Source organism: Emydura macquarii, unplaced genomic scaffold, assembly GCF_026122565.2.
Source record: "Emydura macquarii macquarii isolate MOO-44397 ecotype Brisbane River unplaced genomic scaffold, CSIRO-AGI_Emac_v2 contig_2863, whole genome shotgun sequence".
Lineage (NCBI taxonomy): Eukaryota > Metazoa > Chordata > Testudines > Chelidae > Emydura > Emydura macquarii.
In genome coordinates, this window is record NW_027133000.1 from 28,175 (window position 1) to 147,310 (window position 119,136).

At 43.6% G+C, this 119,136-nt stretch overlaps 1 protein-coding gene and 1 long non-coding RNA gene across 2 annotated transcripts; one reads left to right on the forward strand and one right to left on the reverse strand.

The window, feature by feature from the left end:
- Positions 1 to 1,351: 1,351 nt before the first annotated feature.
- LOC137166498 (uncharacterized) lies at positions 1,352 to 4,422 on the forward strand. The gene is made up of 3 exons (XR_010923715.1): positions 1,352 to 1,845; positions 3,325 to 3,460; positions 4,338 to 4,422. It is a non-coding gene; the product is annotated as an uncharacterized lncRNA (long non-coding RNA).
- Positions 4,423 to 20,515: 16,093 nt separating this feature from the next.
- MANBA (mannosidase beta) lies at positions 20,516 to 97,997 on the reverse strand. Its single transcript, XM_067568262.1, has 17 exons — positions 97,529 to 97,997; positions 89,504 to 89,595; positions 88,907 to 89,012; positions 86,031 to 86,201; positions 83,239 to 83,362; positions 80,147 to 80,322; positions 76,115 to 76,225; positions 65,369 to 65,520; positions 59,289 to 59,406; positions 44,612 to 44,698; positions 43,662 to 43,829; positions 39,462 to 39,680; positions 37,857 to 38,021; positions 34,121 to 34,265; positions 27,227 to 27,369; positions 24,814 to 25,071; positions 20,516 to 22,670 (listed from the first exon to the last, which is right to left on the reverse strand). Exons 1-17 carry the CDS (start codon positions 97,742 to 97,744, stop codon positions 22,446 to 22,448), a joined length of 2,676 nt encoding a protein of 891 aa, XP_067424363.1. The 5' UTR covers positions 97,745 to 97,997; the 3' UTR covers positions 20,516 to 22,445.
- Between the last annotated feature and the right edge of the window lie 21,139 nt (positions 97,998 to 119,136).

A 119,136-nucleotide genomic window follows, 5' to 3' on the forward strand; every position in this document is an offset into this window, starting at 1 on the left:
GTATGATAGCGGTTCGTCAGAAACCACTACAATCATTGATTTATAATGGTGTCTTGCCTGGGGACCATTTCGGGGTGGACCAGAGCGGGGACTGGATGGAGGAAGGAAAGAGGGGAGGGAGTGTGACAATGCTGTGGCATCAGCACTGCAGTTCAAACTCACTGAGACGTAGAACTGCACTACACATTATCCGGGGAGGAAAAGCCACTGTACGGTACTTCACATGCCCTAGAATTTAAAATCTGGATTGGATCACCAGAGCAAGCGGGGATATTGGTGCGGCGGGCAGGGGGCTGACGTTCTGGGGTTCAACCCAGAGCAGTAAGGGGCTGTATAACCTCTGCCCTGCCTCTCTGGTACCTTAAGCGCTATGTTGCTGTGGATCCCAGCCCGGACACCAACGGATGGCAGACAAGCATGCAGATCACACCCTAGCTTCCACTGCCCAGTGTGACGCCAACACTCTCTCACTCCTGAATGTCCCCAAAACCATCTGCCAATGTGACAATCTGCTGAGGTTCCCAGAATTGTGGGTTACTAGGTTTCCCCCTCAGCCTCAGAAAGTGAGAGTTTTGCCACTGCTCGGTGTGCCAGTTTGTCTGTCTTGTCAGGAAACTCTTCAGGACTCTGCCAGGCCAAACCTTCCCTAGCAAACAGTGAGCCCCTTCCTGCCCACAGATATCTCCCTGCAGTGGCCTGCCCTCTCCTGGAACACTCACAGAAATGATTCAGGTTGCTGCTCCGTTAAAGGATGCTAACAGCAACTTATTGATTTAGCTGTGGTTAACAAGAACTCCAATTTTAATCACAGCATGGAGTTGGTTATAGTAAAAGTAAAATAAGTGTCTTTAAACAATAGGTCAAATTTTTTAAGTGCTTCCAGGTATAAGGAGTAAAGCTAGAAAGGATGACAAACAAACAAACAAAAGTAAAAATATGCTTCTAAGACTAAAACGTAACTTTAGCAAGTTACAATCTTCACCTAAGCTGGTTTCTCAATGGCATTCAGTTCCCAGAAACTTCAGCCCCCTGGGCTGAATGACCCATTGTTTCGTGATTTCAAGAGATCTGATCCCTTGAATCCTCCAAGTGATGGATGACTCACATGTCTTTTTGCCCCTGTGATGGGATATACTCCCCACAGCAGCCCTGACATGGTTGATTTCAGCCTGGCAGGCCCAATCAACCAATTAAGCAGCAAATAGGAGAGAGATTTAGGATATGAGGAGGCCCCTAATTGGAAACAGGCTCACCTGTGAGGGAACAGGCAGGGCTTACATAAAGCTAAGAGACTAGCAACACCAAAAAGGCTGTAGAGTGAAGACTAGCAGTCATTGTCTTTGAGGGAAGGTGGTGAGAAAGGCATTTCTGCGGCCTAATAGGCCCTAGAACAGTAGGGACTGACTAGGAAGGGTAAAAGCAGCAAGGTAGGAAGTAGTCTGAGGATATAAGCAGCAAGGTTAGGGATGTTGCAGGCTTTGTTTGGTAAAAGGCCCTGGGCTGCAACCCAGAGTTGAGGGTAGGCCTGTGTTCCCCTCCCAACCACTATTGAGTACTACTACTTGGAGCCATGAATTGGAAGAGTAGAAGCAATGAATTAGAAGAGCTCCCTGCAGCAGTGAGAAGGGCAGGGTGGTGGACATGAGGATTGCCAGATGCTGCTTGGACAGAAGGCCTTTAAAGCACTCTATCCTGGAAGGTAAAACCACTTAGTGACCTGATGAGGGGGCTGAGTCTGTAAGCAGAAGCTACGGCTCCTGGACAGAAAGCATGACAGACTGCAACTGAGTTGTTGAGCTGGTAGATCTAATTCCCAGAATGGCCAGGAGGAGGTACCACCCAGTGGTGAGTAAAACACCCTTATATCCCTCCCAAAGTTCACTGTCATTGGCTTCCTGCTGTTCTTCGTTTCCTAGAGCCTTCCCATCCCCTTGCTGATCGATATGTAAAAGGGGCTCCCATTGATTTGATTCCAAACTGCTTAACTTACACTGGCGTTAACTGGTGACTGTTTAGGTGGGTTCCCTCCTGGCTGGGAGAAAAGCTCTTTCTCCCTGTGTCTGGTCACTGACTATAAACTCTGTCAGTGAGCATCCATAATTCCTCATGTAGTGCTAACACAGACACCTCACAATGATATTAATCACCAGTATATCACAGGCTTTCATACAAGACCTCCCTTGATACACTGCTAGAAGACATAAGACCCTACTTTAATTGTGGGATGATTGGTGTGAATTGTGGTGTGAATTGGTGGACAAGCCATGGAAAATTGCAGGGAAGGTAATAATGGACCACATTATTTGGCAATGAACTCCATTGTTTTTTCTGTAACATTCTGCTCTAGAGTGCCTGAGGCTGACTGCATGGGGCCCCTGCTGTCAAAATTGCAGTGGAAGCCTAATATTGTGGAATCTGCAATATTGCAAGTTAAGTAGGACCTTAATAGTACAGTAATGTATACAATTAGCTGATTCAGTTGCTGATCATTTGTGGGTCAGACACCCTCTTAACTATAAAGACGGGGTCTCTCCCACTCTCTAAATTGATGGCTTTGTTTGCTTTTTTATGTAACTAACTTCCTTGGCTCTGCCTGATGACTGAGCTGGTCAGACAAGCAAATACACCCTTCTTTGTCTGAGGCAGGCTATATTTATGCATTGCTCGTCAAATACATTTTAAGAACAGAATTCTAGCCCATGTTTGTACAGACATCATACATTCATAATGCAAAAATATTAATCATGAGTGAATTAAGAGATTAAAAAACTAATATGTGCCACCTTTTGGGTATATATCAGGCCAACAATGTATTAGGTGTACTGAATGTGTCAGCCTGATGAGAATTGCTGACCCAGTAGTAAACCACCAATGGGCCTCTCAAAATTAACCAGCCTTGGTTTCTGGTTCTGGCGATGACATGGGGCCTTCCCTGGGTTCATCAGGGGCTTCCTCAAATGGCTCCTCTGGGGACAAATGAAGAATAACGTTCTACTTGTCTTATGCAGCATCCTTCACGGTCCCTAATGCCTCCTGGCCTTCCTCAGCATCCCATCAGCCTCGTGGTCCGACATGATCAAGGAGGGGGTCCTGACCCACTTCTGGGTCTGGCCTGGAAGCCCTTGAGGGTACTCAGTCATGCTTCTTAGAGATGGGGCATGTACAACAAGCCCACCTGGAGCAATTGTTGGAGTGTTTTACCTTCCTGTACGGGAGCCTCAAGTGCTTGAGTCATTCCCAAGCCTGGGCTGGAATCGTCTCTCTGCCCAGCTTCTCCCACTCAGTGACATTTCTTGGTACAGGTGAATGTTTCTGCCATTGCAGGAGAAGTCAGGGAGGATGATGTACCCCAGCCCCACACTGATGGGCACCTGGCTGTAATCGGCGGGCCAGGCGGCTGCTTTCAGAAGAGGCTCCATTGTCACCTGTGAAGAGTGCAGCGGAAAGCTGTTCTGATCTGGTCAGTACACCACACCACTGCTGGTGAAAATGGGGGCACTGGGAGTTTTATATACTGGGTAAGGGTCAGGCAAAAGAGGGCATCATGGGAATGGAGAACTATTGAAACTCTCTACCTGATATACATTCCTCACCCTGTCCACACTGCAAACTGGCTCTGGTATGGAGCTGTGCCACAGCCTAAGGAGTGTGTCCCCTCAGGCACACTCGTTTACTCACCCTCTACTAGCCTTCAGCCATATGCTTCTAGGGGTTAGGTGTGGACAATAGGGAGCCATGGATACATCTACACTCCCTAGTGTAGATGTAACCTTTAGAAATCCAGCTTCCTCCCTCTGTAACCTGGGCTCTGGTTATTAACTGTCCTTCTTGAAGAACAAGAGACCAACTACTGGGCTGATGTATGGCAGGCTCTCTGGAGTGGATCAAGACAGAGTGCCAACCTCAGCAGACTGTCAAAAAGCAGGGTAGACACCCCAAACTGGTGGTATGTTCTACAATTAGATTTCACCAGCCTAGTAACTAACAAACTCCTGACACATTATACCAATCAGTCCCCATGGGCACTCCAGTCTGTCTGGCCACCCAGGCAAGCTGGACTTAGTGATAGCTGGCTGCCATACATCCGAAAACAAAAAGATTTGGGTTGCTTCCAGTCCCAAAGGACCACTTACCTTAGGTCAAATCTCATACCAAGACAACGCTTGTAGCAATCCTATAGTCAACTAACTAAGAACTTATTGACTAGGAGAAAGAGATGAGTTATTTACAAGTTAAAGCAGGCAAACATAAATGCACAACTGAGTCTCTATGGTTTTTAAAAGATGACAATTGTACTCGTATGTCAGCACTGAATGTCTTTTTTATGGATAATCCAGGTTGATCCTGGGAATCTCTGCTTTTGCTTCCTAGTTCCAGTCCTGTGAGTCCAAACAGCAAAAAGATGAGAAATGTTCATGGTAACTATCTCTATTTCTTCCAGAAGTCAAGCTAATGGGACAAGCCCTTTTGCACATAGCCTGTGCAGGGGAAATTAACCAGTCTTTTTGTATTCTGTTCCACAGTGGCTCATTTAGTTTTGATAGGTTCCTTTTGCCCATCAGGAATGACCTTTCATAAGGATTTAGTATTTAACACTTTTTTCTCGTTTAGGAAGTTACATAGTTCAGAACAAACATTTTAAAGTGATGTAGCAAACGCTTAAGTATCATTTAAATAGATTATTAATTAAATACACTTTTTACATCCCTAGTTACAATGCAAATTTTGCATGTAGAAATTGGGTATGTGAGTGGGATAGTTGTAGATGTAAACTGACAAAGTCAAAATTTGCCACTTCTACCAGATTTGTGCATGCAGTTGTAATTTGGTGTGCAATTGTGAGCCGATTTTTAAAACTCAGGCACTTAATCCACTTGGCAGGTAGCCATGCAAATATACAGGTATTACATAAGCCTCTGGAAAGATCTCCTGTGGTTGCCTGTGCTAATAAGTACCCTGAATGTGCCTAGAAAGGAAATTCTCAATTAGGTTATCAAATTGTTTCATGCCAATCAACTGTAAAGCACTTCGGTGCCAAGTTACCAGGAATGGAACAATGTTACTGGATGTACTCATAGTTCGGACTCTTGATTTCTAGAAAACTTAAAAGCTAGAGGCATCCTAGAAGTGAATTTAGTTCTCAGGAGCACAGCTGAGTATAAGGCTGACAAAACCGATGGAAAATGTAGGCAGAGGAGGAAAGGCTGCAGCCTCCACAAAGACACAGCTAACGAACCAATAGGAACACTGAGACCTGCGGGAATGAAAACACAAGCCAATAAATTGGCTCCAATAATCAGTGTGAAACTGATTCTTTACAGAAAAGCCTGTGTACGTTCCAGGGTTGACATGTCCTTTCACTTCCATGCAGATAATGGCCACAGGGAACTGTTGGACAGATGACCATGATCTGAAAGGTTCTTTCCCAAATATAGATTACTCAGTTACTTGGTGCCATGAAGGTGCTGGGAGCAGGGAGAGTATTGGACAAGGAGTGACTTCTGTGAGCCCAGGTATGGGAAAGCAGGTTTCAATTTTCAGAACAAAAGCCCAGAAGGTTCTGACTGTAACCTGCACAAGAGGTTTAGGGCTTGCCTGTGCACCGCTGAAGTTAATGGGAGTTTTTACTATTGACTTCAATGGGAGCAGGCCAATACTGTGTGGATATGCAATAAAGTCAAAATAGTTTTCTAATATACAGATTAAAGTAATAAGTGCTAGATCAGCATGCAGAAGAAGAGAATCTCATTGAGGACTTTTCTGGTTCTCTGACTCAGATTTTAAAATATTACTCAATGGTTGCCTTCTCAGCTGCCCCCGTTCAGTTTGCAGGCAGTGTCAGGTTTTACCTTAGCATCTGGTAACAAAAAACAGACTATGGTCTCTTGATAGGAAACCAGACCACAAAAGAGAAGATTCCACTGCTCTACTCATATCTATGCAGCTGGGATCAGTTACCAAGTCAGGCTGTTCACAGTAGCCACATGGTTGAGATTATGGCTATTATAATGTTTATCTGCATACATGATTTAGATAGTGGGAGGTATGTGTTAGCAGTGGCGTGAGGGGGGATCAACCAAATTTAAGGTCACATGACAAGATACAGCTCCACCTCTCTCACCATTTTGGAGGCTGCAAGGCTACAAGACACACTTAAACATTCTTTACTCACAAAGATGCTTCCTTATTAACTACATATCTTTTCAGCTTTCATCAGGCTCATTTTTGCACAGCTCTAGATGTCAGAATCATCCAAAGCCTTTCACATCTCTTCATAATAAAAAAAAAGGACATCACTGAAGAGTAGATACGGGATATGAAGCACTGAGATGCTACGACCCACCTACCTTCCCTTGCTCTCAACCTTAAAAGAGAAGGACACGGCCACTACTGAAACATAAAACAAAAGCAGTTTGTAGATAAGACCAACTACCACCAGGATTATTGAAAAACAAATCAATCTTCTTGTCAAACATATTCCTAACCCAACTCTGTCAGCAATGCAATGAAGCCATGGTACAGAGATGCCTGCAGAAAGCAAGGTAGTTCTAGGCAGCCCATCTCAAAAAAGGTATATTAAACTTAGAAAAGGTGCAGAAAAGGGCACCAACAATAATTAGGGGTATGGAACAGCTTCCATACAAGGAAAGATTAAAAAGATTGGTATGGTTCAGTTTAGAAAAGAGACAACTGAGGAATAAGAGAGATTTATAAAATCATGAGTAGGGTGGAGAAAGTGAATAGGGAAGTGTTATTTACCCTGTCTCAACACACCAACTAGGGATCACTGTTTGAAATTAAGAGGCAGCAGGTAGAAACCAGATGAAAGGAAGTACTTCTTGACAACGCCTAGTCAATCTGTGGCACTACTTGCTAGGAGATGTGGTGAAGGCCAAATGTATAATGGGGTTTTGAAAAAAAAGAATGAGATTAGGTTTGAAAAGGGGGTAGGCTATTAGTCAAGATGGTCACAGGCCACAACCCCATGCTCCCTCTATCCATAAACCAGGCCTGGAGGACAGGGATCACTCAATTGCCCTGTGGTGCTAGCTCCCTCTGAAGAATTGCACAGAAGCATAAAGCAACATACCTTCTACTAGACCTCTTTGCATTCCATCTTCCCCCTTTCTTTTGGGTATCCTTCTTATGGGTATCCTTTGTGCATTTGTCTTCACCTGAACTTAGGTCCTAAGAAGGATCTTTGTTAGTGTCTAGAAGTGACATTGTTGTTGTACTAAGTAACACCAGCCACATTTCATGAAAACTTAGCTGCTTCATAGCATAAATCTGATGACTCCACTCACTGAGTAGACTGTGACTCATTCTGAACACTGGCAATAAGTGCCCTAAGAATGGTGCAAATCTGGGTTTTATTTTCTTTTAAGTCTGTGCACACTGACATAAGACAAAATTCCATTATGGCAGTTTATCACTGCTTTATTCTTTTAAAAATTGTTTGACAATATATTGAACTAGGCTGAATTTTACATGCAAGTGACATTTGTTATATGTAATACTAATACATCAAAATCTCACCTCTTTCCTGCACATAATTGAAATCTGTCAATGATTTTATCAAATTGTAAAGTGTGTAATGCAGCTGGATTAAATTTCTTCTCCCTGTAATTGGATGCTATTTGAGGGATAGAATCCTTCATCTACCAGCCTGTGGGGGAAAAGGTCCGAAACACACACAATGCACAGTTGAACACACACACTTTGAATAAGTAATGGTGAGACGCCTTGGCTCATCCTGAACCCCGGGGAGGATTTAAGGCAGGGGGACAGGTGTATGTGCTGACAGAAGCTCAGTGAGCAAAGGGGGTCAACTCCTCCGTCAGCATGTGGACATCCAGATAAACTAAGGAGTGTTCTGCCAGGGCATAGACAGGGCCAGAGGCACTAGAACACAGATTTGCCTGTGTTTGTCCACCTGTCATATCCTCTCTGACACCCAGCCCGTAAGCTCCCAGAGGCAGTGGCTGTCTTCTTTGTAATATGTCAGTACAGCTACCAGCACAATGAAGCCTGAAGCAAGTTTCTAGTCACTACCCTAATAGAAACAACAGTATTGCGTACACCAGCAGTCCTGTGAATACAAACCACATTTTTAAAAGTGACCAGTGATTTCAGTGCCAACATGAGCACCCTCCCTCTGAAAACCAGGCCTCCGTAAAGTGACTCAGGTCAGGCACCTAAAAATGGAGGTGTTAGTTGCACTTTTGAAAATCTCAGCAACTGGCAGTAAGTGCAATTGTCTGAATGTCTAGTTGTTAAAACAGCTGAATGTCTGTGTATTTCAATGTGTACATTTCCAGATACATGTATGTTTGCCTCCACATCTGTCTGGTACACTGCTTGCGTATTTGATTAAAGAAAACGCAGAATGTTATTTTTAGTTGCATTTAATTAGATTATTTCTTTTTTAAAGGCATCCATTGACAAGCTGGAAGTTCTAAAATAGACCTTTTATAATTAAACAAAGCATAAAAATCACTTTGTAAACAGGAGGTTAGTCAATGCATATCACACCATTCATATTCTTATTTGGTCATGAATACACTGGCTCCCATGAAATGATGGATATTTGTGTGGAGTGCAATCCATGACCTACTTAAATCAATGAGCCTCTTGAACAACTATTCCCCAAACATTTGGGTGAGGGGAGAAAAAAAAATGTATTTGCAAGAATGTTCCTAAAATAGAAAATAAAGGGGGCACAAGAGTGGTTGAACAGAACAGCCACTGGGAGTTTGAACTAATGTTCATGCACACTGTTTTTGTGCTATTCACTAGCACACGCATTTAGATACATATTTTAAAAAATCATATAAAGGAAAATGGAAATGTTTTATGATCTCTGTGCATAATATATTTTACAAAATATGTGGCTGTGAATATGAGCCAGATTTTCAAGCTGAGACACATGCAGTTACTCATTATATATCCAAATGTATTGGCATAATTGCTTTTTCTTCATGCACACTGGAGTTTTCATGTTGTCTGGCAGCAGCAAAATTATTCCATTATATACAGCAGTAAAATAGCCAAACTGACAACTTAATATTTCACAAGCAACTGCACAAGTTAACTAAGGCTGAATTTTTCATCTACTTTTGCTTATTTCCATGACTCCACTAAAGCTCTCTTCCCGGGGATGTCCAAGTAAACGACAGTATAGGATCAAAGAATATCTAAAGGATGTGTTCCTATCATCAAACAGCTTCCAGAGCCCATGTGGCAGGATGCCAAGACAGCTGCCTGGTTAAAAAAAAATTAACTAACACGTCATACAGCGGAAGGCTGCAGGTTATGAAACAAAAACTTCTTAGTAATACAATGTAAATTTTGTCTTGCAGAAATAAATCAAAATCTATTATTTGGAGTCCGAAAATCTTTTATATATAAAAATATTTATGTCAAAAATACGTTCTATGCCATTATCCAGCTCTTATTTATACAGCAAAAGGTGTACTCTTCTCTGTATAAAACATAGCCAAGACTTTGCCCTTGTTTCAGGAAGCTCTTGTGTGAACTTGCCTGAGTGTTGGCCTGAAGATAAGGAGGCTCCTTGTTAGGAGTCTTGAGAGGAATACATGAACTGCAAGTCCAGCCACCAGCTGGAGACTACATTAATTAGTTAAGTCTGCTCTAACACTGGGCCGCTAATGAGTGAAGAGAATGTGTGCCAATATCACATACCACAGTATATACATATATAGTGACTTTGAAGGAATAGTCTACACCATGGCCAGCCAGCTCAAACAGAACCTCTTGAATAAGGTTAGAAAGTCCTGAGGGATGATACAAGTGATTCGTACCGTTTTAGCCTTGGCAATTTGATCTTTGTTCAGGTCGATCCCAATGATCCGGGAAGCACCAGCTGATGTTCAGCCAACAAAGGAGAGGCCAACTCTTCCCAAACCAAAGATGGCACAAGTAGAACCAGGTTTAAGCCGCATAACCACAAAACATTAACTTTGTTAGAATCCATCCATAAACTGTAATCCTGTAACAGCAAGAAAAAGTTTTCTGCTACATACAGTGCGTTAACATGCTAAGAAAGCAATTGTGTCATTTGTCCTCAAAAAACACGGTGCAAGGGCAGGTGCGTGCACACATACCCAAGTACATACCTTGATAGTATTGAGGGCAGCCCCATAACCAATGGAAAATCCACAGCCCAACAAACAGAGTATCCAGAGGAAGAACAGCAACAATTCTTGGTAGGGCAGAACAGACATAACTGTATATTCTGAGAAGATCCACACGAAATGCTGAATCTGCTGGTCTTGTCTGGCATGAAGTGCTGTGACAGGCTGCCAAGAGAAATCCAGACTTGTCAGTAATATAAGGCATTACTAATAGTGACAGAATCACTGAGGGTGCAATTCAAAGAGAGAAGCTGAAACCAACTCACTGTGTCTTCGGGCAACAGTTGGTGTCAGGATTCAAGACCAAAACATAACAGAACTTGTCATAAACATCTCTCGAACCAAACAGACTCGATATTAACCCCCCCAGGGAACAAGCCTGCTGTGTATTGCAGCTTTCCAATCAAGTTTTCAATAGACAGCATCATACACAGAACAATCTGCTTTACCTATCTGCCGGCGATTAGAAGGGGAGATTACTTACCTTACAGTAGCTTGAGCTCGTCAAGATGCTTTGTCTCTATGGTGGAGCACTCTATAGGTGCTCCACCATAGGATGTGCACACACCCATGTGCTCTCAACCAGAGACTGCAATGTAGTATTCGCAGGCTTGCATCTGCGCAGAAGAGTGCCTTGTGCTCTGAACAAGGGCATAAAGGGAGGTGAGAGCCCGCCATCATTCAGTTCTCTCGCGACTATGAAGCCTAACTCCACAGCGGTGGGGAATGCAGCCTCCATTGGGACAAAACATTGCAAAGAACTCAAGTTAGTGTGAGGTAAGTAATCTCTCCTTTGAGTATATGTTCCTATGGGTGCTCCCTGGAGGAGCCCCCCAAGCAGTAACTCAGTGAGGAGGTACGCCCAGGACAGTTCGAAAGACTGCATCACCAAAGGCTGTATACCTGCTTTACAGAGTGTAAGCTTCATTCTACGGGCTGCACGCTGGCATGTTCATTGCAGGTCAGGATATAACCCAACATACACTTAGACAGCCTTTGTGTGGAAATTGGTTGCCCCTTCATTCCTTTTTGCAAATGACCCAAATAGCTTAGGGGAAGCCTGGAAGGTTGAGTCCTGTCCAGATAGAAGGCAAGGGCCCTTCTAACATCCAGCACGTAGAAGCTTGATTCCTCTCTGGAGGCATGAGGTTTTTGAGTAGAAAACTGGCAGGCAGATCTCCTGGTTAATGGGATGTTCTGAGAAAATCTTGGGAAGAAAGCAAGGACAGGGACGTAGTGTAACTTTATCCTTGTAGAAAGCAGCAGATCAGTAGAGATGCAGCAGATCAGTTGTGAGCAGCTCTCCCATTCATCCTGCTGAAGTAATAGAGATGAGGAACCAAGTTTTGAGGGAGAGGTGGAGGAGAAAGCAGGTAGCCATTGGTTCAAAAGGGGGTTTCATCAGGGCATTAAGAACCTGAGGTCCCACTGGGGGGTTGAAGAGGAAACAAGTTGTATAGGCCCTAAAGGAATCTCGCTGTGATAGAGTGGGCAAAAACAGAAAAGCCCTGGATGGGAGAATGGAAGGTTGTGACGATTTCCCAATGTACTCTGCTAGAACTCACTGCCACACCCTGTGTCTTTAATTCTAGTAGATAGGCCAGTATCTTGGGAAGCAGAACTTCCAAGGCTTGGGAAGACAGCACCAGGAGTGAAAATGATTACACTTTTGGAGGTAAGTCTTGCGGGCTAGCAGGCTTTCTACAGATAAAAGGACACGCTGAACTGCATCCAGGCAGGCTAGCTTCATGGCTGAGAGCCATTCAGGAGCCATGCTCTGAGCTTGGAGGAGGAGAGGTTGGGATTCATGAGTCCGAGTTCTGTGTCCAGAGGCCCTCCATGATAGGAAGTCAGAGGGGTGTTACCTCCGAGACGTGGATGAGGTGTGAGTACCCCACCTGTCTTGGCCAGCTGGCACTGTGAGAATAGCTCGCTCTCTCGGTGCAGCTTCAAAGGGGTCTTGAGTATTAGTGGTAGAGATAGGTAAGCGTAAATCAGGGTACAGGGCCATGGTGTTATCAGAGCATCCCCCCACAGAATTGTGGCTGTAACCTCTCCTGGAGCAGAACGGGTGGCATTTCGCATTTGGGGTGGCAAAGAGGTCAACCTATGGTCTGGTCCATACTGCAGAAGACAGTCTTTGTGCTCCCCTTGCTACAAGTATATCTGCTCAGGGAATCTGTGACTGTATTCTGAGGGCCTGGAAGACAGACTACTGACATGGCTACTCAGTGAGAAATATGGCAGTTCCGGGCTCTTGGCAATTCTGTGCATAAGGACCTTGCTCCACCACGGCAAATGATGTACTACCTCAGAGCCTTATTGTCCTGCTTTACTCTGACTGAATGATCCTTGGAGAAAGGCACGGCTCTTAGCCCCAGAATGTTGATAGGAACCACCACTTCCTGTGGAGACCTTGGGCTGTGTTTCCCTATAGGTGAGCTCCCCATGGTAGCAGACAAGCATCTGTTGTGAGTATCTTTGATGGTGTGGGATGCAACAATGGGATTCCCACACAGACCCTCAATGGGTCCTTCCACCATATGAAAGTCCTACACTTCCTGTATTGTATGTATTGTTACACATTTGGATAGACTGTGTCTGCTTGGGGTATACTCTGTTCTTAGCCACGTTTGGAGTTGTCTGAGGTGCAGCCTCAGGAGGGGAGTCACAAAGTTGGAGGTGGGCATGTGATCCAAAAGCTATAGGCAGGTCGTCATGGTTGTTTGTGGCTGACCTGTAGTGTTGAGATTAGGCTGGATAGAGTAGAAAATCTCTCCTTGGGTAGAGAGGCTTTTGCTGTGCACAGCAGATGACTCCATCTCAAGCTGCAGGTGGTTGAGAGAGAACTGAGTGGTGAAAGGCTCATGCCTGGGCCTGGGAGCACGACTTGGTAGTGTCCTTCCTATGGTAGAGCACCCATAGTGACCTATTCTTAAAGAAGAGTTGGTTTATTTAAGAAAGAGACAATTTTGTACCTCACAGGGCTGGTGAGACGGCTGTACTTGGATTGCCAGACAGATCTACAATTCTGGAATACCTAGGTTGCTTAGCAGAGTTTTTCCTCAGATTCTGTTAATTCTATTGGGATGATTGTCTGGCTGATGAATTTCAGATTTAAAGAGCAGCCAGGACTGCTACTGGATTCCATAAAGAAAATCAATGGACGAGCACGATAAACATTGCTTCATTGAGTAGGATGGGATCATGGCAGCTGCCTGCAATTAGCAGGATGCAGAGTCGATGGATTCAGTTCCTCAATGACATGGATGCAGTTCCCACTGAGGTCAGAACATTAGAGCAAAATTGGCATGCTCATTTTTATCATACGAGTCTCTTTACTCAAAATGTGAGCCTTATCCATTGAAGAGGTACTAGCTGTGATTTTATACCCAGCTGAACTCCTGACTCATTTCTCTCTCTCTCTCTTCGTGTGGCTGATGTAAATGTAGAGCAACAACTATAATTTTACATTCAGATGGTTAAGCCAGATAATTGCGTCTGGAGTAGCAGAGTGTGTTGCTGTGATGCCTCCTTTGTATTTCTATGTGAACAGTATGTATAGTGGAACAAATCCCATTCCCTCTATTATTTTATGTCTAAATCGAGTGGCCTTTTGTCTTAAGTGTTATGGCACTTGCGGAGCTCTCTGTATAGATAAGTTATTAGTTCAGTCAGCTTACCTGTTATCAGTGTTCTCTTTCTTCTCTAGCGGTTATAACCATCTTCTGAATAGAAACAGTAAGAAGGACTTTCCTGTTGCTGGGGTTAGTTCAATTCTGAACTCTGCTGATCCCCAGCAGAGCTGCTATCTCCATGAGATGCACCTTCAAGTCTCACCAGATTTTAAGCATAACTCAAAGGGTTGCTGGACTTCTTATCACGGTTTCTATATGTGGCAGGACACCAGGAGCAAATCTGCCATTTGTTAGCACACCCAGTGTGTTAAATCTGTTATGTGTCTGCTTTAAAACCAGTAGAAGTCATCTGGCTTTGTATTTCCCTAAGTACTTTGTGACCAAGAGCTGCATAATAGCTATTCATCAGGAGAATGAGAACGGAATGAACATCAGACGACCTGTCCTAGGCCCCTGTATTCAGGGACCTGAATGTCAACCATTGTTCTTACAGTTCATACAGTTACGCTGTAGCATGACACGTTTGAACCTGTTTCAGCCTATTTAACAAAATAGATTTCATTCCTCTTTTGCTTGGAAATGGAAACATTTTCAGGATTCATACTTCTATATCTCAATAGCCCAAACTGAACCATTAAAGGGAAGTTACATAAAAATATAAGGATGATCTTTTCCATCTCCTTTAACCTTTAGAATTCAGAGCAGTCATCAGGTGCACAACACCTGTGACCTCAGGGGAGGATTAAGGTGGGGTAGAGTACATTAGGGAAAAGGGTGTATTGTAAAAGGCGATAGGTAAAGTGTTGTAATATCCTAGCCTAAACAGGGCAATATGTTAGCTATCTCCTTATGCAACATCCTTTTTTCTAGTATAGACATATCTTAAGTGTAAGTCTACACTTGGAGCTGGGGGTGTGAGTCCCAGCTCAAAGAGGCATAACATCGGCTAGCTCTGATCAAGCTACTGTGCTAAAAAATAGAGTACAGCAGCCTGGGTGGGGGGACTGGCTAGCCGCCCAGGGTACGTACCCAGCCAAGACCACAGGCCCATACTATGGGTGACTAGCTCATCCCACTGGTTGTGCTCTGTGGGTCTGTCTCCTGAAGCCGGGCATCATACTCCCTACTCAAAGTGTAGGCGTACACTGAGAGGACGCCCAGTCTCTGAGGCAGAGTAGCAAGAGGCAAAGTCAATCGCTGCCTCTTGACAGGTGCTAGGTTGTCTCTGCTGGGAGGAAGGCAGCATATGGAAGGGACATGTGTCCAGCCAGAGACAGTCTAGCAGCATGGACAAGGTTTCATTCCCTATAACCATGTTGCAGAGTCACCCAATAAATGTAACCTCCCCTTAACAGGTGGTGTTATACAATACTACCCAGAGGGGTAATCTATAGCTTTATCCTAATTACATATGTGGCCCTTATCATAGTATCTGCCCACCACAACTGTCAGTGCATTTTATCTTCAGAACACTCCCTTGCCTTCCCGGGTAGTAGGGCCTGAGACATAGAATACACAAAGAAACTTGCCAATGGTCACACTAGACGTCTGCAGCAGAGGCAGGAACTGAACCCAGATCTGAGGAGAGCTGCTTGAAATTCTGAAAAATTCCATTTAAAAAATTTCATTTTTGAAATGAAAATTTCAGATGAATTGTGTTTTAATTTTTATTTTATTTTATGGGTTTGCCATGTGTATCTTTTATTTTTCCATTATTTCATGACACGTCAGTAGCAGTAGTACATAATATGATGTACATGTCATAATGACATAAATCAAAGTAATCTATTTTATTCTATTTTATAAAAAAAGTAAGGGCGGCTGCTACTTACTACAGAACCATCTTATTTCCTAGATCAAAGCGTCTCCTGTTTCTGCTGCAACTGAAGATTACGCCATGGTTTCAGGAAAATTTGTTTTCACGGGAATTTTCATTAAAATAGATACAATTTCATGAAAACTTTCAGTTTCGTTGGAACAGCATTTTGTGAGAGAAACCTGTTTCAATGAATATTGTCCAAACAGCTCTGCTCCTTAGTCCCACTGCAGTGACCTATAGCCACTAACCTATCCTTCCTATCTGTTACTTGTGCAATGCTGTTGGAGTGAAAAAATCCATGTCCATGCTCGTCGGGGAACCCATGCTGCAAACCTGTCATCAGCCAGAAGACAAACAGCAGGCAATGAATGTGGCCTAATTAAACCAAACATGATTCACTTGAAATATCTGGGAGGACCAGAGAATAAATTGTAGAGTGGAGGTCATCCTTGTCTATTATGATGTTTCCACATATGCCCCAAGCTGGTCCCAGCCATCCTGTTGCTGGGCCCCCACTACCCTTCCCCCATAAGAGCATTAAGAGGGCTAAAAAAAGTGATTAAGATCCAGGCCTGGGAGTCAGGCAAGCTGGGGCTAACCCTAGCTCTGCCGTACCCAGGACGACACAGGAAGGCTAAGTCAGTTTGTGGCTTGTCCTATGCTAACGTGCTGGTCACACGGGGACTGATGCAGAATGCTCTGAGGCCTGCAGAAGCAGCCCCTCCCTGGGCAATGGGCCTGAACATGATGGCAGCTAACGGAGCTCCGATCCCAGACTGCACAGAGCCATGAACCCACTAGGTGGGAGGGTCCCAGAGCGCAGGCTCCAGCCCGGGCCCAAACCTCTACAGCTGTTAAACAGCCCCTTTCTCCCAAGTTATCTGACCCAGGCCAGCCAGATGTGTTAAATTGCAGCTGAGGATGAGCTGGGGGGCTGATTTCGACTTCTAAACCCCTATTTCTATCCCTATTTCTGTAGGGTTGAAAGGGCCTAGGCGGAGGCCTTGGTTGCTGGGGCTGTCACCTGGAAGCCTGGGGCGTGTACAGGCCCAGGGAGCAAAGCGTGGCCCTGTAGTCCTTCAGACCATGCAGCTTTGCATTGGTCTGATCGGAGAACAGGGCCGACCCATCGAAGGGGAGGTCCTGGATTGATTGCTGCATCTCTTGGGACAGGCCTGAGGGTTGCAGCCACAAGCACCTTCTCATGGAAATGGCGAAGGCTATGGCCCTATCCGCCGAGTCAGCAGCATCACTGGACGTCTGGAGCGCTGCGCTAGCCACCATGATTCCTTCATCCAGGATGGTGGTAAAGTCTGCGGCCTGGTCCTGGGCAGGGCCTCAGCAAACTGCCTGAGGGAGTCCCACAAGTTAAAATTATATCTCCCCAGGAGAGCCTGGTGGTTGGCAATCCTGAACTGCAGGGCTGCCTTAGAATAAATTTTTCTCCCAAACAAATCCAGCTTTTTGTCGTCTTTGTTCTTGGGAATGGAACCTGGCTGACCTTGCCTGTCCTACTGGTTAGCCGCGCCTACCACCAGAGTTCCCGCAGGCAGGTGAGTGAACAAATATTGAACCCTTCAGCCGGGACATAATACTTCTTCTTGGCCACCTTTGACATTGGGGCAACTGAGGAAGGGGTTGCCACAGGGCCTTTACAATCTTAAGGACCCTTTCGTGGACTGGGAGGGCCACTCTCGCTGGGGCAGCCACTGCCAGCACATTAAAGAGGCTATCATCAGCCTCTACTAACGCCTTCACCTCCAGCCCCAAGTTGAAGGCCACCCTCTTGAGCAGCTCCTGGTGTGCCCTGAAATCCTCCAGTGGCGCCATGTGGTCCCGGGAGATTGCCTCATCCGGTGAGGAGGAAGAGGACTGCCGAGGCACATCCTGTGGGTGCTCCCCCACCTGACGTGCGCCTGTAGAGGGTCCCTCCATGGGGTCCAACTCCTCGTCCAAGGAGTGGTATCCATGGGCCTTCTCCTGTGCCGGAGGCACAGACTGAACCCCCGACGACAGGATGGATTGGGGCCCCGGACCCATCTGAATGCCCCATGGAGCCCAATAAGGCCATTGTTGCGGCCATTGTCCCTGGGGCCAACCTGCGGCTGACTGCACCACCTGCTGTGATGCCTTATGGGGGCGTCGGGTGTCCCAATGACTGTCCCCTTTGTGGGACCCCAAGCCACAAGACCGGCGGTGCCATGCATGGCCTCGGTCCTGGGTGCCCTTCCGTGCCAGGGACCATCCTCTCGATGCCTCTGACCTGGAGGATGACGAGGACCTCCTCCATCGCCATGAGCGGTGCCGACGGACAGAGGCGCATTCCAAAGAGGTCTCGGTACCGACGACTTGTGGCGCCATTTGCCCCTTGGTCACCGAGACTGATGCCGCTCCGATCTCCGCAGTGCCAAGCGAGACTCCGGCGACCGGATTCCGCGTCGCTGACTGCGCGGTGCTGGGTCTTCGGACAGTGACCGGGTTCTGCGCCGCCTCTGTGTGGGCAAACTCCTCAGTGCTGGGGATCTGGAGCTGTCCGAGCACCGCCTGGCAGACCTCGACCAGTACCACCCCCTGGCCTGCGCTGCCTCTGGTGCCGGGGATCGACATCAGCGCTGAGAGGGGGACTCCATGTCCTGAGTCGAAGCAGGCCAGCTCAATGACGCCGACCTGGAGCAACTGCTGGGGGAGCATCCTCTCTCTACCCCCGGTGGCCATCCAGCGGGAGATCTTCCTCCCCGTACCAGGGATCTCCACCGCCCTTCGGGGGGACCCAATGCAGGTTTGCCCTGGGACACCGGCCCCTTCTCCCTCGGTGGAGGGGGAGTGGAGGTGGCGTGGGCAAGGCCAACAAGGCTCTTGCTGCCTGAAAAGCCTCTGGTGTCGATGGCGTCGGCAGGGGCACTCTCCCACTCTAAGGAGTCGGGGGAGGCTTCCTACTCGGAGCTGCAGGCACCGTAGGACTCAATAGGCCGTGGCTAGTGCATCTCCACACTCGACCCTGCCCGTACCGACGGCGCAGGGGAGTGTCCACGCTCCGCGCACGGTTTCTTCCTCTTCCACACCGGGGCTGCTGCTCGGTGCCAAGTCGATCCCGGTGCTAGCGGTGCGCTCTACACCGAGGTTACGCTTGGTGCCGAGGTGGAGCGGGACGGCTCGGACACTGGGCGGAGTGCTGCCTCCATGAGCAGGGCTTTTAACCGGATCTCTCGGTCCTTCTGGGTCCGTGGTTTAAAAGTCTTGCATATCTTACACTTGTCTTTCCTGTGCTCTTCCCCCAGGCACTTAAGGCACCGAGCAGGGGGGTCACTGAGTGGGAAGGCCTTCCTGCAGGAGGCACACGGCTTAAATCCCGGCGACTGGGGCATAGCCAGGCCGCTCTAAATCCCCTCAGGGACTTGCTAATCTAATTACACTTAACAACACTTAACTACTTAAAACTAACTAAACTACTTTGAATAACAAACAGTTCAAACAAGGGGAATGGCACTTGCTGAGAGCAAGGCTAGTTCCAGCAACCGGCACGGGCAGAAAGAAGGAACTGAGGGGGCGTAGGGCCGGCAGTGCCTCATATACCGCGGCACGTGCGCGGGGCTCCAGGGGGGCACCAGAGCCGGCCCTACAGGGTCTGCTAAGGGGAAAAAAGTTCTGGGAACCGTGCGCGGTGGCGTGCACTCACCTATAGTGGGATGGACATGAGCAATCACTCAAAGAGGAACAAAGAGCCTCCCCCCCTGCAGAAAGCAGCCCCAATCACAGTCCTTATAAATCCCTGAGTGCTTGTGTTGTTGGTGCAAGTCGCTACCTTAAAGAAGGGGGAGCCATGCCTGAAACCCAATGTGAATATCCGTGTGAGAGAAAACCGGCACTATAACCACAGGGCACACTTTTTTATGCTACTCAGGTACTTACGAACACTGAATACAAAGGATTACATTAGAAACCACTCGGGTGAGGGAAGCACCTGTCATCTTTCCACAGTGGTGGAAACAGGCAATATGCCTGTCCAAGGCAGAAAGGGCCCTGATTACAGGAAGATGAAGGTCTGGCTGCACCCTGAAAAATTTTAAACCCTCATCTTCAATAGCGTTCACTAACTGTCCGTGCTCACATTGAAACACCAAGGGCCTGATTTCCAGAGGTGCCCAGCACCTGCAGCTCCCACTGACTTCAAGGGACGTTTGGGACACTCAGCACTTCCTGAAAAAAAAAAAAAAAAAAAAAAAAACCACCCACCCACCCACACCAGACATCTCAAGAAGGACACCTATAATACGGAGGCATCCAAAATTAGCACTCTGCTGCTGCACAATCCAGTCTACACCCAGATTTTCGGTACGGGAAGCATTTGTTCTTAAGTATCTATTACCTGTGGAATCTGCAAGTTTTTCTGCTCTTCCAGTCACTCAATTCATTATAGCAAAGCCAGAAGATTCAGCTAGTTGCTTTAAACAGTTTAAAGATGTATCACAATGCCACAGTAAGGAAAGATATAGGAAATATAGGACTAAATACTCTACTCAAGAGATAAATGCATTGAAAGACATAAGTTCTCAGATACTGTTGAATTGCAGGGGCGGGGGAGGTTGAGGGGCATATAAGTACCTAAGATAGATTTAGGCTCCGATTATGCAAGTAACTTAAGCATGTACACCTAACATTAGGTTACACCTAACATTAAGCATATGTTTAAGTGCCTTACTGAAGATGGGCCTTAGTTCATAGCAGCTGAAGATTTAATTTTGATTAGTGATTCTGTTACCATAGAACACTGTCTCCACTCTGCTCCATACTGGGTTTGAAAAACAAAAATCTAAAAATGCAGTCTCAATTAAAACCTAAAATGTTTGGGCATTCTTGTGTGCACACAGTATTTTACAGACACATAAACAACAATGGTGGAAGGCTCTGGTACCATGTGTATTATTTTATTAAAATATATTAGGAGCACCTTCTGGGCAAGGTGTTACATTTTTTATTTAGCTGGAGCGTAATCAAAACCCGGCTCCGTAACTATTGCAACATGATGAACAGAAAATACTAACTAGGCCAAAGTAAGTGTTCTGGCAACAGGCAACTGTGGCATGTTGTTTTAGCATTTCTAAACCTGAATGCTGCTGCAGACAACGTGGGAGTGTTTCCTCTTGTACATAAAACAATTTTAGGAGTCGAAATACAGTCGAAAAATCAGCAGACAATTTCAAACAGTTCTAAGAGTGCTGTTTTTGTGATTTTTTTTTTGATAGTGCTGATTAACCGTTTCCATCTATAGCTGCTGAAAATACCTGATTTTCATTGAACAATGACTCCACAGACTAGTTTGTTAAAGGCTGCTTTTTTCAGGATGATCATTTTCCATAACTTCAATTGTTGAATGTGTAACGTAAGGCCATAGGGGGGAAATATGACTTATTTAAATAAAGACAGTAGTGAGCTGTAAGCTTAATGTATTCTTAACCAAGTAACATTTACAGTAAACTCTGGCTACTGCGAAGGGTGTTCTAGCGAGGATCTGCTGTACTTTTAAAGGAATTACAGGTCAGGACTGAAAACTATATTAATTAGAAGGATCATTTTAAATTTTTAACAGTCTAAAATAGGCTCTTCAGATCATTTCAATTTGCAATATTACTTGTTTCCTCTGAGTACCGTGGGACTATGCAACAGACGCTTCTGTAAAACACACACACACACAAAACATAAGCCCTCCTGATTCACAGAGCACAGCACAAATTCTCTCTTCAGTCCAACTCTTCACACAAGGCTCCTTTGATTTAAAAGACTTCTCAGGAAGTTTAAGTGCCCTTGTTAACTCTGGGGTGACATTCTGGAGCCACGTTGGGATGCTCCCTCAAGTCTGTAACGAACACCAGAGGGTGCTGCAGGGCTGCATTCCGAACTTGTGCGGCGCGCTTGTGTGGGGCGGAGTGAAGGTGTATAAAGAACAGAATAGTGAAAACCTTAGGAAGCTCACACAAAATCATACTGAGATTCCCCTCTTTGGGAAGGTGGAGGGCAGCTTTGCCATGGCCAAGGGCAGCATATATACTGGTCGGCTCTAGCTGTGCTCCACCAGAGCACACTGAAATTTTTCAAATGACAAATAAAAACAAAAACAAAAAAGTTTTGTTGAGTTGCAGTCACAGCCTCACCTCCTCATTTTATATTTGTTGTGCCTCTGTCAACAATCCCCTCTTCTCCCTCGCTGTAGGCTGCAGCACAGAGAGCAAGGCAGCCCCCATGGGGATGCTACTGTCTGGCACAGACGTATGGATAAGGGGCAGGTAGGAGAACTGATCTGCACTAAGCAAAGGAATGGCACAGGTGACTTTTCCCTTAGATAAAGGGAGAATGATTGGGACTCCAGTCCCTGGTCTGCTCCCAGAGAAGCAGGGTCGTGCTGGTCCTTACTTGGGGCTTGTGACAAACCCACGAGACGTTAATTTGAAATGTAGCCCCCTATCCTAAGACCCAGAGGATACAAACACAGATATGAAAAATTATGGCTAGAGAGACATTCAAGGCTCTATAACTATCACAGATCCTACTTGCTTCACTTCATGGTTATCATGCTGCATCAGAACCCTTTGAGATACGTTACCTAAGAAAGTAGCCTCACTCTCAACACATTATGTATTTTATATGTAAATTTTGCTGTTGACATCTTTTCCTCAATCCAACAGCTAGGAATGTACAAATGACAGAGGTGAGCTATGCATTCTGTGGTCAATTTATCTGCTATTTCTCTTAATCTTTAGTTATACTCCTTTGAAGTTTTCCAGTTTCTATTCTACCACCAGTAAAGGAAACATTTCCTATAAAAGACATGAGATTTCCTCAGTAAATGTCCATCAGTGAAGTCAAAGTGAGTGATTTTTTGAGTTCCTCGATGCTGATGGGTTCCCAAGGATAAAACACCACAACTTTTCTCTTCTCAGTCATGAGAAAGCCATTGTCATTAAACCTCCCTGGTATATTCCCTACATCCAACCAAACAAAAGGAGTGACTGCTGTGGTCTGCAGAACAAAAACAGGCAGGTCACCTTGCTGGGAAATAGTGGCCTGAAAGAGAAAGAAAAATAAAATGAATATTATTACAGAAGTTTGTGTAAGAAAAAGAACTACATCAGTCCACGTAAAAGTTGTAGGCCAGTATAATGGAAGGTACTTTGAAAATACAACTGACTTTTCCCCTCTCCACTTTCCTTATGGAATGTTATATAACTGAATAGGGATGAAGCGGGTAAGATTCTATACAAAGCATTCTAAAATCCTACAGAACTTAACAGAGATTTATGGCCTTGCTACAGAATACTATAGGCTGATTTAAAAATTCTATGGACTGTTATCACTATTATTGTCCATAAGGGCAGTTCCTCCAAAAATAATGGGATAAATTCTATACTGACTTACACCCATTGTAATCCTATCATATTCACAAGGTGCTAGACAGATTTGTCCAAGTGACAACACATTTCTCTCATAACCTAGACATTCAGATACTAAGGTTGATGGCCCTTCTTGCTACATCAGTAATAAAGATCCATGGAAGTAAAAGATGATAAAATCAGGGCAATGTAAAAGGTCACCTACTCCTAGTGGAAGAAAGGAAGGAGGTCTTTAAACTATATTTAGAATGGATACATAAGGCATACTGAGAGATTTCAGAAATAAGTTTAACCTTTTGTAATAACACTCTGCACCGTCTAAGAACACAACTAGAATACATTTTCGCTCAACCTTTTTCTTTTACAAAGGCATCTCTCTTCTGAACATTAATGGTTATGAAAAATCAGCAAGTTACACATTAAATATGTACTAAATAAATTTTACAACAAAAACACTGCTTTTTTTAATTTTGTACGAGAAACCACATGCTCTGGATTTTTCTGCTTTCACAGTTGGATTTGCAGTGTATTTTAAATGAGCTTTTGCACGGAAACCTGTACCAGAGCAAAGATGCAAAAAGTAGCATTTGTGTTAAAGATATTTAAAAATGAGATTATGATCAGAAAAGTGACATTGTAAAAATAATGCCACCCTTTTATTCAATAGATCTTCTATATACATATACTCTAAATCCTATCTGCTTACTTTACTGACAAAATTAATGTTATTGTGCTTTTCTCTTGCTAGCACTGTGCACTGCCAACACACATAACTATGGGAGAATAAGCAGACTTTGTGCATAATCAAGAAAACCATAAACTAAATTCTAATTGCAGAGCTTTTATTATTGGTGATGTCAGCTAGAAAGAATCTAGCTTTTCAGATTCCAGACTGAGTCTGTGGCCCTGTGTGAAAAAACCAAAACAAAACAGGCCAGTTCCTTTCCTATGTATGTTGATGTAATGAAGTTATGCTGGTGTAAGTGTGATGTCAGAGGAGAATCAGACCCACTTTTTTATCTATTAACTAAACAAATCTGATCTGGAATCATAGAGGCAATACAATAGAAACCCATTCTGCCATATTTAGAGTGGCTTTTCAGTGGCTATGGAGGAAGAGTTTTTGAGTCAGAAGGCATGCAGAGCAGCAGCAACAGCAATCAGGGTAACAGGGTAGGAAAGGAGGCTGAGAATCTAAGGCAGCAAGCAGTTCTGGGGGCAATAGCCAATAAAGTAAATAATGGTGCTTAGCATTTATGTTGCTTTTCGTGCATGTACAAGGACTGAAATGTTGTACAGATACTGGGAAGTAACTGTAAAACCATTATGCAAATCAGAACTCCTCAGCTGGAGTGCAGAGTTTTGCATAATGCAGAAATAACCATACAAAACAAGCATCCCTGGGACTGCAGAGGCAATTCCATTGTAGTAGCATTACCAACAACTGGTATTTCCTGCATCATTTACCGTATTACTAGCAGTTAACACCAGAAACTCACACTAAACACAAGTCAGAATGTCTGTCACAGTGCCATTTGCTAACTGGGGACAAAAAAGAGATGAAGGAAGAGACGCTGCCTCGAACAAGTGGATTATACTCAGATAGACTGAAACGCAGGCTTCATATAAAAGAAAAAAAAAGCCAGTGATGTTTAGGGGTTTCTTCAGAAACAACCAGAGAAGAAAAAGAAAACTCACTTTGAACTCCTCTGTGCAGAGCTACTGCCAAACGAGTGAAACATTGAACAGCAAAAGATATCACAGTGAAGACATTACCCCCACCCCCTCTTCCCCACAGCAGACAAGCTGGTGCTTACGCTGAGCTGTGCTTTTTCCAATCCCACTGCATCCTTCAGCGAAGACAAGAAGTGATAGTTGCCAGGACTGGAGAGCTCGCCTTTTCTCATAAGGTAAAAGGTGACAACACAGCTTTGCCTGGTACAATTCCCACATCTTTTCAGCAGGTCATTTACGGGCTCCTTGTAAATGGGGGCAGCACTCCCTGCCTTAATGGTCACACCCTCTTTAGCAAGGGTACACACAGGCTCCATAGAACTCCACTGGTGCAAACTGACCTGTGAGGTACATTGAGGGATCAAATTGTTAACGGAGAAAACAATACGTCTGTAAAAACATCCCCTCGTCCCAGATTTTCCAACTACTCATAGGAGGAGACATTTTCCTGGAAGTCCATGGCACAGAGCCTCAAGGTCCTTTCTACACCAGACAAGGAGACACTACACAAAGATGAAAATAACAACAAATATAAATATTACCCATTTCATTATTTAAATTAAGCAACAATTCTGTGTCTCAAATAGCCTGAACATGTTGACCTTTATGGCATGCTGCAAAGCTCTTCTCTAGCTGATGTTGAGGGTGGCTGGATTGGGGTGTATTAGGGAGTGGAATTGTTGGGGTAAGGGTTTATCCCCCCCCACTCCCTTTTCTGGTTCAGGGAATTGCTGGTTGTGCTTATTTAAAATTGACCTTATTATCTGAGACATGCCTAGAGCTTCTGTATAGACAATTTTAATATATCTGATTAACAAATGACAAGCAATGATTTTAAGGGGAATCCCTGGAATTGTGTCAACACAATGAAATACATTTTCCCAGAGGACCAATTTATATCAACAGGAATGGCCTCATATACAAAAACCATGATCCATTTGGCTTATTTTTAGCATGAGGCAACTGCAAAAAGCAGAAGTGAAAGAATCCGAACATGATATCATGCATGAAGAGGCCCTCGACCATAAGAGGTGCGAGCAGCCAGAAACAAATCCTAAATCTCCTAATCACTCTTTTTCACAAGTTTCAAATTGTCTTGAACTGATAACCAAAAATCTACATTAGAAGTGAATATTAGACGTGTGCCTCTCTGACTTCACCAGAGCTGTGTGGAATTACAGACCCAGGCTTAAATTCAGCCCGGAGATAAGCAACTCCACTGACTGTAAGTTGCAGCTCTGCAAAAATGGCACCTTGATTATTTTTTTGCAGTTTACAAGAATCTTTTGTTGTCGTTTGGTTGGTTGTGTTAAACTGTCATCCTTATAAGCCGGAAGAGTCTGCATGGTCTTGTGGACAGGGCCAGTGGACAGGAAATCGGGAGACCCAAATTCTATTCTCAGCTCTGCCGCTAACCTGCTGTGTGACCTGAGATAAGTCACTTCTCCACGCTGTGCCTGCTTTCCTCCCCAGCCTTTGTCTTTCTATTTATACTGCAAATGTTTCAACTCAGGAACTGTCTCTTGCAATGCATTTTTGTACTGGACTTCATACAATGGGGTCCTGATCTCATCTGGGGCCTCTACGTGCTACAGTCATACAAATAATAAACGATAATAACAAACTAACCATGGAATCGGGAAGTCAAGCAGGGGTCTTTCTGGCCCATGCATCATTCCTAGGAAACAACTCTGCAGCCCAAATATTGCACTTACATGTGGGATCATGAAGAAGTAGCTTGGGACAAAGTTTTAAAACAAAAGGGTTGCAAAAGTGGCCCTGCAATTGGAATTTAGTTACCAATTCTGCTGATGCTTCACAAGCCACAAAATAATCCAGTTTATTTTCCCAGAGCTACATTGGCTTTGGAAGGCTAACAGTAAAAAATAAAATAACATAAAAATAAAAAAAAAACTTTTCACTAGCATCTGTAGATCTAACTCTGAATACACCCAGGGCCTGGATCTGTTGAGTAACAAGGTGCCATTTTTTAATTTGATTTTTATTTAACGTAATCACGTTTTACATTTGGATCGGACTTCAGTGGAGTTGTTTTTATTATTTAACGTGGTTATTATTTATTTAACATTTAAAATTTAAGACCCAAGGTTCCTTCCAGCCCTATGTTTCTATCATTCTATGTACACTGCGGTAGCACATACAGGTCTTGACCAGCTTGGAGCCCAATTGTGCTGAGCATTGTACAGATATATAGTTAGTGTCTGTCTCTGGCCCAAAGAACTCTCAATCTTAAAAAAAAAAAAAAAAAAAAAGACAAAATAGGGGATAAATTGCACCCATTTACTCAGTTTGGCCCACAATGACATTCTGAATAGGCTTTCGTGGAAGCTGAAGCACTGGTCAATTGCTTTATGCAGGGAAGGGCTGAGAGGGCTAGACGTGAACTTACTAGATTTATTATTTATTTACAGTTTTCTGTTCTATTACCCTAGCAGAAAGTGATCTTTTCAACAAACACAAGGTGGCACCACTTACTTTGAGTGTCAGCTCACAGTCTGAATGAAGATCCGACACACCGTAGATGTACAGCACGCCATTATCTTCATATGCCACAGGCAACAGTAGGGCAAAGAAATGCTGGGCAAAATAATGGAGCATTTTCCACTTGCCCCCATACTCTGAGGAGTATTAAAGAAAGCCCGATTCAGTCACAATCTGAGATTGACTGTAAACATGTAGGGGATGATCCCTTCCCACTGCATAGGTTATGATACTGCCACTTCCTCTCCCCCTTTCTGGTGGGCGTGGCCCACAGTCTGGGGAAGAGGAAGGTTGGAGCTATCGTCCTGTCTTTTCCACACCTTTCTTGCTCCCTATAGGGGGGGATATGCAATCTTAGGAGCACACAGTGGAAACAGTTCCTGCACCCCCTGAAGCACAGGGATTGCAACTATCCCTGAACCTTGTGTAGGCAAACAGACAGATGGGATGTACTTTATGCCCACTCTCTCCCCTTTCTACAAACCTACATAAGGGCCTAGGACAATCTGGCCTATGGTTTGGTAACAAAGCATCCAATTGTTTTACTTAAGTTAACAGCTGTAATAACTGGCGCTAACATGCTGCTCAAACCTGCCCCAACTAAATTTACCACAATAGCAAAGTAACCCCGAAAAAAAATCAATCAATAATGAACTGGTGCATGTGTAATATTAATTGGTATGAGGAAATCTTGGGAGTGTTGCTGGGTTTGCAAATCTCTCTCAGGTTCTTTCGAAGTTCACAACACCAGCCTGAGTTCTACAAATTTTAGTTCCTGTAATTAACATCCCTCTCAGCGTGATCAATTAAAAAAAAAAAAAAAAAAAGCATACACATTATATATAGGGATAGAAGTATCACCACAAGAAAGGACTGGCACAAGTGCGTACCATGTACATAGCACGTATACTTAGATGAAATCTGCTGCCAGTTATGCTGTTGCAAATCCAGAGTAATCCATTGGCTTTAGTGGAGTAACTATAGATTTACACCATTGTTAATGAGAGATGAATCTGGCCTATTGCGTTTCATTTTTCATCAGAATCTCTCTCTTCCCGTTCTCTTGGTCAGTTTTTGCAATTTCTCGTAAACAGAACATAAATCTGTAACTATTAAGCTTGAGTCAGACTTTCAAATTCATGAATCCAAGCAGACTCAAAACTATGCCCATCTGTAGCAGTTACTTCCCTTGTTTGGGTTTTTTTAAATAAAGTATTCAAACATACTGTAGGTGCATGTTCCAAACAGCTTACTTTGCCAGTTTACATCTTATGCTATCAAAAATGCAGCCATTTGCAGATTAGAAAAACCATCTCCTCACAAATACCACCAAAACCCTTAGTGACACTACAGGACATGGTATAAAGCTCAGCACAGTTGGTGAGCCAGCCACAGTGGAGCATTCCCTGGTGTGATACTTCCAGACAAGCCGTTTTGTAAGAACACTCATTGTGTAGCATTTTAAAAAAGTGGATCTGTGTGTCCATTTCCATCTTCTCTCTACTCCTTTCCCATCTAGGTCAATACTTTTAATGTTAACATTTTAACTCCATCCTTGCTCAGCCATACATCCTAGCCATTGGCACATCACTCAAAAGAGGCACCAACTCAGCTCCATAACCTTAAGATGAAAGAAAATTATACTCTGTCCCATGCTGGTTTGTGGCTCTTTATCTTATACACAAACACAGCTCATGATGCTGGAAGATGTTTGTAATAACCAAAAGCTTCTGCTTTGCTTTGGTGCTTGTTTGGAAGTACTTACAGCTTTGTACATTTCAGTTTCCTGGGCACTATCCCTTAGACAGCGTTGGTTTCTAAGGCCATGTCTATACTGACGGCAGCAAAGTCGCCGCCACCAGATCGATCTTTCGAGATCGATTGAGCAGTCAGTGTAGACCCGCCCAATCGATCACGAAGTCGACTGAGTAAAACCACCCCGTCAAGTAGCGTAGCGCTGCGTCGATGGGAACGTTGTTCCCGTCGGCGCAGCACAGTGTAGACAGCACGCAGAAGGGAAGAACAGCAGTCGACGTGAGTTACGCAAGCTACTTTGCTAGTTTGCATAACTCCCGTCGACTGCCGCCCAATCTCCAGGTAAATGTAGACCAGGGTTAAGTTATGACACCAAAGCGTGGCTAATTAAATCATGCAGGCTGACAACACAAGGAGGAATTCCAGTTTTACCATAATGCGTTTGACTTGCATTAAGGGGTGAAATATGAAAAACTGCTTCTGGAGGGTTGCTGAGCCTAATAGCTTTTCAGTAGCAAACATTTCATAGAGCTTCTTCAAACATACAAGTCATCAGCAACTTTATTATAAGTTGTTTAGCTCAGACAGTGCATTGGTGCTGTACAACATGCAAAGATAATCCCTGCCCTGAATAGTCTAAATAGCAGCCGCAAAGTAGACAGGAGGCCCTGGCAAAATTCAGAGGTGGGGATAACTCTGTGGTTTGTTTGATTTAAATCACACACGCTTCCTGGGGGCCTTTAGAAAACCTGAATGAACAAGAGAAAGCGGAGGCTTGGACTGGGAGTAACTGGTCCAAAACAAAGCAAAATTTGTGGCCGCTTCTTGTCTCTAAAACGGAAGTCTAGATTTATAGACATCAAAGAAAAATATATTGGCATTGTCTGAGAAAAGGACATCCCTGCCTAGCCTCAAGTTTTTGAGTGGGGGGATGTGGTGGGGTTTTCAAGTGTTCCAGACTATGACAAGAATTTCAGGAATTTTAGCTGTCCGTGCAAGAGGTGCCTTTAGCTATCGATTTTGAGCAGAGTCTGCTGCAAGCTCAGACTAGTTTCAGTGGCACTCTAATTTAGCAGACTGGCAGTTCTGCAGCAGCTTCATTTACATTCTGAAAATTGAGGCTTTTACTGGATTTAAATATGAAAATGACGCATATCAAAGAGCATCCCCTGATATTTAGCTCAATAATAAATTCAATTTATTGTATGCTAAACCCACGTTTTCACTCTTCAATAAGCCAGTGTTTCTCAACCTTTTTGATACCAGGAACCAGCTTCCTCTACTGTGTCAGGGAGATCTCAGGCTTCCTATACTGTGTCAGGGAGATCTCAGGGATCGGTGCCGGTCCATGGACCGGTTGTTGAGAAACATGGCAATAGGCCACAGATTTGTGAATTGATAACACAACTGCATTGTAGAAATCATCCAGGGGAAAGCTGGTGGCTTTGACATCGAGTGGGGCGTACACTGGGGTGAAGGCAGTGCAAGGTGGCTCACAATTGGGGGAGAAAACCCATTAACTGGATGTTTCTGCAAAATTGATCAGAAATGAAATTGTTAACAATGCCGACATTTAAATTCATCTTTGGCTTTCACATCTCACTGAATTTAATGAGAGAAGTTCTCCCCAGCTACTGTTTCAGGCTCTCTGCAGATCCAGGCAGACACCGATACATCAGTTACACTTTCTCCATGCTTTAAAGTGTTTTTCCCCCCTTATAACCAAAGGCTAAAGAAATGTATTCTAAATTATAAAAAACTGCATCTTACACGTTGGAACACACAGTTCCACAGCAAGGGATGGATTGAACTGTTCATTTTACAGCTGAGAATCACAGAATACTTGGAGCCATTACTATGGCTACTGCAACTGTGAAAAAGACTTTTGATAGAATTTGATAGAATGACAATTTGATAGAATTGAGAAATAAGCCCTGTTTGTGCCAGCTGTGAAGCATACAGCTCAAGTTTTTAAGCCTGACTGTCTGGATTTACTTAAAAAAGGAGACAGATTACTTGATGTAAAAATGGCAGTGAGAAATCCTGAGAGGGAGCAGCCAGAGTGAAAATTTCTGGTTTCAACGATTGCTGCTGTAGGCATGTATGACAAGAGGCAAAAGCTATTTAAAGCAAACCTGGGACTTGCTTTCTGTGTTTAAATGAACTGTTCATTCAATCTGAGTTCCCGAATCTCTTCCAAATTATGACATGCACAACAGGGACTGTGCTTTATATCACAACATCAAAGTTCAAAACAAGAGGTGATGACTCAGTCTGCAATGAGACACCACTGCCCAGATCTTTCTCTGTTCCCTGAAACCTTTTCACCCAACAGCTAGAATAAGAGCAAATAATTTAGAATCCGTTCCTGTGAAGAAAGTTAATTGCTCAATCCCATTAAACTCAACCTGAGAAACATGCTGCTAGCTTTCTTCATGTCCAATCTCACAAATCTAAATCTTTTTTTTTTTTTTTTTTAAACTTGTGGTGTCAGCTCACTAGACATTAAGTACTGGGCACACACTTCTAACCTATAAAACTCAGCAATTTGTAAAACTCCTGACAGCTGAATCAGATACCTCAAGGTGACATCTGTGTAGGAAGATGATGAAATTCCAGCTACATCTTAGCATTCTTCACTGAAACAAATCACACAGATGCTAAAGCAATCAATGCAACACAAGTGGCTCCAAAACCATAATCTAACGTTCAAAATCCAGTCACTGAGGCAATACATTGACTTCTGAAGAGAGGCAGAGAGTCACAAGCAGACAAGAGGGTTTCACTGTGTTTTCTTAGTTTCCAGGTAAACATTTTTAATACATACACAAATATTTTTCATTTTAATTCTCAATTCTCTCTCCATTTCCAGAAGGAACGCATTTCCACTTCACATGGGAAATGATGTAAACCCCTCCATGGCACTCCATTTATGAAAGAACCAATCTAAATAAAGGAAGTATTCATCAGCGATACCACTATGCAACCTAAAGAGATGTAAAAGTGTGGTTCTGAAGTGCAAAGAAAACTAATTTATTTGAGGTTTTGCATAATTCCAACCATTAGCATTTCAAAACTCCTTCCACCTCACTGCCTAATTAAATGAAAATTAAATCTTTCCTCAATCCACTGACAGAATAAAATGAAACGAAGGGACAACAGCTGTATCTCTCTTCAGCTTCCTTTCTGAAAACTGACATTAACAACAACACTATGAATAATTAAACTATTTCAGATATTTGCTGTGATGACAATAACTCTGTTCTTAAAAAAAACTATGCTTATGTTCATCACAGCAGATGACGTCAACTTGTCTGTACATTGAGAAATTTTACCAGATTTTTTCCTCTTCCTTGTTAAGTTACTTATTTTGTAAGAATTTGTCAATTATAGCGAAATCCAGATAAACAAACATTATGTTTCTATAGCATGAGCTCATGAAGTCCAGGAACCTCAGTGTTAAAGCAGGACTACTGTCTTGGCTGACATCACGAGGCCTAGGTGTTGTTAAAAGACAGTTTCACAATAATTTGTTTCCTCTGGTTTTCGAGGTGGAGGTCTTCCACACAGGGAAAGGGAAGAGAAAAACTTTAAGAAGTAGGAGGATGTCACTGTAAAACCACAAAAATTGGCAGGTAGACCCCAGTGCAGGTGTAGCACCTGAAACTACTTTTATCTCCTTTTCCTAAACTGACCATATTCCAATGTTTCTTTAACTATGAACTTCTTCTCAGCAGCATATATCAGTAAACTAAACAAAAACAATAATAAATAATAATAATAATAATAAATTGGGGTTGAAATCATGGATTCGTCAGACCTAAGTTCAATTCCCAGCTCTATCACTAGCCTGCTAGATGACCGTAGGCAATTCACTTTAACCTCTCTGTGCCTCACTTTTCCCATCTGTAAAATGGGGATAATGATACTGCCCTCTTTTGTAAAGTGCTTTGAGATGTAAAGATGATAAGCACTATATAAGAACTAGGTAAAAACATACTATATATTTCCAAAGAATAGTTCTTCCACCTTAAAAAACAAACAAACCTAAACCTCAAAATATGATCACCTAGCCAAGGTCAGTTACGAATGCAGCCACTTCACTCATACCATGCAGCTCTCCTTCAATTACTATTGCCCAAGCAAGTTACACATCTGCACCCAGCCTTAACTAGGCCCATTGTTATGCTCTGAAATAAACATATTGTGGGATATATACAGGAGAAATTAAATGCTATTTAATTAAAACTAAAGATTCTTCAGCTAATTTAATCATAGGGTATCTTGGCATATTGCAAAGTTTCACACACACTGACTGAGTAACTGGATGTTTTAATTCTTTAGATCTTTCTAACTTTCCCCATAACACTAAAAGGCACACATCTCTGCAGCAATGCCAAACAAATACACAAAACTAGTTTGCAGTTTCTAAGGCCATGCCATTCTGAAGATGGAAAAACTTTAAAAAAATTTTTGGTTTTGATTTGTACCACACTCCTCAGAAAAACTATCCTGGCTGAGACGGGGCATGTAAGATTTAAGAAAGATCCATTTCTTTCTGGGGAAGTTAGGCTCATAATGGGCAGCTAGCTTCAACCTTAACTACAGCGCAGCTACCATCATTCCATAATGGTTACGCTTGTTTGTTTTAACTATTGTCTTCTTCTCAAGAGACACATTAATATTGCTTACATTAAAAGACACAAAAGTTAAACTAGGGCCTGCTTCACTGAGAGAATTAGATGGCATCTTAGCCTTGTGTTACGGAGATTCCTGGATATACATTTAAGATTTGTGGTTACTGTACTCTGAAACGGATACTAAGGCATAGATACATTGAAAGATTTGTTTTCCTCTTCACTTTGTTTTTTTCATATGTGGAGGATGGCATATTAAGTCCAACAGCTTTGTGTCCCTGATCAGTTTTAGTATCAGGCTTGCTCTGTAAACCACTTTGTTGGAATGTATTAGTAGGTGGTTAGAAATATGTTTGGTGCTTGTAAAGTTATCCAGGCAATAATGCTGAGCCTTATTTTTTTTAACAGGTTTTTCTGATGGAAACAATTATAGATAATAAAAAGAAATTTAGAAAGCTCAATTAGTGATTTCACTGATAGCAACTGGAAGACTTACCTAGAGAAGCCCAGGAAGGGGCCTGCCAGATATCATTGAGCTGCCAATAGAGTGCTCCCATTGTATGTCCCTCTCCATTGATTATCTCGCTTCGACTACGACGATAGAACTCCGTTTCTGCCTTTATACACTGTGCTTGCATAACCTTGTTCAGCAAATACATTAAAAATAGTGTTACTTTTAATTTGGTTAACTACTTTCAAAATGGTGTGCGGGTACGTGTGTGCATGTGTGCATGAAAGACAGACAGACAGACTCCATAGCAAGTGAACAGAACTTCAGACTCAGGCCACACCATGACAATAGTATAAAGGCAACATGCTCAGTCTCTCGTGAAGTGGGAGAGCGTCAAGCCTCTAACTTGGCAACCTCCAATAGCCTAGCTGAGCTGCAGCTTAGAAGGAAGGAAGCCATTCAGTCTCCCTTACCAAGCAGGTCACTGTGACACAGGATCTGTCTTTAAGGGACAAGGGTAAAGTAAAGGAGGAGAAAAGGGAAGCTTCAAGGTTTTGAGAGGATCCATTATGTAAAGGATCCATTGTTGCACCTCTCTCTCCATACAGTCCAGCCTTGGTTATGTAAAGCCTCCATCCTTACTGATACAAAGTCTTTATGCTCTGAATGTAGGGTGTGTGTCCCTTATCATTCAATTGGCACTGCACAAATCTAAAATCTCATCTACAAACCTCCACACCCAAGCGTAAAATGATTTCCAAAGACTCATCTTTGACTTACTTTTCTCATTTCAGAATATCATTAAACAGACCAGCAGCAACAGGAAGTAGGAAGTGTTGGTAAAAATGGCAGCTTCTGACCATCCATGGGGATGTGGCGGGATTCTCAGGAAATAAAAACAGTGAAATGCCTAGTGCAGAAACCAATGATCAGGTGGGGTAGCAGGGGGATCAGGGGAAGAGGGGATTATAAAGGAAGAAGCCCTAAAATGAAGATTAAAAAATTATCCCTCAAACCAGTCGCAATGGTAAAGATGACACCACTTCCAGTTAAGCATTTGGTCTGCATTTACTTCCTCTCTCTTCTATTAACCCTTGATCCTTGTTTCAGAAACATTTAACCTGTCATTAAGGCCCTGATCTAAAGCCAACTGAAGCCTACAGAAAGACTCCCAGTGATTTCAATGGGCTTTGGATCAGGCCTTAACCGCATAAGCTTTCCCACTGCTTACGTCACTATTAATTTCACTAGTACAGTCCTCCCTGTGTCCCTCCCTCTCTCACTGTCAACGTTGAAAGTTAGACTCATAGATCTTTTCGACTAATCAGGTCCTCCTCTGTATTGTCAATACCTCCCAACTTTGTGTCATCTTCAAATTTTATTGGCACAGTCCCACTTTTTGTGCCAAGGTCAGTAATAAAAATGTTAAATAAGATTGGTTCCAAGATTGATCCCTGAGGAACTCCGCTAGTAACCTCTCTCCAGCATGACAATTCACCTTTCAGTATGACCCACTGTCATCTCCCCTTTAACCAGTTCCTTATCTGCCTTTCAGTTCTCATATTAATCCCCATCTTCACTAATTTAACTAATATTTTTCCATGTGGAACTATATCAAATGCCTTACTGAAATCCATATAGAACTACTGCATTTCCTTTTCTAAAAAAATCAGTTATCTTCTCAAAGAAGGAGATCAGGTTGGTCTGGCACAATCTACCTACCATTCATAAAACCATGTTGTATTTTATCCCAATTACCATTTACCTCTATGTCATTAACTACTTTCTCTTTCAAAATTTGTTCCAAGACCTTGCATACAACTGAGGTCAAATTTACAGGCCCTGTAGTTTCCCAGGTCACTTTTCCCCCTTTCTTAAAAATAAGAACTATATTAGCAATTCTCCAATCATAGAGTCTGACCCCCAACTTTAAAAATCCTTGCTAATGGGCTCGCAATTTCATGTGCCAGTTCCTTTAATATTATTGGATGGAGATTATCTGAGCCCTCTGATTTAGTCCCATTAAACTGTTTCAGTTTGACTTCCACCACAGATGCGGTAATTTCTACTTCCATATTCTCATTCTCATTAGTCAACCTGCTACTATCCCTAAACTCTTTACTAGCCTTATTAAAAAAACAGAGGCAAAGTTTTGTTTAAAGATAATCTAGGCATGGCCCAACACCTAATCACCACCCCATTCTCAGTGCTCAGCAGTCCCATTTCTTCTTTCCTTGTTTTCTTTTTATTTCTGTGGCTATACAATTTTTCCTATTCCTTTTATTTTCCTTTGTAAGGTCCAGCTCTGCTTGCCTTTTGGCAGTTCTCACGTTATCCCAACACTTTCTGACCAGCAGTAGGTAACCTTCCTTGCTGATCCATCCCATCTTCCATTCTTTGTAGGCTTTCTGCTTTCTCTGAATCACCTGTCTGAGGTAATTGCTTGCTCACCCAACTTGGTCTGCAGCCCTTCCTTAGTTCTCAGATTGCTGGCCATATATACTAAAAGCATCCAGAGAGAACTGTTAACCATACCACTACCATAAAAGTCATAATGCAGAGCTACTGTTCTTACATCACCCAAAAGTGAGCTAGGGGCCTCTCAACACAGATTAAAGATATAAACCTTGCCTTGAGGAGTTTACAAGTTGCTGCCAGACATGAGTAATCAGGAGTAACAAGACAATAGTGAGAAGGGGATAGAGGAAGTATCAATAAGATAACAGTTCTTTTCATTGTAAATCAAAGGTGTTTAGAGACTACATACTGTGCTAGTCTCGTTCTACGTTTCCAAAGAACAAAATTCTGCTTACAGACTCAATCACTAATTATGCAGCTCGCAAATGTTAAAAAGAGTCAACAAATATGTAATCACTCATGTCCAGTATCAGGGTGTTTCTGGATGTCTTTGAAGGACAGAGCACAAAGTAACAGCCCATAGAAAGGTGTTTAACATAGTTTAAAAGGCCAATTAAAATCAAAAAGGGAAAAATCCAGTGTGAATCTAACACACCTCATCAGGCCGAGAACCATGTAACCTGCTGACCTGACAAAAAGAGAGGGTTTTGAAGACCAACAATGGCTGAGTCCGAGAGAGACTCTTAAAAGAAGAAAACCACTGGAAAAAGTTGGTTTGTAGGATGGAACCCGCATGCTTCAGAAACAGTTATTTCAAAAAAGCTGATTGCATTCAAATACATGTAAGCTATGATCAACAGCAGCACAAGAGGAGGGAATACACCTAAATAAGGGCTGCTCATGCGGTCTTTGAGGTAGATTGTACCTAAAAGGCACAGTGCTGACTAAGAGACAGTACAGGAGTAGTGCCCAGCAAGGTGTTGTGTGTCGAGGAGGTACAATCCTTCTCTTCATTCCTAGCTGGCTGCAATCGGTGAGTCCAACCTGCTCTGTGGGTCAGTGGAGATGGTCCAGGCCCAATTTCTTCCCCCCTCTCCCATCTTCTCTGGAAAAATTTGCACTCCCAGGGATGCATGGAAGTAGTATTCCCTGAGATGATCACCAGTCCTTGTATGGTAGAAGTGAAGGAAAGGGGAAACTGAGGAGGCTTTCTGTGCCCTGTTTTCTCCCCTGCAAGGGGTCAGGGACACGCAAAATTGCCCCATATTAAATTATATTGTAAATTCCTCAGGGCAGGGACTCTCTCATTACTACATGTCTCGATTGTGCCTAACATAATGACCCTGACTAAGGCCTCTAGCTGCTAATAACAATGATGGCCGTATTAGATACAAGTATCTGCCACCAGACTGTGACATGTTACCTGAGTGAGGTAAATTGTATCTTTGAACATTTGTAGGGGATCTGTATTCCGGGGCAGCCTGAAGTGCAGTCCAGCCTGATGAAGCATTTGGTCATTACCAGATGCGTGGTGCTGTCGATGGAGGGAGAAATTGCTTGCATAAGACCAGTCCTCTGAAGACGAAACCTTTAAAAAAAACACACACACACAGAGAAAGGGTTGAAAATAGATCATAAAAAAATGGGAAAACGTGCATGCTCCTGACCTTTGGGACCAGGTACTTAGCGACTGCTAAATGGGAAGAAGATAAAGAATACCCATTTCAGCCCCTTGCCATCACCTAGGATATTAAAATTAATACCTTGCATTTCTACACTGCCTTTCATCTAAGGATCTTTAAGTCCTGAATCACACAACACCCTTGGAGTAGCTGTTTTATTCTTTTACAGATAGACAAGACCAAGGCACAGAGGGCCAAATTTAGAGGGGTAGGCACACAAGCAAGAGTAATTCTGTTGGTTTCATGGAACTTCATGTATTTGTCCCACAGTTGAATTTGGCCCACAAAACTTAAATAGTTTGCTTTCACAGAATCAGTGGCAAAAGAGACGGGAAAGGAAGGGAGGAGGGAAAGACAGCTGCGGGAAGGGATTGTTAGTGGACAAGCCTGGGAGCTTAGATTCGTAACTTTGCGACACTAAAAATCATGGACTGAAGAGAGACACCAGATTTATGGCTTATTACAACAATCTATAACCTACTAACAATCCCCCTCTCCCCACTGCACCCCGCTGCCTTTCCCCCACATCTTCCTTTCCCTTCTTTGGCTGGAGGCATATCAACAGGCCACTTCACTTTGAATGTTCCCTTGAAATGTGTGTGAACTACTAATGCTAAGCAACCCGTTCCACCTCGTATTTAGCTGTGACACTATGAGAACGGAGTCCTGAAGAAGAGCTCTATGTAAGCTCGAAAGCTTGTCTCCCTCACCAACAGAAGCTGATTCAATAAAAGATATTACCTCACCCACCTTGTCTCACTAGTGTCCTGGGACCAACACGGCTACAACACTGCATACAATATAAAAGACAGGCTCACTAATCTGCCACCAGCCAGCTTGCTTTTACTATAGCAAGCAACGATGCCCTATATATTTTCGGTTCTGATCCAATGGGGCAGGAAGCTGGGTATATCAGGTGGTTAATCAAGTGTTAAATTTGTGATGTGAGGAGGCAGTACCTTAGTACTTCCATCAATACAAGCACCTGTGTTTAAGGAGTTCAAGAGCATGTCACCAATTGTTTAAAACTGGAAAAGCAATTTTAAAAACATTGACAGATTATAATAAATGATAGCAATGCTGTGGACTCTGACACTGCAATAATGGCCTATGGTAATAAATTATGACTGTGGGCATTTATCTTGGCTACCGTGAGAGGAACCAAATTTAATGTATTAAAAGAGGGAAGAAGTTCATCCCACTCTCCCTCAACCTCTCATATTAAAGCTAACATTTCCTCTTTCAACTATCGTCAGGGACCCAGGGTTTCTTGGCCAGTGATTCACTGTCAAGACCAAAAGGGAAGAGTGAGGGGGAAAGCTGTGAAAATGGAAGCTATGCCTCACCTTTTCCAGCGTACTGAAGGAGGGCCAGGACTGAAATCCATACTCGGAGGCAAACCGAGTTTTAGGGTACACGGTCCAGTTCCAGCAGTCACTGAGGTAGTTATAAAAGTGAGTGTCACCATAATGGGTACTGTACGGATTTTGGGACAGCCAGCCTTCTTTAACGGACTCCACGCCATTTGTAGGACTGGATGTAATATAAGGACGACTCTTATCCTCCTGGGTAAACAAAACAACACACCATAATAAAGTGAATGGTTCGAACATTTCCAGACCATATTTTGGGAAGTGAAACCAAAATGCCTTTGCCAAATTGCTGAGTCACGGCCTAGGAAACATTTTGCTTTTGTGCCCTGACATTCATCACTTCCCTTATATTTAATCGTTTTTAATTCCTGGAATCAGAAGCCTAGCAGGATGTACTCATGCTTTCCATTTCTATGCTTCCTCAACCCTGGCATGCATAGGTACTGGAACTAGGGGTGCTACCGCACCCCCTGGCTTGAAGTGGTTTCCATCCATCTCAGCGCCTCCACTACAAAAATTGTTCCAGGCCCCCTGCAGGCCTGGCTATGTAAGCACTATATGAATCAGATACCACAGGTACCAGACAGATGCTCCCTCTGAAGAAGTAGAGGGCAGGGAGAAAACTAAGCCCCACTGCCCCCTCCTACTAAAGACAGCAGAATTGGCTGGACACATTTGTGAGGGAGGAATGTATTGCATCCCATTCAAGTGGTATCATAAATTACCTCCTCTCCTCATAATGCAATAGGGATACAATTGGAAGAGCTGTACTCCTCTGAAATACGTCTACCATTTGTCCTCCCGGGGCAGTGTAGTTATGCACTGGCCCTTGCTATGAGCAGTGTGAAAAATTGAACAGTCTGGCCCGTAATTCATAACTAGTACTTTATGAAGCCCAAGACAGAAAGTGGAGACTATCTTCAGTGTACCCAACTCTAGCTGTGAATGAATAAGTTATAAAGCGGGAGGAATCCAGCTACTTCTTGCCCATGGAAGCTTGTAGACCTCATCTGCTAGTACAGTGTATGCTTTTTAGATTCACTCAGTGGAGAGGAATTTGGAAACTAAAGTGCAGTTTTAAAAATGTTGGCAAAAGGGATTCTCTTGCAGATCAAGGGATTGGCTATCTTTATATGCTTCTACATCATTAATGACAGCTATTTAAAGCACTTCTAGTGAAAAATAAAGTGATCGCTAATATTTGTGTGGTGAGACCTTTCCTTTAAGTAAAACTATTACTTTTGCAGCATTTTTTGCAGTGGCAATGCCAAGATTCCCCTCTCTCCTCCCCACCTCCCGGTTACAGACAACCAACTAGCCTTAGTCCTAATACAGTCAAGGTGTGCTGTCTATAGTCATTTGTAGAATTGTGCTTTGGCTTTGTTTGGCCTGGCTGTGCATTTTAGTCCAGATGCAACTTTATGAAGGGCATGATTTAGAGTTGTTTCAAATTACATATATTTATAACCACTACTGCACACCGCCTCTTATCAGTGCCAACTACTGAAAGATTTCTTTGCAATTATAAAACATTTAGGGACACATTTTCAGTAAAGGAAGCCCAAGGTTCTACATTCACAGTAACCACTATTGGCTCCAACAGAGCAATGCACTTAGCCACACGCTTCAGTTTAATCGTAAGTAGTCCCATTCACTCATTTTTAACAGTGTGAACAGTGACTCATTGGAACTGCTTACCTAGCAACATGCTACATTTTCCATTGTTGAAGCTTTGATATGAAGACTAGATGTTTTTCTAAGTGATAGATTCTAGCTCAGCCAGATGTAATGAATGGGCCTTATGGAAAAATGGCTTGGTGAAATTCCATGGCCTGTGTTATGCAGGAGTTCAGACCAGAAGATCTTAACGGTCTCTTCTGGTCTTAAAAATCTATCTATATGCTTAAAGTGAAGCAGATGCTTAAGTGCTTTACTGGATTGGAGACATTATGCATTCAAATCAGGTGACTGACTAGACAAAAATTATAATGTCTAACATGATCATAGAAATGATAGAAACCTAGAAACCTACAAACACAGGTATACAATGGTGTGTGCATTCTTCTACGTGTAGCTTACTGGAGAATTTTGCCCAAAATGATAACCAAAATATATACCTTTGTATTCCTATTGAATGTGTTGAAACTAAAACAATAATAGCATTTACAGTAGATAGCTGTTTTAATTACAGAATTTAAATCACATTTGTTAGAATTAGATTACGTAAAACTCTCCAGGGCAGTGACCTCCATCCATTACATATTTTTATAAAGTGTCTCAGTCCGCTATGTTGTTATTGTTAATAAACAACAAATGAATCAATTTTGAGCAGAGACTTGTTTTGGCCAAGACACTAGTCAGGACTATGCAGTTCTTGAGCTCATTTTACAATTTTGATTAACATTGACAGTAATCGTAAACATTAGCAATGCTGTCCATATGCACTTGTTCGATTTATGCTTTAATGCAGAAATTTGTCAAGTATATAACATCAGCCATTTTGGTTTATCAGCAGCTTGACCCTTATAGAGCAGTTTCTCTCAGAACTTCTTTTACCCGTTCCCCCTGTACCCTTAAATTTCCAGGACTAGAACAGCACTACAAGCTCCTGAAAGCCAGTAGCATGCAATCACTAATGACAAAATTTGTATTATCTTTAGATTACACTTTGATTGCCTGGGTTGGTGCATGGAAATTCATGGTGGTATGCACCAACTGTAATTTCAGCATAGCCAGTAAAACAGTTTAGTCCAACATCATCATATTCTAAAGTAGCCTATGAGTCAGGAAGCAAGAGAGACAAGGGCATAGCTATTGCAGGGTGGAAAATTCATATTTCTTGGTTGGAGAGAGATGTTTTAATTGGCATAGTGTCAGTTTCACTTTGCATATCTCTGTACTGCATACTGTATATTTTAGCTAACTAGAGAGATCAAAGCCATTCATCTGTGGTTCAGGCATAACTCTCTACATAGCTATTCAGGAATGAAATGCCATGTAGAACAACTTAGTCTTTATTGCTGTCACACAGGCAACTTTCAGTCCCCTCAGTCCACTCTCTCTTTGAAGCTCACCCTTTTACAAAAACAATGGAGTTTCACTGTAAGAGGAGAGAGAGGTCTTCATCACAAGTGGTGGCAGGTTCCCTCCTACTCCTGCAATTGTAGGGGGCACTGCCAGATGTTGAGGGGACTTAATTCCAAGAAGGGAACAGGTAAACCAGCTTGACTCCTCCATTTCCTGCAGAGCCCTGGTCTACACTTGCCTGGAGATTCGGCAGCAATCGACGGGAGTTACGCAGAGTAGCTTGCGTAACTCCCGTCCACTGTTGTGCGTCCCTTCTGCACGCCGTCTTCACTGCACTGCGCCACTTGAGGGGGTGGTTTACTAAGGTCAACTTCCTGATTGAGTGGGTCTACACTGACCGCTCAATCGATCCAGAAAGATCGATCCAACGGTGGCAAAGTCAATATAGACATACCCTGAGAGTTCCTGCAGCAAGACTGGGAGAGAGGCCTTCTTACTCATCCTTATCCCTCCAACGGGTTTTCTTTTTCATCAGTCTTCTCCCTCATCCTCTGATCAGTCAAAACAAAGGTAAAGTAGGATTTGATAATCCCTTTTGAATGCAGCATTTCATCTGGAATTACTGCAATGGCACCTGATTAAAATGGAGCAGGTTTCATTACTGCTGCATCCACACTGAGAATTTGAGGCAAGTCCTGCATCACACGTCTAGAAGCAATACAAGCTTTACTGGTGCCAGCAGTGTGCACAGGCCGCAGGCATTTTTGCCAGCATGTCCTCTAAACCTGCTTTATGCTCCTACCATAGTCAGTGGAGCTTCATCAGTGGGCACTGGTGGCAAATTACAGGTCTCATTTTTGCATTCTGTGTCTATATTTCACTGTAAATAACTTCACTACAAGCAGATACCGCTATATGACATCAACTGAAACGCTAAAACTTCCACAATAGGAAGAAAAGCTGCAAAAATTGCAATGAAACCAATCATAGCAGGCTACACCATAGCTTTTACGTATTGTCGCCAGCAAGTCCATATGTCTTCTGTAAATCTATTCCCTTAAACCACTCAAGGAAATTTTGCACAAATTACAGAGTTTTGCAAGACAATTGGTGGGGGGAGGGTACTCCCCTGAAAATTTCACTTACAGTAAGAACAATTTCTTGGATGTTCTTCACATAAAGTGTCACATAGTCTTTTAAATAAACTTGCATCTCAGCATGTGGTATGGAGAACCAGTTGTCTGCAATTGCTGCTTCATTTTCATTGTTTCCACTCCATAAAATGATGCAGGGGTGAGATTTTAATCTCTTTACCTGAAATAGAAGTCACAGCTTCAAAATTAAAATGCAATTACTTCTCTTTAACAGGATATCTTTTCATGTTTATGCAACCTGCACAGAATTTAAACCACACTGGCTGGTTTCTACACCTGCTGAAGTGATCTCAATGACGAGAAATATGAAAGGTTCCAAAGGATACAGTACTATTACAGCCATGGAAATAAGGATTCAATGCAGCAAATAGGTGTGTCAGTAAATTTACTTCAGACTGACTTCAAAGGGAATACTCACATGAGTAAAGTTACTCGTGGGTTTGTAGAACCAAGTCCTAAATTTGCACATCTTTGAAACTAGTGGAAGTTCACATTTTTGGTAGACTATAAAAGAACAAAATATTTCGTGTTTTCATCTTTACTCTTCCACAAGGAGTAAGATAGCACTTTTTTCAACCTACAAAAAACAACTTCCTTGCCTGGCCAGAAAAAAAAAAAAAAAAATGATGCAATGTCCAGGCCAGCAAAATACATAATCTCCTCTTCTCCTAAAATAGGTACAAGCAGAGGTGTGGAGTGGGAAGACAGGACAGGTGGACCTCTTGTTACCCCTAGGATGACCTCTATATTCCTCTGCCCACCATGTTTTGTCTTGCTTCTTTACAGGCCTCACTCCATTTTCTTGCTTTTGTGTGTTTGTTACTTAAGTGCACATAGTAGCCTTTCAAGAAGCTCATATCAGACAATGAGTAACAGAAACTTAACAGGATTACACTGTTAGTCCCTGGGACTGCGGGTCCTTGATGCGATTGAATAACATACCTGATGAGTTACTTCTGCTCTTACGGATTCTAAGTAGTTCTGGTCGGTTGGGTAAAGGGCACATGCAAACATAAAATCCTGCCAGATCTATAAAGCAATAAAAATCTGTCAGCAAATGTATTTCTACACTTAAACAATACATTATTTTCAGTTCACATGGACTTTGGTTCAGATGCAATTATTTGTCGTCAAGAAAAGATGAGGTAGAAAATTTTAATTTACTCATTGTACATGAATATTGCAGGTGTCACCAAAACCGCTACATTCCAGATGAGCTAAACTTTCACATGCACATACACACCCAGAGTTGATTTCCTCAGTTTTAGTATTTTAAACCAGTTCTTCATCATGATGAGCCAGATTCTTCCACCCTTACTCGTGGTTTGCAAGTAGGTCCATTGCTTTCAATACTTGGAAGCCATATACTACTCAGCATGAATAAAGGTGGAAGACTCTGTCCCTAAGTGAACAGAGTTTTTATGGCTTTTATGGTGTGTTTTGCATACACCCATTAGTAGAGCAACAAATCCCCGTTGCCTATTAGCAGAAGAAAGTCATTTCACTGCTGTGTTTATTTATTTTTTTTTATTTTTTAAAGTACAGCTACTGTAACACTCTAGGCCCACTTCCCAATATAACATATAAAATACATGATCAAATTAAATTAGCAGACTGACAGGAAAAAAGTGATATGAAAGGAACTCCCCCATCCATCAGAAGAAAAAAACCCAGACCCTCCCACAATTCAATGTATCCCTTCAGAGAAAGCATGGGTAAACAGATACATCTTACAAGAAGTTTTGAAGGCCTGGTCTACCCTAGCAGTGGAGGTCAACATAATGTCGCTTATGTTGACACCCTAAAGTATACATCTCCACTGGCACGTAAGTACTGTCGATTTAAAGCACAGTAAAAGTAGACCTAATAAAACCACCTCTGCAAATGGCATAGTGCTGAATCTGAATTCCATGGGTCAAATTTGTGTTAGTGTAGGCAGAGCGCAAAGTAAATCGACGCCATTGGCCTCCAGATGGTATCCCATAATGCCCCATTTTGACCGCTCTGGACATTTACACTGCTGTAATGTGGTCAGGTAAACAGAAAATAGCCCCTCCCCTCAAGGCCCAGGAAAGTTTGAATTCCCATTTCCAGTTTAGACAGCATGGAGAGAGCTTTGTAGTTGAACTGCTCACGGCGAATGCACGGACCAAACGCGCTCCAGCTTGGAGTCGACCAAAGGTCTTGGATCTCATCGGTCTGTGGGGCGAAGAGTCTGCTCTGGCTCAGCTCTGAGCCAGCAAAAGAAATGTAGATATATATGAGAAGATATCTCGCAGCATGTTGGAGAAGGGGTACAACAGCGACAGTGCCGCGTTAAGATCAAAGAGCTGAGGCAGGCTTATCGGAAAACTAGGGAAGCTAACAGCAGTTCTGGCTCCTTGCCCAAAACATGCCGCTTTTAGGAGGAGCTGCATGCAATTCTCGGTGGTGACCCCACCATTGTGCCACCACGTAGCATCGATACCTATGAAGAAATCCCAGTTCAGGATGAATAAGGAGGACTCTGTGGACAAGGAGGATGAGGAGACCAGGGTGCAGGAGACTGGGGTATCCATTCTCCCTGAGAGCCAAGACCTGTTCATTACCCCAGAGCACTCCAGCCACACACAGGACAGCGGGACTGATCAAGATGCAGGAGAAGGCACATCTGGTGAGTGTGTGTGGCAAATCTTTTTTTTGCGGTTATGTCCCCAGTCCAGCTTCTTAAAAGGAGTTTGTGTTTTTGAGGGGAGGGTCTAACTAGATGGTGGCAAACTTCAAAGGAGGGTTACTCCTGGAACAGACTATTTATGTGCAGAGGTATGCTCTGAGAATCCTCTGTGGATATTTCAAGGAAACTTTCATGTAAGTAATCTGTTAACCTTTGCAGAAGGTTTCTGGGGAGGGCAGCCTTATTTCTTCTGCCACGGTAGGATACTTTTCCCCACCATTCTGCTATTAAATGAGCAGGCATCATCACAGAACACAGCATGGCAGCATAAAGGCCAGGCCTGTACCCCGATGCTTGCAGCAAATCTTCCCTTTCCGCCTGCGTTACCCTCAGGAGACTGATCTCTCACATGGTAACCCAGGGAAGATGGCGCAAGTTTAAAGTACCCGACCAATACAGTCACTCCGTTTTATTCCTCTACCGTAGATGGGGTCCCTAGGCACCTTCCCAAGACTATTCTTAGTCCTAGTACTGTTGCAATGGGCATTATGGGTCGATACACTGGTTGCCCTATGTTTTCTGCCGCTACAATTCACCCGCAGTGTCCTCTAAGCTGTTCTGTCCACCTCCTCCCAAACCGGTCTTTGGCATATTACAAGGGAGCCTGGTGGTCTCTCTCCTTGCTCAAGTGTGGATTGTGAATGTTAGTGCTAATGAAGCCTCTCTATAACAGATGCAAGGGCCCCTTGCTTACCATGTCTGTAACACTAGCCCGACACGTCCGAGATGTACAGAATGGAATGCGCATCTGGCTTGGCCTTGTGAACATGAAGGGGAGTACTTTTTACATTGTAACATTTTCTTTATTACTTTGGTTCAGCTAACAATGGCAACTTTGTGCTTTGCTTATCTAACAGTAGACACCTCAGCCTTTGGCTCCTCTTGCTGAACTCCAGCTGAAAGACTTTCCCAGATTAGGAAGCGGGAAAAAAACAAACTGCGGGATGACATGTTCAGCGAACTAATGAATGCCTCCGCGGTGGCTGACACAGAGCTCAGAGCCTGGAGGATGTCCTTGTCTGAGAAACTAGACATGGACATGGAACACAAAATATCTGTACAAGAGCAGGAGTGTGATACGCAACAGGAGATGTTGCGTATTATGAGGGATCAGTCTGACATGCTGAGGCATCTGGTAGAGCTCCAGGAAGAGCAGCGGCAGGACAGACTCCATCTGCAGCCCCTCCAAAATGCTCTGCCGCCTACCGCTTTATTATCAGCCTCCACCCCCAAGTGGTCTCGGAGGAGACCAAGCAGGGTGCAGTACGTGCAACACTCCACACTGGTGGAGGCGAGCAGAAGGATGCGACAGCTCCTTTAAGAACTGCACGCAACCACAGTTGCTTGCACAGTGACACTTTACAATGTGAAGTTATCCTCCTTTACCCCCATTATAACGGGTCACAAATAAAACTCTGTAGCATTAAAAAATATCTATCTTTATTCATTCATAGCTTGGGTGGGGCGAGAAGGGGAGGGGGCTGCTGAAGTGATGGCGGGGGATGGGAAATAAAGGCACAGCACAGACATACATTACTGCAGTTCATTGCAAAACCAGTTATTCAATGCTTCCCGAAGCCAAAGCGCTCTGCGGTAGGCTCTGAGAGTAGCGCTGGACTCTGGTTGCTCAAAATTTGCAGCCAGCCTATCAGCCTCCATGGCTCAACCCTGGGGGAATCTTTCCCCCTTTGTTTCACACAAATTATGGAGCATACAGTACACAGATATAACTGATGGGATGTTCTTTTCACTGATGTCAAGCCTAGTAAGCAGACATCTCCATCTGGCTTTTAAATGGCCAAATGCACATTCCACCACCATGTTTCTGAAATGGCCAAATGCACATTCCACCACCTGTTATTGAAACGCTCCTTCTCGCTGTCCAGGTGCCCGGTGTAGGGCTTCATTAGCCAAGGGAGCAAGGGGTAGGCAGGATCCCCCAGGATCACTATTGGCATTTCCACATCCCCAATGTTTATATTTTAGTCAGGGAAGAAAGTGCCCGCCTACATCTTATTGAACAGACCCAAGTTCCTAAAGATGTGCGCATCATGCACCTTTCCAGACCACCCCACACTGATGTCAGTGAAACGTCCCCTGTGATCCACAAGGGCCTGCAACACCACTGAGAAGTATCCCTTCCGGTTTATGTACTCTGTGGCAAGGTGGTCAGGTGCTAGGATAGGGATATGCGTGCCATCTATTGCCCCCCCCACAGTTTGGGAACCCCATTGCAGCAAACCCGTCCACTATGTCCTGCACGTTTCCCAAAGTCACTACCCTTCTTAGCAGAAGCCTATTGATGACTCTGCACACTTGCATCACAGCAGCTCCCATGGCGGATTTACTGACTCCGAATTGATTCCCAACTGACCAGTAGCAGTCTGGGGTTGCCAGCTTCCACAGAGCAGTGGCCACTCACTTCTCCATGTCAGATCTGGTCTCAAGCGAGTATTCACGCGCTTCAGGGCTGGGGACAGCTCCACGCAGAGTTCAAAGAAAGTGGACTTTCGCATACGAAAGTTCTGCAGCCACTGCTCATCATCCCACACCTTCATAATGATGCGATTCCACCAATCTGTGCTTTTTTCCTGGGACCAGAAACGGCGCTCCACAGACTGAAGATGATGCAGGACAGCCTGCAGCAAACGGGAATTGTTCCACTCAATGGCTTGTAGCAGGGCAGCCTCAGTAACATCACTATTTTCTGTGCTGCGGCTCCTATCTCATCTTTGAAAATACTACAGGGTACATTATGAGGTATTTGTGATGCTCACAATGATAGTGCAGAGCTGAGCGGACTCCATGTCTCTCCAGCAATGGCGTGCGCGCAGCATTGAAAAACGGCATGAAAAAGCATTTGCAGTTTGTTTGGGACAAGACGGGAGAGGGAGGGAGCATGTTGCATCATGGGAGGACGACAAGCTTCCCAAAAGCCTCTGCAGCTAGTTGCACTGTGGGATAGCTACCCATGGTGCACTGCTTAGAATGCCCACCCAAGCGTGGTGAGTGGGGACAGAAGAACCAGGTGCAAGGAGCATGGTGTGATTACGCTCCTCCGACTTCTAAAATTTAAAGTAAATCAACTTCAGTCTGCAGTGTAGACATACCCGAAGTCAATGAGTTCCAGACGTGAAGGCTCTCAGCTGCGAATACCCTATTACTAGCCTTTGACATTTACAGCTAAGAAACATCATCTCATTTTTTGTTAAATTAGAGTAGTGACCCAAACATGCTGGGTGCTGTACAGAAAGATAAAACCCTACCCTGAAAATCTTGTCATCATTCTAAATAGACAAAAAGATGGGAAAAGCCTTTATGTCACCTAGTCTATATTCCCTCAAACCCAGTGCAAGATTATTCCATACTATATATTTTGTAGTTTTCTGTCCAGTCCAGTTTCAGCTTTGACTCAAATCATCACCTTCTCTTGGCAAACTACTCCACAGATCCCACAATCAGAAAGTTTAAACATCAGAAAAATGTAAGTTTTTCTTTGCTTATTTTTAATACAATGAAAAGAGGGTTACTTACCAGTAACTGTTGTTCTTCGAGATGTGTTGCTCATATCCATTCCAATATAGGCCCTGTGCACTGGTTCCCGGAACTTTTTTGCCCTCAGCAAGCCCCGTAGGGCCAGCTCCGGCGCCCCCTGGAGTGCCGCGCTCATTCCGCGGCATATCAGGTGCCGCCAGCCCTGACCCAGTCCCTTTTTTCTGCCGACTCCGACAGCGGGGACGGAGGGTGGGTGTGGAATGGATATGAGCAACACATCTCGAAGAACAACAGTTACTGGTAAGCAACCCTGTTTTCTACTTAGAGTGATTGCTCATATCCATTCCAATATAGGTGATTAAATAGCCATACCTTGGAGGCGGGTAGGAGTCAGCGTTGAGCTGCTCTCATCAGCACGGCCCTGCCGAATCTCATGTCTTCTCTCGCCTGCTGGACGACGGTGTAGTGGGATGTGAAGGTGCGGACCGATGCCCAGGTCACTGCTTTGCAGATGTCCTGCAGGGCCACTCTTTCCAGGAAGGCCAGCGACGAGGCCTGGGCTCTGGTTGTGTGCGCTGTCACAGCTCCTGGAAGCAGTACCTTCGCGTGCTCGTAGCAGGTCCTGATGCAGGCAGTGATCCAGGCGGAGATGCACTGAGTGGAGACAGGTGAGCCCTTCATCTGGTCTGCCATGGCCACGAACAGCTGCGTTAACTTCCGGAACGGCTTTGTATGCTCGATGTAGTAAGCCCGGGCTCGTCTCACATCCAGTGAATGCCATCTCCGCTCCTCCTCCTACCCGTGCGGTTTGGGAAAGAACACGGGGAGGAAGATATTTTGGTTATAGTGGAACTGGGACACCACCTTAGGCAGAAAGGCCGGATGGGGTCTCGGCCGCACCTTGTCTTTATAAAAGACAGTGTAGGGGGGCTCCGAGTCAAAGCCCTTAACTCGGAGATCCTCCGAGCCGATGTGATGGCCACCAGGAAGGCTACCTTCAATGACAGGACGAGCAGCGGGCATGTAGCCATGGGTTCGAAGGGCGGTCCCATCAGTCTGGCGAGGACCAGGTTCAGGTCCCAGGGAGGCACAGGGTCACGGATCTGCGGGTACAGCCTCTCCACCCCCTTGAGGAACCTCACCGACATGGGGTGTGAGAATAGTGACCTCCCTTCCATTGGCTGGTGGAAGGCCGAGATGGCCGCCAGGTGCACCTTCAGGGAGGCCAGCGCTAGACCCTGGAGCTTAAGGTGGAGCTTCCACTTGGCCTGGTACACCACCTGAGTGGAAGGTTTCCTGCTGCCCAGCAGAACCTGCTGGACCTGCGTCGAGCAGGCCCTCTCTCCCTCTGTTAGCCACAAAGTCTCCATGCTGTCAGGTGGAGGGAGTCCAGGTTCGGGTGCAGCAGGCGACCCCGGTCCTGGGAGAGCAGACCGAACTGCCTTGGGAGCGGCAGCAGTGGGGCGATCGACAGGTCCAGCAGCATACTGAACCAATGCTGCCTCGGCCAGACCGGAGTGATCAGTATCACGTCCGCTTTGTCCCTCTTGATTTTCAAGAGGACTTTGGGCAGTAGTGGAATGGGGGGAAACGCATACACGAGGGTCCCCCGTCCAATCTATGAGGAATGCGTCAGAGATGGAGTCCGGCTCGCAACCCCAGAGCAAGCAGAACCTCGGGCATTTCCTGTTACAGGACAACGCGAACAGGTCCAGTTGGGGAACACCCTACTTGTGGAAAATAAAAGTCGCCACCTCCAGGTGCAATGACCAGTCGTGACGGGGTAGGAACGACCTGCTGAGGTGGTCCGCCTTGTCATTCCTGACCCCCGGGAGGTGAGAGGCAGATATGTGGAAGTCGTGCCTCACTGCAAAGTCCCACAGTCGAATGGCCTCCTGGCAAAGGGTCAAGGAGCGCATTCCCCCCTGCCTGTTCATATAAAACATGGCCACCGTGTTGTCCGTGAGGACCTGCACCATCCTGCCCCTCAGGAATCTGAGGAACACCTTGCATGCCAGGCGGACTGCCCTGAGCTCCCGGACATTGATGTGAAGACCCCTCTCGTCCGCCGACCAGAGCCTCTGGGTGCTCAGGTCACTGCTGATGTGGGCCCCCCATCCCACATCCAAGGCGTCTGTGGTAAGGGTGACCGAAGGGGCTAAGTCTCTGAAAGGGACTCCCCACAATACCTGCCCAGGAGTCCACCACCAGTTTAGGGAGGTCAGGACCTGTGTGGGAACCGTGACCACCCTGTTCAGGGAGTGTCTGGCCAGTGCGTTCACCAAGGCTAACCACGCCTGGAGAGGCCTGAACTTGAGGTGAGCCAGCCTCACCAGGTACGTGCAGGCTGCCATGTGTCCCAACAGCTGCAGGTAGTGCCTGGCTGTCGTCGTGGGGGACCTCTGGAGATCGTCGATCATGGCGGCCATTGCCTCGAAGTGAGGTTGTGGGAGGAAGGCTCTAGCCTGAGTGGCATCCAGGGTGGCCCCGATGAAGTCTATGCGCTGCACCGGGATGAGAGTAGACTTCTGCTCGTTGATGAGCAGCCCCAGTCTGGTGCATGTCGCACAGGTGAGTGCCAGGCTGTTTCTCACGTGGGCCCTGGACTTGCCATGAATCAGCCAGTCATCCAGGTAGGGGAAGATCTGGACCCTCTGCGGCACAGATGTGCCGCCACCACCGCCATACACTTCATGAATACCCTGGGGGCGGACGAGAGGCCAAATGGGAGGGCCGAGAACTGGTAGTGGTAGCCAGCTACCACAAACTGGAGGCACCTTCTGTGACCACGAATGATAGTAATATGAAAATAAGCATCCTTCAAGTCGAGGGCAGCGAACCAGTCCCCTGGATCTAGAGCGGGAATGATGGAAGCTAGGAAAACCATACGGAACCTGAGGCGTCTGATGAATTTGTTCAGATGGCGGAGGTCTAAAATGGGCCTCAGGCCCCCCTTTGCTTTGGGAATGAGGAAATATCTTGAATAGAACCCTTTCCCCTTTCCCATGGAGGGAAGGCCATGAGCTGGAGGGCGTAGCCCCTGCGGAATACACCAAGGACCCAGTGGTCTGTGGTGATGTTTTGCCACTCGGCGTAGTACGGCCTGAGCCTGTGGGCAAATGGTAGGGTCAGATCCATGGGCACAGGGAAAGTGCCACCGTCGGGCGCACCATCAAAATTGCCACTTGGAATTGTTCACCTTGGCTGGGCCTTGCTGGGGACCCGCCAAGGGCCCCACAGTCACGGCGGTGAGGTAGCCTGTATCTATCTCGACCCTTCCAGGGTTGAGCGGGTCTGGGAGGTGGCTGAGGGGCGGGCTGGGGCTGGTGTTGACCTTGTGGCAGAGACTGATGCCTCGAGGCCTGTGGTGTATAAAGCCCAAGTGATTTCAGTGTCGCCCTGGAGTCCTTCAGGGCGTGCAGTTTGTCATCTGTCCTGTCTGAGAAGAGGCCAGCACCATCGAAGGGTAGGTCCTGGATGGACTGCTGGACCTGTTGTGACAGCCCCGAAGACTGCAGCCAGGAACACTGCCGCATCACGATGCCCGACGCCATCGCTCTGTTAGTGGCGTCTGCTGCGTCGCTGATTGACTGGAGGGCTGCCCCTGCCACTGCAGCGCCCTCCTCATTGATCGTGGCAAAGTCTGCTGCCTGGTCTTGTGGAAAACCCTACGTGAACCTCTGCAAAGAGGACCAGAGGTTCAGATTGTAACAGCCGAGGAGCGCCTGGTGGTTGGCGATCCTCAGCTGCAAGGCCCCCGTAGAGTAGACCTTGAGGCCGAAAAAGTCTAACTTTCTGCCATCCTTATTTTTGGGGGTGTTGGCCTGGACCCCCTTCCTGTCTCGCTGGTTGGCAGCATCAACCACGAGAGACCCTGGGGCAGGGCGGTTGTAGAGGAAGTCAACCCCTTCCGCGGGAACATAGTATTTCCGCTTGGTGCCCTTGGATGTAGGGGCAACCGAGGCAGGGGTTTGCCAGAGGGCCTTGGCCAGCTTCAAGACCCTCTCATGTACTGGCAGAGCGACTCTAGATGGCCCCGCCAACCCAGACACACCAAAGAGGGGGTCCTCCTCCTCAGAGAGCTCCTTGAGCTCGAGGTTCAAGTTGCTCGCTATCCTCTTAAGCAGTTCCTGGTATGCCTTAAAGTCAGGAACTAGTGCCCTATGGTCCCTGGTGGCCGCATCGTCAGGGGAGGACGAGGAGGATTGCGGAAGGGGCCCCGTGGATGGACCCTCCTGAGGGTCCGATTCCTCTACTGAGGAAGGGCCCTTATCCGTCTGGTTCGGAGGAGGGGGTGCTGGTTTGGCCACCGAGGACTGGACCAAAACCCAGTAGGGCGACTGCCATGAACCCTGGGGCCACGTCGGTGCCGGAACTGGTGCCGACTGGGAAGCATCCGGACGGGCTTGGGACCCCGAGCTGCTGGAGTGGTGCCGACGAGATCTGTGGCCCTGGCCCGCCCTGGGCGACGACCTGCTCCGAGATGATGAGGAGCGTCGGTGCTGATGTCTGCGGTGCCGAAGAGGGGGCGAGTGGCTGGAGGAGCTAGAATTTGATTTCCGCCTGGGCACCGAGGTTTTACGATGGCACTTGCCCTTAGGAGATCGGGAGCAATGCCTGCTGTAACGACTCCGCCACGGCTCCGACTCCAAAGACCGCGAGTGGCGGTGCGGTGCCGGAGGCGTCGTCGATGTTGAGTCCTTCGGTGCCGGGATCCGCACCGGGCTAGGGCCCGGGGATCGGGACCAGTGCCGATGCTTTTCTGCCGGTGCCAATGGTTGTGCCGGGGATCTGGAATGGCATCGCCTGTGCTTGGAGTCAGGTACTGGGATCCGCTCCGGGCTGCGAGCTGGGGATCTGGACCGGTGCCCGAGCTCTTTTCGCCTCCACAGGTGATCGTGTCTGGGATCGAGACCGGCGCCGAGCGTGTTGGGGCTCTCCAGCCACCGGAATCCGCGCCGGGCTGCTTGCTGGGGATCGGAACTGGTGCCGAACCTGCCTGGTGTCTGCAGCCGGGATCCGAGTGCTGGGAATCGAGACCGGTGCTGAGTGTGTCGGGTCTGGTCGGGTGCCGGGGTCTGTGCTGGGCTGCGTGCCGTGTCTCGTCAGCCACCGGGATCCACGCCGGGCTACTTGCCGGGGATCGAGACCAGTGCCGTGGAGGACTCGGTGCCCAAGATCTCGACGTGCAATCCCGCCGCGAGGGGGAACTGTAGCGGCGTCGCCTCGCGCTGGAGCCTCGAGACCACCATGGGTACCGCGGTGTCGAGGAGCTCAACGACTCGGAGTCGGAGCTGGGAGGGGAGTCCGCACTCCCTACCCTCCGTGACCATCTGGGGGGAGATCTGGACTCCTGCCTCGACCACTCACCGGGGCAACCCAGTGTGGGTTTACCCCGAAACACCAGCCCCTGCGCTCTCGGCCGAGGGGAGGAAGGAGACGTGGGCATGCCCATCAGGGTGCATGCCGCGGCGAACACCTCTGGTGTTGACGGTCCTTGAAAGGGCACTCCCCCACACCCAGGAGTTGGGGGAGGCTCCCTGCGAGGAGATGCCGGTGCCGGAGTACTCTCCACGGCATGTGGCTGGGGCATCTCCTGACTGGCCTCCTGCCCAACCGGCGGCATGGGGAAGTCCTTGTGAGCGGTCTCTTGCCGCTTCTTCTTCTTCGGCACCGAAGGTTGCTGGCTGGAAGAACCCAGTGCCGGTGGGGCGCTCCGCACCGAGGAGACACTCGGTGCCACAGGGGATCACGCCGGTCCGGAGTCCGGCCAAAGCGCGGACTCCATCAGGATAGCCTTCAAGTGGGTGTCTCTCTCCTTCTGGGTCCGCAGCTTGAAAGCCTTGCAGATTTTACATCTGTCTTTACAGTGCTGCTCTCCGAGACAATGGAGGCAGCGGTCATGAGGATCGCTCACAGGAAAGGCCTTGCCACAAGCGGCACAGGTCTTAAAACCGGTTGAGCCAGGCATGGCCCAACCTTAAGCCCCTGAGGGCTAACTACCTATTGTTCTAACTCTAATGTCTAACTATTTAACTAAACTACTATACTAAACACTATCAACTACATACAACAACGAGAACGGGGTTGCTACTTGCTGTTTCAGCAAGGGGCAGACATTCCAACAACTGTCAACAGGCGGAAAGAAGGAACTGGGGGCCCTCAGGCCCGGTGGCGCCTGATATGCCGCGGCATGAGCGCGGCACTCCAGGGGGCACTGGAGCTGGCCCTACGGGGCTTGCTAAGGGCAAAAAAGTTCCAGAAACCAGTGCATGGGGCGCGTACCCACCTATATTGGAATGGATATGAGCAATCACTCGAAGTATAATTCTACCTTCTTAGTTCACCCCAGACAATTTCTCTCTCTCTCCTTGGTGTTTACACCCTGCAGATACCTCCATGACAACTCAAAGAAAAATAAGAAACTCCCTAACCTATTTTAACAGCATTTTAATGATGATCAGCAAAAATACAGAAATGAAAATGAACCAATACCAATTACAGATTGATTGAATTAATCACTTGTAATTTCAGTCTCATGACCCAAATGAGACGTTCCATTAGTGTCTCAAAAGGAGGAATTCCTAAAAAATTGAACATACTTTGGTCCGATGAGTAAGATATCCATTTCTACTCATTTTCCTTTTAACTCTTCCATGATTTTGAGATTCTTAATAGATCCTCTATTTTCATTTTCAGGGTGCTAAGGGAAAGACCTGCTGAAGAATGCTGTCACAGAAACATCACGCTTGAGAAGCCATATTCCATACATCCAGGCAAGATGCCATGCAGAGAAAGGAGAGCCAGCTAAGCAATTCCTTCAGTGAGAGACCTTCCATGAATGAAGACAACCTATTCCCACCCTAATTTAATAACAATAGTACCTTAATGGGCAAAAGACTAATCTCTGTGCTCCAATATAGCATGCCTACCCAGCTCATGATGACTGCAATGTGAGCAACGCTGATGTAATTCAGGGCAAAACTAGGTCCCATATATAAAATGTTTGTCACCCTAAGAAACTGCACTCCAAAATTGTGTTTACAATTGTCTAAAAGCAATTGTAGCCCTAAAATTCCATGAATGTACATTTTTACCTTTCATACTATTTAATGTCTTTCCCTAAAAGATCTGAAAACTATTTTTAAAAAAATCCATTAGTAAATGCCAAATCATGGAAGCTTTACAATGGAAAAAAGTGTAAAAATCAGTGCACAATCAGGCCCTAATAAAAAAACCAAAACCCTGTGTAGGCACCATGAGAGATTGTGTAGAGCTAAACACCCTTTATAAAGCATTGCCTCAAAAGTGTCTAACAGGGTATTTAGCATACTAGCTCCAGTGAACTGTTACTTCCTTTTTCCTTCAGATGTTACCCCATTACATGACTCGACTTTGAATCATTTTCCAACTCTTTATAAGATCGCAAGAGAGGCAAGTTAAGCGGAAGATTTATATTCTGTCATCAATATTAAAAATTTTCTTGGCTGATTTTCATAGAACCCTCTCTCTAAAATCAAAGTTCAATTTTTTCAGACCGAGGGGCTAATTTTAGGCACCTACATCAACATTTAGGTTACTAAATAAGGCCCTGACCTTGCAATATGTTCTGCATAGGCACAGAGCTAAATGGCTTACTTAGGTGATAAGTACCTACAAATCAAAGAGAATTGTAGGTGCTTAGAAGGTCTGAAAATCAGGGCCCTTGTTTAGATTTAGGTGCCCAGTTTCAGGCACCAAGTTCCAATAATTTCGTCTCAGTGTAAGAAATATCTAAGAATTTTCTCTCTTGTATAGGCAAATCTCAGAATTTCTACACAGGGACACGCACACAGAGAGAAGAAGGCTCTTTCATATACGATGCTAATTTAATGTTTCTTTTGCAAAAATCATGGTGTTTCGTTTTCCCGTATGTTGTGCTGAATGGCAACTCTAGGCACACTTCTCAAGGTTCTAATAACAAACACAAGTCAAGCTCCACTGGCATACTCAGTTTCATCAAAAACCACCAATGTGTGTTTAAAGCCTTGTGAGTCAGAGATACGCATCCAGTATCACCTTACAGTCACATTTACACTCACTTATAGCACTCCCAAAAACATTCCTTTGGTTCTGAGATATTCCATGCTTAGTCTCAGGCCAAAGTTGAAAATTTTTAGAAAGCTTGAATTAAATCTCTTCAGCTGTTTTGAGGTTAAGAGATATTTTTTTAAAGAAATAAAATAATTTTTTACAGCAGGGAAAGCGCAACTACCTTAATTGGTGTTGGAATTATCAAAAAATGGCTGGAGCTATAAGATTCAAATGTAGCAGGATAGTAAATTCTCACTGAGGGCCAGTTTGTGCAGCCAATACTCATGCACTCCACACAGGTTTCAGTGGTGCTACTCTCACATGAGTAAGTGATGAGAACAAGTAGAAGGTCCCAAAATGTCCACAAGGAAAGAAATAAAAGCTAAGTTAAGCCACATTTGAGGGGAAAAAAGATGAACACTTTTAGTTTGTGTAACCCACTGTTTGGTGCACGTTACAAGTGACCCTTTGTGCCCAATCCACACAGGATTCTAATCGATATAGGTTCTTATACTGCACTCATCACTTTGTATCTGAGCACCTTCCAGCAGTGGTATCTGTCTAATATCTAATATCTAACAAACTAATATCTGTCATATGTGCTTCAGTCTCTCTCTCATCTTCTCTTCTGGGGAAAGAATGGTGCTGGGGAAAGCACTTAGTTTTGGTTAGGTGGTGTTTAGGCAGTTTTTGAGCCACTGTGATAGCTCCGAGCTCACTTCTTCACCACAAACTCATGCTCAAGTGATTCATGCTTTCAGCTCTGGAGGTCCCAAGTTCAATCCTTGCTAATGGGCAAGGTGACAGTTGTTCTATTTGCAACTGTGCAGTTACATTCTGCCCATGACCTAAGGCAGGATAATTATTAGGAAAGTGCTGTACCTATAAGCAGACACTTACTGCCCACGGCCTCTGCCTTCCCCTTTTTTTTCACCTCCACTGTTTTCTTTAAAACAAACAAAAACACACTAGAGAAACTAAAGAACAACATGCATGATAAATTCCATGTTAAGGTCAAGACATTAGAGTGCACCTGTGCACATAAGCACATGCAAAAGGAAATTCAAATGTTAACAGGCTAAGTTTTAAACTTTAACTTTTGAGTACCCAACCTGCAAGACTTTAAAGGACCCTAATTTTCAGAAAGTGATGAGCACCTGTCTTGTGAAAATGAGGTCCCTATAATGTCTCAATGGGGTATCCATAAATTACTAGTTCCTTTTGAAAATTTAGCTCAGATTCCTGTAGCAGTAATAACTCTGCTACCTTGCTCAGACACCAGTATTTTCTGTTTGTTTTTTTTTCTTGTCAATTTGAAACACAGGAGCTGAATTTTACCATTATTCCTAGTTCATCGCAGATGTCATAGAATTCATCTTGCTCATATACTCCTCCTCCCCAAACACGAAGCGCATTCATGTTAGCATCAACTGCTGACTGCAAGATGAGCTTTAACCTGTTAAATACAAAGAAAATTAAATCAGGAGCGCTAACACTTGTATGAAATTACACCTCCCCTAAACTAGACAGCCTGGAGAAACCTATGCAGGTTTGTATCTTTTTTTCTAAAAACAGTCTAATTTATGTATATCATTAGCTGATAGGCCGAAATTAGTAACTTTGACAGAAAAACTATTCTGACACCCCAGAAATCTGTATAAATGTTCACTGCACTCCCAAAGCTAAACACTTGCAAATAAAAGGACTCAATCCTGCCAACACTTACCAAACACACCAGTGGGACTACTCATGGTAGTAAGTACTATACTCAAGAGCAAGCATTTGCAGGATTGGGCCTTAAGATAGCTGTGTAGGTTCTATCCCAGATTACAGAGACAAACATCCTTCATAAAATGTTTTATTAAAAAATATTTAAACACTGTAACTCCTTTGATTAGTTACCTTCTTTTCCCTTTAGATTTTACCCTGTTTATATACATATTACCTTGAATTTTAATTATTTCCAACCATTTCTGAAACACATCTAGCAGTCTTTTTTTCTCCCCTACATCCTATCAAACACATTGAGAAAGAGTGAAAAAATGAGATGCATTATGGCATCCTGAATGACATGTTTAAATCATGTTGGGCCCAATTCTGCCAATCTCAGTCACTCTGTGTACACACCTTTCCCTACTAGTCCCACTAACAACCTGACTAGGGCCTGGTCTACACTGACAATGTAAGTCAACGGAACGTGGCTTACGTCGACCACTTAAAACATGCGTCTCCACTGGCATGTCAGTTCCACCGACCTAAATCGCAGTAAAATTCGACTTAATAAAACCACCCCCGCAAGTGGCATAGTGCTAAAGTCGAATTGTATGGGTCAAATGAGCATCAGTGTAGGCAGAGCACAACATAAATTGACATTATAGGCCTCCGGGAGGTATCTCATAATGCTCCATTGTGACTGCTCTGGACATTCGCACTCTGCTGCACTGCGGCCATGTGCACAGGAAACAGCCCCTCCCCTGAAGCCCCAGGAAAGTTTGAATTCCCATTTCCTCTTTGGTTAGCATGGAGAGAGCTTTGTTGCTGAACTGCTCATGGTGACTGCATGCCTCAAACACGCTCCATCATGGGGTCGACCTGAGGTCTTGGATCTCATCAGCACATGAGGTGAAGAGTCTGTTCTGGCTCAGGTCTGAGCCAACAAAAGAAATTTAGATATATATGAGAAGATATCTCGCGGCATGTTGGAGAAGGGGCACAACAGGGATGCGCAGCAATGCCGCGTTAAGATCAAAGAGCTGAGGCAGGCATATCAGAAAACTAGGGTGGCGAACAGTCGTTCTGGCTTGTCACCAAAGACGTGCTGCTTTTATGAGAAGCCGCATGTGATTCTGGGCAGGGACACACCACTGTACCAGCACGCAGCATAGATACCTCTATAGAATCCCAGTCCAGGATGAATGAGGAAGACTCTGTGGACGACGAGGAGGAGAACAGGGGGCAGGCAAGCGGGGTATCCATTATCCCTGAGAGCCAGGACCTGTTTGTCACCCAGAGCAGCCCAGTCAGACACAGGACAGCGTAATTGATGCCGGAGAAGGCACATCGGGTGAGTGTGTATAACAAATCACATTTCTGTGGTTATAGCACCAGTCCACCTTCTTATTTCTTGGAAAAAAGAAGTTTGTGTTTTTGTAGGGATGGGCTTCCTGGGTGTTGGTCCACTTATGCAGAGGGTTACTTCCGGAACAGACTATTTATGTTCACAGGAATGCTCCGAGAATCGTCCATGGATATCTCCAGGAAACCTTCATGTAGGTACTCTGCAATCCTTTGCAGAATGTTTCTGGGGAGGGCAGCCTCATTTCTTCCACACGGTAGGATACTTTTCCCCACCACTCTGCTATTAAATGAGCATACACCATAGCGGAACACAGCATAGCAGCATAAGGGCCAGGCCTGTACCCAGATGCTTGTAGCAAATTTTCCCTTTCCACCTGTGTCACCCTCAGGAGACTGATATCACACATCGTCACCTAGGGAAGATGGCACAAGTTTACAGTACACAACCAATATAGTCACTACATATTATTCCCCTGCAATGGACAATGTCCTGGACCCCAACACAGACAATTCCTAGCCATGACATTGTTGGCATGGGTGTTATGTGTCCAGGAACGGATGCCCCTATTTTTTTCTCCAGTGACACTTCACCCACACCCATCTCCAATCCCTCTTGGACCACCTCCTTCCAAACCAGTTTTTGGGATGATAAAGGGGAGCCCAATGATCCTTCTCCTTCGTTAAGTGTGGATTGGGGCATTCAGTGCTACACAGAATTCCCTATAATGGATGCAAGAGCCCCTTACTTACCATGACTGGAACACCACTCTGACCCGTGCAATAGGTACAGATTGGTATGCGGATCTGGCTTTGCCTTGTGAATATGAAGGGGAATTCTTTTTACATTGTAACATTTGTTTTTGTCCATGGGCCCAGCTAACAATGGAAACTTTGTGCTTTGCTTTCCTTACAGTGGACATCTCAGCCTTCACTCCTGCTTTTGCCTTTCCCAGATTAGAAGGTGAAAAAAAACAACTCGGCATGAAATGTTCAACGAATTAATGAACTAAATGAACGCCTCCGCGGCTGCTGACACAGAGTTCAGAGCCTGGAGGATGTCATTGTCAAAAAAACTGAACATGGAAAACAGAAAATCAACCCAGGAGCAGGAGCATGCAATGCAAAAGGCGATGTTGCATATTATGAGATATCAGTCAGACATGCTGAGCCATGTGGTACAGCTCCAGGAAGAGCAATGACAGGACAGACTCCCTCTGCAGCCCCTGCAAAACACTCAACCAACAAGCTGTTTCCCAGCCCCACTCCAAGCGCTCTAGGAGGAGGTTGAGCAGGGTGCAGTACATGCTCCACTCCATGCCAGTGAAGGGGAGCAGAAAGAGGCTACAGCCCCTTTAAGAATAGGGAATGTGTGCTTTCTTAGCTCCCACAGTGGATTTACCGACTCCGAATTGATTCCCAACTGACCAGTAGCAGTCTGGGGTTCCTAGCTTCCACAGAGCGATGGCCACTCGCTTCTCCACTGTCACAGCAGGTCTCAAGCAAGTATTCATGCGCTTCAGGGCTGGGGACAGCTCTGCACAAAGTTCAATGAAAGTAGCCTTTCGCATACAAAAGTTCTGCAGCCACTGCTCATCATCCCACACCTTCATAACGATGCGATCCCACCAGTCACTGCTTGTGTCACGGGACCAGAAGCGGTGCTCCACCAACTGAAGATGCTGTGTGACAGCATGCAGCAAATGGGAATTGTTTCGCTCTATGGCTTGTAGCAGGGCAGTTTCAGTAACATCACAATTTTCAGCGCTGAGGTTCCTGTATCGCCCCTGAAAATACTGCAGGATAAGTCGGGAGGTGTTTGTGATGCTCACAAGGATAGTGCAGAGCTGAGTGGTCTCCATGCCTCTCTGGCAATGGTGCGCGCGGCAGAGATGGGTTTGGAAAAATGGCACAAAAAAAGTTCATCTGGTTTTTTTGGATAAGAGGGGAGGAGGAAGGGAGAACATTGCATCATGGGAGGACGACAACCTTCCCAAAAGGCACTTCAGGTAGTTGCACCATGGAATAGCTACCCATGGTACACTGCTTTGATTATCAATGCAAGCATGGCCGGTGGGGACGCAGACCCCCGTCGCAATGCACATGGTGTGATCAGGCGCCTCTGACTTTGTAAATTCGGGGGGTGAAAGTTGACTAAAATTAAATCAATTTCACTCTGCAGTGCAGACATCACCAAAAAAAATTGTTGTGCCTTAGGGTGCCTCAGAGTGCAGCCACCAACTCTTGCTGGTGGCCACATTGACAATTTTCCCTAATATATTCAGTTAACGTTAGGAAAATCAAATAAACACGCACATATACATGTCCAAATAATAAGTTCTAGGTTTTGATGCATCAGTTGTGTGGATCAGAATATTAGGAAAAGTTCAGGAACTCTTTGAATGGAAAAGCTGCCTCACTTGCCCCACTCACCTTTCAGGCAAGAAAGGTGAATGGGGTGTAGGAACTGCAGCTCCTGCCAGGTGGCTGGAGGGAGTTACTTGTTCTTCCCTGCAGAGCAGCCAATCTGGCTACAGGTGCAGCAACTGTCGTGAGCCACTTGGCAGGAGGCAGGGAAGGGGGCTGCTTTGGGGAGGGGAGAAATGCAGCTTAGGGAGGGGGCTGCTGGGGGCCACTTGCACGGTTGCAGGGAAGAGGGGATGAATCATAGAATCATAGAATATTAGAGTTGGAAGGGACCTCAGGAGGTCATCTAGTCCAACCCCCTGCTCAAAGCAGGACTAACATCAGCTATATCATCCCAACCAGGGCTTTGTCAAGCCTCAGCTTAAAAACCTCTAAGGATGGAGATTCCACCACCTCCCTAGGTAACCCATTCCAGTGCTTCACCACCCTCCTAGTAAAAAACTTTTTCCTAATGTCCAACCTAGACCTCCCGCCCTGCAACTTGAGACCGTTGCTCCTTGTTCTGTCATCTGCCACCACCGAGAACAGCCTAGCCCCATCCTCCCTGGAACCCCCTTTCAGGTAGTTAAAGGCTGCTATCAAATCCCCCCATTCTTCTCTTTTGCAGACTAAACAAGCCCAATTCCCTCAGCCTCTCCTCATAAGTCCTGTGCTCCAGCCCCCTAATCATTTTGGTTGCCCTCCGCTGGACTCTCTCTAACTTGTCCACATCCTTTTTGTAGTGGGGGGCCCAAAACTGGACACAATATTCTAAATGCGGCCTCACCAATGCCGAATAGAGGGGAATAATCACTTCCCGTGACCTGCTGGCAATGCCCCTCCTAATGCAGCCCAATATGCCATTAGCCTTCTTGACAACCAGGGCACACTGCTGACTCATATCCAGCTTTTTATCCATCGTTACCCCCAGGTCCTTTTCTGCAGAGCTGCTGCCCAGCTCATCGGTCCCCAGTCTATAGCTGTGCATGGGATTCTTCCTTCCTAAGTGGAGGACTCTGCACTTGTCCTTGTTGAACCTCATTAGGTTTCTTTTGGCCCAATCCTCCAGTTTGTTTAGGTCACTCTGTATCCTATCCCTACCCTCCAGGGTATCTACCACTCCCCCCAGCTTAGTGTCGTCCGCAAACTTGCTGAGGGTACAATCTACCCCATCCTCCAGATCATTAATAAAGATGTTGAACAAAACCAGCCCCAGGACCGACCCCTGGGGAACTCCGCTTGTGACCGGCTGCCAGCTAGACATGGAGCCATTGATCACTACTCGTTGAGCCCTATGCTCTAGCCAGTTCTCTATCCATTTTATAGTCCATTCATCCAACCCATACTTCTTTAACTTGCTGATAAGAATACTGTGTGAGACGAATACTGTGAGTGGGCGAATGCAAGGACCCTGGAGGCAATCAAGCGGCTGGGAGGGAGGGAACGGGGTGGGAGCCAGGACCCCAGGCACTGGCGGACAGCCAGTGGCTGGCAGCAAGGGGGATGGACTCCGAGGCAGACCAAGGGAGAAGGGGGGGTCACTTACCCCTCCCTCCCCAGCTGCTTGTGGCTGCACAGAAACCCCCTGGTGGCCGCATTTGAGAACCGTTGGCCTAAGGGTAGCAAAATCAGGCTCTGAGGATTACCAATACCACCAAGGCTCCCTGAACTCTCTCCACAGTCCTGGAGGCAGGAAGCAAGCCCCACCCACCAACAACAAGATCAGAACATTATCTTTGTGAAAGAGCCAGATCTCTTCACCTTTACTGACCTGATTTCCACTACCCTTACTCACGCTGAATAGCACTCTATGCTGAAGATAGTTCCATTGTTGATTTTGAGACTGCTCACAGAGTGAGTGCTATTCAGCATAAATGAAGAGGGGCAGAATCTGACCCTTAGTATTTAATATCTATAGAACATCAATTATGACTTACATATCAGAGGACACTCTGTCCTGGAAGGAATCTGCTGGAATCCAGTTGGATCCCTTAATGAAAATGGGGTATCCGTTGATTCTGAAATAGAAACTCAAGCCTGGTGACCCGGGTATAGGCTCTTCAACCAGTTCCACTGTTCGAAAATAAGCCTGTGGAGAATTGAAACTTGCGCATTTTTAAAGCAGTCCCAGACATGAAAAATACAAGGAAAGCAATCTAAAAACCTAACCTTCACCTCCAGGAAGTGTCGGTTACATCTTTCTTTTGTTCGTACACTATCAAGCTATTCTTTGAATAGGTAAAGTGTAATAAGATAGGTCTTTCAAATGAAACCATTGCACATGTTTTGCTAAACCACCTTCGCATTAGATCAACTTACTTTCATTCCAAGAGGAGCTTGAAATAGAAAATTGTCATAAGTTTCTGGCTTATTGAGAGAGAGAGAGCGCGTGCACATGTGCGCAGACTGCTTGTGCTGCAGCAGACATGCATATGTCCTGTTTGAGATCAATGAGGGAAATCCAGAGGCTGCATTAAATTAAACATTAACTGTATTTTATCCACATTTTCTCTTCTTATGGAAGGAGGCTGCAGAAGCCCAGCTGTGGAATTCTTTGCCAGACAAGATGGTACTAAGCCCAAGCCTGAACCATTCAGGTCAAAATGTGTGATCCATCTTTTCACTAAAGCCTGTTCCCCCAGTAATGACATCTTTCCCATGGCAACTAGCCAAAGGAGAGGGGGGAGAGGAGAGCTCCTTTGGACAGCTTAGTTTTATTTGAATAGGGGCAGGTCAGCACTAAGATACCATGGTGACCAGCTCAGACACACAACCGCTAGATTAGGTAAAGCTACAGGCAAGGCTACTCCTGAGTGCGGTCACGTAGAGTCACTCATCAAGCAGAGGCCCACGCATCCATTAGAGCTGCCCTTTCATCCTGACATCTGGTATATCCGTGCATGTGGATAGAGCATTACAAACTATGCATGCTTTTTTAATCCTTTTGCTGTATGTGGAAGAACAGGACTGGAGCGCGCTGGACTTTTTTGGGGATTGTTTATTTGGGCTAAGTAAATTCACTGTGCTGATGAATATCTGGTTTGCACCGACAATTGTACAGTAAAGACTTCTGGTACAATACAGAAGAGAGCAGTGAGATAGCTCAGTGACTGAATAAAGAGGGAATTTTGTGTACTGCACCTTCAAATGCAGAGGTGTCTCCCCATCTGCAGCAGGAGCAGGTAGGAGACAGCTGCCATTTTAGGTTCCCGCTCAGCTGCAGAACGTTACTGAATGAGACTCAGTCTCTTCTGGGAAGACTTTAAACTTGTTATTTCTTTGGGTTTTTTTCCTTACCCTGATAGGAGTCATAAAAAGAACATACCCAGTTTGCTCTTTGTGCATGTAACACAAGTATCAGGGCAGGTGTTTCTTGCTATTGCTCAGTTTAAGAGACAGAGAACTGTGAAATTAATTCAAATGAACTGAGGAATTGCATCCAACAAAACCAAAACAGTGAGTCTGTCAGAACTTGGGCACTTCCCTAACTCTCGAGCCTAACCTTAGATTACTATGCTCAATATTAAATTATTATTTGCTATAACACTTTCAAGATAGCAGGCTCTAGAATTGTGCTGGACATGTGTCAGGGGTGAGTATGTATGCCAGGAATGTAGCAGTAGGGGTCAATTTAACATAAATAAATACAGTGGATACACCTACCAACTGCGGTAAACATTTTAATTCCACAAATCAAGCATAGGCTGGAATTAAAAAGGCCACTAATGATGCTTGGAGTTTGATTAAACTGCGAAAAATTTTAATCTTAATTATAAAAATAGTTGGGGAGGAACAACAGTATTTCATAGGGCAAGCAAAGAAACAACACACACTGGGCTACTTGGTTCCTATTTGGTGCTCAAGTCAAATTGACACATGACAAATCGAACTTCTGAGCGCAGCTCACAGATTACATGCTACAGATTGACTCTCCTATGTCAAACCAACAACCAAAAAGTACACATGGAAAAAAAGAAGCAGAAGTCTGCCCCACATATTACAGTATGGGGCAGAATCCTAAATGACTGTTTCATATGCATACAAATAGTAAGCTCTTTGGGGCAGGGACATCTGTGTTCTGTGTTTGTACAGCGCTTAGCATAGTCCTGGTCCATGACGGGAGCTCCTAGGCGCTACGGCAATACAAATAATAAATAACTGTAATTATAACAACGCAGAAGCAGCCATGGATTACAGATAAATGGGGCTCAGATTCAGTACGACCAAAGGGTCCCCAACTAAACAAAGGTCCCTCCCACACCAAACCAACGTCCTCATGGCACTCGGAACTCCCTACCCTGCCACTGCTCTGAAGCCTCCAGGGTGGACCCCAACACACTCCGGTGGCAGGTTCCCACCTCATGGATCCAAACTTTACGGGTCCATGGGTTCCTTACAAGCTCAGGGTTCAGATCCAGAGTTTCTGCCTTAATCCACCTCTGTACAGAAGGCCAAGTTCACCACTGGCTCAGCTACACGTCAGCCATATCCGCATGTGTTTCCGGGGTGGGGGGGAGACGAGGGAGGGGAGGGGAGTATCATCAGTCTGTGACCTATGAACCCCTGAATGCCAGCTGGCAAAGAAGGTTAAAGATCATTTTGACATGTATATTTTGGTTCACTAAAGAATGTCATGTGAAATGTTAAATGAAAGTCAGGATCACACTGGCCCTTAATATTGAGAATAGAAGACAAGAAGACTTGCAGTCAGAAATAACAGGGGAGAGGCTGGAGAATCGCACCTTCACCAGGAAAAGGCAGGTCTACGTGACTGGAGACTCCTTCCTGAGAAGAACAGACAGGCCTGTAACCAGAGCTGATCCGGAGAACAGAAAGTGTGCTGTCTGCTCAGTGCTAAGATATGAGATGTGGATCTGAGGCAGAAGAGAATCCTAGCAGGAGCAGGAAAGAATCCACTGATTGTCCTTCATGTGGGAACAACTGATAAGCCTAGATTCTCACTGGAACAAATCAAGGGAGACTATGCCAAGCTGTGGAAAACTCTTAAGGAAACGTGATCTTCAGGTGATCTTCAGTGGGATTCTGCCTGTCCCTATAGGAGGACAACAAAGGCGTGACAAGACTATGATGATCAACAGATGGCTCAGGCAGTGGTGCTATAAGGAGGGCTTTGGGATGTATGGCCACTGAGAGGCATTTATGGACAGAGGACTGTTCTCTTGGGATGGACTTCACCTGAACACAGATGGAAATAGACTTCTAGGATGGAGGTTGGCACGACTGATTAAGGGAGCTTTAAAATAGGAATTTGGGGGAGATGGTTGGGAGATGCCTGGGTGATCTTCATGCCTGCTTTTAACATTGAGAGGGAGGAAAATGAAATAGGAAAGGATATAGCAGTGGATAGGAGAATGGACATGAAGAGGAAGGGTGGTGTAGATACCAATCTAATAGGTGATACTGGCAGAACAGTGACTGTGGCAAATCGTGTAATGAATGTGAGCGAAGCCAAACAGCAAAAATTAAGATGTTTGTACAGCGACGTGAGAGTAACAAAATGGAGGAACTAGAACTACTGGTGCAGGAAGTGAAGCCAGATATTATAGGGATAACAGAAAGATGGTGGAATAATAGTCATGACTGGAGTACAAGTATTGATGGGTGTGTGTTATTTAGGAAAGACAGAAATAAAAGCAAAGGTGGCGGAGTAGTGTTGTATACCAATGAAGAAATAGACTGTAAAGAAATTAGAAGTGATGCAATAGGTAAGACAGAGTCTGTCTGGGCAAAAATCACATTGGGGAAGAAAACTACTAGAGTTTCCCCTGGGATAGTGTTTGGAGTATACTACAGACCACCGGGATCTGATTTGGACATGGATAGAGACCTCTTTAAGGCTTGTACTGAAGTAAAGCCTACTAGGAACTGTGTGATTATGGGAGATTTTAATTTCCCAGATATAAACTGGAAGATTAGTGCTAGTAATAATAATAATAGGGCTCAGATTTTCCTGGATGTGATAGCTGACAGATTCCTCCATCAAATAGTGACTGAACCAACAAGAAGGGATGCCATTTTAGGTTTGGTATTGGTGAGTAGTGAGGACCTCATAGAAGAACTGCTTGTAGTGGACAACCTTGGTTCGAGCTAATTCAGTTCAAACTAAATGAAAGGATAAACAAAAAGATCTGTTTTTCAACAGATTGAAAGCAAAAGGGCTAACTTTAAAAAATTAAGGGAATTAGTTAAGGAAGTGGACTGGACTGAAGAACTCATGGATCTAAAGGCGGAGGAGGCTTGGAATTACTTCAAGTCAAAGTTGTAGGAACTATCTGAAGCCTGCATGCCAAGGAAGGGGAAAAATTCATAGGCAAGAGCTCTAGACTAAGCTGGATGGGCAAGCATCTCAAACAGGTGATTAAGAGAAAGCAGAAAGCCTGTAAGGAGTGCTAGATAGCAGAAATCAGCAAGGAAAGATATCTCTTGGAGGTCAGAACATGTACAGATAAAGTGAGAAATGCCAAAAGCTAAGTAGAGTTGGACCTCACAAAGGAAATTAAAACCAATAGTAAAAGATTCTATAGCCATATAAACAGGAAGAAAACAAAGAAAGAAGAAGTGGGACCGCTAAGTACTGAGGATGGGGTGGAGGTTAAGGATAATCTAGGCCTGGCCCAATATCTAAACAAATACTTTGCCTCCATTTTTAATGAGGCTAACAAAAATCTGGAGAGCTAATCAGTTTGAGGATATGGAGGTAGAAATTACCACATCCGAGGTAGAAGCCAAACTCAAACTGCTTCCTGAGACTAAATCGGGGGCCCGGATAATCTCCATCCAAGGATATTAAAGGAATTAGCACATGAAATTGCAAGCCCAGTGGCAAAGATTTTTAATGAATCTGTAAACTCAGGGGCTGTACCGTATGACTGAAGAATTGCTAACATAGTTCCTATTTTTAAGGAAGGGAAAAAAAGCAATCCAGGTAACTATAGGCCTGTTAGTTTGAACTCAGTAGCATGCAAGGTGTTGAAAAAAAATTTGAAAGCGAAAGTAGTTAAGGACTTCAAAGTTAATGGTAACTGGGACAAAATACAACATAGCTTTACAAAAGGTAGATTGTGCCAGACCAATGGAGATTGTGTCTCCTTCTCTGAGAAGACAACAGGTTTTTTAGACAAAGGGAATGCAGTGGATATAATTTACCTAGTTTTCAGTAAGGCATTTGATACGGTTCCACATGGGAAATTAGTAGTTAAATTGAAAAAGATGGGGATTAATATGAAAATTGGAAGGTGGATAAGGAACTGGTTAAAGGGGAGACTACAATGAGTCATACTGCAAGGTGAACTGTCAGGCTGGAGGGAGGTTACTAGTGGAGTTCCTCAGCGATCGGTCTTGAGACCGATCTTATTTAACCTTTTTTATTATTGACCTTGGCACAAAAAGTGGGAGTGTGCTAATAAAGTTCGTGGATGATGCGAAGTTGGGAGGTACTGCTAATACAAAAAGAGACTGGGATATCATACATCAAGATCTGGATGACCTTGTAAACTGGAGTAATAGAAATAGGATGAAATTTAATAGTGGAAAGTGCAAGGTCATGCACTTAGGGACTAATAAGAACTTTTGCTATAAGTTGGGGATGCATCAGTTGGAAGTGACAGAGGAAGAGAAGGATCTGGGCGTATTGGTGATCACAGGATGACTATGAGCCATCAATGTGATATGGCTGTGAAAAAAAGCTAATGCAGTCTTAGGATGCATCAAGCGAGGTATTTCCAGTAGAAATAGGGAAGTGTTAGTACCGTTATAAAAGGCGTTGGTCAGACCTCACCTAGAATACCGTGTGCAGTTCTGGTGTCTCATGTTTAAGAAAGATAAATTCAAACTGGAACAGGTGCAGAGAAGGGCTACTAGGATGATCCGCAGAAAGGAAAACCTGCTTTATGAAAGAAGACTCAAAGAGCTTGGCTTGTTTAGCCTAACCAAAAGAAGGCTGAGGGGAGAGATGATTGCTCTCTATAAATACATCAGAGGGATAAATACCAGGGAGGGAAAGCAGTTATTTAAGTTCAGCACCAATTTGGACACAAGAACCAATGGATATAAACTGGACATCAGGAAGTTTAGACTTGAAATTAGACGAAGGTTTCTAACTATCAGGGGAGTGAAGTTCTGGAACAGCCTTCCAAGGGGAGCAGTAGGGGCCTTCCAAGGGGAGCAATGGGGGCAAGAAACCTAGCTGGCTTCAAGACTGAGCTTGGTAAGTTTATGGAAGGGAAGGGAAGGGAAGGGAAGGAAAGAGAAGGGATGGGATGGTATAGTGGGACAGCCTAATTTGGCAATTGACTGATCTTAGATTACTGGTGGTAAATATGCCCAATGGCCTGTGAAGGGACATTAGATGGGGTGGGTTCTGAGTTTCTACAGAGAATTTTTTCTGGATGTCTGGCTGGTGAGTCTTGCCCACATGCTCAGGGTTTAACTGATCGCCATATTTGGGGTTGGGAAGGAATTTTCCCCCCAAGGCAGACTGGCATAAGCCCGGGGTTTTTTTTGCCTTCCTCTGCAGCATCGGGCACAGGTCACTTGCTGGTGAATTCTCTGTACTTTTAAGTCTTTAAATCATTATTTTAGGACTTCAATAACTCAGTCTTAGGTTAGGGATCTATTACAGGAATGGGTGGGTGAAGTTCTGTGGCCTACGTTGTGCCGGAGGTCAGACTAGATCATCATAATGGTCCTTTCTGACCTTATAGTCTATGAGTCTATTATTATGAAATGTATGAACAGATGCCATGTAAAGAGTCATATATGTATACACTGGAAATGCATTTTAAAGTCTGTTCCAAGGCAGAGCTGACCAACAGGTTTTCTGTCAGACAAGAGATGTTTTTTCACCTGTGTCTCTGTTGGCATTTAAATTAAGCGATGTTAGCTAACACAATGGCTGCACATCTACATACCAAATCAACAGAGGGATGTGAAATCAACAGGGAAGAAGCAGGGGCACAGGAAAAAAACAAGCGAAGGGGGTAGGAAAGGGAGGGTTACCATCCATGAGGACAGACAATTCACTTGGATAGAAGTAGAAGGCAAGGACACACCCCTTTGTCCTGCACCTAGGAAGTAAACAGGCAGTGCATTTACATTCATGAAACCGGGATCTATATCAGCCTTGGTTGAAACACTGCAGAAGATATAAACTTATGTAGAATGACAGTTAGCTGGTTAAGTTTAGTCTGTTATAATTTTGTTTCATGTGATCCTTTTGTTTCTATTATCCTTACTCACTCTCTCTCAAATCTGGCTCTTTTTACTATATACAGATCTCAGTGCTGCAGTATTAAACAAGGAGCTGATCCTGAGCTGGTGTGCATGCTGATCCTTTGGGGACAGCAGACCTGGTAATTCTGTGAATGCTCAGTGAAAAGGGGGCTGGACACTACAGAGGAACACTTCAAAGGGACTTCAGAGACTGGGATACGTCTATTGTTCACCTGCAAGGTAAAGTAAGGGCTGACATTGCCCACAGGAGATTATTTGGCTGGCTAAAACAGGTGGTGTCAGGGGCAGACACCCAGTTAAGCACAAGCAAGTCTCCTTCTCACTAGAGACAAAGGAGGTAACAAGATGACTCCCAGTTCTGGGCACCCTGAAAACTATCACAGTGTCTCTCTCTTACTCTTCTTTTATCCTATCTGCAAACTAATCAGCTGATTTCAGTATGATGAATTTAGCTTTAGGATTGAAGTATTCTATTCATTCCCAGAATTAGTTTTTTTTCCCCCACATCTATGCTCCCTGAAATAAAATGATAAACAAACGTTTCTCTCTCACAACTCAGCAGCTATCACCACCATCAAAATCACTCAGTGAACAACCAGACGATGGGACTAGCTAAAAACTTCTGGGTTTTGTCAAGCAAATCAAATCAGCTGGAGGAAACAGAAAAATCAGGATATGCTGATGTTCTTTTTTTGTGAAATAACTTTGGATTTGGGGGTTTAGAGGTGTGAAAGACGCAACAGGAAAGGAAGAGGCCTAGAGCTGAAAATCAGGACACAGAGAGCTAGGATATCTAAAGAAATGAGCATGAAATACTAAAACACTATGATGATGCATGTGGTGTAAATGCAAAGATGAATTAGAGTCAGACAGGAAAGATCTGTTGGAGTGATGCTAAAAATTTGGTGGGGGAAAATACAGGTGGTTAAAAAGCCCAGGTACTAAAAACAGCAGCCGGATGGAGATAAAAAGCTCTGATGATGAGGCAGAAATGAGTGCAAGGAAGGAAGGAAGAATGATCTCAGAAAACAAACAAACAGGAGGGAGGGAAAGAGGTTTCCATAAGACTAAAGAGGGAATTAAAGAGGCAAGAAGCTGTAGCCAGAAAAGGGGAGAAAGAGGCTAAAGATAACGAACAAAACTGGACAGAGGCACTCCCACGTTCCAAAAACACATTTACTCTCTATACTGGCTCTTGGCAAGGATTCTAGTCTGCAATCTTCTGAGAAACAAATTCCAAACCAAACACTTTACATTACAAACCAGGAAAAATAGGACTCTGATCCTGGTTCTTGGCCATGTTCTGAGTTGTTTATGCCATATCTGCAGCCTAAGGAGGCTGGAAAGCAGACAGACTCCTCATCCAGGAATTTCTCTGCCTCAGAGAGGCTCTCTTCTCAGAGTACGGCTGGGTTGATGGCCCTATGCTGCCTCAGTGTAGGGGCAAGACAGAGGCAGGAGAGGTGGAGGGAGGGAGGAGGTGGTTGTAGGAAGCCACAAAGGTTTAGAACAGCCCTGGAGCCTGCCCTAACTTACTCTGATGGTTACACCAGCCCTAACACCGGGGAGCTGCAACGGTGGTGTAACACCACTCAGAATGAGTGCATGTCTCTTTCCCTGCCCAAGTGAGGTGGATGTACAATAGGGACAGACAAGTCATTTCTAAATATTTTCCTTTTATATAGCTTTATTTCACTTAAAAGTGCAGCAATGGATTGACACTAGAAACTTCACAACAATTTTTAGAAATATATCTGTCCTTGTTAATATCTCCAGAACCACTCCCAGCTCCTGAGTCTTTGGATGAATGATGTCACTATTCTACTCCTTCCCAGCCTCCTGACATAAGAAAAAAATCCTGGCCTGTGCCACAGGGAGGTGTTAAAATGGGAAGAGATTATATGGAGCCTTTCCTCCTTGTGCAGCTGCAGGGCAGGATTTTACAGAGTGCCGGGGAGGAACGGGAAGACCAGATGTCATGCGTGCCAGTACGACATGGTCCAATGTGGGGGCAGCCTACTGGCTAGGGGCCATACCTCAGCAGGTATTCTGAGGAGCATTGGCTTTTTAAAAAGGAGCATCTTAATGTCCTGTGTACTTCAGTCAATCCCAGGGACTACCCTGCCATGCATCAACATGAGGGCTCCTGAAGCATCTACAACAATAGGAATCACTTTGTTTCCCCAATACTATGCGGTTTCATGTGCTAAGAACAGGATTTAGCTCACATTATATGGGTGTTATTTACTACACCATGGTTTTCTAAGCCTAAAATCTCTCCCCCAAACTCCATGCTGTGTTTATCTTGTTGCACATACAAAATAAAAAAAACCTACATTTTGAACTATACTGAATATATTGATCATGAATTATCTTCATTATTCTGAACATAAGCTCTGGACCCAATCCTGTTAATGCTTAGCGAGACTAATCATGGTGGAAGGTACTAAAATGAGAAGTGACTTTAACAGGGCTTCACACAGTACCAAGTACTATAGTGAACAGATTTTGCAGGAGCTTAGCTTCTGGATTAACTTTCAATCATGCAAAACACATAAGTATCACCTAGCAAATGCACAGATTTATTTATTAGTTTCCTTATGCTCATTACATGTAGGACCCAGTCTAATTTTGTCTGAATTTTTCAGTAGGTTGAATATTTGTGGGTGGTTCTTTAATGCCCCACGTATTCTGGACATCCTTAAAAGTAATGAAAAAGCTTTCTTCTATAACAGGCACTTTACAGAATCTATTAGACTGAGTAAAATAAAGTACTTAACTGCTACTCAGGAATTCAGTTTTGAGATATAGCTTTCCTCTGAAATGTAGGGTGCATACGGTCAGTACTTCTGGTATTGTCTAATAATTGAAGTTACTTCAGATTTGTGCCTTACAGCACATCCTAAAAGTTTTATACACTGAAATTCTAAATAAACTTCTTTTCAAAAACAATTAAATATAATTACATAAATTTTTTTCAGTGTGTGTTACCAAGCCATCAGAGGAAAATTTCATGTCCATTACATAATATGATTTGTTATCATACCTCAAGATGACAAACCAAATCCCACAATGCTTAAACAAAGAGCTTTCTGTTTGTTTGGTTGGTTGGTTGGGTTTTATTCCTAAATTTGAGAATTTTAAAAACAAACAAAAACACCTTTTCTTTTTTAAATTTCAAACCTGTTGTAAGCTGTCCCCTAGTCAGACTAGAAGTGCAGGTTTTGGCTTAGGTGAAAGCTGTCAGCATGTTAGTTATCTTATATCTAGGGCTCCAGAAAATCCTGTTTCTAAATAATGGTCCTATGTGAAAATTACAACCTAGCAGAACATTTTCTAACGCTGCTTGAGAGCCAGTGGATTATTCAAGGCTGCTTCCTGACATTAACTTGCTACATACCATACCACATTCATCGAGAAGACTTACGTACCTTTGAAAATTTCTCAATCTTGTATCCTGCCTCCATGATGAAAGTTGTTGTCATGTCATATCCAGTTTGATTTCCGTGGCCATTAGGCCACCAAGTCTGCACTGTAGCACTCTTAAGGAGGGAGGAAACAAAAAATAATTAGAAGCTAAGGTCAGAACAACTAATGTGATGTTAGGCATGTGTCTCACAACAACAACTGTGCATCTAGGAGGAGATTTTCAAACACATGGTTCCTGGTTCATGGTTTCAAACACATGAGTGAAAGGGGGTAAAATGGGACTCAGCCGGGCCATCCCTCCCGCTCAGCACCAGAACCGTACAGAGGAGACCCACTCCATTATGGGGGCACTAGAACTCCGGTTCCTCCCTTTTCTCCCTCCCCATCCCAAACATGTGGCCTTGAGAGAAAAGTGCAGAGGAGCCAGTCGAAGACTCCAGCTAGTCAGAGCAAAAGCAGCCAGAACAGCAACCTCTGAAGATTCAAAGAACTTTGTTCAGTTTGGACTGGACTTTCTGTGCTCTGTGTTGATTGGAAGTTTGTTTCAACCCTCACCCTCTCCCTCCCTCACAGTCTCTTCACCTCAGGTTCATGCCACATCTGCCCCTCATGCCCTTTCTCCCCTGTCCTGGTTTCTCTCATCTCCCTTCCCTTCAATTTCTTCCCTTCACTTTTCTTTCCATTTAATGCCCCTCCTAACTAAACCCACCCCCATCACCCAAAAGCTGTGAAACTAACATGACATTTGCTGCCATGGCATTGTTCACTCTGCTTGTGTGTGCTACCCCCTCCCTCACCCTGTATCTGTCTGGTCTATTTGGATTGTAAACTCTTCAGTGCAGGGACTGTCTCCTACTCTGTATTTGTACAGTGTCTAGCACAATGGGGGCCCATTTTTGGCTGGCTCTTAGGCAATATTGTAATAAATATTATTAATAAATAATAACAATATAAGAACAGTAGTAGTAGTAATAATAATAATAATAATACCACCCATTGAATGGGAATGGGAGTTAGGCGCCTAATTGCCATTTGTGCCTTTGAAAACCTTCCCCCTCATCTCCCGTATATGACATTAAACATCTACTTCAGCCACCTTTTCAACTGTCATCCCAGTAATATATTGGTTGCATTCACTGCTTCAATTAAATTGAGCTTTTAAATACAATAAAAGGATCCAAGCTTCAGGCCTTTGACTTTTTCCTCCATATTATTTAGTGTCATTAATATTTATTGATTTAATTTCTGGAAACAAAAAAAACCAACAACTTTTCCCCTGTGATTTCTTATCTTCTTGTTTTCCCAATCAGATACAGCAAGGTAGATAGCATCCATTTTGTACAATTATATCTTCACGCCAACAGCATTCTATGGCTACCCAGTGCTATAACTTACCATGAACAGAATTCACCAGTTCAGTACACAATACTCAAATTGGGGAGAGAAAGCAAAAATATTTGCACCAAACACAGGAGGGATCAATACAGAATATGCTAATGCAAGAAGTGCCTGGATCTTTTTGCATAAAACCAGGCCAGAGAACACCTCAGCAATATGATTTGCTGTAGCTATACTCAGACGTAATCAGCTATAGCTACTAACATTTCAGCTTCCATGATCTGGAATTATCTTAAGCAATAGTGTCTGAGTACTAATGTGGAAATTCAAGAGATAAAAACTGATCGTGCCTCATCAAATATGGAGTAGCTTTAGAAGGCTAGACACAAATGGAGCTTTCTTATTGGTTTCTAATGATGTCATACCCATGAACATCTATTAGCAGATAAGCAAGCAATTTCAGAACAGCAATAAAACACTGTGCAGTGAATGTCAGGGTGATAATTGTACATCTCATGTTGTTACAGTCTGCATGAGCAGTCTCGGACCTAAATCATCATCTGAAGTGAGCTCTCATTGACTAAAAATTCATTTCTTGCCAGGTCTTATTGTTTAACACACCATGCAAATCTGTTGCACAGAATATGGGCTCAGTCTTGCTCATAGATATATAACAGCACATTGCTGCATGTCTTGAAAAATCAGCTGCTGGGAATTCCTGCAACAAAGCCCTCTGTGTACCAAGAATAACAACACACCATTGCCTCTGCTCTGAGGGCAGCGTTTCCTCACAAACTACTCCCAAATTCATGGTTGTCTTTTGTTAACAAATTTCTTCCCCGGAGGGAGAGTGGGGGGGGGAAAAGAATGAAGCAAAGGACAAAATCATGTACCGTTTCATATCACACTGTCTGTGTTACTGCAGACTAAAAAGGCTAACTAAGGGCTAACAATCGTTTTTAAGAAAATCCTGTAGCTTAGATATTTGCACTTCCTCATGTAACCCTCCTGCTAGGTGTCAACAGTAGTAACAAGTGTCATATTTATGGGTCATATATGAAGTCTAGGAGTCCCTTTTAAAATAATTATGACATCTGGATCAACCCTGCCCACACACACCACTCACTCTCCACTCCCAGATTCACCTTTATAGGTGTTTCTTCTCCACGCACACAGCACATGGGAATCCTTGGGAATACAAACCAAATATCTTTTAACAATGGGGAAAAAAACCCTATAAATTGAAATTACATAGTAAAATTAAATTAACAGAGCCAGAAAAATATATGCAGGGTATGGCAGACCCCCATAGCCTCAGAGGTTATTAACTGGAATTGTCAAGAGCACAGGATTCTTGTTCTCAACACAGTCCCCACCTACAAATCCAATTAGACTCAGTGGTGGTCAAGTGGGAAGAGGCTCACCTCAACTTGTTTGCCCCACTCCAAAGAAGTCAGCATCACCAGCTCCTGCTCTGATCAGCTACCGCCAGAGCCTGGTTCAGGTCTGCTGCTGTCAGCGTCTACAGAGAATTCTGTAGAGTCAGCTCCACTAGGTCCAGTTCTCAGGGCAGGAAAGAGCCACTACTCCATTTTGCTCATCCTGGGCTCACTGCCCAATACAAGCCTATTACATGTCAACAACGGCTGACCCTTTTCTCCAGAGTCTCCCTAATAACGTGCATCCCTTTCATAACTACATTTACAGGACAAATTTAATAGAATTCCTAAAAACATAAGCACAAAACACTACAGAACTGCATGGAACTGAAATTAGAATTTACGTAAATTAACCCTGCCAGCAGAGAGCTTCTCACCCAATGGGGAGGTGGGGGGGACACAGAGAGAGAGAGTTTCTTTTCATTGTATGCCTTCTAACTCTGGGGCTTTCACCCATGTGTCCATTTTCAGATGTGTTTCTCCTCTCCCAAGGAGTGCTTCATTTCTCTAACAGTCTACATGTCTTTAAGGATCCCTCCTTTCAAAGGACTAAATTCAGAAATAGTGAAGGAGGTGCAACTTCACTGATTCTGCACCCTTTCCCTACTAGCCCAATTCTATAAATGACTCATTTGCCCTTAGTTACCCAAAGGTATCACTACTTATTGTATTAAGGAATGCTTTACCCTCCTCCTCTAAGGGCCAAACATATTGCATCTTGACTATGACAGTACCAGTCTGCCCAGAAAACAATGGTCTGGGCATCATGTAGGATCACAGGAACTGCCATACTGGATTAGACCCGAGGTCCATCTAGTCCAGTCTCCTGTCTGACAGTGGTCAATACCAGATGCTTCAGAGGCAGGTGAAAGAAACCCACAGTAGGTAGATGTGAGATAATCTGCACAATCTGTACCGACATCAAGAATAGATTTGAGGATTAACACCAGCGCAACTATTTCCTGGCCAACAGAAGCAAAAGATGATGTGACCTCTCTCTGACTCTCAATTATTAGGAATGAAATGCCACATCATCCCATCAAGGCTGCCCTCTGGTGTCCCAATGGAGGAGTCAGTTGTGAGAAGATAAGAGAGCTATTTCCCTACCCTGACAGGTGCCAGGCACAGTTAACACAGCAGAGATGAGGAAAGGGAAGGGGAAAATTAAAATTGTGCTTGAGACATCTTGCATTTTCCTTCAAGCAGCCAGAAGGAAACATTTTATTACTTGGGACTGTTCAGGATTCACCCCCTCACCTTATTGATGTTGACGAGCAGCACAATTCGGCCTTCTCCAGGATGAAGCTCTGTGGTATACGTTTGCTGTGTTTGCAACTTAGGAATGTTCACTATCACGAGACCAACAACTGGCTTTGAACTGACTACATCAAAAACAGCCTCTATTTCAAGACTCCATTGCTGATCACTCTTCACTAAGCAAAGAAAAAAATATGTATTAATTTATATTTCTATACATACTAATTTACATGTCCCTAGTCTTAAAGATACAATTACACACACACACACACACACACACACACGAAATGCAATAATTTTGTTTTAATTTGCTCTTGAACAGGACCTACACTTCACTGTTTAGTGCATTGATACTTATGTTTACATCTGCTGATTCAGAAGAGGATTATGCACAAGTGTAATGGACATTTGTAATTCATTCCTTCCCCATTCCTAAACCACACACAGCCTTTGTCTATACCACAGAGAGCATGAACGCATTCTTTATCATTAGGAAGGGACTTTTCCCACCCAACTCCCACAGTCATTACGTTTGCTTTTAGTCAGTATTCATATGAACAAAGGTCTCTTCAGGAAAGGTCTCAATCACAAGACAACACAATCACTTTGGTCTAGTGAACAAAAACAGTGTTAATAGAAAATGAGCCAAGTTCCTCACTCCAGGTCACCGGATAAAGTGAACTAAGTTATGCTGGGGATGAATTGGGCCCACTGTATCTAGACTTGATGGGTCCGTATGTTTATTTCTCTTTTGTCACTGATTCATGCTAGAGGAAACATGCTAACGACTTGTGTGAAATCTTTCTGCACTTATGCAAAAGAGTTCTCTTGCTTAAAGAATGACTCATTAGTAAGGCAACCTGGTGAAAGGGGTATCTCCAACTAATGTTTGCTCAGACTTCCTGTCAGTGTGTTATCTTTGGGTAATTAAACTACCTATCATCAAAGTCTGGCTAAGCCTTTACTTTGCATACGCTGAATATACTTTCTGGGGATGAGGTTCTCAAATGTAACCCATGAACATCTATGCAGCCCTTTGGGATCCTCTGTTAGCAAAGTGTATGTGGAGGGGGGATTGGTTAGTTATATCCCCACTTCCTCACAAGGGTGGTGTTTCATCCCCTTTGGGGTGGGAGGGCAGTAGAGTCCGAAAGTACCTGTTTGTGTTTCTGTACTAGTCTTTGATGTGGCCCTATATTTGTTACCCTTCTTCTTGTAATAAAGACACTGGCAAAACACAGCTGAATACTGCACATGAACAAAGGCAAACCAAAACAGAAGACTTAGTATTTATTTATTATTATTATTATTACAGGAAAGTTTGCACTGGTCTAACCGATTTTGCTACTTGTGTTTCTTCCACTGGTCATTCCCCCCGCACAATACTGTAACCATGAAAGAATCACTGAAAAAACAAGACAATAAAACCCTTTTGTTTCTCTCTATTGTTAACTGCCATTTTCCTCTCTGTGTGTATCATACTCCACTTCCTTCTGATATTTAAATTACAGTATCTCCAATTTGGTTTGGGACAAAAGAGAAAGCAGTTTCTCACAAAACAAAATTCCTCTTGGTGTAACTTCACTGGCTTAATAGAATTCACTGAGATGAATTTGGCCCAAAGTTTACATCACACCTGCACAGAGGGCATGATTTTCAGCAGTGCTGAGCACCCAAAATTCACACTAAAGTCAATGAGAGGTATGGGTGGGGGAAAATCAGGGTTAGAGACACTACATGAAGGTCAAAATCGTCAACTTTTTCCCAGATGCACTTTTCCCCTCACCTCCCCTGGCATGAGAGGCCAAATCCATTCCAGAACTCCACGCACTAGATGACAGAAAATGGGAACAATAGCTCCTTTAGAGAGCCAGCGGTCAGGAGGCTATGACGCAATGATCCAGTAAGCCACACAAGTGACTCTGCTGTTCCAACACAGCACAGATTGCTGATTCATTGTTTACTTCTCCAAATTTCAATCTCTGAATTTTTTAGTGAGCTCAGTCTCCAGGTTGAACTACTCCAAAATCTCCCTCTACTGAATGAGAGGGCCCCACTGCCTTATCCAACAAGCTAGCCCCTAGCTGCCAGCAGGTGGAGTTGTTAGGATGTGGGAGGAACCAGGCAGCATTTACTGTCTGAACTTCACAGAAGCCATATTGAGACTACGCTGAGGCTTTTCACTGAAATTCTGACTACGTTAATTTTGGCTGAGAGCTGGAGCTATTTTTGGGAGCTTTAAAAGCTCCAAGGAATGACGTCTTCTCCTTTTATTCAGACACAACATCTTTCTTCATGAAGTGTGAAGTTCAGCCCAGTGAAGAGGGCACACGCACATTACCCACTCGCCCTATGTTAAGTGGCTCTTGCGTGGAGTGGAAGATAGAGTGTGGGTGCTCTTAACTGCCATGTATTACACTTGCAGACAGCTGAAACAGAAAATGAACTAGTTTTGCTCAGCTTCGAGGATCTTCAATACAAATGAAAGACAAACAAACAGCGGAGCCAGGCAAGGAAACCGGTTAGGTGGCAAACAGGCATTGGGAAGCCCTCTCAAATTGCAGCCTGAGAAAAACAATCATCGCACTCCATGGTTGCTTTTCTGTTGCAATCTCTTCCATGATCCCTAAAAATTCAGCACTGTTGAAACTCACTGCACTCGTCCACTCAGGACAGAACTACAGCTCCAACAACAGCGCTATCTGTTTGGGGGTTTTTTAAATGAAAGTCTGAGGAAAAGAAGCAAGCAATTTATATTGGAAGTGTAGGTCAAATGTGATGCAAAAACAATAGAACAGGACAGAGATAAATCACTATTCTAAACCTAGCACACATTTCTGGATGTACTGCTGCTCTCTTTATGCAAAATAGAGTTTGCGTTCTGGACTTTTCGTAATTTTATCATTATTATTTATACTGCAGTAGTGCCTACAGACCTAAACTGAAATCTGGACCCCACTGTACTCAGCACTGTCCACACAAACAACAAAAGAACAGTTCCTATTCCAATTTACTAAGTAACTGAGCTTAAAATAAGACTGCTAAATTTCTCAAGTGAAACAAGAATAAAGGGAAATATCATCTTGACTCACTATAGCTGGGGGTCAAAGTGAAGTAGATCAGGTGACAAACGTTATAGGCTTCAAATCTAACATCTTTCCAGATTCCTTGAGTGGGAAAAGAGGGCCCCCAGTCCCAACTGAATGAGCACTGTTCCTGGAATACAGAAAGATGTATCATAAGTATGTATTTTCACATAACCTTTATAAACCTTATCTAAATAAAATATACATCAAATAAAAGGTTTTCCAAGTCCCAATAACTCAAGAAGAAGCTACAGTATCTTTTCCTTACTCCTTGGCTAAATTCTGCTGTGAGTTAAAAACATATAAAATTAGGGGAAGAGTAAAAATCACACACACCCCGCTCCCTTTCAAAAAACACACAACAAAAAGTTCAATAGCAGCAAACCAGTGATTAATCTCAAAACAGTTCTGATTTATCCGCAGTCTTATAAATGTAAGAGACAAAGAAAGGAATAGCATCGTGATGCTTACAGGTGCTTACAATAATGTAAAGGGACACTATCAACTTACGTATCACAGGAGTAGTTACTAGGTACTTGTAACACGTAAAACTAGTACAACTGAAAGAGATTAGAAGTTCAGTGTGTTTGTTTGGTGCACTTTGTGTATAATCGGGCTCACTGTTTCTGCCTTTTGTTTGCATGGTTCTTTCATACAGCAACAGGGAGACAAAGAAAAATCATGTTTCAAAACTAGGAAGATGTCATTGTGACTACACAAACAAACTGGCAGAGTTAAATACTCCTGGCCAAGCATAGCACCTGTAACTACCTTCAATTCATTTTTAAAAACTGAATAGCTTTTTAGTCAATAGTGTCCCTTTAAGACATCTATTGAGCTGACCGCCAAGCTCCGCAATCCTCCCCTCCCCCCCATGCAAATACAATAGATCTTGTTAAAGCCTGGTACATGGACCTAGAGCTCTAAATAAAGAGACCAATACTGAGGCAATACTAATTTTGGCAAGCAACATTGTGTTAGTCTAACTTATTCCCTGCATCACAGGAGTCAGCTTGCCTGCCTATCAAGTTGCAAAAGCTTCTTCTGGGAAGAAAGCACCGCACCTATTTCAAATTTAATAGCAGGGACAACCAGTTCTTAGAAAACAGTCCTGATTGGGAATAGTCTTTCTTTTTAAAAACTGTATCATTGACAGACTGTCCAGTTTTATTAATATAATTCCTAATATATTCACCAGCTCTTGTGAAAGGCCACAAGACAATACGTTGATCTAAAAGTATTAGAAGGTCCATTTTCGGTGTGGGCCTTGGGTGATTAGGCCACAAAACTCCCATTAAGATTTAGATGATTTTAACATTCTTAATATTGATCCTCATACACGTATACAGAGCTGTCCACTACTTTACAATGGTAAGACTCAAACTAACTTTAAAATTATCCCAATGTGTTTGTTTACTTTCAATGGGACACCTCTGCTGTTATACCCATGTGTTTGAAAGGAAAGCTGTTTTAGGAAACATTTCAAGCAATCTGCAAGTAGAGTAATGCAATTGCTTTGAGGCTGAAAGCACTCAAGGTACTTTCCACAAGTCTTGCGAGTTTAAATATATAGCCCAGCAAAGGATAAAAATCATTCCTAGCAATTTCACCTCTATAAATAGGACTACAGCTGTTCAAGCTCCTTCCCCACGGACTGATTTCTAACAAACATAATGGAAACAACATATGGACTCAGCAGAATTAAACAACTCTCCAAGTCTGAATTAACCTTCAAGATAAAAGTGAATCCCCAATATCCCCCCCTGCCTTAGATGTCAAATTCAACTATAGCAAAGATAATCAGAGATTAGTGCTTAGATCTGCGGTAGCTCTCTAACTGCAATCAGTAGGGACTGTAATGGTTGTGAAGGCAATGTCTTCATCAGCCCCAAGGAGAGAAGGAAAGGGAGTGCCTTGGAAACAAAGCACCAATCCACTGACAGGTTCCAGAGGAATGACATTCAGTCGTAGTTGAAAAGAATTCTGGTTAAGTTGTTTGAGGTATTTGAAAACGGAGGATCTTTAGGTCTCTGCTAAGAACACTGGGGTCACTTAGCAGGGAAGGCACTTAAATTGTGACAAAACCAGCAAAAGAAAGGCAATTCTGAAACACATTATTTTCACAACTGTGCCTTGTTACTGCAAGGCTCTTTCAGAACAGCATGAGATCCTACACAAAAGACATTCTGCTGTAGCTATAACAGTGTGAACTAAAGACTTAAAGTTTCCCACCTTTGGTAGTTTTGTGCTAGTCTGTAATTTTAACTTAACACATATTTATATATATCTCACTTCACAACACCTTAGTAAGTTGAAAGTGGGTTCTACGTTAGATAACTCTTCTCGGTACATGCCAGAGCTGCACAGTATAAATAGCACAGCACGTGAGCAATGGCAAACAGTCACAAAGCTGAGATTTTCAGTCTTGGCAATAAACTCTGGTACTCAGAACAGTTAACTATTGTCATTATTCCTTGTTAAACTCACACAATCTCACCCCCATCCACTCCCAACAGACACACCCTTCTAGCCGTCAGTCTCTTTGCTGATACCCTGACAAAGATAATGTTTTAAAAATTCTTATCACACAGATAGCTACCATGGCCTTTTTATGCCTCTTATAAGCTATATCTAAGATCTGTTCAAAAAACATTTATATTTTGGATTATGGGTTTTTTGCTATGAAAAATATGCCCTAGTTATAAAATTACACTGCAGATTTCAGAACACATTTATTATGACAGTACGTTGTGCATTCCTGCATCCAAGCCTCGAGACACACACAATTCTGCCCTTACCTTTCTGATGAAATTAACATGACACTCCCCTTTTTGTACAGGTGGAGGGCACTGTGGAGGCACAATGTATGCTCTGTGAGATCTGCTCTTCTCTGCTGCATGTGAAATGGCTGATAAGAAATTGACTTCAATAAAATTGTCCTCTTTGATCACACTGGTAACATCAAAGCTCTGCATAAGGAAAAAACAGAAACAAAACAGTACCTCACTGAAGTTTAGTTGTGAGCTTCATATAGACTGACAAATTTCTTATAAACCATATAGAATTATCTGAATATGTTTGTTAACCAGTCTTTACAGGTTGCAGGACTGGAGGAAAAAACAATTACAACACCTCTCAACCTGAAAGTAAAGGCACACTATGGATATGTCTACACTGACGGTGGCAAAGTTGCCGCCATCAGATCAATCCTTCTGGATCGATCGAGTGGTCAGTGAAGACCCACTCAATCGACCAAGAAGTCGACCTAGTAAAACCACATCCTCAAGTGGCGTAGTGCTGCGTCGACGAAAACACAGCTCCCATCGGCGCAATGCAGTGAAGACACCATGCAGAACAGTAGTAGAGCAATTGATGGGAGTTATGCAAGCTACTCTGTGTAGCTTGCATAACTCCCGTTGACTACCACCAAATTTCCAGGTAAGTGTAAACCAGCCCCTAGTCTGACATATAGCTCTTTCTGGGCAAAGCTGCCCCACTGGAGTCACTGGGACTCTATGAGTAGGTCGACACAGCCCATAAAAGTGAATCTCCCAGTCCAGGTCGACAGATTTTGGCTAACGGGGCTCATGCTAGCACTCTAAAAATAGCTATGCAGACAACACTTTGAAGATGTAGGTTGGGCTCTGAAGCACCGGGGAGAGGGGAGGTTTCATAGTCCAAGCTCCCACCCGACTGCAACTTCAAAGGGCTGTCTACACTGCTATTTTTTGGAATGCTAGAGTAAGTCCTGCCAGCCCAAGTCCGTCGACCTGAGCTGGGATGCTTGCTTCTATGGGCTGTGTAGGCATAGCCTATGGGGCTCAGGGCTCTACTTGCTTGGAGGAACCTGGTCAAAGATGATCTTTGCTTGCGTCTCCTCATCCAGAACCCAACAGAAATCTGTCGAGAGCACTTTTTGGTCCAATTCAGGGAGCTTGCCCATACCAAAGACCTTCAGACTCACGGTGTGCGTGCGCTGTTCACCTGTCAAGTAGACTGAGTACTGAACTGCATCTTATATAAACCTTCGCTGCCAAGGTATAGTGTGGTTCCCCAGCCTTCCACTCCCTTCCCTACAATAAAGATACACTGGCATCTCTGCGCTGAGCCAAGAACTCTCTGTTGGACTTCTTTATTGACCTGTTAGACCCCCGCCCTGCATATGTGGAAGGACAGAAAGAGACATACAGTATTTAGTTTTAGAACTCCTATGCTGTCACCGCTATACCCACCCCTCAATTTAATTTTACCTGGTAAAATGAAGATTTCAATTGGCTGGTATTAGTGTTTTCTCCACAGCATTAGTTTGTGGCATTTCTGCTATGTGTTCTTGAATTTCTACCAAGAGAAAGTGCCCCTACCCCTCTCCACAATCAGTAGTCACTGTCCTTGACCAGGCAGTAGACCACCACAAAACAAACTACACCATAAGCAGTCTCCACAGTATAGATTTACCACTAAAGTGCTTTTACATGTGGAGTCACTGAATAGAGTAACCGCCAGAGTCAAGCAATCCTTGACTCTGTCCTAGTCAGTTCAATTCTACTTTACACAAACAGTCTCATCACAAAACAGATGCTACTGGTGGCCTACCAAAAGGAAGATTCAGAAATAAATACTGAATAATACTACTTTGCAATTCTACAGCATCTTCCATCTATAAAGTATTCTGAGACCTTCCAACACTAACTAAAATGTCACAACACCTTTGTGAAAGAGATAAGAATTAACATTCCTATTTCACACGGGAGGAGGGGCAGGACCAAGACACAAAAAAGCTATGTGATTTGTTCCAGGTCATGCAGATCTGGGACAAAGCCAGGAACAGAATCCAGATCTCCTGAGTCCCAGTCTCGTACCTTAGCCATAAGATCCTCTCTCCTGTAAAACCAGAAAGGTAAATGTTGAGACATGAAGAAACTAAGGATCTCTGGGTGGCTCAGTTTCCCATTTTTAAAATGGAGATGGGATTTCCTTTCTCACAGCCTTTGTCTGTTTTGTCTATTTATACAGTAAGCTTTTTGGGGCAGGGACTGTTTCTTATTAAGTGTTTGTATAGCACCTAGCACAATCTTATAATGAAATCTATACAACTATTTTGTATGATTATGGCAATCCTAAAATGGGACTGTGACTATTTAGTATCTGATCCTGCCATACTGATACAAATACAAAGAGACAACACGGTGACATCAAAAGGCCTGGGAATTAAAAAGAAAGAAAGAAAGAAAGAAAACTGCATACAGACATTCATAAAAGTTTTACACCACATTCATTTACACTTCAGCATTCACATGTAAAGCAGCAGCATTCTAATACCAGTTAGTAAACAGATTAACAGCTAGTACAACTGATTTAAGCTTCGGTTTTCTTAGAGCTGTGACAGGTCCTAAGAAGCAAGACTCACATTATTATTAGGTGGACTGTTCCTCTTGGCACACTTCTAGATTACAACATAAAATGTTCGTCTCTAGGCCTGATCCTGCTCACACTGGGAAGCCAATACACCTCCCCTTCCCAGCAATGAGGTGGCTTTTTATATGGCTCTCACATAAAGACATTTCAAACCCTATGACATATTATCAAGTCTCATCCATGACATTTTACTCTGCTTAGCAGAAAAGTGCTTTGAGACAACTGTAGACTTGCCTTTAGAAATAGCAGCATTACTCACATATCTGTTGAACATGTTATCCGTTCTCCCAACAGTGACATTATTGATCAGGATTTGCGCTACTGTATCTATTCCCTCGAAAACCAAATTCACTTTCTGCCAGTTTCTATGAATGATGACAGAGGAATGTAAAAGTATTAGGATACTTTGAATTAACTACACATGGAGAGGGTCAATACTGAAATCCATGTCCCCAGTATCTTGAACAACAGCTGTTTCAATGGTTTCCAAAAATACTTTCCTCAGTGTAGCCATCTTTATCATTTCAAATTAAAATGACAGCTGACATGGATCAGACGCCCAATACAGGACAATATCCCACATCCAATAGATATCAGATGTGCGTCTGCTTGCTTCCTAACATCTTTATTATTGCCCTTCAGCAGTCGGCAATTTGTATGCTATTTTTTCACATTGGGGAAAAAAGTCTTGAGAAAGAAAAAGAAACCCACTAAGTGACATTTAGCAACAGACTGCTTGAAGCTTATATACCACTATAGTATTTGGTTTATTACATCTGAAAGTAATTGGTGGATTTGGGGTTTTATAACAAGCATTTCAGCACAGAAAAAGCGTAAAACTATTCTTATTGCGTACCTGACTTCAAAAGCTTTGAACGTCCTGCTGTAAGTCCAGTTATCCGAGGAGATCCATCTGTAGGTCAGGTCATTAAACCTATAGTAAGGATCCTATTGATAGAGCAACAGGAGAAATCACAGTGTTACAGAACTAAAATGTATACTGATATCTCGCAGGTGAGTTCATTTTCTTTCAGATATTCTGGAACAGCACAATCCAATTATATTATTTTGGTTAGCTTTAGGAGCTCAGATATTTCTTCCACCTTTGAAGTGAAAGCAGCAGCTTTAGAATATTTTGACATTAACTATATGTAGGTCAAATCCTGCTTGCTGTACTCATGCTTAGAGGTAAAGAGAGCAGGATTTTGCCCTTATAATTGGAAATTGCTGGGCTGGAAATAGGAAGAATTCAACAGAGGTAGCAATTTAAAAGGAAAGAGACTACAGCAGAACCACCACCATAAAGACAGAGGATAGAGAACTGACAAGATTGTAAGTGCCAGGGAAACAGATTCTTCAAACCTCTGGAGACTATAGTGAATAAACCTGTGTGGTTTTAAGTAACAGCAATATCCCCAGAGATCGTCACCAATCACTCTTGATATGATAGGAATACATAACTTTGTTATTTTAGGGGAGGGAAATGTGGAAACATATTTTGGTTTGTTGAATAAAATTAAAATGTCTACCTACATTCTTTCCCCATAAGACAGTTATATGAGAACCTTACTGTATTTATAACACTTGTGCTATTTTCCTTTTAGTCATACCGCTCATTTCAGAATTATAAGCGCATTTCTTACAACTCATTCCCACTCCCTTTTGCCTGATGCTCCTTTCCTTGTGTTGGGTCACTCTGTACCTCACGTGGACTGCATGCAACTCAGGGCAGGTGTGTGGACCTGATGATACTCTATTGCTTTGCAGCTTGTATAGCCACTTACACCTGGGCGAAGTGAGTATGGATGAGGAAGTCTGACACTTTGGTAGCATTTTACCCCCTCTCCCCTTTGCATAGGTATAGATGATAGTGCAAACCCAGGCTCCTGATCTTCTACTTGTCAGTAAAACACTATGCACAACAATGGCCCTGTAGAAATAATAGTAACAATGCTATACTGAGGGCCCGATCCTATAACCCTTATTCCTGCAAGTAGCCCCACTGAAGTCTGTGGGACTACTCACATGAGCTAGTCTAAGAGCTGCAGGAGTGCAACTCAGCTAATAAAAAGTCTCGCTGTGGGGTCTGAACATGAGAAAGATGTTTGTGTCAGGCAGTTCAGGGTGTACATCAGGGGCACTTGCTGATACATCAGCTCATCTTTCTCTAGCAATTTCTCAGCTGAACTGGTTCCCCAAAACAAATAGCTGTAGATTCTGCTCACCTACTTTACCCAAAGCTCAGCTGGAAAGAACACAGCAGCATCAAGATTCACGGAGTAACATTAGAAGCTTTCCAGAATGTTAAGAGTTGTCACTGGGACCTGAATGTCCAGATTCAAACTGGGAGACAGAAAACGTGGTTGGTCTTTTTATTTTCTTTGCTGCAGCTCCATTTTTCTCATCCCATATGTCAGTATAAATATTAATAGTCCTTCTGCATGCAGATTTCTTTCAAAGGGCTCTTCTTGTATCTTGGTTTCCTTTTACAACATATAGGCCTAAATTGTGTGATTTACACAGCCCTGGGTAGGGCACAGAAGAGAGTCAACAGTGCCTGAGGGAACACCAGGAGAGGATACCCTATTCTCTTCTAGAGCACGGCACCAGCACATACGCTAATTCATGGACTTATATGGAGGATAGGACACAGCCCGGTCTCTTCACTACCCCCTCAGGGCAATTTGCTTGCCAGGGACAGTAAGCAGGAAGCAGGAACTGCCAACGTGCTTGGCCCTTGTGCAGGCCATAGAAATGGGGGTACCTACTCCTTTAGCACATGGCCTGGTCACAGTCTGGCTCAGGCTGAGAAGGGTGCGAATGCATGTGCAAAAGGGACATATCTTACTATTTTCAAATGTGAAAGATCAGCAAGCAAGCCTTGGAGGCAGACTATTAGACCTTAACGGATTTGGAGAGTTCTGTTCTGCAATTCATCACTTCATCACCTTTAAATGGACAATAATAAGTTAAAATAATAGGATGCACACACACAAAACTACCTCCTGACCTGTGCACTGACAACATTTAACATTATAAAAACATTTCAAAACCTTATGGTCTGGTTATTTCCTTGAAATAAATGTGCATAGAGAAAGCCCAATCGAATATTTGCATCTGGGACTGCTTAAGCAGAAAGCTGGAGGAAGATAGGACGGGACACGGAGTGTGTGCATTACTTCCCTCCCCCAAAGACCCACTTGGTATCTGCAGAGATATAACCCCCCCCCCAAATGTAAGGTTGCAGTAGTTGGTTTGAAGCCTCCCACTCCATGCCATCAAACCCACCTTCTTCATAGAGACTCCCGGAAGAGGAAGCACTGGCAGAACGGTGCCAGGAGAGGCATACAGACTGGGAGCTAGAAGAAGGCAAGTGCTTCAGAGCTAGTGCAGAAACATCCACATAGATACCTCTGGCCTCCTGAAGATTCTGGGGCTCTGTGGGCCAGGGGACAAATCCTTATTTATGTTTATTTGGGTGAAAGGGAGAAGTTCTAATATTCCAGGAACAGTTTGGCAAAGACCCTTAACATGGGTATTTCTGCAGGAGAGGACGATCAGACCTTAAAGCTATTTTTCACAGTTAAGTAATTTGTTATTCGATCAAACTAAGCTAGTTGGTATTGTTTGCTGTCAATACAATGCTGCTGACAATGCTGCTTTTACAGGTAGCTCAAAACGTTTCTCTGAAAACATTCCCTCAAATAAAAAACAGTTAATTCAAAATTGTGCCTGTATTCACATCTCTTGGTGTTCACTTTGCATTACTATTTTAGTGATGGAGTTTCCTGCTCGGAATGCTCATAGGAACAGAGAGAGAGTTTTAAGCAGATATCCAAAAATATTAACAAATAAGGTCCAAAAATCATTGGAGTTTCAAGAACAGAACAGGTTGGACAAAAACCTGTCAAGGATGGTCTAGGTTTACTTGGTCCTGCCTCAGCACAGGGGGCTGCGCTTGATGACCTCTCAAGGTACCTTCCTATAATTTCTATAATTCTATGTATAAACACTAGCAATCAAACTCGAAATTTGATCTAAGAGTTATGCTCAACCAATCTGGGCATAGAAAAAATACCATTTAACCTACATGTCCAACTGACCAACACATCACATTTTGGATATCAAATACAACAAAGTGCAGGTGAACAAGCTGAAGATCAATAATTATGCATGGAAGCTATTCAGCAAATAATTTTAAACAAATACATTGAAGAAAATTGCAAAAGGCTCCCAGACATTTGAGGCTCGATTCAGCACAAATTATGTATTAATTATTCACTCAGATCTAGTTGCAGACACACAAGGGAATGCTTATATCTTAATAGTCTGGATTTAATTTGATTTGGTTTATATTGCAGGAAGCTATTTCTATTATTAGCTTTTGTAAAATCTTTAACTAAAAATAAAGCTTGGGCCAAAACAACGTGGCAATGATACCTTCAACTGCAGGAGCAGATGTAGTACACTTATGACTAGATTTTTTCATGCAATTGAATGCTGGTGAGTAAGGGACTGTGTGTGTGGTCTGAAGCCTGACACCATCAATGTCACTTTCTAGATTGTTTAAACATGCTACAGTTTTGTTCAGTTTGCTGCCCAGAACAGCAATTACAATCTCAAGATTATTTCATTTATTCATCCAAAATTTCTTTCAATGATCAATCCAGCCCCATTGCTTTGTTTGATGATAGCATCACGTCCTAGGCCTGAGAAAACCCACAGTAAGGAAACTGATGGCTGAGAAAACAGAACCAGACAACTCTAAACCACTACTCTGAATCTAGCTGCACCTACTAGTGACAAAAAGTGCTACCATTGGATGACTGTCCAAGCAGCTTATCTGAAGTGAGTAGGTGTTCCATTTCCTAATGCTTATAGTAATTTTGTTGCCTGGCCTTTGGCTGGAGAGTTCTCTGTGCAATGTCAAAAAGTTCTTTTCATTTGATTCAACCATCCATATTCATATCCAACACATTTCTAGGCTTCCTCGTGTTTCTTAAAAGTGAGATGTGAAAAAAAAATTTTAAACTCACTTTGAACCTGGAAGATTTTTTGTTTGTCTGAATTTTTGCTACTTGGTTTTTTGAGGGTGTGGTTTGTTTTGTTTGACTTTGGAACTAACAGGAATATTGTCTCATCATCTTACAATCTACTGAAGGACATCCTGGGGGGGTCTCAGAGCAGGTGTATTGTTAGCTCTCACCCATCACTGAAGGAGTGAAGGTGCTGAGTGAAATCTTTTCTCCAGAATGTTTAATAGTGAGTGAAAATATATAGGTGTGCACAAAATAAAACAGTTTTAAACAGTGTGACTAAAAATCCCTTCCCCTCAACTGTTGTCAAGTCCTGGGAGGGCACCATTTCACTAACTCTTCAGTCATCATAGAGCCTTCCAGGTTAGATAGGATCTGAACTTCAAAATGTAACAAACAAGGAGGAAAAACCTATAGGTTTGCTGGGTTTTTTTTGGAGGGGTGGGGGGGAAATCAAGCCTTCTTTATACATTATAAAGAATAAAAGGGGGCACAAGGTGGTATAGAGCAATGACGTTTAATCTTTTCATGTCTAAGTACCAACTAAAATCTATTTGAATTTATAGGGCCTTCAGTACTAGTCAGTTTCATTCTGGCTCTTTAACTTGCCAGGTCAGTTTCAACCTACACTGCAGTAAACATTTTAATAGAAAACTGTACATTTATATTAACCAATTACTTTCCTCAATGAATGTCATGTAATTAATGCCTAGCGAAATGGGGTCCTGGTCCATGACTAGGGCTCCTAGATGCTACAGTAATACAAATAATAATTAAAAACAGAACCACCTGATGAATGACACGGTTGGTCTTTGGGCAGCTCTGAAAAATATGAGCTACAAGAAAGTGTCAAAGGCAACAATTTACACAAACTGATAATTAAACTCCTAGTAAAAAACAATTTCATTTTCAGAATGGCACAAGCATCACTTGTGACATGCAGACACTTGAGCTCAGACTTTTATGGAATTCACTGCACTACAGTGGTCTACAAATCAGAGAAGCAGCTCATATAACAAAACAGCCACCTTATTTAAAGGTAAATGGCTGGTAAGAAAATCTGACTACAAGAGCCCTATCCATCAGTGTCAAGAATTCGGTAGGAGACACCTGCCAGTAGAAATGGCATCATACAATATTTGAAGTACACATACAAAAGGATCACCCTTGCTAGCATAAAGCTTGCATGAATAAGTTACATGTTGATACATCTTGTTTGGTCGAATAAGACCTAAAAGATATTTGGCTGACTATTCTCTTTAAGTGTGATGACAGGGGACATCAACTCTGGGAGAGGGAGGGGGAAAAAGAAAAAATGATTCCAGACCAAGTATTTTCAAATTTAGCTGCCTAAAGTTAAGCTCTTAAATCCATATTTGGACACCTACAAAAAAAGTGCCCGGATTTTTAGAGATAATGAGTACCAATGAATGTTGCTGAAGTGAGGTGCTCAGTAGCACTCAAAATGACCTCATGTTTTTTCTCTTGGTGGCATCCAGACCTTACACATATTGGGAGAACTGTCCCCGATAATATTTAAAAAAAAAAATGCTGGCCACAATAAATGGATCCCATCACAAGCCGTTGAGCTCCACTTCTGCCAGCTGCCTCAAAGCTTTTCCCTCCCCTCCACCCCACATCAAAATAAGCCACTTTTAAACGTCCACACAAGGATTTTCACCAGTTTAACTAAACTCATGCGAATCTGCGTGTAGACAAGCCCTAAGGCTGCAAACTGACTGAAGTCAACAGGGGCTCACACAGGCACAGAGTTCTACCCTTCTGCATGAGCTTGAACTAAGCTCCAAGTGCCCGGCTGCTGTTCAAAACTGAAATCACACACTTACTAATGTCAAAAAGGGTAGTTAAATGTTTGCGGCTTCCATTACAACAGTACCTTACCGGTGTGAGTCACCGCACTGGTCATAGCTTCCACTGCCCTTGAATGACTTATTCACAGCATTACTGCAACACCTGGCAGCACCAGCAGAGATGTCTATCAACAGTAACATTATACACCCCATTTGGGGGAAAGAGGCCGGATTAGCAATCCAAAGGTTTTTTGTTTGGTGTTAGCCACACTGGGCCTGCTTCTGCTCTGAACGGATGAAAAGAGAGTTTTGCCATGGATTTATAGAACAAGAACTGGACCCCATTATTACAGGAAAGGGGCACCTGGGTTCTTCTAAACCTGAAAGCTAAAAGAAGCAGGAAAGGACAATGGTGCTGGAACGATTTGTATAGTAAGGGTGCTGAGAGCCATTGAATCAAATCGTGGATCCTGTATATGATGGAAACCACTTGAAACCAGAGGGTGCAGCAGCACGCCCAGCACTCCTAGTTCCAGCACCTATGCGAAAGGATACAAAAATACAAGTTGCAAAAACTCTGAAAAGCTATCGATAGGAACAATCCTCTTAACGGTAGTCGAGTAATTCATGATACAACATGAAAGACAGGATTTGCCTCCCCTACTACACTACGAATGTATGTATGACGTCAAAATTCTGCAGTACTCTACCGGGCCTTGACGGGGTGGGTTAGTGTAGTGGTTCTCAACCAGGGGTATGTGTACCCCTGGGGGTACACAGAGGTCTTCCAGGGGGTACATCAACTCATCTAGATATTTGCCACGTTTTACAACAGGCTACATAAAAAGCACGAGTGAAATCAGTACAAACTAAAATTTCATACGACTTATTTATACTGCTCTATATATTATACATTGAAATGTAAGTACAATATTTACATTCCAATTGATTTATTTTATAATTATATGCTAGAAATGAGCAATTTTTCAGTAGCGCGCTGTGACGCTTTTGTAAGCAAGTTCTTTTTAAGTGAAGTGAAACCTGGGATACGCAAGACAAATCAGACTCCTGAAAGGTGTACAGTAGTCTGGAAAGGCTGAGAACCACTGGGTTAGTGGACTAAGCAGCAGTCTTGAAATCCCCTGACTCCCTGCAACTACGTATTTCAACAGGGTCAATTCAGGATTTCATCCTTCTGAGGTAGATAAATTGAGTAAATGTGCACTCCACTGTGGGAGGCTGTTTAAACGCTTCAGTTCTGTCTATACCAAGTGGCCATCAAAGACCCTAGGCGTGGGATGCTTTTCATAAGACAAGATGTTTGTGCCGGTGTCGTTGGCCTCCATTTTTGCGCTCCACACTCTGTGCAACCACAGGGCCACTTGAGAGATGGCTGCATTTCAGTGGTGCTGTGCATAGCGAGATTTGGCACCCTTTGAAATGAAAAATGTCCAATGAACGTGAAATTTTAACTACAGCAATGCTAGCGAAACTTGCGGTGTTGGCGACAACCCGGGAGCAGAGCCCATCGGAGCATTTTCCTAAAAGATACCGCCCTTGGGTTCCCTGTCAAGTGCTCTCGGGCTATTTACCTTTTACTTCACGTTTTTGACACTTGACAGAACACAACGCCCCGCTCCCCCGCAATCACCACGCTGTGTTCATCTCTTTTTACCCACATCCACCAGAACAACCCCAGCAATCCCCACGCCCAGGCCCGGCCCTGTCTGCAACCTAAGCCCGCAGCACAGCGCTGGAGCAGGAACACGGCGGGGAGGGAGGTGGGGAGAGAGACCCAGCGACCCACCAGCCTCCTGCCCTCGCCCAGCGCGGTGCTCTGATCCCTGCAGCCGGATCATGGGCAGCTAGACTGCCGGAAACACGCGCTGTGGCCGGGGCAAAGGCGGCGGGCTCCCCCCACTCCTCTTGGCTGAGAGGCCGCCTCAGGCATAGGGCCGGGGCCGCTCGCTTTAACCCGCCCTCCCCCCGGCCGCTGCGAGGAGACTAGGGAGCGCGGCCCGGCTCGCACAGTACCTGGATGAGGCCCTGGCGGAGCAAGGCCGTGTGGACGCAGCCAGGCACCTCCCCGCTCAGCACCACCGAGCCGTTCCCGTTGCTCAGCCGCCAGCTCCCTCGCAGGCTGCGCACCGCCGGGCCGGGGCCGGGGCCAGCCAGGGCCCCCCACCAGGCAGCAGCAAGCAGCAGCAGCAGCAGCCGCCGAAGCGCGGCCTCCCTCGCCTCCAGCCGCATCGCGAGCCCGGCCCCGGCCGCCCGAGCGGGGCCCAGGCTTCACGGCCGCTCTCTGCCTTCTCCCGGCGGCGGCAGCAGGGGGCTGGCCGGACACGGTCCGCTGCGCTCCGCGCGTCAGCGGGACTCCTGCGCCCGCCGCTGCCGCCCCCGAGACTGAGGCAGAGTCTGACCCGGCCGGGGCGTGCGAGACGCGGTCACCTGCCCGCCGCAGGCCCAGCGCGGCTCTCCCTCACATCTGCCGCCCCCATCGCTGGGGGAGAGGAGCGAGGCGGCGCCTTCCTTTTATTTACTGTTGTGAGGCGGGTTCAGGCCCTCGCTGGAGGGCTCCGTCCCTCACCACCGGCTCCCGCGGCGCTGGGTGTTTTTTCCCCGGAGAAAAAGCCAGGCAGGAGCGAAATTTCAACAAAGGGGGGCCCGCAGCAGGAAACATACACGGAGCCTAGCACCACCTCCTCCTCTTCCTCCTCGTCCCCACGTCCTGCTGCTCTCTGGACACTGAGGCCTGGTCTACACGCCAGAGTTTTGTCCACCAAAGTCCGCTCTGGTTGAAACAACAGTGCTGGGGTAGGCAGTGGAGTCACCACCACCCCGCCGACAAAAACCACCTTTTTTTTGACAAAATAAAACCACCTTGACGAGAGGTGCCTAGGGCTTCTGGCAGCAGCACTAGGGGGAAGCAGTATCACTGGAGAGGCTGGGTCCCCTCATAGCAGTGGTGGGGCTGTCACTCTCCTCCATTTCACCACTCTAGCAGTAAAATTGACAGAGCCCCAGCTAGGAGCAGGGCTGCTGCCAGCTGGCTCCCAGTTGTGAGCCAGGACTGGGCAAGTCATGGAGCCAAGACTGGAAAGGATGCAGCATCCAGCGCCCAGTGTGAACTGGGACTGGGCAAGATGTGGGCAGCTGCAGCCACGCTCCCAGCTGGGACTAGGGGGCAGCTCACACGGAGTCCAGTAGCCTGTGGACTTCCTGCAGAGAGCTGAGATGGGTCTCTCAGCTCCCCCCAGCCTGCCCCTTAGGTGGGTGAAAGTGCTCCAGGGGAGGATGCACTCCACCAACTTAAGGAGAGCAGTGTGGCCATCAGCCACCACTAGATTGATGGCTGAAAGTTGACGTAACACATGTTGACAAAATTTTCTAGGATAGACAAGGCCTGAGACTCCCTCCAGGGCTGATCTGTCTGTCAGCTCCCTTTGTCAGATTCTAACACTGAGTTGCTCTCAGAGGCTGAGATGTTGGAAGAGGGGGTGATCAAGAGTAATAAATCTCCTGGGTAGAATACAGCCAAAAGTTCTGCCAGCATTTAATATGAAGGGACTGAGCTACAAATGATACAATCTCATTAAAATACCATAAAACTTGGGGGTAGCAGGTTGGTGAACCTTTCTTGAAAAAGAAGTTAAGGATAATCCTAGGAATTACATGCCACTCAACATTACTTCTGTAGCAAGAAAACTGGTTGAAATAATAATTATAAATGGAAATAAATAAATGAAGGACAAACCAGCCTGGCATCTCTAACAGAAAGCCATCTCTCTCTCTCTCATTTACTAGAATTAAGTTAACACAATAGTTGATATAATTTATATAGATTTTCAAAAGGCTTTTCAAAGTCCAGTCCAAGGAACAATTACAGAAACTAAGCAGCCATAGTGCAAGGTTAAATAGAATCATAGAAGTGGAGGAGTGGAAAAGACCTCATCTAGGCCAGTCCTCTGCACCACAGGATGGCGCAGACATTTAATTTTGACCCCTTTTGGAGGGACATTTTCTGTCCTCCCTCACCTCCAGCAGGAGCTTGCTTTTCCTTCCAGCTGCCCTGGCAGGAGTTCACTGCCACTTCCCCACCACCACAGCACCAGGGCCAGAGGAGTTCTGTGCTGCCCAACAATTACTGGGGGAGGCTATGCCTCTGCTTGCAGCCCCGTTGTGCACATCTGCTGCCTCCCCCCCCCCCTGCATTTAAGGCAGGACTATGTAATAAGAAGGCCATTCCTGCTAAGAAAAGGTTAGATTAACACCTAAAAACCTCCAGTGATGGAGATTCCACTACCGCCTAGGCAATATATTCCAGTGTTTAACTAGATTGGGGGAGATCTAGGTTAGATATTAGAAAAAACTTTTTCACTAGGAGGGTGGTGAAGCACTGGAATGGGTTACCTAGGGAGGTTTTGGAATCTCCATCCTCAGAGTTTTTTAAGGTGTGGCTCAACAAAGCCCTAGGTGGGATGATTTAGTTGGGGTTGGTGCTGCTTTGAGCAGGGGTTTGGATTAGATGACCTCCTGAGGTCCCTTCCAACCTTAATCTTCTATGATTCTACCTTCACAAGAAGTTTTTCCTAATGTCCATCCTAAACCTCCCTTGCTGCACTTTAAGCCCATTGCTTCTTATCCTATCCTCAGAGGTTACAAAAACTATTTTTCACCCTCCTCTTTGTAACAACTTTTTATATACTTAAAAACTGTTATGTTCTCCCTCAGTCTTCTCATCTCCAGACTTAATAAACCCAATATTTTCAATCTTTCCTAGTTTTTAGATTTTTAATTATTTTGTTGCTTTTCTCTGGACTGTCTCCAATTTGTCCACAACTTTTCTGAAATGTGGTACCCATAACTGGACCCAAGACTCCAGTTGAGGACATATCAACATGGAGTGGAGTGGAAGAATTACTTCTTGCGTCTTGCTTACAACATGCCTGCTGCTACATCCCATGATGTTAGCTTTTTTTTGCAACAGTGTTACACTGTTGACTCAAATTTAGCTTATGAGCCACTATAACTCCCAAACCCTTTCTACAGTACTCCTTCTTACAGTCATTTCCTACGTTGTGTGTGTGCAATTGATTGTTCCTAAGTGGAGTACTTTGCATTTGTCCTTATTGAATTTCATCCTATTCATTTCATTCTGATCTATGACCCTAGAGTCATGGATCAGAAATGGACTGAAATAAAAAGTTAAAGTAGGAACACATGATCAGTTTTCTTCATGGGGGAAAAAAACTAACACTGGTACCTCCCCAGTTTACATAGTCAGCTCAGTAGTATTCAATACATTTATCAGTATTCTAGAAAAGGGAGTGAACAGTGAGCTAGCAAAAGTTGCAGATGACACTAAATTAGTTAAAACTATAGAAAATTATGAGGAACTTGGGAAACACCATGACTGGTGAAATTCAATATTGATCAGTTTATACAGACTTTATATGGCCTTGGGCTCTCTCCTCTGCCCTCTCTGTCAAATTTTGTTCAGCTGGAATTTTTTCTTCTCTATGAAGCCTTTGCCTGCTGTTCTCGATCCAGCCTCACTTTTGCTATAAAAATAATTTTAAAAACCTATAAAATCAAAATAAAGCTCAGGTGCATAGTGGAGCATAATTAACAGAATGGTTTGTTTTAAAAAAATAATACCTTCTTGTTAGAGTTGTACATTTGTAAAAGAGAGGAAGGGATAATCTCGAGCCAAGAGATCTGGGTCCCATTCTCAGCCCTACCACGTTTCCTGTGTGAGCTTGGAGAACCTTGGTAACCTACACAGGCCTCCTGTGTGATCTCACTGACTTCTGTCTGCATTTTCCCAGTTTGAATATAGGAGTAATGTAACAAGCTCATCCCTGGACCAGTAAAAGCAGCAAAGGAAGGTGGTTTGAACCTTCTTTATTTAGGGGCAGATAGCCAGTTTGGCTCCTGGCCCAGGCTACATTAGTCCTAAGGGCTGCCCTGACTTGTGCTCCTGCTTTAAAGGCCCCTATGGACCACTGCCAGGGCACAGAATCATCAAGGCATAAGACCTCTCTTTCCCACCTCTGGCCTGTCCCTGCCCCAGTGGTCCCTACAATGGCAATGCAGAGTCCTCTTCTTCCATGGTCTCATAGTCCTTTGCATGGGCAATGCCAAACCGACTTAAACGGGGCACAGCCAACTGAATCTGAGCCAATAATGTCCATGGTGCAGAGGGCCTTGCACTGGTCCTCTGCACCAGAAGATTCACATCATGGCAAGTTTACTGTGCTCCTTGAGATCCTTATATGGACAAAGCCACAATAAATGTAAAATATTGTTAAAATTCCACCTAACCCCTTTCAAAGTGTACACACACCAACCAAAGGCACTTGGATCCTAAAAACTGTACAGTTTGTTGCCATGAGTACCATTCACCTCCTGCTCAGGCTGTTGTACTTCTGTAGTAGCCATGAGTCAGACGAAAGCTGCTCAACAGAGATACTAGCAATTTAAAAGAAAACTTTTCCACTCTATGCACTCCGCTATGAGCAGACTAGAAAGCATTTTTTCCCCAAACTGCCAGTTTCTTGAACTGACAGTGACTTCATTCTAAGACACAGCTTAAAATGAAATCGAAAGCGCTAGGCTCAGCCTCCACTGGAAATTTTAGATTAAAGTTTCCAGTGCTTTTAAAAATATACTTTTAGTTGATTAAAATGATGGCAATTTTTTGCCTGTGCCAGACACATGTTTATCTAAGAGCTCAAGGTGGTCCACGTTTTATTTTTTTGCACCATAATCACACAGGTTGGAGTCTTTATGAGCCAGGTAGTTGGCTGCCTCAAGCCTGACTATTTAGTAAAACATTATGAAGAGCAAAAAGGGGGATTAAAAGTGTTTAAAAACTAAAACATTTAGCTGGTGCTTTTAATGGAGGTATTTACACACACACGCACCATTTTGAAAAAATGCATCCACAGCTCAGACTCATTAAAAATAATCAGGACAAGTTAAATTGTATTTTAAAAAGTTGATGTAGATGCATATAAAGATGGTTTCACATGCATAAGTGCGGAACCTATAAGACATGCAAGACCCCCCTCCCCCCAAGGAGCCTATCTCTAATGTGAAGGAATAAGAGCTATCTGGTAATGGAGGACTTCAATTTGAGTGACAAATGTTGAAGGTCTCATGCTGCCACTGGTAAAGCATCCTTGGAATCACCAGAGCAGTGATGTATATATACCTGGCACTTTAAAAAGGTCTATTCCATAAATCTGAAAACAACTATGAGTCAAATCATCTGGTAGGAAGAATTTAAACAGAAAAAAATGTGATTGATAATTGGGAATGGTTTTTAAAAATATTTACCAGATGCCTCAAAAGCCGCAATTGAGGAAGAAGGCCATGTTGGTTTAAAAAACAAAAAACAAAACAAAAGAAATCAGACCTGATTTAGAGAGATAAGGAAGGCAGCTATATTAAAAAACAAAACAAAAACAAAACAAAAAAACACCCCACAACAAATGGAAGAAAGGGAAAGCTGGTAGTAAAGAATATAAATCAGAAGCTAGGAATTGTAGAAAATTCATAAGGGAAGCAAAGGGACACAAAGAGAAATCTATGGCCAGCAGAGTTAAAGACAGTAAGGAGATTAAGGATATTATGAACAAAAAGAATCCTAACAATGGTATTGGTCCATTACTGGATGAAAATGGTAAAATTATCAATAATGCAGAAAAGGCTGACATGTTCAATAAGTATTTCTGTTCTGTATTTAGGGGAAAAACAGATGATGCAGTCATATCATAGTAAAATACTCTTTCCATTCCACTAGTACCTCTCAAGAATATTAAACAGCAACTATTGAAGTTAGACATTTTAAAATCACCAGATCCAGTAACTTGTTTCTAAGAGTTTCAAAAGAGCTGGCTGCGGATGTTAAAGTTGATTTTCAATAAGTCTTGGAACATTTGGGAAGTGCCAGAAGACTGAAAGAAAGCTAAAACTGTGTCAATATTTTAAAAGGGTAAACAAGATGATTTAGGTAATAATAGGCCTGTCAGTCTAACATTGATCCCAGGGCAAGGTAATGGGGCAGCTCATTTGGGACTCAAATAATAAAGAGTTGAAGGAGGATAATATAATTAATGCCAATTAGTTTATGGACAACAGATCCTGTCAAACAAAGCTGATTTTTTTTAAATGAAATTACAAATGTGGCTGCTAAAAGTGATAATGTTGTTGTAATACATATAGACTTCTGTAAGGCATTTGACTTGGTACCTTATGATATTTTGATTAAAAAACTAGAATGATATAAAATCAACATGGCACACATTAAATGGATTAAAAGCTTATTAACTGATAGGTAACAAAATGTAAGTGTAAACAGAGAATCATCACTGAACGGGTGTGTTTCTAGTGGGGTCCCACAGGGATCGGTTCTTGACCCTACACTATTTAATATTTTTAATCAATGACCTGGAAGAAAATAAAGATCATCCCAGATCAAGTTTGCAGATGAGACAAAAATTGGGTTAGTGGTAAATAATGAAGACAGATCACTGACAGTGATCTGAATCACTTGGTAAGCTGGGTGCAAGCAAACAATATATATTTTAATATGGTTTAATGTAAGAAAAAAATGTAAGCCATGCTTACAGGATGAGGGACTCTATCCTGGTGATCCTGAAAAAGATTTGGGAGTGGGAGTGGATCATCAGCAGAACACAAGCTCCCAGTGTGATGCTGTGGCCAGAAGAGCTAATGCAATCCTTGGATGCATAAACAGGAATCTCAAGTAGGAGCAGAGAGGTTGTTTTACCTCTGTATTTGGCACTAGTAGAACTGATAAATTGGAAAGGGTTCAGAGAAGACCTGTGAAAACAATTCAAGGATTAGAAAACATGCTTTAGAGTGAGACTCAAATAGCTCAATCTATTGATCTTAAAGAGAAAGTTAAGGGGTGACTTGATTACAGTCTATAAATATCTACATGGGGAACACATTTAATAAAGCGCTCTGCAATCTAGCAGAGAAAGGTAAAACACAATACAATGTCTGGAAGACAAATTAGGATTGGAAGAAGTAAGACTTACATTTTTTTTTAAAACCGTGAGATTAATCAATCATTGGAACAACTTATCAAGGGTCGTGACGGATTCTCCATCCCTGACCATTTTAAAATCAAGATTGGATTTTTTTCTAGAAGATCTGCTTTAGGAATTATTTTGGGGAAAGTTCGATGGCCAGTGTTTTACAGACTAAATGATCACAATGGTCCCTTCTTGATTTGGAATCTATGAACAGCATAACATTATCTTTGTCCTCGTTCCTCCACTCCCACCACATCACGTGTTTCTCACACGATGTGTATTGTCTAAAATATAGACCGTGAAATCTTCAGGGAAGGGAACGTGCTGTTTTTATGTCCATAAATCTCCTAGCACACCTTTGGACACTGAATAGTTAAAAATACTAATAGTGACTATCCATTATAATGCAGTTCTTTATCACAAATTAAAGTCAAGTAAATGCTGAAATGAAGTAAGGCCAGTCTGACTGTCAAGTAGCAACATGTTGTTGTAGCTGCTATGCAAGATTACTGAGTTTGAAAGTGGAGTGCAGGTGAGCAAAGGCTAGGAACACCATGGAATTCCTTTAACACTTTGCCTTTCACACAACCAATTTAACATGTTAAAGTCTATGCTGCATTGTCTATGTTAGACGGAACAGGTTTGCCCATACATTCTAACAATACATCTTTACATCTTAGCCTAGTGCAGGCTCTCAACTTTGTCAGGAACTGGACTTTATTGGAAGTCAAAAAAATTTTGCAACCCCCTTTCATTTACTATAAAAGTAAAAGAACAAATGCATCAGCGACAACTGTATATAATTTGTGTGTGTGTGTTTTGACAGATCAATAGAGAACCCTTGATCTTCAAGGGTATAGATGCACAGGAGCAAGCGAGCAATGTTTTCTTTGCTTCAGATTGTAATAAAATTCTCAGCATCTCAAAAGATCCAATTCCCTTTCATGTCTTTCCCAGGGCTGCAACCCACAAGCTGAGAAATACTGGTCTAGACAAAGCCCTTTATGTCATTTTCAGAACAATCCCCTTCTGTCCAACCTCTGAATTGTGTGGGTTGATGCAAGCATATAGAGGGACCTAATGCTGGAGTACTTCTTTCCAGAAAACCAAAAATAAAAGCAATACCTGCTTAGAGTGATTGTAACCAGTAACGCATTATTATATGAATCACTTGTCACCATAAAGCATACACATGCTTGACTAAAGTCTGTTGACCAAAATCAAAGTTAGAGATGGAAGAGACCTACTAGGTCATCCATTCCCCCCATCACTGCACAGTAATTTCCCTCCAGTGCATTTTCTGATGTTTTGCCCAGTCTATTTTTTAATAAGCCACTTCCTTAGGGAGAATATTTCACACTCTCACGTATCTTGCTGTCAGGAAGAAAGGAATTTGCCAGTGTTTCTGCAGACTAAATACACTCAGGATGATCAGGATTGATCATGAAATCTGTGTAATGTTGATTAGTATACTAATAAAGGCAGCATTCTAAACTAATATGCCATATTAGAACCATTTCAAAAGTAGCAAAAACAAACCCATCAACTTTTTTCTGTGCAGATTATAGTAATGGCTTAAGTGATATCACTAGGGGCCAGATTTGGATACCCTTATGTTGAATAGTACCTTACTCCATGGACAGTACCATTGACCTCAATGGGACTAGTTATGGAGTAAGGGGCTACCCAGCATGAGTGAGTATCTGAATCAGAGATCTTGCTAGGCTATGAGGTAACAAGTCATATTGAATCCTCTTGAGTTACCATTTCAAATCACTTGAGAGCTTGAAGGAAAATGAACATGTAGATTCAGCCACATCTTAGCAAATGTGCATTATGTGTATTCCATTGTAAAAAGTGCATCAACTGTGAAATGGTAAGGGACCATGCAGTTCATGGGATTGGTAATGGGATACAGAGCTTCTCATCGCAAGCCTGCTGTAGCTGATCCAACTCAGGTCAGTAATGACTGACAGTTATCTTCTAATGGTTGTTCAGCGACCTATGTGCAATAATTTTGCTAGTCACAATCCAGTTCGCAGTGGGCAAAAATCTACATTACTGAAAAGGCTATTGCAACAACCCTTTTGGCAATCTCAGCAAGAGGGTCAAGGTCGAAATCCTGCAAGGTGTTGAGTTCCCTCAATTGATTGGCTCAAGCTCCTGGCATGATCCAGCCTAGAGGTTGAACCAAGGTCAGATACACTGACAGTATAAGAAGCATGGTTGGCCTCTGCCCATGCTTATCTTGTTCTAATGATGAATAGTGAAAGTCAGTCTTCAGGACTAACATTTTCCCTATGTACTAAATTCACAAACGTTTAATTAAAATATTTAAACAAGGCAAGGTTGCTTCAAAGAGATCCTTCAGATATTATTTGTATGGTGAGGCAGGGTTTACAGGAAACTGAGTTTTGACTCCACTACAGTACAACTGCAAATTTGTTTGTTTTGTAAGTTGTTCAGCAAGTCACGCGGTAGTTGTTCCCGTAAGGAGGAAATTGCATTTCAAGATGTTTACTGAACTTCCGTGTTTTACTTGGGTTTTTTTCTTCCTAAAGACAGGCCACAGCTGCACAAAGAAAATACAATGCTGTAATTAATTATGCTGAGAACATGCTGTTTGCTTGTCCGACTTATAATTAAGTGAAATCATGCCTCAGTTTTTTTTCTTCAAATAAAGTTTTTACTGTGCAATAAGAGTTTAAAGATAAAACCACAAACTTCTATACATGTAGAAAGTGGATCTTTTGAACTAACACTGTTTTCTCTTATTGATTTTTTGTTCCCAGCTCCATCCTTTTCTATGATTTTACAATGCGAGTTTTATGAGACTTTAGGTCAACAGATATTCCTCATCAATTCGGAGAGAAAAGCCCATGGGCAGAACTCCGCTCTGTTACATGCATAGTCACTCCACTGACAATGGATTCAGGGCACATCCACACTACCCTTCTTCTATTGGTGGTGCGCATTGTCACCAGGAGCGCTTTCATTGACTGAAGGGGCAGTGTGGGGGGTGGGGAGGGGCTGAGAGCCAAGGTTTTCAGTGCCCCATGCAGCTCCCTATTGGGAGTCCAGCTGCCCCCATTGGGCTTGTCGCCTTCCTGCTCCCAGCTGGGAACAGGCAGGGAAGCTGCTCAGGACTTCTCGTCTCTGGCAGGAAGACCCATGCCCAGAATCTGGTCAGCTGCTGGGGACCCTGGGGAGAGAGGGGGGCCACAGGGCTCCCCACTGAGAGCAGGGAACCTGAGTGGCAGCCCAAGTGAGGCTGCCATCCAGAGCCTAAAATCAGTATCAGCCCAGCTGGGGAGTCAGCTTTTCTTGTCAATTTCAGGCTCAAGAAAGCTGTGAAATGGACAAGACAGCCAAGGGCTGATGTAAGTAGACACTGCATCACCCTAACTATGTAGAGGTAAGCCTCTCATGGAGGTGGAGTTATTCTGTTGGTGTAGCAGGGCACTTACATCAGCGGGAGGAAGGATGTAGTGTAGACACTGACATAGTTAGATTGACATAAGCGGCCTTATGTTGACCTAACTCTAGTGCAGACCAAGTCTCACATAGCAGAATTTCAGCTAAGATCTTATGTCCCAGAGCAATCTCTATCGTTATCATTAACATGTTGACTCCTTCTCCTATGACATGCGTGGATTCTTCAATGCCACCAAAGCCCTGTACGGATCCAGCACCCAAAGACTAACTCCCCTTCGATTCAGGGATGGAGCAAACCTCCCCAAGGACAACGAATCAATCACTGCACGATAGAAGGAACACTTCTCAAAGACCTCCTGAATCGTGACTCCAACATTGACAAAAGCATCTTTGACTTAACCCCTCAACATCCTATCAAGGACTGTCTCAGAACCCTATCAACACTCTTGAGGTGAAGAAAGCCATCAAACAAATGAACAATAAGGCATCTGGACCTGATGGAATCTCTGTTGAAATCTTCAAAGGAGGGGGAGAAGAACTGGCTCACCAGCTTCATGTCCTAATCCTCAAGCTCTGGAATTCAGAAGAAATCCCAGCCAATCTTAGGGATGCCATGATTGTGACTATCTTCAAGAAAAGGAGACAAATCAGATTGTAGAAACTATCTAGTAATTGCCCTCTTGTCCACCCCTGGAAGGATCCTTGCCAGAATTCTCCTCAACCAGCTGCTCTCCTTTCCTGAGGAAATCCTTCCAGAATCACAATGTGGATTTAGACCTCTTGAGGTACCACGAACATGATCTTCACTGCTTGCCATCGTCAGAAAAAGTGCCATGAACATCATCAACCTCTGTACATGACCTTCTTTCAACCTCACAAAAGCATTTAATTCCATCAACTGGAAGGCTCTGTGAAGAATTCTCCTCACATGTGGATGCCTGACAAAATGTCATGGAGGAGTCTGAGGATGACAACACAACACGTCCGTGACTGTCATCAGTGATGGATCCAAAATGGACCCATTCCTAGTCAAGACAGGAGTAAAGCAAGGCTGTGTCATTGCTCCAACCCTCTTCTCCATCTTCTTTGCTGTCATCCTTCTCATATGAAGAAATCACCCAGACACCTACCATTGAGGAAGAGCAAAAAGCTAACAAACCAAGTCAGGTAAATCATCTGGCAAAGAGTATACCAATTGGAATCTTTAAACTTATCAACTATCTACATGAAATCAATAAGGATATCTAGGAAGAGGAGGAAATTCCCCAAGACTTCAAAGATGCAAGCAGAGTTACACTATACAAAAATAAAGGCAACAAATCCGATTGTGGTAACTACCAGGGTCTCTCTCTGCAGGTGATAAAATCCTTGCTCATATTTTGCTCAATCAGCTGGTCAAAACAGCATCAGAGAAGTATCTTCCACAGACCCATTGCAAATTTAGATCAGGTTGGAGCACCACAGACAGTATTTTTGTTGAGACATAGATTTAGGAAAAAAGTGTATTGAACAAAACATGAACTGTGTGCTGTTTATTGATTTTAAGAAAAATTCAATATTGCATGAAGAAATAGCATCTGGAAAATTCTAGAGAAGTTTGGCTGCCCTACCAAATTCATTAACGTCATATTTCAATTCCATGAAGACATGACTGGTCAAGTACTCTCAGAGAATGGCCTTTCTAAACCATTTCCCATAGCTAATGGGATGAAACAAGGCTGGGTGCTGACATTGGCCCTTTCTGGTCTCTTCTTTGCCGCTTTTCTGAATTATCCAATGAACAGCCTTCAAAAAAGAGCATCTACATAAAGTACAGAACTGATGGAAAACTCCTTAATCTCCAAAAGTTTACTGCAAAGACAAAATTCTTGAGGAATTTGTATGTGAAGCCCTTTTTGTAGATGACTGTGCTCACTTAGTCATAGTGAAAGTGATCTACATCTTATCTTTGATAGGTTCTCAGAAGCAACTGAAGAGTTTGAATTCACCATCAGTCTGGAAAAAACTGAAGTCCTCTCCCAACCAGCTCTATCAATCATGAGTCAATCATCAATCACTTTACATACTTTGGCCATACCATCTCAAGTGACAGTTCCGTGGATCAAGAAATATCAAGTAGAATATGAAAGGCAAGCCAGATCTTCAAAAGACTTTGCTACAGCATACACAACATGCACACCATTAAAGTAAATAAAATAGATATACAATGCAGCAGCGATTGCTTCCCTTTTATATGGGTGTAAAACGTGGACAGTTTACCACAAAAAATTTCATGTGACGTTTCTGCTCCATTTTGAGGTCCACTTACAAGACAATGTCTCAAACATTAACGTCCTTGAAAGAGCAAAAACAACCAGCATTGAGGCAATGACCAAAGCTCATCTTAGAAGAACAGGTCATGTTATCAGAATGGGCAATGATAGACTCCTGAAAAAAGTTTTGTATGGCGAGCTAAACTCGGAAAATGCAGGAGTCATCAATAAAAATGCTTCAAAAACTCCCATCAGTAGAGTTATCTCACAAAGCATAAATATTAACTTTGGAGACACAGCCACAGACAGATCTGAGTGGAGAGCAATTATCAATAAAGGTTGTAAACACTTTGAAGAAGACAGACACAAAAAACCGATTGAAACCGTCGAGTGTAATGCCAAGTCTCCAGTGACAGCCTGCACATTCCTGTTTTTATCTGTTCACAGTCTTGCTCCTCATGGATCAGACTATACAGCCATCTGAGAATACATGTTGCCATGACATCAGATATGATAGACAGCCATACTAGTAATTACACCTCATTTTGCAGTGTAGATGTATATTTAGTTCCCATTGAACTTCCGGTCACAAATAAGACCAAACTGAAGTCCTGCCTACATTTAATAAATTTGCACTGGTGTAAATTAGTCTGCTGCAAACCCCTAATGTGGATGTGGTGCATTGATGTAGTGTGATGTTTATACTAGTGAAAGTTAATCCAGTAAATTGCCTATCACATCAGTGTAATTACACTGGTGCAAATTCCTCATACATAGGAAGGAACTAAGGGAACAGACTTATTGGCTCTCAGTCATTAAGCAGTAAAACATTGGTCAAGCTCTTAAATCCATTATATAGCTGGAATTGTGTAAAGCACTTAGTACACTGATGGAACTACCAAAGAAAAAGACCACTTTTTACATATTTACATACCTAAGAAAAGATGTAAGCATGTTGATGTTATAGCATATATGATCATAAAACCTCTTTCAGTTGCTCATAATGGTCTAAAAAGTATTTCCTTTTCAGTTTAAACTCCATGTTTGGGCTCAGGCCAAAAGTTAGTGTTTGTATATTTCCAATAGGAAAATGTAATTGTGGTCAATTATAAATACAACAGAGGGCTTTAGAAATTTGGAAAACAACCTGGTTTCTTCAAACTTCTTCCAAACCAAAGCAATAGGCCTCAAGAAAAGACTTAAGAAAAGTTGTGGGACTTTTTTTGTTTAAATTATTTAGAAATGCATTGCCTCTTGACCTGCTGGCTAAATTCTGCATTCTCAGTGTAGGGATCAAACTTTCATTTGCTTAAAATTATCATCTGCAGCTTTGACAATTGCTATAAGTGATACTAACAGTGTAGATGACCAGTTTTCTCACTGATAGGACAGCAATTAGCAGAAATGGCAGACATTACTTTAGAGAACAACAGAAAAACATTTGACATTAGCCAAGCCTACTGGATGTGTTACACCAAATTCTCTCTTTTATTTTAGCATTAAAAACTTGCTTATATTTGCAGGGACACTGAACCTGTTTGTTTTAGCCAATTCAGTTCTAACTCATTTTGAGCCAGATCCTTAGCTAGGCAAAGCATAACTACAGTGATTTCAATTAAGCTCTGCTGATTTACAACAGCTGCATCTGGCCCTTCATATTTAAATTTTGATTGTGTGTTTTGGTCTCTTGTTGAAACCTCCACTAAATGCAAAAATAGGCTGAAGCTGGTTCAAGTTTTTAGATTTTTTTTTTAAGTTACAACATTCAGAAAGGTAAATAATTGGCCAATATTTCATTTAATTTTATTGCACCTCTCTCTATTTGGTTACAGAATACACTAATCAAATAGTGAAAAGATAATTAGAAGGATTTCCGTCGAAGGACCACCTCAGTCCTACAAAATTAACTCAATCTGAACAGGATATAAATACACTTATAAAACATAAGGTTATAATAGACAAAGTTCTAAAACATCCCTGTTTTTCAGTAGAAAAAGACCCAACATTCTGGTTACATTTGACCTCTCAGCATCTTTTGATGAAATTTACCATGGGTTATGTTTGCAAGTAAGATGTTCCTTAACTGTCTGAACCTGCCCCTTGAATGGTTCTAGACTGACCCAGAAGACACGCATCAGTCAGTGGACAACTTCATCAGAAACTTTCCAAATTCTCATTTGATTTGATAGGCATTCCCTTAAGGATCTGGCCTATTGAATGCAGTGTTGGATCTACTGAAGTCATTCCTAGTATCTAATGACATCAGGGTAGTTTTCCTCAGTGCAAACACCGGGTAGTTTTCACAGTATTCTGATATACAATTGGATATTCTCTTGCCCCATGGACCTTGCAAGTTCAGTCTTGGCCAGGAAGGATTGTGTAGATGACAGTAGCATCTGGATACATCAGAGCTTCCACCACAGTACTGTCAGGGCAAACTTTTGCTAGGAGATAAAAATCATCAGATTGCAATCTGTATGCCTGCTTATTGAGAGGTATTTAGGGCTTGTCTTCAAATACAACAGCAGCACTGGTACAGCTGTGCCACTGTAGCGCTTTAGTGAAGATGCTCCTATGTCAAGAGGAAAGTTTCTCCCATCAGCATAGTTAATCTACATCCCTGACAGGTGGAAGCTCTCCCATCGACATAGCACCGCTGACACAGGAGATCAGGTCAGTATAACTACGTTGCTCAGGGGTGAGGATTTTTCACACCCTTGAGTGACAGTTATACTGATACAGGTGTAGAGTGTAAGGTAATCTTACAACGGCAAAGCTGTACTGCCGCAACTGCACCGCTGTAAGACCGCCTGTGTAGCCACTCTATGCTGATAGGAGAGAGCTCTCCTGTTGACATAATAAAACCATCTCAAATCAGGAGCAGTAGCTATGTCGATGGGAAAAGCTCTCCCGCTGACATAGCACTGGGCACACTTCCACTTAGGCTGGCAACACTTGTTGCTCAGGGGTGTGTTTTTTCACATGCCTGTGCAACATGTTTTGCTGGCATAAGTGGTAGTGTAGACATGGCCTTAGTCACCTTAAAAACCTTGGTGGCACTTTTAACCATGAGCTTTCATAAAAAGGCATGTGACATACACAGGGTTTTGTTTTGTTTATGCATTCTGAGCCCTTTTAATCATACAATGATCTCACAGCAGCCATCAATCAATCCTCTTCTGACCACAGGCTATGATTACTGCAATTACCTCCCAGCAGAACTTCTAGCAGAGCTTATCAGCTAGTTGCAGCTTTTTCAGAAGGCAGCAGCATAACTGAACACACCCTAAAGTCTTTACACTGCCTATCTATAGAGACAGAGTGAATGTAAATGGTCACTTTTCAAACCTTCAATTGGATTATTGGTAATATCCAAGACCTCCTCCTTAACCTGTCCTGACAGATCTGCACTCCCATTACCAAGTCCTAGTATATTGCATTTGTTCTTCAGTCTGATCTCATTCATCCCTCATTTTTAAACACCTAAAAAAATCACGTCAGGGACCCCCGCCTTCTTCTCTCCAATGTAACCTTAAGCAGTTCTATATGGTAGTTCCTCTCCTTCAGAGCCACTTAAAAGACTGAGCCCTAGCAGCATTCCTTCTCAAAGCAGCTGCCCCATCCTTAAGCAGCCAAGGCTCTCCCTCATTTCCCTTCCTCTCCATCTAACCATTAGCAGCCCTAGCCATTTCAATAGGTGCCACTTAGAGTACTAGGTTTGCCACTTCAGAACACAATCTAGCCAAGACAGCCACCAGGAGCAGCTTTCCAGACAACCCAGGCAACAAGAAGTGCTGTGTCTCATACCCTGTGGCAGGGGGGAAAAAAAACCAACCCCCCCCAAAAACCACAAACTAAAGGTCAGGACTGTGACACTAGGGGAGGGGACAAAAAATAAGGGCATAGTGGGGAAAACAAAAAACAAAGCCAGAGGATCTGACTGTCACTCCGATTTGACTTTTCTTGTTGCATAGTCTCCTAGCCCATAATCCAACCAGAGATAGCCCTAACTGCACAGCACTGGGAATTTCCCTTTCCATTTCTGTTGTTCCTATATAGTTTAGTTTGGCCTGTGTGTGTTTGCACTAGGCTGCCATTACTAAACTATATAACTATATTTGTAAGAAATTGCTTACACTGAAACGGAGGATGACAGTGGCATGTCTATTCTGCTGATTGTCATGTCAATATTCAGAATACTTTCTAGCTTCGTTAGATCAGAGCCTTGGGAAGGATGTGAAATAGAGAAAGATGCTTGCAAGTGGACTGTATTTTCTTCCTTCCTAATAAAATGTACCTGTAACATTGCTGTTCTACAAGATATACCCAAGTTTCTGCTTCTTTCCCACTTTGTCAGGAACAAGAACAGACAGTCTCTCTGTCCCAACAGTGATGCCTTCACAAATCTTTGCTGGGGGAGGGGAGAGACTTTAGTGTCTGAAGGAGAGTTCAGTTGGTAGTTGAATGGACCTCCTACTCCACACCCTGTAATAGAAAAGTAACAGAATTTGGTGGATTTTAATAGGATCTCCTTATCTAAAATATCCTTGAATTGTAATTAATTGTGTGTGTCTAGATGTCAAAGCCATGTTAAAAAATAAGGCCTGGTCTACATTTAAAACTTAGGTCAGCATAGCTAACACTCAGGGGTGTGAAAAATCCAAAACCAGAGTGCCACTACTATGCTGACCTCCAGTCAGTCCGTGTAGGCACAGATAGGTTGACAGAGTAATCCTTCTGTTGACTTAGCTACCGCTGTTTGGGAATGTAGTTACTGCAATGCTGAGGGGGAAGGGGGAAATCTCTTCTATCATGGCTGTCTGCATCTACACTATAGCACTACAGTGGCATAGCTATGGTACTGTAGCTGTGCTGCTGTAGTGTAGACATGGTCTAACACTTGAGAAATCTTTGTACTTAAGGCAGCAGGATTCTATGGAGTTAACCTAGAACACCAAGGGTTTTGTTTGCCCATAACATTGGCATACGTCTTTCCCATTTATTTTTTACAAGCCTGTTAATGGTAAGAAGAGGTAGACTATACAGAAGATTGTGGGTCCCTGGGATTGATATGGCATCCTGCAGCTGTCTACCTAGAGGAATGGGAGACCTAGAACAAACCAATGCATGGGGGTACAGAAGTCATGCATATTAGAAAAGCCATGCCTGTCACAGCAGGGAGTAGAACTCTCAGCCACAGGAAGATTTCCACATGTTTATTTTTGTGAGGTCGGCAGCACTAAAAACAGGTTTGAGTTAGAGAAAGGTAAGCTTAGGGTTCTTTTTTTAAACCTCAGGATGGTTAAAACGTACAGTCTGTCTGGACTGATAATTATACATCTATCAGAATTCCCCAGGACTGACCCAGGACCTCGTAAGAAGTATGTAGAATCTTACATTTAGTAAGCTTACTTTCCCTTGCCCATTCCCTACTAGTTAAGACTCACATTTTGGTATTAAATCCAAGAAACAGCTCTCATTCTGAAGGGGAAGACTGTCCCACCCCACATAAAGCAATTAGGCTGTTTAAGTTCTGTACCCAAATGGCTCTGGCCCGAGGAAGGATGACTGGAGGCAGAGTTAGAAAAGCCTTTTAGCTGTCTGCCTTAATAGCAAGAAGGTTGAGCAGCAGCATTTCCACTAAGAGTGAACACAGTGGTATACAATTTTCAGCTCCTAGAAGGCTGAGCATATTTTGGTCACCTCCACTGTAGGCAATCCTAGAATCTCAATAAAGTTGAATACCTAACTGCATGAGATTATGCACAGGACCCAGAAATCTCCTCCAAGACCCAGGATTAAAAGCATTTAAAGCATGGATAGCTTTCTTCAAGAGCTATGAGCAGAAGTATATCTCACAGTAGTCACTTACTTAGAAGGCAGCCCCCCTCCACTTCCAGAAGTGAGCCAGTACAACTGCCAACTCTTGTAAATGAATCTTTAGAGCACATATGGAGCATGACTTGCAGATGTAATCTGACAAAGCACAACTGCTGAACAAGCAGTACACGCCAATCAGCATCCACAGGTCTCCAAGAATGCTCAAACAATTTCCCATGCAACAGCTAGATTAGGTGGACTTCATCTCATGTTGGCAGAAAGCAGTAATTGTTTTGATCATTTCAAACCATGATGGATCAGCACCCATTGGCTAAGAAATGGATGAGCCTTTATTAATTTCTGGGGAGTGGTATCATCTTCATTTATAAAGGACACTGGCTATCAGTCACTGGCTAATAGGCTATAATCTCCAGGAAACAGAACAACTGATATTTGGGACAGAGGAGGAGGGGGTTTGAGGAGTTTGACATTACCACCTACAACAGATTTTACCCAACAATCTAAAGAAGATTCTAAAGCAACTGCGGTTGAAAGATTGCTAGAGAATATATCAGATGAGGCCGAGACAGGAGCCCTAGCTTCTGACAGCTGTTCATGTGCGTAACTTTGTAAAAAAGACTAAACCTCAGCCAGGTCCCCCTCCCACCCCCCTTTTTATTCTTTAGTTTACTCCTTATTTCTTGGTGTGGTTGTGCTCCAAAGTTTACTTTTTCTATGTTTGAAACAAGTTAGGGTTCTAGCTCTCATGGTTAAGTTTATACTTGATAATTCAGTTCTTTGAAAACAAGTATCTTAAGGACAGACAGCATGAAAGAAAAGAGGCCTGAACTGCCCTATTCTTTAATGAGTTACCCTGGAAACCCTAAATATCACAATTTTAACACACCCTATTATGTGCTTATTCCACAATCCTCAATTGGCTGGGTTGCCACAGGAGCGCTGTATTTTCATCTTGGACGTCTTCAAGGAGTTGTAAAAACAAAATTATGATGGTTCAACGGTGTCCTACGTTCACTCTTTCCCCTCCCCAAAGGCCTGTAGAAGCTTTAGTATCAAGACAAGATTGTGACCTCAGAGATGGTGGGAAAAGGTAAGCTTGAAGTTTTTCCCCAAACAGTTGAGCAATGTTTGCATTTAAAGTATTTATGGGAGTTCAGGGATAAAAATAAGTACTGGCACTGCCATGATTCAGTTGAATCTAGTACAGTTCAATTGTTTATCACATGGAGCCCTTTGATAGTAATTTACAAGACTCTTCCAGTGACCTTTTATTAGGGAACAACTTCCAGCAACCTTGGGTTGTTAGGGAAGAACCTCCAGCTTCATTCATTTTAATACTCCTCCCTCTGCTGAGATTCTGAACCACAGTATTTGACAGCTGTGTTAAGAGAAAGGAATACATCACAGCAAAACAACAAAATAATGAGCATACACTGCAGAAACTTGGCAATTTGTCATTTTCATTTTTGGTAAAACTAGTTAAAGGATGAGTAGCTTCCAAAGTGTCATATTTAAGTGGGATTTTCAGAAGGATGGTGTTGGCAGTCAGGTAAATCAGTGAGCAACTTCCAAAAATTCCAGCCTTAAGATTTGTTTTGCACAGAGGCTCATTTTGGTTGACGTTGATTTATATAAAATTTTGCACTCACTGCCTTTATCAGAGGACTTTTAAAGGGGTGGATACCATCTCAATGTTATAGCTGAGTGCATGGAGGCAGAGATTGTGTGCCTAATTCAGACCAGATCAGCACTCAACTCGCTGAAGTCAATAAAAGTCATAGCAGTTCAGAAGTTTTGAAAATAGTACCAGAGTGACTTGCCCAAAACTATACACAAAGTCAGTAGGCACAAACAGAACAAGATTTCCGGAGTCCAATTCCCACTCTAACATCTATAAAGACATTATTCTCACTGCCACAGTATATGCAATCTTTCAGTCTGATTGGGCTTATGGAAGATTATCTCAAACACACTGTAAACATACATCACCAGCAAACTTTTGGCAACATTGGTGGCAATCATGGTAATTATAACAAAAGAAAAACAGATTAATGTTTATAGTGAAGGTTAAAACATTCAGCAGGATCCTGAACCCACCCATGTCAACATCATCTTTTTAGACTTATGAAGGGTATCTTGTTTTTGTGTATTAGCAGTAAAGAATTTATACTATAGGAGTCATCTAATTGGCTGTAGATTGTAACCCATTCCATTCTAGTGCTATGGAGCTAGGCAAGCAAACCCTCAAGAAGTGAAGCAGGTTTCCATCCGAAGTTTTGTTGAAATTGATATGGGGTCCCATGGAAATGCACTGCATATTCAGACTGTGAGCAGTTCAGATTGCACTGGCTGGCACATCCCGTGAGTGGGAATACATTGAGAATACCTGAACGTTTCAATTTCAATGAACAGGCATTGACCAACAGGAAGTGTCAGAAAACTTCTGATGAGCTCTATATTTTAGTCACTCTTGATTTTGCACAATGCTTCCTCGCTCTAATAGATCTAATGCAGCTTCTACCTGTAGATGCCTTTGCAGGTGAATTTCTCAGATATATTAAGGACCAAGGCATTTTTTCCTGTGGCATTAAGAGGCTGAAAATAACCTCACTATCTTTCTGCTATTTCTCTCTTTCTAACAAGGTCATTCATAATCTTCTGGCTAGATTAGATGGCACTGCTCCTAAAGCAAGCAAGAGCTTGCCCAACCTCATATAATTCATAGATTGTTAAAGTTAGAAGGATGCATAATCTAATCTGATCTGCGTAACACAAGCTACAAACTTTACCCAATAAATTCCAGCAACGAGCCCATAACTTGTTTGAAGACGAGTAAGCAAGGGGATAGTAAATATCAACTGGACAATCAAGTGATGAAGGCACATGCCAGAGCAACATCTGTTTCACATCTTAGAAACATATTGAGCACGTTATTTTACCTCTTAATCTTAAATTGCAATGTTCAGCATTAAATTCACTGAAACATTAAAACTTCACTTGATTCCAAAAAAGGGATCTAGGTACATACTGTAGAAATGATAAAGAA

What these genes read in the sequence shown, in the direction of transcription:
- MANBA (XM_067568262.1), bottom strand. Translation starts at nt 97,744, where the DNA reads ATGCGGCTGGAGGCGAGGGAGGCCGCGCTTCGGCGGCTGCTGCTGCTG. An exon ending in GAGCAGAAGTAACTCATCAG is followed by an intron (nt 43,830 to 44,611) that starts GTATGTTATTCA and finishes CTTCTATTTCAG; the next exon opens with GTAAAGAGATTAAAATCTCA. An exon ending in CCCTTCCTGGGCTTCTCTAG is followed by an intron (nt 27,370 to 34,120) that starts GTAAGTCTTCCA and finishes AATACTCCTCAG; the next exon opens with AGTATGGGGGCAAGTGGAAA.